Source organism: Rhizophagus irregularis, chromosome 2 (assembly GCF_026210795.1).
Source record: "Rhizophagus irregularis chromosome 2, complete sequence".
In the NCBI taxonomy this organism is placed as follows: Eukaryota; Fungi; Glomeromycota; class Glomeromycetes; order Glomerales; family Glomeraceae; genus Rhizophagus; species Rhizophagus irregularis.
The window spans coordinates 5,242,700-5,373,662 of NC_089430.1; the positions used below are offsets into that span (position 1 = coordinate 5,242,700).

The following is a 130,963-nucleotide window of genomic DNA, read 5'->3' on the forward strand; positions in this document are numbered from 1 at the left end:
TTGATCTTTTTTTTTTTGATATAAAAAAGAAAATTTTCTTCTTGCATCAGAATTGCCAAAAAATTCAATAGACCAGAGTTTTTAACTTAATTTGTTTTTGTTCGATAAAAATGATGATAAAGTACATTTTTTATTTTAAAGTTTCGTAATGCGCTTTTAATCATGATAAAGTAACTACGCTAGAAGTCACTGTTTTACAACCTGGACCGGTACTATATCAATTTTGTATAAAAACAAAAAAATCGGCCAGCTTAATTTCGGCCAAAATTAAGTCGATTTTGGCCAGAATTACGAAAATCAGGGTTTAACGAAAAATCATGCGCCGGCCTGGACGAATTTTGAAAGAAAATTTCCGGCCCAAACCGGATCCGGGCCGGGTTTCCGGGTCCCGGGTCCCGTATGCAGGCTTCTACCAATCGACCAATTGTTAATCAAATCATGAGAACGTGATTAGCAGTAATTGATTTGAAAAATTTCCATGCGGAAAACAAAAAAGAGATTGTAAATATTCCTATATTTTCTATTAAAAAAAAAAATTATTGAATTTCTTCATGTAATAACGATAAAATGATTTATTATTTTTTTTAAAAAAAAGGATAAAAAAAAAATTCGTACAATTTTTTAAGAAATATGTAAAAAAGAATCCAATGAATAATAATAAAATAGTATAAAAAGAAAAACAAATAAGAAAAAATTCCTATATAAAAGTGCAAAGATCACCAAATTAAAGAAAAGGACGATAAAAAAAAATACATACTGTATGTGTATAAATTAATTGCCTATTATTTTGAACCTCCAAACAATGCAATCCTCTCCGCATTATATTTTGTATAAAAAATATAATAGTAAAATATTATTTATGCAAAGTAACTTTTGGAATTTGGATCACTCATTTTTTTTTATTAAATATGAACCGCAATAGAAGTATTAACGAAATAGATTGGTTAAAACGTTTCATTTTAACGGAAATAGACTTTTACATTACTCCCACCATAAATTAACAATAATTTTAATTTAAGGTAAAGTACATTCAGTTAGTACAAATATTTACGAGAAAAAAAAATTAAATTTTTTTTTTCAAAACCATTTTTAATAAAGTTGATAAATTTTGGCAAAAACTAAAAAGTTTTTTTTTTTTGAATTAAACAGCCCAAATATAGTAATAAAAATGTTAAAAATCAAATTCCTGCGAAAAATGATCAATTGATAATAGTCGATAAAGCAAAAAAAAACTATAATTCGCCGAATTTCATATTATGACTTCAATGATAAATGTATTATCGGAAGTATAAGAAAAGTGAAACAATTACCGTACTGTAATTTTTTAAAATATAAATATCAAAAGAACAAGTTTCTCAACAAAAAAAAGTTTACTTTTATATGAAATTTTTGCAGGAACCCAATTATTCGTATTTATCACGTGACAACGATGTTATTTTGACGATCCCAAAAAATTTTCGATTACGTCATAATAACAAATTATAATATTTACTAGTAAACAGTATCGAAAATTGTCCAAAAAAATTAATCCATGGGGATTTTCAATTTATTATATAATATTCGATGGATTAATTACTTTACAAAATTCTAATATCTGAAAATTTTAAATTTTCACATTTACGTATTTTTTTTTAATGGAATAAATTAAATTTTATTCTAACACATGGCTTTGAAACCCTTTATACCAAAGCGAAAAATTAAGTATATGGCGTAACAAATTCACCATTGACTAATAATATTATTAAGCATTTAAAAATAGCCAAAAGGCTTTATTTGGTTTACTTTGGCAAAGTAAGTGATTTAAATGCATTACGTGCTTTTTAGAGAAAAAAGGGCTTTTGTAATTCAGTTTCAGAAAATAAGATGATAAATAATGGTATAATAACTCTACAATAAATAGGTTTATTAAATACACCTTAATACTTGATAGTGAGGGAATGAGACCGTCATAATTAATAAGATCAATACTGCGCCTCATACCTCGGATGACAGTAGTTGTTTATCTATCTAGTAATAAGTCAACTATACGTTTTAAAGTCCACTTTTTTAAAATAAACCATTATGAAACATTTTTAGCCAGTTATTTTTCATACAAAGTATATGACAATCACGTGAGAGATAGTACGTGTAGTAAATAAACTTTATACAATACTATTGGAATAACATTCTTTAATTCTATAATTTTATAAGTACTACTATACAGTAAATTTATTATTTTAATAATTTTAATACAAATTTAGACTTTTATGACATACTTGTATAATTAACTTATTAGAATATTTAATACAGCATGTAATTTATTAAATAAATTTATTGTTTTAAAAATACAATAAAATTGAAATTATCAATGAAATTGTTGTCTCTACATTATAGTTTCACGTTATAATGTTATAAAAATTACGAATTTTTATCATTTTTATATTACATATTTGTAATTTCACAATTTTTATTTATGTAAAATATTAACATTTTCAAATAATTCGTTATTTTGTTTCAATAGCAATAATCACGTAATAATCACTTACGCTTATATAAAATTTCAATAATCAAATAATTATAAGAATTCTGGGTCAGGGTTCTCATATTATAAATCCGGGTCGGACTGGGTTGGCATAAAATATATTTTTTGAGGCCCGAGCCAGGTTTTAAAATATGGGCAAATGAAGACCTCTACTTCACCGGCAATTATCACCTATTTATTCGCATAACATTGTAAGAAAAGGGAAAGCTCCTCTATTCCATTAAGAAGTGATTGTCCTATTTATATAAAATTGTCAAGAAATTATTTTTTTGTTCTTTTATTTTGTACATCATTTTAATTTCTTATATTGTCACTACTCTAATATTTTTATTAAAGACTTAGCTCTAGTGTCAGTAATCATCTTACCTTAAATATTAACACTTGATTTAATTACATCTTATGAAATAAAATTTTATATTCTTACATTGCAGTTGTCATTTTAATATAAAAGTTTTTTGCTATATTTATGAAAATATAAATATGATAATGATTAAAACTTGTTTATATATTAAGAAAAATTAAAAGAATTAAATATAACCGATGTTTATTTTTAAGTTTTTATAATCACCGGTGAAGTTTAACGAATTAATCTGGGATAAAATATGGATCAGTTCTGTTGGAATAAAATATAGGAAAATCCGGGATGAAATATGGATTAATCTATTTCATCCCAGATAATTTTGGGGTTGGGTTTAAATGGAAATATAGATAAATCCGGGTTTGATCTAGGGTTTAAACCCCAGACTTTTGATCAGTATCGCGCGATAATACTACACATTATCAAGGTTAGTATTATACTTGAATCTCAAAAAATTTTAATGGGTGTTATCAGTACTTTAGAAATTATGAAGAATCAGATATTTATGACTAAGGCTGTAAAAATGTAAAAAATAATCAGTGATTTGGTAGATAATATCCATAATATTAAAGTATATAATATACTAAATTTTTTCATCATTCTGTTAATAAGTTAATAAAGAATTGGAATTAATATAAATTTTTTGCTTAAAAGAATCAGATACTAATATACTTGATAATACAAAAAGAAATAAAAAATTTTCTATAACTAAAGGAGGTTGTTTTCATTTATTAAATTTTAATGTTAATAAAAAATTTTTTTAATTTAGATTGTATCTTTCAATACGAAATAACAAAACTCAAAATGAATGAAGCGAAATACTTGATGATCCTACAAGAAATCAATTCTAGCGATACTAGTAACTTAGAAATTACTATGACACAAACAATCTGTTAAATAATGGAATTTTTAAAATAGAATAATTAAAATGATTAATATTGCAGATGCCAAAATTCTATTTTTTTTATTACTGTATTTGCTATTATCAATATTGTACGCAAATAAACTACTGACGTTCAATATTGTGCAATAATAAGTAATTGATGCAGTATACACAGTGAAATTCGATAAACCGGATATTCGATAAACCGGATTTGGGCCTAAACCGGACTTTTTTGCTGGAACCAAATCACGTATATTAAAATAGGCTCGATATACCGGAGTTTACTAGTAAAAGCTCGATATTCGCTATAACGGATCAATTTTCTAACCAGCTATAGTAAAAATGATTCGATAAACCGGATCACGTGACTGGGAACCAATAAAATTTAAGTAACGTGATTCGGTAAATCTTAAATTTGGCCAGAATTATAAAAATCTTAATTCCGGCTGAAGTTAAGTATTACTTATATATTCAATTAAAATATTTTATATTCATTTTCATGACCTCTATAACTTAAAACTAGATGAAAAAATCAAATTATAGTGTATATTAGTTTTATTAGCATGAAAATTTTTTAAAAATTCAATATAATAGATTTTCAATATATCGAAATTTTTTCGCTAAACCGGATATCCCGATAAACCGGATATTTTTAGTGGAACCGATAGATCCGGTTTATCGAATTTCACTGTGTATTACTTTACATAAAAAATAAAAAATATCAATCAAATAAAATAAGCATGTTCCTAGGGCATGCAATAATAGATGTAATAGAATATATTGTTTGTTTTGCAATTTTTAAAGCTTCCTAAAAAATATTACCGATCAATGTCAGAATATTTGTAACAAAATAGTAAAAACTCTATTAAGCTTGAATCTGAAGGAAGATCACATAACGGATTACCTAATGCAAACAATGCAGAACTTATTATATTAACCATAGTAAAGCTAAATCAAGAAGTAATGGTTGTTGATAGTGTTTCAGACAAGTAGTTAAAAATTCTCCAATATCATTGATTTTAATGCGAAAATACTCGCTATAAATTGTATATGTTAAATGGTATTGAAGTTGAGATGAAAAGTATACTTCTAATATTATATATTGATTTTATTTAAAAAAAAAGATCGAACAAAAGAGAAAAAAAACACGCATTAGTTAAATATGATCATTATGACTTAAAATTCTGCTTAACATAATTCATATCCACTTTTCATTATGTAGTAAAAAAAAAATTGCGATTCAAATAATTATAGAAATTATAGAAAGCAAAAAAAAATAAATAAATAAATAAATAAAAATTATTCAAATTTAGATCCATCCACCTAGATTTTAAGAAGTCAATGTTAAGCAGAATTTTAAATTATAACGACAAATTTTTTCTTTGAAAAAAAGAATGATCTATAATTAAATTTGGTATAGCAGCAATAATCTGAATAAAGATATACAATTATACATTTATTCTATTCTAATTTTTTTTCTTTCACTCTCAGATTCGTTATTTTGACTTAAGGAATGATTTTTTCTTTTACTTCCCGATTCGCTATTTTGACCTAAGAAAAAAAAAGATTATATTAATTACGAATAAAAAAAAAACATAAAGTTATTATGCAAATATTGATATTTACTATCTTCATTAACATTCAATTGAGAAATAGTAGAAATTTGTGAAGATTCTATTTAATAAATTAAGGCTTATTGTTAGTATTTATAAACTAATATTTTTAAAGTTATAAGTGTAATATTTACCATTCTCATTAATATTCAAATGAGAAATATTAATTTGACAAGATTCTAGTTAATAAATTGAAATTTTGTTATTAGTATTTTTAAACTAAATATTTTTTGATGTTATAAGTGGAATATTTACCATTCTCATTAATATTCAATTGAGAAATATTGATTTGTAAAGATTCTAGTTAATAAATTGATACTTTTAGTATTTTATAAACTAGGTACCAAGACATTACGTAAGTATGCTATTTACCACTAGTATTAATATTCAATTGAGAAAAGTTAAGTTGTAAAGATTCTATTTAAAAAATTGAAGATTATTATTAGTGTAATATTAACTAATTATATTTAAAAAGTAACAATTAATACCGATTATTAATGTAAGTAAATTACTGTTTGGTTGATTTACATACCTGAAAATTCCTTGCTTATTATATTATCATTTTGTTCATAATAATCAACAGAATTTTTTGATTCAGGAAGATTATTAAAATCGAGTAATCTACTTGTATAAATAGCTTCTGAATGAGTTTTATATGATAGACTAGTTGAAGGTATACTATTTGATAAATTTTTGTTTATTTCATCTGCTTCTTTAATTTGTTTTTGTATTTCAGTTGAATTTCCTAATCTCCATTTCCATAATTCATCCCTAATCTCTTTTGCTTTTGGTCTATTTAATGGTATTGCATCTAAGCATCTTTTAATCAAATGCACAATTAACTGAGGTACTTTAATATTAAACATTGGCCTAAGTCCTTGGCATATTTTTATTGATAAAATTCTATCATGGCTTATATCATGATATGGGGGTAGTCCAGAAATTACTTCATACATAATTATACCAAAACTATAAATATCAGCAGCTTTAGTATATTTTTGTCCTCTTAAAATTTCAGGAGCTATATAAGATAGAACACCATATATATTGTTTGTTGTATTTTCTGATGCATCATAATCTGCAGGCTTACATAATCCCATATCAGTTATATGAATAACTTCATAATTTTTAAGAATATTCCCAATATGTAAATCTCGATGAATTAATTTATTATTATGAATATTCTCAAGTCCAGATGCAATACAACACAAATATTTAATCTTACTATCCCAATTTAATTTATTAAAAGCTGTATCCAAATAATTTCGTAAGCTTCCATCTTTTGCATAATCCATAACCATTATATAGTCTTTTGTTTCTGGATCTTGAGTTATACCATACAGCTTTATAATATAAAAGTTATCTTTCACTTTATTATGCAGCATAACCTACATGTAAAATGCATGTAACAAATATAATATAAGAAATTAAGATTCAAATATATCATTAAACAAAAATTGTATGATTACCTCTCTTATAAATTTTAATGTAACATTTTTTGAATTATTTAAACTTTTTAAAGCCACAAATTTATTATGATCTTCTCTTTTCCAATTTTGAATTTCATTATCCCATTTGCCTATACATCCAACAAACCAATTCGCACTATATACTTTTCCAAACCCACCTTTTGCAATATATTTAATATTATGAAATCTATCATAAGGAATCCATTCTAATGCTTTTTTTACCTTATGATAAGTATGCTCTGATAGCTGAGTATCTTGAATAAATTTATCAATATTATCATTGCCACTAGTCCAATCTATAAATTTCTGTTGAAAGTGAATTGCATTACATATTTTATTACATATTTTGCATTCATTACAATGCAAAACCATCATATAACTTTTGTTTTTAGATCCTGAGTAATTCCACAAGCTTTGTTAATCTACAAATAAAAAAATATTATTAAAAAAAATTAAAATTTGCAATTATATTATCAAATCTAAAATAATTTCACCTTCATAGATTCTGATGTAATATTATTTGAATAATTTAAGTTTTCCAAAATTACAGATATATTTTGATTCTTTCGTTCCCAATTTTGATATTTATTATCCCAATAACTTATATTTCCATCAATCCGCTTTGCTCTATATACTTCACCAAACCCACCTTTTGCAATATACTTAATATCATACAATTTACTATAAGGTATCCATTCCAATGCCTCTTTTACATCACAAGCTGATAGCTGAGTATCTTGAATAAATTTATCAATATTATCATTACCACTAGTCCAATCCATGAATTTATGTTGAAAATGAATTGCATTGCATATTTTATTGCACTTTTTACATTTATTATTCAAAACCATCATATAATTTTTTGTTTCTGGATCCTGAGTTATTCCATAAAATTCATATTCAATTTTAATCTACAAATGTAATAATATGTCAGAAAAATAAAATTTTAAAATTTTGTTGAGTAACTTCTTAGTATATTACCTTATTTGCAAGTTCAAATGTAAGATCATTTGGAGAAGTTAAACTTCTCAATTTCACAAACATATTAGGATTTCTTCTAATCCAATTGTTATTTACACTCCAAGAACAAAACATATAATAATTCTCACCTATGTTTCCATCAATCCAAATTGCTCTATACACTTTACCTAACTCATCTTTTGTGATATATTTAATGTCGTACAATTTATTATAAGGTATCCATTCTAATGCTTCATTTACATTATCATGGACTGACAGCTGCATAACTTGAATAAATTTATCAATATCATTATTTCCACTAGTCCAATTTTTGAAGTTTCGTTGAAAATATATTGAATTACATATTACACTATTACATTTTTCACATATATCGTCCAAAACTATCATATAATTTTTTGTTTCTGGATCCTGAGTTATTCCGTAAAATTCATATTTAATCTAAAAATGTAATAATATGTTAGAAAATAAAATTTTAAAATTTTGTTAAGTAATAAGCTTAGTATACTACCTTATTTGCAAGTTCAAATGTAAGTTCATTTGGAGAATTTAAACTTTTCAAATTCACAAACATATTAAAAACGTTTCTTATCCAATTTTGGTTTACATCATCCCAATGACTATAATTATTATATTCCCAAACATATTTGGTACCTATCTTTCCATCAATCCAATTTGCTCTATACACTTCACTAAAATCATCTTTTGAAATATATTTAATGTTATAAAATCTATCATAAGGTATCCATTCTAATATTCCCCTCACATCATAATGAGCTGATGACTGAGTATCTTGAATAAATTTATCAATATCATCATTACCACTTGTCCAATCTATGAATTTATGTTGAAAATGAATTGCATTACATATTTCATTGCACTTTTTACATTTATTATTCAAAACCATCATATAATTTTTTGTTTCTGGATCCTGAGTAATTCCATGAAATTCATATTCAATTTTAATCTACAAATGTAATAATATGTCAGAAAAATAAAATTTTAAAATTTTGTTGAGCAATAAGTTTATTAGTATAATACCTTAATTGCAAGTTCAAATGTAAGATCATTTGGAGAATTTAAACTTTTCAAATTCACAAACATGTTAAGATTGTTTCTTTCCCAATTTTGATTTTTATCATCCCAACAGTTAGACTTCCAACTATATATACTACCTATATTTCCATCGCTCCATTTTGCTCTATACACTTCACCAAACTCATCTTTTGAAATATATTTAATATTATAAAATCTATTATAAGGTATCCATTCTAATGCCTCTTTTGCAATATCATGAGCTGATAACTGAGTATCTTGAATAAATTTATCAATATTATCATTACCACTAGTCCAATTTTTGAAATTTTGTTGAAAACGTATTGCATAACATATTTTTTTACACATTTTACATTTATTGCAATGTAAAACCATCATATAACTTTTTGTTTCTGGATCCTGAGTAATTCCAAAAGCTTTGTTAATCTACAAATAAAATATATTATTAAAAAAAATTAAAAATTTGCAATTTACATTATCAAATCTAAAATTAATTTTACCTTCTTCATAAATTCTGATGTAATATTATTTGAATAATTTAAGTTTTCCAAAATTACAGATAAATTTTGATTCTTTCATTTCCAATTTTGATATTTATTATCCCAATAACTTATATTTCCATCAATCCGCTTTGCTCTATATACTTCACCAAACCCACCTTTTGCAATATACTTAATATCATACAATTTACTATAAGGTATCCATTCCAATGCCTCTTTTACATCACAAGCTGATAGCTGAGTATCTTGAATAAATTTATCAATATTATCATTACCACTAGTCCAATCCATGAATTTATGTTGAAAATGAATTGCATTGCATATTTTATTGCACTTTTTACATTTATTATTCAAAACCATCATATAATTTTTTGTTTCTGGATCCTGAGTTATTCCATAAAATTCATATTCAATTTTAATCTACAAATGTAATAATATGTCAGAAAAATAAAATTTTAAAATTTTGTTGAGTAATAATACTAACCTTATTTGCAAGTTCAAATGTAAGATCATTTGGAGAATTTAAACTTTTCAAATTCACAAACATATTCAGTTTGTCTCTTATCCAATTTTGATTTTCATAATTCCAGTAACTTATATTTCCATCAATCCAATTTGCACTATATACTTTATTAAACTCATCATTTGCAATATATTTAATATCATACAATCTATTATAAGATATCCATTCTAATACCCAATCTACATCACAAGCTGATAGTTGAATATCTTGAATAAATCTATCAATATCATCATTACCACTAGTCCAATCTATGAATTTATGTTGAAAATGAATTGCATTGCATATTTTATTGCACTTTTTACATTTATTATTCAAAACCATCATATAATTTTTTGTTTCTGGATCCTGAGTTATTCCATAAAATTCATATTCAATTTTAATCTACAAATGTAATAATATGTTAGAAAAATAAAATTTTAAAATTTTGTTAAGTAATAAGCTTATTAATATACTACTACCTTATTTGCAAGTTCAAATGTAAGATCATTTGGAGTATTTAAACATTTCAAATTCACAAACATATTAAGATTGTTTCTTTTCCAATTTTGTTTTACATTATCCCAACAATTATTATATTCATTACTTATGTTTCCATCAATCCAATTTGCTCTATACACTTCACCAAATTTCTCTTTTGAAATATATTTAATATTATACAATCTATTATAAGGTATCCATTCTAATGCTTCTCTTGCATAATCATGAGCTAATAACTGAACATCCTGAATAAATTTATCAATATTATTATTGCCACTAGTCCAATCTATGAATCTATGTTGAAAATGAATTGCATTACATATTCCATTGCACTTTTTACATTTATTATTCAAAACCATCATATAATTTTTTGTTTCTGGATCCTGAGTTATTCCATAGAATTCATATTTAATCTACAAATGTAATATGTTAGAAAAATAAATTTTAAATCTTGTTAAGTAATAAGCTTATTAGTATACTACCTTATTTGCAAGTTCAAATGTAAGATCATTTGGAGAATTTAAACTTTTCAAATTCACAAACATATTAGGATAGTTTCTTTTCCAATTATGTTTTAATACATCACCCCAATAATTATAACTATAATATTTATCAATTATGTTCCCATCAAACCAATTTGCTCTATACACTTTACCTAACTCATCTTTCGTAATATATTTAATGTCATACAATTTATCATAAGGTATCCATTCTAATGCATTATTTACTTCATAGAATGTATGTGCTGATAACTGAGTATCTTGAATAAATTTATCAATTCCTTCATTACCACTAGTCCAATCTTTGAAGTTTTGTTGAAAACGAATTGCGTTACATCTATAATTACATTCTTTACATATCTCGTAACCATCCGGCTGAACTAGCCCAAAAGAATCCATGAACAAGAATTTTACAACCTATAAATAAATTTAGTTTTACGATGACAATTTAATATAAAAAGGCTAAAAAAATTTGTGCAGGTTAAAAAGTGAAAAAAGTATTGCTTCGTTCCAAGATCATATAAATAGAAAGCCAAACATTGTAGAAATCACGTGTAATGTATATCATGTGACTTGAATTAAAGAAGTCACGTACATCATTGTAATGCCGACTGGATTCGTTGGATACAGATTGAATTATGCATACGGCCTTGAAGGAAAGATGTATAGAACTGGTCCTCCACAAATTTCGAGCTCTTCCACAATAAAAAATATCGAAATGATTCTTTAGTTTACGTGTTTCAGCGCAGTAACAGTAAATACTATTACACAGAATTCTTGGCAAACAACGATTCGTTACTCCAATGCATAACTAATAAATAATTAATGAAAGAATAAAAGCGTTGACTCTTTCATACCTTCCACATATAGGCTTTGATTTGTACGTCAAAAAACTAACTGCGGAAATGCTTATTGAAGTAACACGAAATTCCGAAACATTTATATGAGTGGCGAAGTACGTTGTGCAAAATAGAATAGGAATACACAAGTGTAAAGTGTAACCAATCCTTTATCATCAAAATATCAAAACAATCATATGAAAATTAAAAATATTTTTTAAATATTGATCTACGACAAAAAAAGTTTTTTTATTTTAAATGACACTTTTTTATTTTTAAATGACACCTATTGTATAAACTTATTATTTTAATACCTAGGATCTTTTGTTTCAGGATAGATGGATACTATATAGTAATATATTATTATTATTTTTTTTTTTATTAAGATAAAGAGTCATTGTTGTTTTTCCATTTTATCCTTTTTAAATTTTTCGGCAAAAAAAAATTTGTTTAATCGACATAGCCACGTTATTATTGTTCACTTGCATGTTTTTCATTTTCATTTTACTTGAAAAAAAAAAAAAAAAAAATTTCTTTTTTTAATAAAAACCCGAAGAAAAAACCTGGTTCGTATGGTTCGTGCTTATATTTTCCAATTATGTCTAGGTCACTTTTTTATGGGTCCTATGAACCCGCAGTAGAAATATTTATTAATAAAATAGAACAAGGTTATTAAAAAAAAAATGTTTCATTTTTAACGGAAATAGGCTTAGACTTTTTTTTTCTTTTTTATTTACTTCTTATCATAGGTAACACAATGTATAAATAATCAACATTTTATTTTATTTTTTTGAAAAAATTTTAATTTATTAATTTCCCATCTAATTAAAAAAAAAAATCTCTTTTTTTTTTAATGTATCGGTTATATATATATACATATATGTATTCTTTTTTATATATATATATAAATATATATACGAGTTTCTTATTATATATATAAACATGTTCTTGTTTATCCAAAATGTCGAACACTTTTTTTTTTTTCAAATGTTGTACTTTTTCTTTTTCTTTCTATACAATGTAGGACAAAAGAAAAAATAAATAAAATAGTAACAAGCAATAAAAAAGAGAAAATTAATAATTGAAATTATTTTTTTTTTTTTCTCAATGAAAAATAGAGCATTGAAAAAAGAACTTCCCAAAAAAGATTAATTTTATTTTTAAAACATTTTTTATTTTTTTATTTTTTATTTTATTTTATTTATTTTTTTTTTAATTAAAAATTGATGAAACTTTATTAACGAAAAAAAATAAAATTTTTTTTTTTCGCCCTACGCCTCAAAAAAAAAAAAAAGAAAAATAGTAACAATTTGTAATAATAAATAATAAATAATAAAAAAAATATAAAAATAAAATAAAAAATTCCCGCGAAAAAATCAAAAAAGGGAACAAAAGAGAATATCTGATAATGCATGATCTGCGAAAAATTGATGGTTTATTGATGTAGTTGATGTTATCCGCCGAATTGCATATCATCTTCTATGAAACATATTGTATTATCGGAGGTATCGGGAAACATTAAAACAATTACAAGCACTGTAAGTCTGTAAGTCTTTAAGTACTGTTTAAAATAATAATTAAAAAAAATTTATTATTATTATTAAAAAATTTATTATTATTATTAAGTTGTCAAAAGAACAAGTTTATTACAAGAAAAGGGATGTTTGTGGGTAAGTCAAGTGATATTTATTTGTGAGACGTACGTGAGAGATTTTTCTTTTTATTATTTATTTATTTGGTGGGGTTATTGTTTCACAAAGAAAGAATTGAAGAAATTCAAAACTCGCGAAAGGGCGGTTTATTTTGGCAAAAAGATAAACAAATTTTTATTTAAATAGTTAATTTTACAGACAAAGACTTGGCAGAATTATTTAATTGGTGTTCAACTTTTTCATACTACACAAAATTTGGTAACATTTTTCCAATTTTTTTTTATCTCACGAAATACGAAATGTATCCTTTTTGCCTTTGCTTTAAAAAAAAAATAGATACATTTGCCAAGGATATAAAAAAGCAAAAGGATATTCTGGTATTCAATTTTTTTTTTAATTATGATTACATTTTTTTTCTTTTTTGTGTGAAATCTTAATCAGAGATTTTAAAGATTTTTTTTTATATTAAAACATTAAAACAAATAAATCATATTATTCACATCATCACATGAAATATGTGTTTCATACTTTTGGTTTTACGTATGTCCTACCTTTCATTTTTTAAAACAAATAAAGTGTACTTTTTTTCCCCACAAAAAAAAAGAAAAGAAATTTAAGGACATTTTGTTTACATTTGATTGTCTATCCTTTTTTTTATTATTATTATTATTATTATTAACATCACTTATTATTATTATTATTTATTCATTGAAAATAATAATAAAGACAATAATAATTATAATAAAAACGTTTCATAAAAATAAATATCTTGATATATCATTATAGAAAAACTTAATAATCAAACTAAAAAAGAATGAACGTGGGATTTATTGTTTAAAACCTTAAAAAAATCAGGCGGTAATGAATGACTAATTTTTTTTTTTTTAAAAAAAAAATTATAGTTTAGTTGGGGTTAATTTTCGGTGAGAATCGGTTTGTTTTTGATTCATTTTGGATATTTTGAATTATTTTGGTCTTTTTGATATCAGAAATATCTCTCTTTTGCGCCAGAATTACCAAAAATTTCAGTTACCGCAGAATATTTAACCTTATTGGTTTACGATGCTTGATAAAGTACATTTTTTAAAGTTTCGTAAATGTGCTTGATCATGATATAATAACTGTACGCCCTATTGTTAATCAAATCACGAGAACGTGGTTAGCAGTAAATGATAAGCGACAATTTGAAAAAATATTCTCTGTGGAAAAAGACAAAAAAAAAAAAAGATTTGTGAAAAAAAGAAAAAAATGTTTCTTTTTAAAAAAAAAATTTATTTTTAATCAATGAATTTCTTTTTGTGATTAACAACGATTTTTATTTTTTTTTTAAAAAAAAATAAAAGATAAAAAAAAAAATTCGTACAATTTTTTTTTAAGAAAATGTGAATAAAGTTATTCCATGACAAAAAATGAATAATATATAAAAAAAGGAAAAAAGTAGAGAAAAAAAAATTCCTATGTACAAGTGCAAAGATCCTCACATTAAAGAAAGGAATGAGATAAAAAAATATATATGTGAAAATAATTGTCTATTAATTTTGAACCTCCAAATAATGCAATCCTTCTCCTCCCCCACATTATATTTTTGGTTAAAAAAATATAATAATAATAATAATAAAAAAACATTAGAAAAAAAGAATAAACCGAGAAAAAAAAAATAAAAGAAAATAAAATGTCCCGAGAAATATTACGATATAAAAAATATTATTATTAAAAAATAAAATTATATTTTACTCTGAATCGTACCAAGATACTGATGGAAATTACCCTCTTGAAAATTACGATAATATTGTTGAAATTCGGCAATATTTATGGTTCTTGCGCGTTGTGGCGCGGGAAGCGGTTTAACAACACCTTCTTGTTTACCAATATCAGCCATAGTTTGTAACATAGGATCTTTAAGTAATCTTTCAACAAAAGTATCTCTTCGACGACGTCTTGGGAAGGTTTGTGAACGGGTAACTTCAGGTCTCACTTGTGGAGCAACGAAAGTTGACATTTGTGAAAAAGAGAATAAAGATATAGATAAAAAAAAATGTTATGACGGCGTAAACAATTTATTTTTTTTTTTTGATCTTATTTGTAGACCAAAGTGTAAGAAAACCCAGAGGCTTTGACGGATAAAAATAATAAAATTTTTCAAAAAAAATTGTAAAACACAATTTTATTTTATATTTTTTACGAAAAGAAATTTTTTTGAGAAAAAAAAAATGGACGCCTGTTTATATATATATATATATAGATAAATAGAGGTAACAACGAGAATAATAAAAAAAAAATATATATACAGATAAAACTAAATGAGTACACAGAGGACGGTGGTACAATTTTTGTTATTGTTTAGGTGCACCCCACGCTCACTGGATAAAATATTCCCATATAACTAAATTTTATTGGCGTTTTACTCAAAGAGAAATCTCACGCTTTTTTTTTTCTTATCAAAGAATGTCATCTGATGTAGCACAATTAAATTGGTTTTCAAAGATTATATGCAGTGTACTGTGACAATCAAATGGATTAAATATATTGAAATAAAAAATTTTTTTTTATGATCAACTAAGAAAAAAAAAAAAAAGATTTTTAATTTCTCTTTTTCGATCGAACTTTTTTCCTTTTTACTTTTTGTTATCAATGATCCCAATAAAAAATCAGGTGTTAATTTTATAGTTTCATTTCATACGCAGAGATTTCAAACCATACTCGTATGAGAGTAATGAGAACTCAAATGTGTACCAAAGTGAAACTTTAAAAAAAAAAAAAAGAATTATTTGTTTATTAAGTAAAGTAAGTAATTAATTATCATGTTATAATCAGGATTTCGGATCTTTTTTCTTTGAAAAATATAAATTTTTCAATTTTTCCTTGTTTTTCATTTCGTACATTTCTTAATAGTTGATCATCAAATGCCCCACATTTTTTATCTTATCACAAAATGTTTATTATGTAGTACTGCGTAGATCATCTATTTTAACCTGTTCGACTGCGGTGTAAAAAAATTTATATTCCCGATATTTATACCGACTGTATTACTGTATATACTGTAAGTAATACTTGTATATATAAATCAATATAATCAATATGCAGAATCATCAGCCAATAATATGATTTAATTTTGACATGTTTTCATTTGAATATAATATATACGTTAATCAACAAATTTTCCAGCAATTTCTTTTAACCAATTAATTTTAATTGATTTAAATATTAAATACCTTATTAGTGTTTAGAATTAATTTCCTTGGTTTAAAAAAAATTATTTCATTAATATTATGCTAATCTATGGTAGGTTACTTAATATTTAAAATACAGCTCCTGTCGGCCTTTTAATCTACAAAATTAGTTTCAAAAAAAAAAGAAATTCTTTTTTTGGACATTAAAGTTTTTACTATTAGAAAAATGAGTAAAGAAAAGATATTCCACGCATATATTTTGCATGATCTTATCTTTTTCGGTTCCTATGTTACGAAAATATGACAATAGTTTAATATCTAAATTTAGTTTCATGAAAGGTTATTTTTTTCCTTTAACAAAAGAAAAGGTTTAATTAAATAAATTACTTAAGAATATTCATTTATAAAAAAAAAACAAGGAAATTTCCTTTAATAATATTCTTTCATATGCAAAAATCTGGTGACTACGAATGTGTTTCAACCTTCTATGCATAATTTTTCTTCTATATTTTTAAACTTTAAAAAAATTCCCCCTTACTTTCTTTCTTTCTTTTAAATTCGTTCGTTCGCGTTCAATATTACGTACGACAACAACGTCACTTAGACTTTTATAAACTTATAAACTTTACTATAATTGAAAAAAAAATTTTTTTTTTTTCTCTTTTATGATAAAAAAAGAAATAAATTACGGATTTATTACAATATTTTTAATATTTTTGTAACCTGATGAAACGCGAAACTTTTTTTTTCTTTCATGATTTTGACTTTTTTTGAAACTTCTAGATTATTTTATTAGATTATTTAGATAATAGAGATTATAAGAGATTATGGGAAAGGATATCATTATATTCACATGTTTTTTTAATGATTTTTTTATCTTTTGATAGTCTATCATTTCTCTTCTTATTGACGATTATATAAGCATTTTGTATTCTTTCTTTTATATAAATAAGGTTTGATTGTCTTTTTGACTTCCTGTTTTTCCTGCTATTTCTTGTTAATTTAATTTATAAATACGGCTCAAAGAATATATATATATATATTATAAGTTACTTATAATACATGTACTATACTTTTTCAATAAATTCAATAAATTCTGAAAAGTAAAATAAATAAATAAATAAAATAAATATAAAATAAAAATAAAAAATAAAATAAAATAAATAAATAAATAAATTCGGTATTTTTATAATTGGTTTAAATAATCATCGGATCTAAACTCGTTTTAATTAATAAGTTGGTGAATTATGTTGTGTCATGTTAATCCACTTATAAACTGTAATACTTGTAATACTTGTAATACTATGAATAACTTATTATGGAACCATCCAAAGGTGTGGTGTTACCCGATTTCTGTTCTTAATTAACCATAAAAATTTTATCGTCAAACTGAATAAAGTAAATTGATACATGATACCATCAAATCAAACAAATTTGGCTTATCTACTTTTTAATACCTGTTATACCTTGTTCAACAGAAAAAAAAATTGAAATTTTTTTTTTAAAAAAAAAAGGAATCAAAAAATAGAAAGAGAAAGAATAATATTAGAAAAAAAATTACTTTTTCGTAATATTCATATAATTTTTAATAAATCGATATACCAATACGCCCAATATGGTACAATAAGGTTCATATGACCTTTTTTTTTGTATATATCGGACTATCGGTTAAATTTTATCCGTAAAAATATTGGTTTTTTCGGACTTCGGTTCAATTAAAAGTTACTCGAATCCCGTTGAAGGTACTTGAAGGTTCCAGTAAATAATATGTCCAATATGACGGTATGAGTGTATGACGTTTATTAATATGACGTTCAAGTTATTACTCGTAATTTAAAAATATTGAAATTATTTTCTAGATTGTTTATAGCTTACGAATTTTTTTTTTTATTCCGTATTCCGTATTTCCGTATTTCCGTATAATAGGAAAAATTCTCTATAAATATGGGTCTTGAAAACTTTTGGATGAATAAATCATTACATTTTTTTAATATTTTTCTTTTAAAAGATCAATTACAACCAGATTAACAACAAAAAAATATATTCAAATATTTTCAAATATATTTCAATTTCTCAAAAAAAAATGGCAAGCATCAAAGTAACTTTTGGTCAAACTTCTCGTAAATTTACTATCCCTTCAAATACAACTTGGTCACAATTTGAATCTCAATTACATGATCTATTCAATATACCATCTGATACTTCCTTTTCAATTTCTTATATCGATGAAGATGGTGATGTCATAACTTTATCAACTGATACTGAATTACAACAGATCCTTTCAGATCAAGAATCTTTTGGTACAAATGTTAAATTTAATATTTATACTTCTGAAAATTCTGATAATAATGATTGGGTTTTGGAGAACGCTGAAGAAAAAGATGATTCCGTCGTCACTATAAGTGATGATGAAATTACTTCCAAAAAAGATGATGAGATTATAGCTTATAATATTGGTGATCCTAGCGAAACTGAAAATACTGAAAACAATGAAAACAATGAAAATGTTGAAAATGTTGAAAATACCGAAAATACTGAAAATATTGAAAATACCGAAAATACTGAAACGGAAATTAACCAAGTTGTTGACGTTCAAACGGAAGAACAACAGCCGGCTGTTGAAATGAAAAGTTACCCTCGAGTCACAGTAACGGACGAAAAAGATGATCCTTTATTTGAATCAACTCTTCCAAAAGAAAATTCTGAAAAACAATTTGAAGATTTACTAACTCCTGTTGATTCCGTTAACAAAGAACAAAATCAAGAAAATCCTGTGACTCCTGCTGAAACTCCAACTGAGTCTTCGAATAACGCTAACGCATCTCCCAATACCCCCGATGAAAATAACGAGGAATCCGATGATGATCCAAGCGTTATTTTCATTTTTTCATCAAGACCATATATTCAACGTACTTATTATAGACCAAGAGTTAATTTATTCAATAGCCTTTTAAATGGTCCTACACATTTCGATCACTTCAATCATTTCAATCATTTCAATCACTTCAATCACTTTGGACATTTCGCTAGACCAAGTAGACCAAGAACACCTAGTTATGGTTTTAGAAGAAATCCTTATTTCGGATCTAGAGGTTGCGGGTTAACTTCTAGAGGTTTTGGTGGTTTTGGTGGTTTTGGTAGTGGTTTTAGTAATGGAGGTTTATATCATTTTGGGTTATAAACTTTTTAAAGATTTTTCTAGATTAGTATAGACATTTTTTTATAAATATTTATTTATTGTTTACTTATTATTTATTATTTTAAAAATTACTTATTGTTTATTATTTTAATAAATTATGTTTAAAATTTTTTATTGTTTTTAAAAAAAACAAATATATGATTTAATGCCTTTTGGCAATTTTTTTTGTAATTCGTCTTGTATAAATCAAGTTTAAAATAAAATAAAGTCGATAAAAAAAATGAAGTAATTTCTATATTTATAAATTCGTCACGAGTTAACTTACTATGGTTGAATGATTACATCATTTTGTATAAACGTAATAAAAAGGGGAAAAATCATTTGTAATTTTCTCATAAAAATCTTTTTTATATTTTTTTATATTCTCTACAAAAAAAAAATGTCAGACGTGGATTCAAAATTGGATATAAAGTTAACTTTTCGAGAAGAATCCGTTTATGTGGTAATCGAAAGTATGTTTGTGGCGCAGCATTTTTTTTTTATTATAATATCGTACAGAGTTTAACCAAAAATATATATATGTATAATATTATACCTCGTTATAACTAATACTTTTATCATTATTTAATTATTAGAAAATAAATTGAATTATGAAGAAATTCAAAATCAATTCATTAAAAAATTTGAACATTTCGTTCCTGAAAAATGTAAAATACAATGGAAAGATCGTGATTGCGACTGGATCTTGTGGGAAAAAGGTAACTAATATATCAACCCTCGAGATGATTTAATAATTCTGCATGATTTGTGATTTGTGATTTAAATTTTTTTTTTAAAAAAAATTAAAAAATTTGTAATCATTAATACCAGATGATGCTGATGATGTTGATTCTATTAAGATCATAAAAAGCATGGCGAATTATAATCACAACATACTTAATTTTCGAGGAGTTATCATCGATCATGTGGTAAATGAAGTTTTTTTTTAAAAAAAACGGATTATTCGTTGTTTAAAACTAAAAATTTTAAAAATTTTAATTAGCTGGAAAATATTAACGGTGGTGATACTTTGAGTGTAAAAGCATTAGTCAAAAGGTAAATAAATAATTCTTACAATGTATGACCGAGTCAAATGTTATTTAATTATATATATCTCTCCTTACTTATTAGTTACAATCATGCACTTAATGAAAATCGTAATATGGCTGAACGAGGTATTCAACTTGATATTATACGTCATATAATGATTGTCACAAAACCTAGTGATCATAGGTTAATTGATTCTACGCGTGAAGTGGCAATTTGGTTAATTGAATCTTATCATCAAATTCACGTTTATATTGATCATAATTTTAAGAATGATTATGAGAGCGTGATCTCTGAACATGAAAATTACAAGAATCGAATTCATTTTTGGAGTACAAATGAGACACGTGAAAATATTGATTTAATCGTTACCCTTGGAGGAGACGGGACGGTCTTATTTTCATCATGGATGTTTCAGCGTGACGTACCACCATTGTTATCATTTCACCTCGGTTCCTTGGGTTTCTTGACCTTATTTGATTTCGATGATCATCGACGTGTTTTACGTAATGTTATCGAGGAAGGTGGTGTACGCATTAACGTCAGAATGCGCCTTAATTGTTCAATTTATAGAAATAATAAAAAAGAAATAGACAATATCGATTTCAATTCTGAGCCATCTGAAAGTTTTCAAGTGTTGAACGAATTATATATAGACCGTGGTGATGCTGGGAACATGTTAGAAATGATATTGGTATGCATATATAAATATATACTTATGTAGTTATAATACTTATGTAGTTATAATATTTAATAAAAATTGTATTATTCTTAATAAGTGCATGGATGGTTGTCAAATTACGTCAATTTGGGCTGATGGTCTTATAATGGGTAAGTTAAGTTAATATTATTTGTATTTTATTTTATTTTTTTAATTCCAGAATTATTGAAATTTTTTTTTTATTTTTAATTGATAGCAACAAGTACAGGATCTACAGCTTATTCGGTATTTAGTTAAATTTTCTCTTCAAATTAAATTAATTAGATTTTTGAAAAAGCTCTTATATTTACATACACTATATGTCATTTAGCTTTCTGCCGGAGGATCTCTTGTTCATCCTGATCAAAATTCCATCTTGATTACTCCAATCGCACCACACACACTTACAGCAAGACCAATGATTATTCCTGGATTCAAAAAGATAAGCATCAGCGTTCCTTTTACAAGTAGAATCTCTGGTTGGGTAAGCGATAAAACGACTTATCAATAATATTTGTAATTTTATAGGTTTTAATAATAAGATAATTTTTTTTATAGGTTTCGTTTGATGGTAGGAATCGTACTTCACTTGCTCTTGGTGATACCATTGTGGTTACTGCTTCAACATATCCTTTGTTGTCAATATGTCGAAAGGATCCTTATGAAGATTGGTTTCGTGGATTAAGTCAAATTCTTAATTGGAATCATAGAATTCCTCAAAGACCAACCTAACCTTTTAAGGGATCTTTTCGATTTCTGGTCTGGTGGCTGTTATAATATAAGTTGAAAAATATATTATTTCAAAAAAAAAAAAATTCGGTTTGGTTTGATTAAAAAATTTGATTTAGGTAATATTTAAATTAAGGATTTTCTTTAATAAGACGCGTAAGATAATTCACTAGAGAAGAAATAGATAAGGATTTTTTTTTTTGTATTTATATTTACCATATACTGTATGTAATTTATCTATTATAGTAAATTTCGTCATATTTATTTTTTTTACCGCCAAACTTTAAAAAAAAAAGTTTTTAACGCCTAAAAAAAATTTAATTAAATGATATACAAATTCATAATAAAATTTAGTAAGAACATCAATCACGAGTGATCACGGGATCAATTTTAACATTTGTATTTACACTATCTAAATATAGTGTAGATTAAGGCTTTGGATTTGTTGTTCAAATTTTCTGGATCTAAATTTTTTTAGAAAAGGCTTATTACTTTGTTCAACTACATCATACTTTTACTATCTTTAGAAAAATACTCGATTTGTTTTTCATATCTAACCTCATTCATGAATTTAAATTATAGGATAGTATAACGGTTATCACATATAAACACGCCGCGGACAAAGCACCAGTCCTTATTAGTATTAAATTTATATAATAATATTTTATTATTTTAGTTTTTTTTTCTAAAAGCATTTTTTATTAGAAATAATGCAATTGATTTTTTTTTTTTTTTTGGCTTACAAATATTTTAAAGATTAATTTCTTCTGATAATCTATTTATTTAAATTTTATGCGAATTATAATTGAAATCAAGATTACTTTTTTGATATTTTCAAGAATGATTTCATATTAACGAGAATAAATAAAAAAATATAAGTTTCAAATATAACAGATAATTCCGGTTCGAGTAACGAAATGATGAAGTTTACTGTCAATATCAGATTTTGACTATTTTAATGACGATCAATTAATAATGGATGATAATAGAATAGTAGAGTCACATTCCCGTCTAATGCAAAAAGCAACTAAATTAATTCACTAATTTAGCTTGCTATAAATATATCTATAGGAAGTAATCGATTAAATTCAATATGCTGAGTATGCTTCGACTTTCGTTTAGTTTCGGTAGATAGACGTTAAATACACTTGGTCATTATATATTTTCACTCGAAAATTTGGCGAAGTTGGCAATGGTAGAACAAGTTTATGCGAGTAATATGGTCAAAACAGTCCCATCGTCACGACAGTTCAGCATGTGGTCAGATCGGTTAAAAAAGAAAGTTTATTATCATTACTAAATCGTAAACCCTATAAAAAATTGTTTTGGAAAATTGATCATATGTCGGAGTTTTTGAAATAAAAATAACTCTCATTCAGGCAATCAGGCGATCATAGGCGATCATTAACGTCACATCTGCATTTAATCGGAGTGAGAAGACCTGAGGTTACATAAATCATTGGATAACTATTTTTAACATCATATTCTAACGTTTTATCCTCGATCACAAATTATTCTTTTATTCTTTATTCCCTTTGTTCTTCATTGATAATAACAACATTATATACTAGCTGAAATAGTGTAATAAAGTATATTTATCGGTACTAACCAAAAAAAACCAAGTATTTCCGGAAACGGTTCAGGAATTGCGATAATTGCGATGTATTAAAGGGGGGCGTTTGTACGGGAAAACATAATTTATATTTATCCACTTTTTAATTCACAGTAAAAATATACCCCATCATTTCAAAAAAAAATAATAATAATAATAATATTTCATTAACTGTTAACATAAACACTTCACTTAATATTCCAAATTCAAAAGATGTATTGGTTAACATCTTTATTATTCTACAAAACCTTCTTATTATTTAGCTTATTCACTACGTTTGTATTATCATGTTCTCCAGAAATCAATAATGAGGATGTTTTTTCAATAAGTCGATCAGATGAACCCAAGAATCGATTTCAACTATATTATGGTGGAGTGTAAGTTACAGTAATTTGTAAAACTATACTTTATCATTTTCTATAAAATAACAAAAATATTTTTAAATTCAATTTTAAAAAACTGTACAGGAAACCGACTGTTGCTATTTATACAGTAAATGGTGATGATAAACCAGTTTCTCATGAAATTTTTCAATTAACACAACCTGCATCTGATTCTTATGAGTTTCGACCGTTTCAAGACTTTTATCGAACACTTGGTAAATACAATATACTGTATATATATGCATATATATATTTTTTTAATAAATAATATTAAAAAAGATATTATATATACTATATATATTTTTATTAATTTTAATCAATCAAAATAATCGTTAATCAATCATATTTAAAACGTGATCTTTTTAAATTTTTAAATTTAAATAATAGTTATTGAAATGAACAACGTAATTCCTTTTCAACTAAATTATAAGTTAGTATTGTATTTTAATCTTTTTATATAATTTTTATAATTTGTCGTATTTTTATCGATCAATTTGATCAATTCTGATTTAATTTACTCTTTTTTTTAAAAAAATATTAAAAGTGCTGGTTCTGAAAATCAAAGATTTAGTATTGTTTGTGATAAATGTAATAGTCAGACAAATTCTGCTGATTGGGCACCATATCATACTTCATGTTCGATAAAGGTAAAAATTTTTTAACCTTTATATTTAATACCTGTTTTTATTAATGATAAGCAATTTCTAAGTTTGATTCTATTATTTTTTTCTTAAACAGAATAAAGCATCTAATCTTTGTGTAAAGAGTGTAGGTAACAATAATAATTTGATTCAGTCTGATTGTGGAAGTGCGATGAAATGGGATCTTATTGGGTATATTGAATTTTTTTTTTAAAAAAAAAAAAATTTTTAAATCTTCTCTTTTAATTTAAAAAAAATTCGATCAATAATTTATTTAATGGAAATTTAAATAGGAGAGTATCACCTACAGGTTCGAGTCAAACTCCTATAAAAACCGATCCTAATAACGTTCAAATCTCAAAAGGTGGACTTGCAGCAACAGTTCTTGGATCTATCATTGGAACGAGTCTTATTGCTCTCGCGGCTGGTTATTGGTTTATCAAACGTAAAAGAATTTATCCTGGTCATGCATTAAATACATAATTAATAATTTGATTTTATTATATAATTTTATGTACTTTAGTGATATTATTAATAGATTTTTTTTAAATAAATTTTGACTAAGTTCAATTAACACGTTTTTTTTATTTACAATTGAAAATCGTATATTAACACAAGAACAAATTAGCAGCAATATTCTTTACTTTGACCCTGCCTTTATTAAAAAGAATTCTTACTTTTGGTCAAGTGGTTTTTGTTAGAATGAGAAAATTTGCGTTTTGTATTTTTATATATATACCCTATAAGAAATATGTATACGGAAAGGATACGTTTTGTACACATTTTTTGTACGTTTCTATAGATTCCGTATACAAATTCCGTATATTTTTATTTTTATTGAACAGTAATAGTTAGCGAATACAAATTTTATAAACATATCAAAAATGAAAAAGTAAAATAAAAAAATGAACTAAACTATCAGAAGAATCTACTTCGACGGTGGGGCAATTAAATACGAAACTATTAAAGATATAACCAACTACACCTAAAAACCATTTCATTAATTAACCCACTACCTCCCATACACTAGCCGAAACTTGGTAAGTTGAAGCCCGCCCTGCAGAAGAAAGTAAAATTGACCCTATAAAATTATATAAATCAAACTACTAAAATCTACGATGGCGCTACGAAGTAAGATTAGTATAAAATTCTATTATATTTTTACCAAAATAAATATAATTCCTAACACTATCTAAAGAATCATAATGAATAATATTATTATTACTACTATTATTACTAGGTAATGAACGAACGCTTTTGAATTCTAATTTTTTCTTTTTAGTTAACCCTATAGAACGTTCAAATTCCTTCAAATACGAACACCTTGGAATCCAAACTTCTTCGAATATCGTATTAAAAATAAACTGTCTCATTTGAACCAAAACATCGACAACATTTTTCTTTGTAGTCCAGGAATTCAATAATTCTGAAAGCGACATAGGTATAATACCTTTAATCAAGTCAATAAAAGTAAACACGTTAGGATCATAAGATATATCCCATATATCAAGTGCCATAAGAGCATTAAAATCTTGTATATTATCATTATATTCTAATATCCAAGTCAAGAGATGATTAATAGTTTTATCTCTAATGTTGTTAATAATATCATAATGACCACTACATGTCCAGACATGATTAAAGGTTTCGTCTTGTAGACCACATATAGGGCACATCCAACCATCATATAAATCAAGCAATGATTTCTTCATCTGTTCAATTGTAGGAATTTCTTCAATTAACAAGTGAACTTTTTGAGCTTTCATTTTAGAAGAAGAAACAGAAGTTTCATTGTTATTTATGTCACAATTTAAACAACTAAATGTGGATGTCCAGTCAACTTCTAATGTACGATATTTAGAATTTCTATTCAAATTAACAAATTTCTCTAATCCTTTGTAGTTGCAAATATTTTTCAAAAATGAGCGCAGCTTATTTTCAATAATAATCCCATTCCAACAAGGAATAACTTTCATCATACAAGCGTTCTGTCGAAAAACTATATAGCGATCCTGATCAGCATGTGCAAGTTTCGCCAAATTATCTACATAATTATTACCCATATCATCACCATGAGCAACTACCTTAAACATTTCCACATGCAAGTTCAATGTTAATATAATTCTACATAAAATAGACCATAAGAAATTATTATTAGCCTTGAAATATTCTCGTGAGGTTTGAGAAAACCTTGATTTCTTTAATTTTTCAAACTGAGTAATTATGTTAAGCGAATCTGTGTTAATTCTAACTTTACTATTTTTTGGAACAACGCTTAATGCTAAAAGAACAGCTAATAATTCTCCTCTATATGCAGAAGGCCATTTATCAATAGTAGAATAAAATTTGACGTGAGGTATATCAAACAAATCACTAATCTGAGCGAAGGCGCAGCTAATACTACATTGTTCAGTACCTAATTCTATTAATGAACCGTCAGTGTAAAACTCAAAAATATAATAATTATTATTGTTAAAAGGAGCTAATGTTCGTTGGATAGTTAATAAGTCATTTCTTGAAGTTGAAGAATCTAACAATTCCAAAATTATGTTATCTTGTATTTGTGGAGAAATTACGTGATTTTGCGTTAACGCTCGATGTATAATATCATATTTCTTTTTCGCAAAATCAAAAATGTTAAAAATATTAAATTCTATTAAGTTTGTAGGTTGACTAGGTGCAAATTGAGAATCTGTTAACAATGGTACTAAACATTCCCAGTCAGCAGAAAATGTACAAGGTGATCGTGTTGATAATGATGCATTAGCAGCACATCCATATTCCATACATTGATATATATAAGTATGTGTATCAGTACATTTAGACATATCAATATGAAAATGTTTAATAATAGGTCGTTGTGTTTCATCTATTCCTTGAATTTTACCAATAACTACGGAGTTAAATTGTGAATTATAAACTGCTATTAAAGATCTATTTTTTTAGTAATATTATATGATCGAGGCTCTTCCACATTGTCAACACGAGCGCTAAACAATTGTGTTATATTATGATTCAAATGAACACCATCTGAAGTAATTAAATTTCTAATATCAGAATACCATTTAGTTTCTTTCCGTTGTGAAAAAACAGGAATATAAGCCTTAATAAGTATTTCTTTCCATAATAATAAACGAGATTTATCACCCGAAATAATTTGATCTAAAAATAAAATATTTTTTTCACGAAGTCTCTTCCTATGTTTAGAATAATATGCATTATCTACCACATCTTCTAAAGGAATTTGACCACCTTTGATTGTTGGAAAAGTATTAATATCTAAATTTTCTAACGAAATATTATTATCGTAACATAATAGAAGCATATTAAGGATATAATTATTTTTTCGTGTATGCGGAACACGATTATAAGGAAGTTTTTCTATCAATGGACGCGATGTCCATAATTGATCCTGTAAGGACTTTAAGTGAATTTCAGTAACTTTTCCTAATAGACCATTGTCGTTAAGTTGAATACAAAAATCTGTAATTTTGGATTGAAGTTGATTATCGTAAAAATCTCTATATCCATATATATATGGATTATCGAGTATAGCGTTAGGCGCAGAACGAGCGAATTTTAATTTGTTTTTAAACATCCTTCTAAAAGGAATAATTAAAGCTTCTGTTTGAGTTTTCGATAAAGCCATAACTTGCGACCAGTATTCAACTCTAGGAACGATAATTCTATTAAATATATATAAAATATGTTTATCAGTAATCTTCTTTTTGTACATAAGATTAACTAGATGATCTATTTCATTCTTGATCTTGAACATCAAATAATTTCCGTCATGTTTAATATTGAAATATACTTCCAGGATACACATAGGTTTGTGTGGATGTTTGGCTTTAATATTAATTTCTTCACGACCAAACTTGATTAAAATTTTGTCATTATAATTATGAGAATATCTACGCTTCTCAGTTGTAGTCCTCATCATAAGCTCAGACTTTTCTTTGTTGATTTGAATATCGTTAAGGCGATAAAATGTATCAGCAATGTATAACAACTTTTCCAATTTTGATTTTTCATCAGTAATCCATTGAGTATCATCCATGTACGCCATAACGGAAACATGTTGTTGATTGAATACACCTTCTTCTTGAACCACTGATTTTGATATACAAGAAATATTATATCCCAATTGTTGTTGGTCAATTTCTGCCAAAAGAGGATCGTAATAAATATACCAAAGCAACGGTGAAATAACTTCTCCTTGATTGATTCCTGTAAGAACATCATAAGGTGCAGTTTTTCCATACGCAGTGATAACTTGATTTTTTCTATCTTTAAAAAGCTCTAAAATAAGGGACGAAAAATCGTTAGGAATTTTAATTCTATCCATCGCTTTTCTGAGTTGAAAGATGTTCACACGATCATAAGCCTTTCCCATATCCTGAGAGAGTATCCATAATTCATTATTATTATCGATTGAATCTTGAATAACTTCGTTCATAATCCTTATCGGTTCAAACGTTGATTGTTTAGGCAAACCAGCAAATTGATTTGCCTTTAATACATTATTATCTTTCAAAATAATTGCTAAACGACGATTTAGCAAGGAATTCAATGCTTTTCTAGTGGTTTCTAAAAGAGTAATAGGGCGAGAGTTCGACAATTCACAATTAAAGGGTTTAGGTTTAGCAATAGGAAAGACCGTCGCTTCTTTCCATTGTTTTGGTAAATATCCCAATTCTATAATCTTACAAATTAAATAATATAAAATATGATTACAATCATCACTTAAGTGTTTCAACATTTCATTCAACACGCCAGAGGGTCCTGTCGCTTTTCCATTAGACAATTGTCAGATAATATCTAACCATTCATCATAAGATGGAGCGTTCATAATGCCAGAATATATATTTTCGTTAATATGAGGCTGTGGTTTATATTGTTCTTTCCACCTGCCTTGTATTGGTTTCTTTCTATTAACAGAGCCCGCCACTGTTTGAAAATGATGATTTGTTTCTTCCATCACCTGATTCTCATCTGTAATTAAAACTTCATTACCATTATGATCTTTCTTATAAATTTTTTCAATTGAAATAGAAACCATTTCTTTTTCTGTAATAGATTGAATCATTCTCCCTTGATCATCTTTATAATTATCACATCGCTTCTTGATGCTAGAAATAATTTGTTCTTGTTCCATAATGTTAAGTTCAAGTTTAAAAACAATTCTCAATTGCTTTCTAATTTCATTAAGTTCATCAAGATATCTATGGAACTGATCATGATCTAAGAAATTAAAACTATTGTCAGAAGTAACTAACTCATACTTGTCTTTCAATTTAATTATCGCGTTTTGATAATTAATCCATTTGTCGATCGTTTTCTGATTTGGATAGTTTCTTAATCCTGTAATACATGAGCGGATTTCTTGAATACGATTAATAATATATCTTAAGTCAAAGTATACGGACAACTTTTTCTCAGGAGCACATTTGAATTTCTGTTTAATAACCTTTTTATTTCTAATATTTTCGTTAGCAGATTTCATTATAAGTTGTCTAAGAGAATCCCACACATGATCAACATGTTTTCTTTTCGTGATCAATCAATTCTTTAATTTGAGTCTTTCGATTTCTTGATCCAAACCAGTACGGAACTTATCCCATGTGAATTCATCATCTTCCTGATCCATTTCCTCATATAAAAATACAGTACGAGTTATTTTCTTTTTACTTTTGTTAATCTTAGGTAATGTTTTTTCTATAAACAATTGTGTATCAAGCGATAAAGTAACAGTATTATGATCCGTTGTAAAATGATCATTTTCTATTACAGTACTATTCAAACTTTGGCCAAGTATTGGTAATGAAGCCCAAATATAATCTATTCTTGATTTTTCATTAGAATCATTAGGCGGAATATAAGTATGTATATTTTCATCATCTTCATTAAATATTGGAATTGTATCTAAGAGGTGTCTATTTTCTAGCATTTTGAACAATTTGAAATACCATCTATTATTAACAAATGCCATCAAGTATTTTCTATAATTAATATTGAAATCACCCATAATGATTATTTCCATATTCTTGTTTTTCGCATCATCGATAGTATTTTCGATATATTGATACAACTCTTCAATTTGTGTTCTTTCTTTTTTATTAGCGTTAATGTACACCTGAATTAACCTAACATTTTTCTTTTGACTAAAATTTAAGTCTAGATATATAACACGGCCTTTATGACCAACCGCTTTATGAACAAATATATCGTATTTATCGCTAACGATAATTCCTACACCTTGACCTTTACCCCCTTGTTGTGAATAATCAAAATAACCATGGAAATCAAATTGTTGTTGCCATATTTTCGATTGTCTATAAGAAAGATTAGTCTCGGCTAATCCATATATGTCAATATCATTGTTTTTCATCGCGTCTAACGTGAAAATTAATTTGTCTTTACTAAGGGTACGAATATTCGTAGTAGCTATTTTCGTTATTGAAGAATTTTTTAAAGAATTTTTTGTAATTACTGGATTGTTATTTTCTATTTGGGGGAAATTTTTTTGTTGTTGTTGAGAAGAAGAAGGGAGAAAATTATTATAATTGTTCATCATTAAAAATAATTAAACGACAGAATCATCAAAAACTTCATCATTATCCTCCAATAATGATGAAGCTGAAGGGCCGCCAGATAACATGTTGTAAAGAGATGACAGTAAGGATTTAGTTTCCTGGTGATTTTGTTGTATTTGCTTTTGTTGGGCAACAATACTTTGGATATTTTGATCAGATTTTTGGAATTGTTGCGATTGAATAATAGATTTATTCGCAAGTTCATCTTCATCTTCACTTGATTCAGAATCACTTTTACGGCGTCTTTTCGCTTTAACTTCTGCACTATTATCTGATTATTGATTTTTCTTTTTCTTACTAACTAAAACTGGATGCGCTTTATCACATTTAAGCGCTTGTTGAGCCGTGACAACCTCACCAATTTGCTTGCCAGTATCACTAATGAGTGACTCCATATTGAGCAATTTATCTTCAACCTTCCTTATGGAATTAATAATTTGTTCCTTGAATTTTAAAAACATCGGATGGTTATTAAAATCTTCATTATCGTCCTCATCATTATTATGATTGCTGCGAGCTTTTCCTTGATCACGTAATCCAGAGGGGATATTCTTATTAGACTTAGAACTATTTCTGGGCTTTTGTTTAGATTTAGCCGCATCCGCATATGACTTTTTTAAATTTTTCCAATTATCAGCACCATTAACAAACCGTTTAGAATGAGATTTGTTAATATCTTTGTTAGTACAGTCTTTGGCCATATGAGTGGGATTACTGCAAATATTACAAATGCGATCTTCCTCTTTACTCCAATATAACTGCCGAGTACCAGCATTGCCCTTTTTGAATTCAATATTCATTTGTCTGGCTGCTAACAAATCATCTCGCGAAGAAAAATGAATGTAAGCATAACGACATCTTTGATATTTACCATGAATCATAACAGCTGGGATGAAACAAGTTTTCCCTTTACATTGTGTCATAACTTCCTTAAGATCATAACCACTAGTTTGATAATGTAAACCTGATAATCTTAATGAGAATTGCTTCCTTATCTCGCGTTCCTCCTTGCTCAATAACAGGGGTAAGACTCTAACTATGTCTTTATTAATATGATAGCTCCATTGCTCCTTAAAGTAATTAATAGAAGTAGCATCCTTATAAGTAATGAAAGCAACTTGGTAAAGACCAGCACCTCTCGTATAAATTTTCTTAATTTCGCCAAGATCTTCAAAGGACTCACAAATTTTGCGTACCTGTCGAAACACGGGAATATCGATCACTTGAATTGTACGACTATTGGAATTTTGTGATGTATCACTATCCTTTTCATTTGTAACAACCACCTTTTCAGGCCTTAATGGGGTAGGTTGGAGTTTCACATTAAACACTTCACCTGAATCACCTTCTTTTTGCTCCTGAATAACAAGTTCCATTTTATTTTTCTTTATCCAAAAATAATACCTTGGCCCCTTGTTTCCCCAACGGGGTAACTGGAAGTTGTTTGTTATACTGGATATTATAGGTTTGTAGCGCCTTTTTAATTTTAGTAGTTTTTAAACCTTTTCCTCCAATAAGCTCACCGAATGGAACAAGTGCAATGTGCTCTTTTACTTTTTCTATAGTAACGATCGATGGGTCTTTGTTAGAAATACTAGGATCAACATCCATGGGCTGGGACCCTTGATCGGCTTGCAGATTAATCTTTTCCTGATTAGGCAATACAACAGATTGTTGTTGATCCGTATGAGGAGTTGAAGTAATTTCTTTGTTAAGAGTTGGAACCTTATTGGTTCCATTCACGTTGTTAACAATATTCTGCGGAGGTAAGGGAGGGTCACGTGACAAATCTTTCGCGACCGCCTTGGACTTTTCAGTAGCTATTCCTTTGACGTTACCAGAAGGAGATTTGGAGTTTAAGCCATAAGTATCCTGAACAATACTTTTTTCCATGTCCATAGCACGTTCCGCTTCCATGGCTTCTGTCATCTTTTTATCAGAAGTTGGTTGCAGCTTTTTTTGATATGTTTTCCAAATACTCTCATGACGAGAAGCAGTTTCCTTCGGTGCACTGAAGGTGAACTGGTTTTCAGGACTAGTTGGCCTACTTCCACCTGCTTGGGAATTACGGCTTGAGCTACGTGTTTGTCTACCACCTCTACCACCTCGTTTAGCGTTTCCAGACATTTTCTATAGATTGTTAGATATTTACTGCGGATTTTAAGCGATTTTAACAATTTGTAAGAAAGAGTTTTTTTCGGGTTTACAAATTCCGTATATTAAAACAATAAAAAGATATTATTGGGCGTTTTTTATAAAACTAGTAACGATTTTGTTGATCATTTGTTGATCATTTATTTTAAATTTATTATAAATTTTGTCACGAGATTTTCTATGGAAATCATTTCTCAATTTGTTATTAAAACACCTGCTGAATTGCCTCGAAATTGAAAATCATTTCCCTTTTTATAAAAAAATTTCCTTTTTGGTAAAAAACTCAGATTAATCTTATATAACTTTATGTAAATGTCAATGTCAATGTGAAAAATGTAAAAAAAAAAACTTCTTCCCCAAATTATTAAAAACATAACAATTCCGCAGTAAAAATAATATTTTTACTCAGTTTTTTATTAATATGGAAGATAGTAGAAAATATCCTATAGCCGAACATAAATTTCCTTATGGCTCCGGCGACGAATATAATTTTTTATTAAAAACATATCACCATTTTATAAAATTTTGTGAAAGTCTAGCTTCTTCATTTTTTTCAGGTCATGACACAGAAGTTCAGCGTAATATACTGCGCTCTAATTTTGGCCTTTCAGATGAAGATATTAATAGTTGGAAAGAAAGGGCTTCACGCTACAACATGTCAACTGAAAGTTTCACATTTTTTCTACATATAGCAATATCCTCTGCGGTGGATGGTTTCCAAGCACGAAGGAAAGAATTAGAAACTATTGTAGATCACGTGACTAAATATAGAGAGACATCTAGCAAAAAGTCCAAAAAAATCGACAAAAAAAAGAAAAAGTCAAATAAATCCAAACACCGTTCCATAATTAATTCTGACGTAGATTCAGATGAATTAGATGATTTTCTTGATAAGGCAAATGAAGAGTTCGCTCATTTAAATTTTTCTTCCGATGATCGAGATTCTAATATAAATCGGCCGATCGCGACAGCCTCTGGATCAAAAATGGATGTTGATCATCCGATTAATACAAATGAGTCATCAAATACGGTCTTACAATCGGTACCTAATAAGCCTCAGTCGCAGCCTATACAAATACCGGAGAAAAGTATTACCGATTCAACAAAATCTTCAAATAAAAATAAGAAGTTGAATAAACACCTTATCGAAAAAGTTATTACAGGTCATAAGCCAGCTGATGATGATACATCAAGAGTTAGAGATATTCTGGTTTACGACGTCCCAGTATCCTGGACGGCAGAATATATTCTGCAACAGTTAACGCTGTGGGGAAAGCCTATCGATATTCAGATGAAACAACAAAGAAAATATCAGACTGTTCGTTTGAAGATAGAGTTAAGTACCTTTCGTCTTGCCCAATTTGAAGTTAATGAAAATCCTGTGTGGACAACAGATTTAGGGGGGATACCGGTAAGATGGTTTCCAGCAAGGTGGACTCTCAAAGAACGAAAACAACGTGAGAAATTCCAAGCTACGATTAGAAAAATTCCAGATTCTATGACGTATGCAGCCTTATGGGTCGACCGTCTCCCACATACTTTTCTTTCTTCGGTTAGAGGGTTGAAAAGTTTTAAAATTATTCAAACAGCTCGGGGTGAACGTAAACTTATTGGTTATTTCGAAAAGTGGGTTGATATGCGGAATGCATTAGATAATCAATTCGTTTGGGATCATCAGTACCTATCTTGGAACCGATACGAACCTCCGATGCAACAAACAAGGTCGCATGGTAGTAATGCCAACAAGAACCAAGGAACTTCACGAAGTCAATCGACTAACAAACATCAACGAAATTCAAAGAATTCGAAGAAGAAACCAGAAGAGACGAAGTCTGAAAAGCCAAAGAAGCACAAGAAAGACAAGTCCCGTAAATCATCGAGATCGAAGGTCTTAGCGGAATTTATAGATGTTTTGCGTAAACTAATAATTTAGGTTTTAGAATTGAGGGTAAAATAGTGGTTCAAAGGTGCCAATTTTATTTTTTTTCATAAAATTTTTATTCCTCGTTATTTTATCCATTTATTTTCTGTTTGTTCGCCCTTTAGGGTTGATTTATTTTTTGTTTTTGTTTTTTTTCCCCCTTCCCCTTTTTATGGTCATATTCTTTATCCCAATTTTTAAGCCAGTAGGTCTTTAAATATTCGTTATTTTTAGATTAGCTGTTGTAGGTTACTCGCTGTTTACTTTTGTATTTGCATTTTGTTAACTTACATAACCATGTAAATTTTTCTTTTCTATTTAATAAAGTGTGATCGGTTTGCTTAAAAAAAAAAAAAAAAAAAAAAAAAAAAAATGTCAATGTCAATGTCAATGACAATGACAATGAAAAAAACTTTTAATGCCAACTTTTCGCAAAAACTCTTCCTGTGCCACTAAAAGTCCCTGTTAAATTGTTGCATCATTCAATATTTGCATAATTTCATTTTTTTGTTGATCATTAAAATTTCATAAAATATTGCAAAAAAATAAAAAAATTGTAAAAAAAAACGTTTCAGCGTTTTTTCATATAATATTATTAAAAAAAAATGCCAAAAACTTTTTTTTTTGCATTACTATTAAGAAAAAAACGTTTTGGCATTTTTCCATATAAAATTATAAAAAAAATAACACAAAAACATTTTTTCTTCATTTTTTATTTTTTTAACAAAAAATGTCAAGACTGACGTTTTTAATTAAAAAAAACCAATATTTTTTTGATTTTTAATCACAAAAATGTCAAGTCTGACGTTTTTAATTAAAAAAATCATTTTTTTTTGATTTTTTAATTACAAAAATGTCAAGTCTGACGTTTTTAATTTAAAAAAAACCAATATTTTTTTAATTTTTATTTTTTAATCACAAAAATGTCAAGTCTGACGTTTTTTAATTAAAAAAATCATTTTTTTGATTTTTTAATAACAAAAACGTCAAGTCTGATGTTTTTAATCAAAAAAATCATTTTTTTTGATTTTTTAATTACAATAACGTCAAGTCTAACGTTTTTAATCAAAAAATCATTTTTTTTTAATTTTTTAATTACAAAAACATCAAGTCTGACATTTTTAATCAAAAAAATCATTTTTTTTGATTTTTAATCACAAAAACATCAAGTCTGACATTTTTAATTAAAAAAAACCAATATTTTTTTTGATTTTTAATCACAAAAACGTCAAGTCTGACGTTTTTAATAAAAAAATCATTTTTTTTGATTTTTTAATTACAAAAATGTCAAGTCTGACGTTTTTAACTAAAAAAATCAATTTTTTTGATTTTTAATTACAAAATTGTCAAATCTAACTAGAGTAACTTGGTAATTATTAGTGAGTTATAATCATTATACTGTCAGATTGACTCGAAAATTTTGGGTCGGGTCATCAAACGTTTTTATAATTAAATATAAAAAAAATTGATTTTTTTATTAAAAACGTCAGACTTGACGTTTTTATGATTAAAAAATCATTTTTTACGTTAGATTTGATTAAAAATCAAAAAAATTGATTTTGTTGGTTAAAAATGTAAGACTTGGCGTTTTTGTAATTAAAAAATCAAAAAAAAAAATGATTTTATTAATTAAAAATGTCAGACTCGACGTTTTTGTAATCAAAAAATCAAAAAAATGTTTTTTTTAGTTAAAAACGTCAGACATGACATTTTTGTGATTAAAAATAAAAAAAAATGTCAGACTTGACGTTTTTGTAATTAAAAAATCAAAAAAATGACTTTTTTAGTTAAAAAACGTCAGGCTTGACGTTTTTGTAATTAAAAAATCAAAAAAATGACTTTTTTAGTTAAAAAATGTCAGGCTTGACGTTTTTGTAATTAAAAAATCAAAAAAATGACTTTTTTAGTTGAAAAACGTCAGGCTTGACGTTTTTGTAATTAAAAAATCAAAAAAATGACTTTTTTAGTTGAAAAACGTCAGGCTTGACGTTTTTGTAATTAAAAAATCAAAAAAATGACTTTTTTAGTTGAAAAACGTCAGGCTTGACGTTTTTGTAATTAAAAAATCAAAAAAATGACTTTTTTAGTTGAAAAACGTCAGGCTTGACGTTTTTGTAATTAAAAAATAAAAATCAAAAAAATATTGGTTTTTTTTAATTAAAAACGTCAGACTTGACGTTTTTGTTATTAAAAAATCAAAAAAAAATGATTTTTTTAATTTAAAACGTCAGACTTTGACATTTTTGTGATTAAAAATCAAAAAAATATTAGTTTTTTTAATTAAAAACGTCAGTCTTGACATTTTTTGTTAAAAAAATAAAAAATGAAGAAAAAACGTTTTTGTGTTATTTTTTTTATAATTTTATATGGAAAAATGCCAAAACGTTTTTTTCTTAATAGTAATGCAAAAAAAAAGTTTTTGGCATTTTTTTTAATAATATTATATGAAAAAATGCTGAAACGTTTTTTTTACAATTTTTTTATTTTTTTGCAATATTTTATGAAATTTTAATGATCAACAAAAAAATGAAATTATGCAAATATTGAATGATGCAACAATTTAACAGGGACTTTTAGTGGCACAGGAAGAGTTTTTGCGAAAAGTTGGCATTAGAAGTTTTTTTCATTGTCATTGACATTGACATTGACATTGACATTGACATTGACATTGACATTGTCACTGACATTGACATTGTCATTGACATTTACAATAAAGTTATATAAGATTAATCTGAGAGTTTTTTACCAAAAAGGAAATTTTTTATAAAAAGGGAAATGATTTTCAATTTCGAGGCAATTCAGCAGGTGTTTTAATAACAAATTGAGAAATGATTTCCATAGAAAATCTCGTGACAAAATTTATAATAAATTTAAAATAAATGATCAACAAATGATCAACAAAATCGTTACTAGTTTTATAAAAAACGCCCAATAATATCTTTTTATTGTTTTAACGTAAAAAATAATTTTTTGAATCATAAAAATATCAAATCTGACGTTTTTAATTAAAAAATCATTTTTTTTTGATTTTTTAATTAAAAAACGTCAAGTCTGACGTTTTTTAACTAAAAAAGTCATTTTTTTTGATTTTTTAATAACAAAAACGTCAGGTCTGACGTTTTTTAACTAAAAAAGTCATTTTTTTTTGATTTTTTAATTACAAAAACGTCAAGTCTGACGTTTTTTAACCAAAAAAAGTCATTTTTTGATTTTTTAATTACAAAAATGTCAAGTCTGACATTTTTTAACTAAAAAAGTCATTTTTTTGATTTTTTAATTACAAAAACATCAAATCTGACGTTTTTAATTAAAAAAATCATTTTTTTTATTTTTAATCACAAAAATGTCATGTCTGACGTTTTTTAACTAAAAAAGTCATTTTTTTTTGACTTTTTAATTACAAAAACGTCAAGTCTGATGTTTTTTAACTGAAAAAGTCATTTTTTTTTTGATTTTTTAATTACAAAAACGTCAAGCCTGACATTTTTTAACTAAAAAAGTCATTTTTTTGATTTTTTAATTACAAAAACGTCAAGCCTGACATTTTTTAACTAAAAAAGTCATTTTTTTGTTTTTTTTAATTACAAAAACGTCAAGTCTGACATTTTTAATAAAAAAATCAATTTTTTTTATATTTAATTATAAAAACGTTTGATGACCCGACCCAAAATTTTCGAGTCAATCTGACAGTATAATGATTATAACTCACTAATAATTACCAAGTTACTCTAGTTTAATAAACAATTCATTTTTGAACATTTTTTAAAAAAACTAATGTATAAGAAATGTATACGGAAAAAATTAATCATGCGGAATGTATACGGAATTTTTAAACTTAATATTTTTAGAAGATAATTTTACAAAAATCCCGTATCATAACACGAGATCACATGATTGTTTATTGTTTTGTTATGATACGTTTTTTGTTTTTTATATAAACCCTTTGATCTTTCGATCTACCTTTCTGTCTTTCCTTTCCTTTCTCTTTCTCTTGTCTTATTTTTGTTATTTTTTCTAAATTTTTTTTCTTTCTTCGTCACCCCCTTTTAAAAATAATTTTTTTTTTCGTACCTCACTTTAAAAAAAATTTTTTTTCGTCACTCTCCTTTGAAAAAAAATTTTTTTTCGTCACTCCCTTAAAAAAAAATTTTTTCTTTTATTCCTACTCTTCTTTTTTTTAAAAAAAATTTCTTCTTTCTATTTCTATTTCCTCTTTATAAAAAATTTTTTATTTTTCTAACTTTGACGTCCTCCCTTTAAAAAAAAATTTTTTTTTAACTTTCCTAACTTCATTACCCCTCTTTTTAAAAAAGTATTTTTTTTTGGTTTATTCTTTATTCCCCTTTCTTTTTTATTTATATTTAATTTCATAGGCCAGCAGGTTTTTTTTTTGTGAGAATATTCAGTTTCTTTTTTCTTTTTTTAGATCAGTTTGGGAGTCCTTTTCTTTTTGTAGGATGATTCAGGATTTTTTCTTTTTTTAGGTCAGTTCAAATTTTCTTGTTTTTTTGTAAGCTGGGTTCAGATTCTTTTCTTTTTGTAAGTTGTTTCAGTTTTGTTGCTTCAGAGTCTTCTTTTTTTTGTAGGTCAGTTTTGGATTTATTTTGTTGTTTTGGTTTCTTTTTCATTAGACGCCTCATTATTCTTTTCTTTTATGTAGATCAGACATTCTGGAGTTCTCTTTCTTTTTTGTAGGAATGCTGACCTTTGGTGACTTGGACGATTGCAGATACTATATAAGGGGGGGTTTTGTTTCCAATCTTTTTTTTTGTTCTTTTAGGTTGTTTGACTTCAAATGAACCTAAACCTATAGATAATTTTGGTTGCAATAGGTGGTTTTAATAAGGAGGGAATTTTCATAATGTATTTGTACTTTGTTTATTTTTTATTTTTTATTTAATTTAATAAAGTAAAATTAGATTTATGTAAATACAATTATAGTAAACTGTAATACAAATAGTAAATTCAGTGACCAAATCGTATAAATTTCGTGATAAAATCAGTGATCAAATCATATAAATTCCATATAAATCCCGTGCAAATTCTGTATCCAAACCATATTTTTAGTGATACAGAATTGTGCATTTTTCCGTATCCTATTATGATAAGGAAAAAAATCGTATAAAAACTTTATAAAAAATGTATCCAATTTTTTTATAGGGATATTGTATGATAATAAAGATAGATAAAATAAATTCATATCTTGCGTTTATTCATATGCATATATAAAATCTTCTATAAAAGATTTCAAATTTTACTAAATAAATACATTAATTAAAATATTGTTAAAATCCTTACACGTTCTGTACACAGGTCGAAAAGTGAAAAATCAGGCATCAATCAGTCACCAATCGGTCACCAATCAGGTACCTGATTGGTGACCGATTGGTGACTGATTGGCATTTTTGCCAAATACCGTCACCAATCAGGCAGTTTGCTAACTTTTGATCCAGTGATCAGAAAAGAATGAAATATAGCTCATTGGAATCGTCTCAACAAGACGAATCTAATGGTAGTAAAATCGCATCTCTAGGATTAATAGTTAATAAAATATTAAATAAAATATAAATGATACATTTTATTTTTATATTTTACTTAATTTCTCATCAAGTATTAATCCTAGAAATGCGATTTTACTACCATTAGATTCGTCTTGTTGAGATGATTCCAATGAGCTATATTTCATCCTTTTCTGATCACTGGATCAAAAGTTAGCAAACTGCCTGATTGGTGACGGTATTTGGCGAAAATGCCAATCAGGCACCAATCAGTCACCAATCAGTCACCAATCAGCTACCTGATTGGTGACTGATTGGTGCCTGATTTTTCACTTTTCGACCTGTGGTATTTGTTTAAAATATTTAATAATTTATTTAATCAATAAAAATAAAATGAATACATATAATTTAAATAACTGATCATTAAATTTTAAAACCCTGTTTAACGTAATTCTCAATAATTTATAAAAAAAAAATTTACCCTTCTATTAGTGAAGAAAAGCAAAAAAAAAAAATACTCTATTTCAATATATCTCAACGTTAATATTTTTAAAACTGACGTTAAACAGAGTTTTAAATTGTAATGATTTAAATAAAAAAAAAAATAGGTTTATCTATATATACTACACATACAATAGTATTTGTAATATTTGTGACTAGCAACTAAACTAGTTTATGATCTTTGTCCAAAACTTTTTTCTATTCGATATTTTGAACCTAAAAAAAAAATAAAATAATATATTGAATACGAATAATATAAAACTTACATCTTAATATTCAGTTGAGAAATATTAATTTGTAAAGATTCTATTTAATAAAAAGTTTTATTAGTATCTTTAACTGATTTGCATTTTTAAAATAACAAAATTATTATTAATAATAATACCTGAAGATTCCTTGCTTATTATATTATCATATTGTTCATCAGAATTTTTTATTTTAGGCCTACAAAAAAAAAATAGTATATTAAATATAAATAATATTATTAATCATTAATCAGATAATTAAAAAACTTACATTTTATTATTATTCAATTGAGAAATATCAAGTTGTAAAGATTCTATTTAATAAAAAGTTTTATTAGTATCTTTAAAAACTGATTTGCATTTTAAATAACAAAATTATTAAATGATACCTGAAAATTTCTCGCTAATTATATTATCATTTTGTTCATAATAATCGTCGGAATTTTTTGGTTCAGGAAGATTATTAAAATCGAGTAATCTACTTGTATAAATAGCTTCTGAATGTGTATTATATGATATCCCTAAACTAGTTGAAGTTATACTGCTATTTGATGAATTATTACTTATCTCATCTGCTTCCTTAATTTGTGCTCGTAATTCTATCGTTTGTTCATTATTAGATTCATATTGCCATCTAAATAAAATATTAATTATTTCTTTTGCTATTGGTCTGCTTAATGGGTTTGCATCTAAGCATCTTTTAATTAAATGTACAATTAATTGTGGTACTTTAATGTTAAACCTTGGTCTAAGTCCTTTGCAAATTTTTATTGCTAAATTATTATCATGTTTTAAATCATGATATGGGGGCAATCCAGAAATTACTTCATACATTATTATACCAAAACTATATATATCGGCAGCTTTGGTATAATTTTGTCCTCTTAAAATTTCAGGAGCTATATAAGGTAAAACACCATATATCTTGTTTTTTGTACCTTCTAATTCATTAAATTCATTATAATTTGCAGGTTTACATAATCCCATATCAGTTATAGCAGTTTTATATTTAAACTTTAAAATATTTCCAATATGCAAATCTCGATGAATAAATTCCTTTTCATGAATACATTTAAGTCCAACAATAATATACTGTAAATATTCAAACATTTTATTCCAGTTAAGCATATTATGTTCTTTGTCTAAATAATTTCGTAGATTTCCATCTTCTGCATATTCTAGGACCATTATATAATTTTTCGTTTTTGGATCCTGAGTTATTCCATAGAATCTAACAATTATATCATTATCCATTTTCACTTTATTATGCAGCATGATCTATGATGTAAATGTAAATATACAGTATATATTAGTAAAGCTAACAAAATCAAAAGTAATATTAGATTTATAAGATTAATCAAATTATACCTCATTTATAAATTCTAATGTAACATTTTTTGAATTATCTAAACTTTTCAGAGCTACAAGCATATTTTCATTATACCTTTTCCGATTTTGATGTTCATTATTCCAATTAGTCATATACCCATCAATCCAATTTGCTCTATACACTTTGCCAAATCCACCTTTAGCAATATATTCAATATTATAAAATCTATCATAAGGTATCCATTCTAATACTTCTTTTACATCTTTATGGGATGATAGCTGAGTATCTTGAATAAATTTATCAATATCATCATTACCACTAGTCCAATCTATGAATTTATATTGAAAATTTATTGTGTTACATATACTATTACATTTTTTACATTTATTTTTCAAAACCAATAAATAACTTTTTGTTTCCAGATCTTGAGTTATCCCATAAAATTCATATTTTATTTTAATCTATAAATGTAATAATATTTAGTAAAATTAAAGTATTCAAAATTTACTAAATAATTTTATCATACCTTATTTGTAAATTTTAATGTAAGAGTAGTATTTAAGCTCTTCAAATTCACAATCATATTGTGACCTTCTCTTTTCCAATTTTGTTTTTTATAATCCCATTCACTTATGTATCCATCAATCCAATTTGCTCTATACACTTTTCCAAATTTATCTTTTGCTATATATTTAATATCATACAATCTATTGTTAGGTATCCATTCTAATGCTTTTCCTGTATTATCATGAGCTGATAGCTGAGTATCTTGAATAAATTTATCAATATAATTATTACCACTAGTCCAATCTATGAATTTATGTTGAAAGTTTATTGTGTTACATATACTATTACACTTTTTACATTTATTATTCAAAATCATTAAATAATAATTCTTTGTTTCTGGATATTGAGTTATTCCATAAAATTTATATTCTATTTTAATCTATAAATGTAATAATACTTAGTAGAAATTAAAATATTCAAAATTTTGCTAAATAAATTTATCATACCTTATTTGTAAATTCTATTGTAACATTTTTTGAATTATTTAAATTCTTCAAGTTTACAAACATATTATAATTTTCTCTTTTCCAATTTTGATTTTTGCTATCCCAATTAGTTATATAACCATCAATCCAATTTGCTCTATACACTTTGCCAAATTCATCTTCTGCAATATATTTAATATTATATAATCTATCATAAGGTATCCATTCTAATGCATCTTTTAAATCATTATGAGATGATGACTGAGTATCTTGAATAAATTTATCAATATCATTATAACCACTGGTCCAATCTATGAATTTATGTTGAAAGTGTATTGTATTACATATACTATCACACTTTTTGCAATCATAATTCAAAACTATCATATAATTATCTGTTTCTGGATCTTGAGTTATTCCAAAAGGTATATTGATCTACAAATACAAATATATTAGTAGAAATTAGAAACTTCAAAATTTTGTTAAATAAAAATTTATTACAGTACCTCATTTTCAAATTCTATTGTAATATTTTTTAAATTATTTACTCTCTTCAAATTTACAAGCCTATTATGATCTCTTTTCCAATTTTGATTATTATCATCCCAATAACTTATATTTCCATCAATCCAATTTGCTTTATACACATTACCAAACTTATTTTTTGCAATATCATCTAATCTATCATAAGGTATCCATTCTAATGCATTTGATATTTTACTATATCTATGAGCTAATAGCTGAGTATTTTGAATAAATTTATCAATATCATTATTACCACTAGTCCAATCTATAAATTTATGTTGAAAGTTTATTGTGTTACATATACTGTCACATTTTTTACATTTTTTATTCAAAACCATCATATAATTATTTGTTTCTGGATCCTGAGTTATTCCATAAAATTCATATTTTATTTTAATCTATAAAATGTATTAATATTTAGTAGAAATTAAAATATTCAAAATTTTGCTAAATAAATTTATTATACCTTATTTGTAAATTCTATTGTAACATTTTTTGAATTATTTAAATTCTTCAAATTCACAAACATATTATAATCTTCTCTTTTCCAATTTTGATTTTTGCTATCCCAATTATTTATACTACCATCAATCCAATTTGCTCTATACACTTTGCCAAATTCATCTTCTGCAATATATTTAATATTATATAATCTATCATAAGGTATCCATTCTAATGCTTTCTTTATATTATTATGGGCTGACAGCTGAGTATCTTGAATCAATTTATCAATATCATTATTACCACTAGTCCAATCTATAAATTTATATTGAAAGTGTATTGTATCACACATTCTACTGTAACACTTTTTACATTTATTATTTAAAACCATCATATAATTTTTTGTTTCTGGATCTTGAGTTATTCCAAAAGGTATATTAATCTACAAATACAAATATCTTAGTAGAATTAAAAACTTCAAAATTTATTGTATTAAATTTATTATACCTCATTTTCAAATTCTATTTTAATATTTTTTAAAGAATTTACTCTCTTCAAATTCACAAGCCTATTATGACCTTCTCTTTTCCAATTTTGATTTTTATCATCCCAATGTTTTATATTTCCATTAATCCAATTTGCTTTATACACGTTGCCAAACTTATTTTTTACAATATCATCCAGTCTATCATAAGGTATCCATTCTAATGCTTCATTTATATCTGCATTATCATGAGCTGATAGCTGAGTCTCTTGAATCAATATATCAATATCATTATTACCACTAGTCCAATCTATAAATTTATGTTGAAAGTTTATTGTGTTACACACATTTCTATTACACTTTTTACATTTATTATTCAAAACCATCATATAATTTTTTGTTTCTGGATCTTGAGTTATTCCAAAAGGTATATTGATCTACAAATACAAATATATTAGTAGAAATTAGAAACTTCAAAATTTTGTTAAATAAAAATTCATTATAGTACCTCATTTTCAAATTCTATTTTAATATTTTTTAAAGAATTTACTCTCTTCAAATTCACAAGCCTATTATGACCTTCTCTTTTCCAATTTTGATTTTTATCATCCCAATGTTTTATATTTCCATTAATCCAATTTGCTTTATACACGTTGCCAAACTTATTTTTTACAATATCATCCATTCTATCATAAGGTATCCATTCTAATGCATTTGATATTTCACTGTTTTTATGAGCCATTAGCTGAGTATGTTGAATAAATTCATCAATATTATTATTACCACTAGTCCAATTTTCAAAATTTTGTTGAAAATGAATTGCATTACATGTATAATTACATTTATTACATTTTTTAACATGTGATGATTTAATTAATTTATTAATAACTTTGATAAAAGGGTTCATTGACATTTTTAAACTATAAATGAATTCAAGTTAATAGGATATCAAGGATAAATGAAAAAATTTTAAACCTTATTATAACGAATTAATTGAATTATGCAATGATGCGTTGTGTAACAATTTTTTTTTACACCGTGGAATGCGGATGTTGATCAAAATCAATACGGAATTTTTCGGATGTCATTGTTTAACAAATTATGCAATGATGCATTGTGTAACAAATTTTTTTTCACGTATAATAAGAAGTTCTAAGTGTATGGTCTCCTATGTGACAGTTACACAGGTGATAAATAACATGACGGTCAAACACGTGATTTAGAGTGGCCAAAATGCTATTAATCACCTGTGTATTGTTCACACCCCTTATTTTACACACTGTTACACACTGCTAAATATCACCATACACCACACAGGTGGTCGACCCTACACCACTGGTCCACCTGGTATTCGTCTTACCGGTATAATAAATGGTAAAAAGTTATATCGTGAATTTAATTTTCGTAAATAATAAAGAATAAATTTTGTAAGTTCAAATTTTGGAATCGGTTAATACTTAATACTATCAAATGGTTAAAGATTCAAAAAAAAATTGTTTTTTTTAGAGAAAAGAAAACTTATGAAATAAAAATAATTTACCAAAAAAATAAAATATTTGTGAAATACACGTAGAAACTTTTAGGAAAAAAAAAAGATTTAGGGAAGATGGTTATATACAGATAATTTAAATCACGTCTTAATAACAAATAAGAAAACGCCTATTTTTCTTATTACTAATTTTTAATTTTTGCATCATTTCGCAGTATGAGTTATTCGCCAGTTAGCTAAAATACCATATACTGTAATAGCACATGATATTCATGCTAAATACTAATAAAAATTTAGTACGATTGCTAAACTTAACTATTAAGAATTTTTGTTTTAAAAAAATATTCTGATTTAACTTCTTAATAGTTTCTTTATGTAACATAATATAAAAAGTATTTATTATCCATATTGATTGATTTATTAATTTTAGATATTAACTTTATCAAATTGGGTTTTAAAACATTATGGCCATTCTAAATTGTGAGAAGCTTGGAGAGCAAAGTTTAGAATAACGTAAAAATTCTGCATTTGTATTTACGAAATCAGATAAATTTTTATCATACTGAGCTTTATGACATTAGATGTTTAACAAGAAATTATCATGCATATATTATAGTTAAAACACTAATTGATATAATGATACTTTTAACTTTGTTTTTTGCAAATTATTTATTAGATATTTCTTAATGGAAGCTTACCATTTTCAAAAAATTCAACCAGTATTAATATTTGTTACATGATAGTCTGATTACGTAGTACTGCTGTTTATATAGTGTAAAGTTTGGAATCGATTAAGGTTAATCGATTAATTAATCGACTAAGACGGTTAATCGATTAAGGTATCTCAAAAATCGGTTAATCGATTAAAATTATCAACCCATAATTCCGGTCAAATTATCTAATGCGGCCCAGAGCTGTGAATTTTTGGTCACGTGTTCTCCGAACTTGGAAGAATTTGTATTAATTTTTTAATGATCATAATAATAAATAAGACTTTCCTATAACTAAATGTATGATCAAAAACAATTTGGTGCAATCTGCGGTCAAAAAAAAAAAAAAAAAAAAATTTTTAATATTTTAATATTAATTGATTATTAATCGATTAGGGCCCTTGGTTAATCGATTATTAATCGATTAAGGTTTTTTGGTCGGTTCTAACATCTAATATAGTGTATATATATATATAGTTTTTTAGTAATAAGAATTAATTTTTGGATTTAAATAAACTATCCAACGTGTCAAACTTGCGAAATAAGTATTAAATAATTTTGCTTCAAACCCAATCCGTAAGATGCGTACTTTTTTTTGGATATGGCTTTACAGGAATTATAGATTGAAGTTAAACATTCACCTAATATATCATGAAAAAGTAGTATGTATATAATATGATACGTTACATACTAAATTGAAGAGCCATACAAATTTAACGATATTTTTCGATTCGTTTAGTTTGAAGTATGCAGATTATTATTTAAACATTTTAATGAATCCGTATAGAATATCTATATTAACTGAACGTATTTTATCACTATACATTAAAATTCTTACATACTCTTCATGATGGCTAGTAATAATTTCGGTTATGTGAAAATAAATTGTAAGTTAAACTGTCTGTAATAACGTTGCTATATCAATTATTACAAACTACCAGACATGTTTATCTTGTTTTTCTTGTATACAACTCTTTATTACTGGAAAGAGAATTTAGAAGTTACGTAGGATAGGTATAAGCTAATAGTTAGAAGAATTTCTTCAATTACCTTAGTGTTGTGCAATAGAATAAAATCAGTATCAATTTATGATTATTATCATAAAATTACAACAAACGAAAAATAATACATTCCGGCAATGATTTTACCTTCAGTTCTGTGAGACATTTGTATTCTGAACTGAATTTCATGAGCATACTTTTATGTTTGCTCTTTCGAAAAATCGGTAAGGATTTCCATATCTTAAATAAAATCTGCGAATAAGAATAATATATCATATTTAAGTCCTGAGGGAATGAAAATGTAAATTTTATAAAAAGGTGATTTAGTATTTATGAGAAATCTGTCGCACAGACCTGTTGTAAACTTGTCATGTGATTATGAAGATGGATCAAGATTTGATGCATAGTATAGGTCAAAAATTAACAAAGCTACATGAATAATTTTACTGTATAATGTTCTATAACTATAAGTCTTATAAATGAAAAATTGGATTTCTATGTTATTAACATGTAAATTATCTTGAACCTCATACTTCAAAATGTTTATATAAATCTCAAACCAAATTTATTACGCAGTGCTACTGTACAATACATTATTACAATCTCAAAAATATTTTATGATGATAAAAAATGTGTTAATAAATTTTCTAAACTATAGATGATACAGATTAGCAGAATAAGAGTTATTCAAAAAATATAATTTCACTCCGATATCAAATATCATGTATTTATTTTGGCAATGATTAAAATTTTCACAACTAAATTTGCTTAATATCTACTGTATATTCCAATTTAAAAAATAAATTTATCCTTTTATAAGTTAAAATCTTACTGCCTCTCTAAAAATTTAACGGAGAAAAAGACTAAATCTTTTAATACTTACAGAGAAAAAAATAAAAACAAAAAATAGATGAGAAATATATACAATTTTTTGTTTAGTAAATCAGACAATGTTACGTACGTACTGACTACGTACTGTAAATCTGGTTTCAAAAAAATTATCAGCGAAGGTAGTAAAAAAAATCACGGATCTGTCTAGTGGATAAGAAAACTTTCATTTAGGCGATATTTATCACATGTAGCATTTTTTAGGCATTAAACTGATTTTCTTACTTAATTTTCGTGCTAGGTTACTAACTATGGATGGGCTCTTGTTATTATAACTTAAAATATTTAAATGAAATTGTTAAAAAAGACACTTCCATTTCGGAAAATTTTAATTTTTGCAATTCATGTAATTTATATTTTCACTAACTTACTATGGTTGTATTATTACGTCATTTACTTTATGACGCAGCATTTATTTTTTTATATAAAGCCGACGATTCTGAATTAACGAGAGGGTGGCATGATACTATTTCTTGATTGAGTTTAACCAAAATATCTTATTTGTTTAATAAATCAATTATCAATTCGCTAAAAAATTTAATTCTTCATTTTTGAAAATGCAAAATACAATGAAAAGATAAAGATAGTGACTAAATCTTAATCAGTCTACAAAATAGTAATGTGATTTTATGGTTTAAAATATTTTTTTTAAAAATTCATACCTACTAAAAGCAGACGATGCTGATGATGTTGAGATCATAAGAAGCATGACGATTAATAATCGAAACATACTTAACTTCCAACTTCCAAGGAGTAAACGAAAAAAAAATTGATTAATTGTTGTGTTTCTTTAAATACGAATTGCTAACGCCTCAAATAAAATTAAAAAGTATTTTTAAAAACTTTTTGGAGAACATTAATGATGGAGATAGTCAAAAGGTAAATAAATATTTTATATTGTATGGTTGCGACAAAAGTTATTTGAATACAGAATATATTTAATTATTTACAATCGTGCTTAATGAAATTATCGTAATATGGTGAATATAATGATTATTATAAAACCTCATGTATTTTTTGCGCTTAATTATTCTTAATAAATTATGATCAATATAAATAAGATCGAATTAATTTGAGTACAAATAATAATAAATATGAAAGAATTAATATTGATATAATTGTTATTTTGGAGGAGATGAGGCCATCATGGATGTTTCAACTTGGCGTTACCACCATTGTTATCATTTCACTTTGGTTCTTTGGGTTTCTTGACCTTGTTTGATTTGAATAATCATTGATATGATGTTTTATGCAACATTATTGAAGGAGTGTACAGTACATGTTAAGAATGAGCCTTAATTGTTCAATTTTAGGAGTAATATAAAAAAGAATGAATCTAACGACAATTAATTTCTGAAATGTTTAAACTGTTGAACGATTTATGCATAAACCATTATGCTGGAAATATTTTATAAATGATATTGGTTAGTACTTATTATTTATTGTAATTATAATAGTATTTATTAAAATTATTATTTAATTATATTCTTAAAAAGTGTATGGATGTTTGCCAATTTAGGTTAATCTAGGTAAATTAAGTTTATCTTAAAAAATTCCATTGTAGCATTAAAAAAAATTACATCCTCTAGAAAAAAAATATCTTACTAATTAATATGAAAAAAAATTTCCAGAAAAATTAATTATAACGATCTATTGTCATGAAAAAAAGAAAAATTCCCCAGAAAAATTAATTATAACGATCTATTGTTACAAAAATTAAATATTATGTAAGTCTATTATTGAGCTTGATACAAAAAAAAATATTATTATTATTAATAATAAGAATCGGGAAAAAAGGTAATTGCCGTGGCGCCCGCACCATTGATCTGATCACCGATCCAAACCTAAATGGTGAAAGAATGTATTCGGAAAAATAAATTCGGTTTGAAAGAAAAAAAAGCCAACCGAAAAAGGAAAAGAGGAAAAAAAGACAACTGAAAAAAAAATAGAAAAAATAGAAAAAAAAAATTTGTGGGGAGGGACAAAGAGAAGAATCGGGTTGAAAAAAGAAACCGAAAGGAATAAAAAAGAAAAAATAAAAAAATTCAAAAAAAAATTAATATGGATATGGTCTAAAAAAAAAGACCAAAAAAATAATATAAGTCTTAAAAGATTATTTAATAAAAAAAAATAATAATTTTTAAAAAAAACCAAAAAAAAAGAGGAAAAAAAAATTCGAAAAAAAAGAAAGAACCATCGGTTCAAGAAAAAAAAATGAAAATTAAAAAAGGGGGAACCGAAAAAATTTAGATCGGTTGGAAAAAATTTGAAAAAAAAAATAAATATTTGAAAAAACGATTAATATTTCATTAACCGGAATTGGATGGGTCTTAACTATAAAGAATACGGATCAGCAATTCAAAATTAATTTATACAGGCGTTTGTCACACAAACACCATTTTTTGAAATGCGTTTATTCATATATAAAATCTTCTATAAAATAATTTTAAAAGATTTCGAATTTTATCAAATAAATACAATAATAATAAAATGAATACAAATATAATTTAAATAACTGATCATTAAAATTTAAAACCCTGTTTAACGTAATTCTCAAAAAAAAATTTGCCTATTAGTGAAAAAAAAACAAAAAAAAAAAATACACTAACTCAACGTTAATATTTAAAAAAACTGATGTTAAACAGAGCTTTAAATTGTAATGATTTAAATAAAAAAAAAGTTTTCAAAAAAAAAAAAAAAAAATAGTAAACTAGTTTATAACCTTGTTTAAACCTTTATCTGTGGTTATTAAATTCGATATTTTGAACCTAAAAAAAAAAATAATATAATATATTGAATATGAATAATACTCATTATTAACCACATGAATTAAAAACTCACATCTTAATTAATACCTCCATTGAGGAAATTAATTTGTAAAGATTCTATTTAATAAAAAGTCTTATTAGTAACTTTAAAAAACTGATTTGCATTTTAATAACAAAATTATTAGATGATACCTGAAAATTCCTTGCTAATTATATTATCATTTTGTTCATAATAATCGTCAGAATTTTTTGGTTCAGAAAGATTATTAAAATTGAGTAATCTACTTGTATAAATAGCTTCTGAATGTGTATTATATGATATCCCTGAATTAGTTGAAATTATACTGCTATTTGATGAATTATTGTTTTTCTCATCTGTTTCTTTAATTTGTGCTCGCAATTTTACTGTTTGTTCTTTATTTGGTTCATATTGCCATATGTATAAAATGTCGTTAATTTTTTCCGCTTTCGGTCGATTTGATGGAACAGCATCTAAACATTCCTTAATTAAAGATACAATTAATTGTGGCACTTTAATGTTAAACCAAGGTCTTAACCCTTGGCAAATTTTTAATGCCAAATTATTATCATGTTCTAAATTGTGATATGGGGGCAATCCAGATATTACTTCATATATTATTATGCCAAAACTATAAATATCAGAAGCTTTGGTATAATTTTGTCCTCTTAAAACTTCAGGAGCTATATAAGGTAAAACACCATATATGTTGTTTTTTGCATTTTCTAATTCATTATAATTTGCAGGTTTACATAATCCCATGTCAGCTATAGCAGTTTTATATTTAAACTTTAATATATTTCCAATATGCAAATCTCGATGAATTAATTCCTTTTCATGAATACATTTAAGTCCAAGTATAATATCTCGTAAATAATCAATTTTTTTACTCCAATTAAGCTTACTATATTCTTTATCTAAGTAATTTCGTAAACTTCCATTTTCCGCATAATTTAAAACCATCATATAATTTTTTGTTTCTGGATCTTGAGTTACTCCATAAAATTCAGCAATATAATTAGTATTTATTCCTCCTTTGTTATGTGACGCAATCTATGTGAAAGTAATAATATAAAATATATTGGCAAAATTAAAATTTTAGGTATTATGAATATAACAATAAATTTATTTAATCAATTACCTCATTCATAAATTCTAATGTAACATTTTTTGAATTATCCAAACTTTTCAGAGCTATAATCATATTTTGATTATATCTTTTCCAATTTTGATCTTTAATATTCCAATTAGACATATATCCATCAATCCAATTTGCTTTATATATTTTGCCAAATCCACCTTTTGCAATATATTCAATATTATAAAATCTATCGTAGGGAATCCATTCTAATACGTTCTTTATATCGTCATCGTCGTGAGCTAATAGTTGAGTATCTTGTATAAATTTATCAACATTATTATTACCGCTAGTCCAATCTAAAAATTTCTGTTGAAAGTGAATTGTATTACATATATCATTACATTTTTCACATATATTATTTAAAACCATCATGTAACTTGTTGTTTCTGGATCTCGTGTTATACCATAAATTCTATATTCCATTTTAATCTATAAATGTAATAATGTTTTAGTAAAATCTAAATATTTAAAATTCATTAAATATATATATAATAAGTTTATCATACCTTATTTGTAAATTCTAATGTAAGATTACCCGAATTATTTAAACTTTTCAAATTCACAAACATATTATGACCTTTTCTTTCCCAATTTTGATTTTTATCATCCCAATTATTTATATTTCCATCAATCCAAATTACTCTATACGCTTTGCCAAATTCATCTTTTGTAATATGCAATCTTTCATAAGGTATCCATTCTAACGCTTCATTTACATCTCTAACAGATAATAGCTGAGCATCTTGAATAAATTTATCAATATCATCATTACCACTGGTCCAATTTTTAAAATTTTGTTGAAAATGTATTGCATAACACGCGCAATTACATTTTTTACATTTATTACTATCCAAAACCATCATATAATGTTTTGTTTCTGGATCTCGAGTTATTCCATAGGGTTGATTGATCTACACATACAAAATATATTAGTAAAAATTAAGAACTTCAAAATTTTGTTAAATAAAAATTTATTATAGTACCTCATTTTCAAATTCTTCTGCAATATTTTTTAAATCATTTACTCTCTTCAAATTCACAAGCCTATTATGACCTTCTCTTTTCCAATTTTGATTTTTATCATCCCAATAACTTATATTTCCATCAATCCAATTTACTTTATGCACTTTACCAAATTCATCTTTTGTAATATGCAATCTATCATAAGGTATCCATTCTAACGCTTTATTTACATCATTAGCAGAAAATAGCTGAGCATCTTGAATAAATTTATCACTATCATCATCACCGCTGGTCCAATTTTTAAAATTTTGTTGAAAATGTATTGCATAACATGCATAATTACATTTTTTACATTTATTACTATCCAAAACCATCATATAATGTTTTGTTTCTGGATCTTGAGTTATTCCATAGGGTTTACGGATCTAACACACACAAAATATATTTAGTAAAAATTAAGAACTTCAATTTTGTAATAAGAAATTATTATACCTCATCATTAAATTCTGTAATATTTTTTGGATCATTTAAATTCTTCAAATACACTAACATATTACAACCTTCTCTTTTCCAACATTGATTTTTATCATCCCAATAACTTATATTTCCATCGATCCAATTTACTCTATCTTTTGTAATATGCAATCTATCATAAGGTATCCATTCTAACACTTCATTTACATCTTTAGCAGAAAATAGCTGAGTATCCTGAATAAATTTATCAATATCATCATTACCACTGGTCCAATTTTCAAAATTTTGTTGAAAATGTATTGCATAACATGCACAATTACATTTTTCACATTTATTACTATCCAAAACCATCATATAATGTTTTGTTTCTGAATCTCGAGTTATTCCATTGGGTTTATTGATCTACACATACAAAATGTATTAGTAAAAATTAAGAACTTCAAAATTTTTGTTAAATTAAAGACTTATTATACCTCATTTGTTAATTCTATTGTAATATTTTTTAGATTATTTAAATTCTTCAAATATATTAACATATTATGACCTTCTCTTGTCCAATTTTGATTTTTATCATCCCAACAACTTATTTTTCCATCAATCCAATTTGCTTTATATACTTTGCCAAGCTTATTTTTTGTAATATCATCCAGTCTATTATAAGGTATCCATTCTAATGCATTTGATATTTCATTGTCTTTATGAGCCATTAGCTGAGTATGTTGAATAAATTCATTAATATCATTATTACCACTAGTCCAATTTTCAAAATTTTGTTGAAAATGTTTTGCATTACATGTATAGTTACATTTTTCACATTTCTCAACATGTGATGACTTAATTGGTTCCTTATCTTTGATAACAGTACTCATTGACTTTTTTAAATTATAAATGAATTCGAGTTAATAGGATATTTGAAGAATAATGAAATAAAAAAAAAATTTACACCTCATTAAAAAGAACTATTATAATTATGCGGGTGTACATTGCTTAACGAATTATGCAATTGTTACGAAATTGTAGTAATACAGAATTGGTTTTTTGTATCATATTATTTGTATTATTTATGTTACGTTGTTTATTTATTGGTGTCATCGGAATTATCGGAATTCCACATTTCTGCAATACAACATATGTCGTAAAAATGATGATTATCACGTGACTTGTACAATACAAAATGATCAATAAGAAATTTCCTTTTTTGGAATCTCGCGTAACCTCGTGTAACCATTTCTTCGATTTTATTGAGGGACAAAATTTCCATTTTTTTGAAATTAGTGTAACGTCACGTGATTTAACGCGAAAAAAAAAAATTTTTTTGACCCGGCATTACGAACTTGGCTCAGTCATTTACGGCATATATTTACGACATTACAGGTTACGGCGTCAAATTAAATTACGGCGTTACAGTATTTACATTTAATTACGGCGTTACGACACGTCGACACGTGCCGTAACCGTAAAAAATAATTCTGACAGCATCTATATTAATAGTTTTACTAGTTAGAATATTTATTATTTTAGTTAGATTTTTATACATGAATTAATGATTAGCCGGTTGATGACCTTGATTATATAAGTAGGACAACTTGTCCATGGGACAAAGTGACTGGTGTACAAGCTGACCCATGGTCAAGTTTGACGCATAGTCAAAGTTAGCCCGCTGAGATTTTTCGTTATATATATCCCTCAAGATTGAGAAGGGAGTGAGCAGTTTAAGTTTTTCAGTTAGTTTTGCACAGGTTTTTAGAACGGATTTTCAAATCTTTTGGTAGAAACAACTTTTACTTTTAAGAAAAGATTGTTTAGCAGATTTTATTATTGAGAAAAATTTGCCAGAAAATTTATCTTTGTGCTTGATAATGTTATTACTAGGTTTATTACCGAGCTCCGTAGTGAGCAGTAATAAAATTTTTGCGACTATCAACGAGCATCCAAATAAAATTGATTATCATTTCCACTTTTGTCTGAAACCCAGTCTGTAAAGGTTATATTAATTTCGCTCCTACTTCCATTGATTCTGGCTGGTGAACCGGGTCCGATTGATCAACATTTGAAATTTGTAATCATTTGTAATCATCCGCCCATGTCTTCTGCCGTCATTATATATGGAATCCGAGCTAATCCCACGTTGGATTTAATGAAAATTAGTATAACTCATTATAAACGTTTGTAAACGCATAAGCCATCACCATTTTGATCATCATTATTTTTTGTAACGTAAATTTGTGGCAACACAAGTACACAATGATGCATTGTGTAACAAATTTTTTTTACACAGAATTTTTTCGGATGTCGATCAAAATCAATGGTGAAAAGTTAGAGTAGGATTTTGATTTTTATATATACAGTAATACTAAATAATAAATTTTGTGAGTTCAAATTTGGGTATCGGTTAATACTAACAAATGGTCAAATTTAGATATCTTAAATCATGACTTAATAATAGATTGAGAGTTGCCTATTTTTTTCTCATTTGCATCATTTCGCAACACAAGTTATTTTACCAGTCAGCTAATATACCATATAAACTGGTGAAATAACACATGAATTTCATAATCATGTTACATACCAACAAAAATTTAGTATTATTGCTAAACTTAACTATAAACGTTTCTATATCAGTTATTGCAAAACTATTGGATTGTGTGTTTATCTCTTCGTAATCCATTTATGTATAAAGAAAAACGAGAAAAATGGAAAGAGAATTTTAGAAGTGATATAGGATAACTGAAGGTATAAGCTAATAATTAGAAGAATCTCTTCAATAATCGATTTGTGATCTTACTCGTATAGTGGATAACCTCAATGCTGTACAGTGTCACAGAATTTGGAATGAAAACAATAAGAGGAATCTAGAGTTATGGACGTGTGAATTTTAATAGGAATTTACTATAAGTTATGTAAAAGTATCATATAAAAGATTATTATTAGAGATTTTTTTTTGACGATTATAAGTTTTGGTTTAATTAGTTGATGGTACACCGTACACCCAACGTTTTATTAATACTAGTAATTCACAAATTGAAATTAACGAAGTTGTTTTATATTTTTTTGTTAAATTATATGACACAAATTGATCCTTCACCAAAAGAATTCTTACTTCTGGTCAGTGGACAGTGATTACTGACTGCTAAGATAAGAAAATATGCGTTTTTTATATTTTCATATAATATTGTACTTTGTCAATAGTAAATATAAATAAATAATATAAAATCTGAAACTTTTATTTTCCTTTATTTGTATATAAAATTTGCGATTAAAAATTGATTTAAATTAGATCAAATAAATACATTAATTAAAATATTTCAAGTCATAAATAAATATTGAGTTAATTCTTGACCTTATTTTGCGTCTTATATATCGTTAAAATTTATAATTTATTTAACCAATTAATAACTATATAGTTCAATATATGATTATGATTTAAAATTTAAAATCCTGTTTAGCGTAATTCTCAATATAATGTAAAAAAAAAATGTCATATTAATCGTTAGAAAAGCAAAAAAAAACTATTTTGAATGTACTAAAGCAAAGGTTAAGAAAAACCAACGTTAAACAGAATTTTCGAAAAATATAAAATTCTTAAAATAATAATATCATAATATATAAACATTGATTAATTATAACTTTTAGGCTATGACCTTTGCTCAAAACATTTTTACCTACAAACAATAAAATAATATATTGAATACGAATCATTAACCATATAGATTAAAAAATTTACATCTTAATCAATATTCAATTAAGATATATCAATTCAATTTGTAAAGATTCTATTTAACAAATTAAAAGTTTTATTAGTATCTTTAAAAACTGATTTTCATTTTTAAAATAATAAAATTATTTAAATAGAAAATTTCTTAATTTACACGTGCACTTTCACGTGACTGTAAAAAATTTGTTAATAAATACAATTTAAAAAGAAACATATGGTATGTGCAATTCGATTTTGTTTAAAGCAGCAAAGTTGATTTTGAACGTCAATTTTGACTTATTTAACAAATTCGATTCGTTATTTTTTTGCCCAGCATCAAATCATTCAAATGATCAGTATAGAAAATTTAAAACCAGTATTTGAAACACCCCATATACAAATAAATTACAAATTCCTCGCTAATTATATAATCGTTGGAATTTTTGGTTCAGGAAGATTATTAAAATTGAGTAATCTATTTGTATAAATAGCTTCTGAATGTGTATTATACTATGATATGCCTAAAATAGTTAAAGTTATATTGTTATTTAACAAATTATTGTTTATTTCATCCGTTTCCTTAATTTGTGATCATAATTCAATTGTTTTTGAGTTGTATCACATCTTCGTAAAACATTGTTAATTCCTAAACAGGTCTAAATCCTTTATTGCTATATCCTTATTATGGCTTAAATCATAATATAGTAGGGTGATCCAGAAATTATATCAACAGCTTTGGTGTCAGGAGCTGTATAAGGTATGTAAAACAATATATGTATTATTTTTCGTACTTTCTGATATATAACAATCCGCAGGTTATAATTTAAGTTTTAATATTTTTTTAATTTGTACTCGATGAATTATTCCTTTTCATGAATAAATCCAAGTTCAAGTATAGCATTTTATAACAATCTTTCGTCTAAATAATTTCGTAAACTTCCATCATATAATTTTTGTTTCGTTATTAAATTAATGAAAAAATTGTCTATTTTTGTATATTAACAATTTTAGTAAACCTAATAAATTACCAATTATGTAAATCACTCCATTCATAAATAATATCATGAAAATCTATTACAAGGTATTCATTATTTATTTATATAATTGTAATGAGCTGATAGTTGAGTGTCTTGAATAAATTTATCAATATTATCATTGCCACTAGTCCAATTTTTGAAAACGTATTACGTAACATATGCGATTACATTTCTCACAACTTTCAACATGTTGATGACTTTATATTATACTAGTCTGATCTTTTAAAACTTCTTACTATAAAAGTATGTATTAAGAAACTAATTAAAGATCAGTAATAGAAAGATGAAATAGCAAGAAATTTATTTAAAAGATTTAAAGTCAATGGAATATAATTAATTACAACTTGTTAATAGGCAAATATATAACGATATAATAGTAGATTGGGAATTTAGAAGATGAATAAAAGAAGTTTCTTTTTTTCATTGACAAAAAAGCTATTATTATGGATCTAGATAGTTTGCAAAATATTTTATATATCAAGAAATTGATTAAAATTTTATAAACAACGAAAATAGACTTAGTAAAATTGATTCAGTAAAAAGGTGCTATAAATAGTAGAAAGAACTGAAGTGTAGATTATAACGGCCTATGGGCTATTATTTGGAAAAGAAGTATATGGAATAATGAAAAGTATGTGTCTAAAATTCAAGAAGGAAGGAGATTGAAAACATATATGGAAAGTTACGGAAGAAGAAATAATTTTGGATACTCTGATGGAGATGAAAGTAACAAAAGTTGGTGAAAGAGGAAGAAACAAGTCTTAGAAATTTAAATGTTAATATTATTCTAAAATATTGAAAGATATAGAGAAATTTCAATTATTATTATTGAAGTTATTTGAATAACATCAAGGGTAGAATTTGGAACAAGCGAAATGTATATGGAATAGATCAGCGCAGATCCAGGTCACACACTGATTGGAATCGATAATCGAATCAAAATCGAATAAGAGAAAATTGAAATTAAACAAAAAAAATTAATTGCATCCAAGAATTAAATGCATGGTTTAAAATATTTTCAAAAAAGAAAAATTGATCGATAATGGCCTTCAAAAACTCAAAAATGACGAAATGATCGGCAAATGATCAGCAACGATGTTATAGTTGAGTATTAGTAACGATACATAATTTCTTAATAATAGATTTTACAATTTTAATTCAGAATTTATATATTTACTAATCACGAAATTAATTATTAAAGCTTAAAATGGATTATCTTTTAAGGAACAAACAATCGAATCTACAAAGATTCGATAATCGATTCCAATCTCTAGGTCACACGCCACTATAAACATTGTGCGTGGGATTTCTGATCACGATGGTATCACAGCACATAAATGAATAAATAAAACGATGATTGTACTGTGTAGTTTCGTAAAAAAAAAAAAAATTCTCTTTTTTTTTGATTAAATTATTTATTAGTAAATTATTAGTAATGGAAGATGATGGATCAAAAAATAATAAAAAAGATGATTTCGCTGAAAATTTAAAAGACAGTTCTTTAATGGTTGTTCCATTTGCAAGATTTCTTCCTTTAATTAATGAAATTGAAAATTTTTTTAACGAAATCATCGAATTAGTGGAAGCTGCTGAACATAATCAACGAACTTGTGAAATATTAAAAAATCGAGTTCGTGTTGCAGAATTAGCCGTACGAGATCTTAGAGATAAAAAAAAAGACAGAGAAGATTTTTTTAATAAAATAAATTATATACGTTTACAAGAATTATCTACTATTATAAAACAAATTAAAAAATTTATATCAGAAATCTCTCTAATGAAAACTTTGATAAAATACCTTAAAGAGAAAAGTGTTGAGAAAATTTTTAAAAAATTATGTATGGAATTCGACAGTTGTATTAACTTATTGTCTTTTTCTTTTAACGTTGAAATTGCTGATGAACTTGAACAATTAAAATCCGATCAAGATGATTTATTTAAAGTAAGATTAAAAAAATTGAGTTTTATTATTGAAACATAAAATTAATTTATATTATTTTAATAAATTATAGTATCTACAAGGAATGGTGGCTGGTATTGATGATAACGACTGCTTCGCAGACTCAAGTAAAAAGTTTTTTTCAACAATTGTAAAAGTTAATGCAATGAATAATACAATGATAGGAAAATTTAAAAGTCAAACAAAAATTAGTGATGTCTTTCAGGTACATCCACTAGAATTTTCTGATTATGAAATTGATGATAATGGGAAAACAGATGAATATAGACGTGTAAATAAATGGTATAAAAAAACAAATAAAGGTGCTGAATTCGCTTTTAAAACTATCTCTGGAGAGGACGAAGTGATTGTACAAAAACAAGTTGCAATTCTTAAAGAACTTCATGATTGGCAAAACATCATAAAATTTCACGGAATGATTTCTGATGGAAATCAATGGTATTTGGTGACTGAATGGGCCGAACGTGGAAATTTGCGTGAATTTTATCAAAATAAAAATTATATCGACCTTAAATCAAAATTACGTATATCTCTTGATATTGCTCGTGGATTAAATTTTTTAAGAACTGTAGAGGTAATTATATAACCAGCTTTTATTTAATTAACGAAAAATTTTTTTTTTAATTTTTTTTTTTAGATTTTTCATCGAGATATTAGGGCTGAAAATATATTAATTACACTTAATGAGACAGCAAAACTTGCAAATTTCAAATTAATTCGTTCCCAACCCGGCGGACAGGCTATATGTTTTCCAAACCTAAACTTAGACCAAACTCGTTATTGTGCACCTGAATTGTTGGAGGGGGTGCTAAATTACAAACATGAACAAAGATGTGGTGAGGTTTATAGTTTTGGAATCTTACTTTGGGAAATTGCTGAAGAAAGAATTCCACATCAGGGTATTAATGGTATTAGGGATATAATTGATAAGGTATGTAATAAAAAGTATAGAGAACCATTTTCTGAAAATAGTCAAATGCCAGAAAAATTCAAACAATTAGAAATTGAAGGTATGTAAAAGAAAATATTTTAAATTACAATTTTATTTGTTGTACTTAATTGGTTTCTTTTTTTTTACATATTTTTTTAGCCGTTCATCATGATCCAGATTTTAGGCCAAAAATCACGAAAATATTTGAAGTTCTTAATAATTGTTTCAAGGAATATTCACAAGTTACATCAAGTTCTAGTGGCCCAAACCTAAGAGGAAACAGTAGAAACAACTCTATGCAAAAGTCTCGTCCAAAACGAGCAGACAACATTGATGCATACGCCCTTCCAGATCTTGAATCATTTAAATATATGACACTTGCTGATGCAGAAAAACAACATAAGTTGTATAATAATCATGATAAACTAGTTGGAGATGTAATAACTGCATATAAATGTTTTGAAGCTTATGCAAACCTTGGTAATACAGGAGGTACAGCAAACCGTAATCAAATCAAAGCAAAATATTATAAAGCATATTACATTTCAAAAGAATTGATTGAGGACCCTACAAATAAAGATGAAATTGTTGCTGAATTATTTAAAGAAGTTGCTAATGATGAAGCAAATGGATTCCCTGAAGCAAAATTAAGATATGGAGATTGTTTGTATCATGGCAAAGGTGTTGATCAAAATTTTTCAGAAGCTCTTAAATATTTAGAAAAAGCTGCTGAAGATGGTTTTAAAGTAGCAATGTATAACACTGGAGGTATGTATTACAATGGTATTGGTTGTACGAAAGATATAGAAAAAGCTAAATATTATATGAAATTAGCTGCTTATGGTGATTATGAACTTGCTATTAAATTTTGTAAGGAACATGACATATAAAAATTTTTTTCTTATTTGTTAAATGATTGTTATTTTATTTTAAAAAACAAAAATTATTTTTTTATCTGATTTTTTTTTTATCAATAAATATAAGTTTTTACTAGGATGATTTTAACGCTTACTATCGAATTATACTATTACTTTTTGTGTAAAATGTGATTTTAAATAATTATTCCAGTTAAAAAATTTAAGAAATACAAGAAATAACATTTTTTTTTTATCTTTGTAGCGCTCTTGTCTTTGACTTGTTTTGTTAAATTTAATAAATAAATAAACGTCAATTACTTCTTTGCTATAAAAAAAAATGTATTTTTCTTGATTTTGATTGGTATTTCTTTAAAATACTTATAAAATAAAGTCTTTGTTGTTAAAGATTGTAAAATAAATTTTGCTTTTGATCGTTCATTAAGTTTTTTTTTTTCTAATCAAAAACATAAATAAATATCCCGTGTAGTGTTAATTAGCCAATCAACGTTTAGAGGTGAGGAATAACTTTACCCTTTTTTTAATAACATGAAAATTAAAAATTTTTAAATGAAAATAAAAAAATTATTTATGGACCAAATAGTAGCCCCCTACTATAGATAAGACAGCGATATTTACAGAGAGAATTTTTACACTTGAACAAACTTCTTTTCATTTTATAAGTTATTTTCTTGTAAGTTACCTAAGAATTCAAAATCAACACGAACGTAACTTTTGTCTTTGGATAGTTATTTGATATAAAATTATTGAATATATTTGTAAATCATAGCTTCACTGTTATTTGTTACAATAGGTTTCACGTCTTTATCCTACTTAATGTGATTGATACAAAGATTAATTTCGACAACCGCGTATGACTACAAATGAAAAATCCATGGTTGTATGTTTATGAGTGTATTCGCAAATTCAGCACATAATCCAATTCGTATTCACTACTATTTCACATTTAATATAAAATCTATAATTCAATCCATTTATTTGTGGTAAATGGTGGTTGATATGATGGTGGATGGTGGTAAACGCACGGTAAATAGTGTGCATACCCTACCTGGATTGGAAAATTTAATAGTAAAATACAATCCAAATGGATCCAAATCAATTTGTAAACTGTGAACGTGGATTGGATTTGTGAGTGCACCTATGTGATTTAACTTGCGGAATACTTGCTACTACTAATAATCTCATATTTCTTAACACCTCGCTTAAAATTACATGTAACGAGAATAATCACCTTGGTTTGCTAAAAGGGCTTAAGACTTTATATGATTCTTGTAACGAATCATATTAGGAAAGTAAGGCCAATAAATTTCCATTTTATAGAAAGTATCATCGAAATGATTCTCTTTGAGCTTTAAGATTCAGTTACTCTTCCAAAAATTTGATAATAATTTTTATATATGTTTTTGACTAAATAAATCTTTCGATATGTAAGTTCTGAGAGGATGAAAATGAAATTTTACAAAAAAAAAAAGAAAGAAAGAAACCAAGAAAAAGTTCTGTCGCACAAACCTGTCGTTAAAAGTTCAGTCACGTGATTTTAAAGATTTGTCGTTGGTAGTACGAAAAAAATTCAATGATTCAGAAACTATGATTCTTTCAAATTATTTTTAATTTTCAGGATCATGAATTTATTCTACTATATCCTGCTTTGAATATGATAAAAAATACGTTAAGAATTTTTTATACTATAAGTGAAACGAGTTGGAAGAATAAGAAAAATGAAGTGAATTTGGTACATTCAAGAAAACATTATTTTGAATGTTATAATTTAAGCTTGAGGCAAAGGAATAAATAAAATTACATGTTTTTTTCTACTATCAAGTTTCATATCTATATATTTAAAATTTTATTATAAATAATTAAAAAATTTGATTTGTTTACTTTGTATTAATTCAACAGAAAAGTCCTATGGAAAAAGAGTATATTCATTAACTTGAAAAATTAATTAAATCAGAACAATCAATACTGTTGCGGTATCACAGTAAGCGTTTTAACTTTTATTGCTAATATTTTTTTTTTTAAAAAAAATTCTTTTTACTTCTAGAATCTTCATAATTTTTTATTAATTTTTACTCATAATTTTTTTGGAAAATCGAGAATCACTTAACCGAAAAAATTTACTAAAGAAAAAATTGAGAAAAATGTTTAAAATAAATAAAGAGTCAAAAATAGAGACATATTGTGTATTGTACATGCATGAAAAGAGTTTAGTGATGTATATTTTTTAATGAAACTAACTGTTTATAAAAATAAATATTTTTAAAATATTGGTATGAACTTTTGAAAATTAAATAGATTAAACGTGGGAACAGATGAACCTTTTACAGATTGAGGGAGAGATTTTTTATATTTTTCTTTATATTTTTTTTTTATTATTTAGATTGGTATTAATTCACTATTTAATTTTGACATTATTAATTTTTTTAGGAATGAAACGAGTGAAGAGAATATTAAAAATATGACTTTTTTTTTAATTACTAAATGCAGAATGAAATATAGTAAGTAATAAATTTATTTACATTTTGTTCTGTAGAAAAATTTCTAAGAAAAATTGGAATAAAAAATATTTTAATGCATGATCAGAACCTTTAGGTATAAGGCTGATTAAATGTTAAATCAGATATAATTAACTCGATGATTTGTTTCATTTAAAATTATTAAATCTGGATAACCAAAGGAAATCCTAAAATTTTGTCTACTTTTTGGTATTAATGGTATCATGATATTGTTTTTTTCTTATAAATTTTTAGCTAAGACTTGTCAGGTATTAATACGAATTTATCTTAAATCACAATATATGTCATATAATTATTAAGTCAATTTCCTTTAAATATACATATATATATTAGTAAATAGATAGATAGGTAGAGTATTAAACTGTATTTATTGCTAATTAGAATAATTTATTTATTATTACTAGCTGATCTCAAAAAATATTTATTTAAATCTAATTATATCTAATAATTAAAATAATTTTTAAAATAAATAAAGTTCGATTTATTTTTCTTTTGTTAAATCTTATTTTTTTTTTGTATGAAAGTATCTCTATATTTATATGAATATTAATTCTATTAGGAGAACAGTAGAAAAATCGTGGAATATATCTATATCTTAAAATACGATCTATTATAATAATAAAAGTTTATATTTTTTTAAAAAAATTTAAATTTTGAATTAAAGTAAAAAGTCGTATGATGTTTAGTCCATGTATTTATACTTTTTTTTCAAAAAAAGGTTCGAAAGAAAATATGCATATTATGAATATTTTTATAAAAATTAAATTTCTTAAAAAAATTAATGATTCGTATATTATTAATCAAATTTTCGTTTTGAAATATCATATTTGATATTTTGTAATGACCATATCATTCGATTCCTTATTGACAAGGTAATAAATAATAAATTAAGGTTGAAATTTATTAATGTGACCTGATCAATGATTATCATAACGCCGTTGAAAATAAAATAAATTTGAAAGTTTTAAAGACCGATACTACAAATGGTCAAAAGACCGGTCTGGTCCGATTCCATCCCTACCTTTTCATCAAAGATTCAAAAATAACAAAAATTTTTCCATCTGATATCATTTTCCTTTAATTTGGCAAGATATTTATGGAGTATTGATACATCGTTACTTATGCATATTGATTAATATTATTCTTGATAAATTAATATATCAATCTATTTGAAATGATCTTTTGATTTTTTTGAATTGTTTATTTTATTTGTTTGCAGTTCAGTTAATGGTTTTCTATACTTTGCCGACATTTTGATAAATATTTCGATATTCTTACGTTCGGAATGATTTAAGTGTGTTTTCCCCGAGTACTACAAAATTCCATAAAGCAAGTTATTCAATATAACGTTGTTGTTGCTCATCAGGACATGTAGAACTTGTCATCTTTCAATGATCTTGCAATACGCATGTTTTTTATATTTAACGACTTTATTTGAGTGCTTTTATTGAAGTAATAATATTAAATTTTTTAAAATTAATACAGTAATCATATAAATTTCAACTTATTATCTAAACGAATGAAAAGAAATCGAAAAAATTTAATTAGAAATACAAAAAAAAAAGAATGGTTAATTAATAGAATGATGCCAATTTATAGAATACTGATGAAGCGGAATGCTATTTCTAAAAAAAAAAAATGAAATTATTTACCATAAGAGAAGTGAAAAGCCGTACCCGAATTACAGGAGAAGTAGAGAGTCGTACTGAAAAAACTAAAAAAAAAAAGGATGTGAAATCAGCAACAAAATAAATGACAAGAAAAAGCATTGTCCTCATATCATCATATTTCTATATTAACGTGTCATTTGCATCAAATACCTAGTTTATAATTAAAAGGTTCACAACTAAAATTACTTAATATCTATCGACTACGTATTGTAAATCTAATAATGATGATCTCAAAAAACCTGCAAGGTATTAAAAAAATTATGAATCTGTCTAGTGGTTTCCATTTTAGACGATATTTATCACGTATTTTTGAGAGTAATAATATTTAAATAAAATGTTACACAATCGTGCTTTCAGAAAATTTTTGTAATTCATGTACTAACTTAACTTAACAGTTAATATGGTTGAAATATTACGTCTATATAACTAAAAAAATTTAGTGATGTTTATAAATAATTTGAAATTTTGAATCGTGTAACATAAAACGCGTGATGTGTCAGAAGAGGTAAAATAATTATAAATTTTTGAAAACTAAAAAGTTTTTGTACGGATATATGATGTGATGTATATATCTTCGGCTATTCCTATCCTTTTGAGATGATGCAATCAGCCGCAGCAGATCGCATTGCTGTGTTTGCCTTTTTTTTATTTGTTTTTTTTCAAATGCCTTTTTTTACCGGTTTTTAATGATTATTTAAATATTTTTCAAACCGAAAAAAAATATTTTTATTTTTTATTTCCAATTTTTTATTTAAATATTGCAGTATTCGAATAATGTGATTTAGCATTATAATAAAAAAAACAAGAAAATTTTAAGAAAATTTGGGATTACTTAAATTTTATTGCATTTTCAGATTGAGAAGATGCGATTATAAACTAAAAATTTTTGATTTTTAAACAAGCTTATAAGTAACTTTTAAACAGCAATGTTATACAAAAATTTAAAGTTGCTTGGAAGTGAACTTACTTAAAAATTGTGATTTGCAGATTAGAATTAAAAATCGCATCTTATCAATCTGAAAATACAATAAAATTCAAGTAATCCCAAATTTCTCAAAAAAAATTTTAGTTAGATCTTTTTTAATTCTTTTTTATTTTCAGTTTTTTATTTCAACATCAAAAAATAAATTTTTTTAATTTTAAGTCATTTTTTTATTTTGGTTTTAGTTCGATACATTTATTTTTTATTATTTTCTTGGTTCAAATCAACGAATAAATCTTTTTTAGTTGGTTAATTTTATGATTTTTTTTTTATTTTTCGGGTTTTTCATTAGTGTTACTAAATATCACCGGTAGTGAATTTATTATGTAATGCCGGCCAGTAATTTATTAGATTTTTAATTCTGCCCAAAAGTAAATCATAATGCTGGTATGGTGACCATCATTACCGGTGAGCTTTAGTGATACCCTTTTTATTATCATTCGTTCTTGATTTTGTGATTTTTTCTTATTGTTAAATGACTTTTTTTTACTATTATTATACATTTGTTGAATTTTTATTTATTAATTCGTGATCCGTCTCCGAACCAGTGAAAACTACTAATAAATTTCAGGGAACTGGTTTTACAAATTAATTATAACTTAAATGGCTTTTGAGCTGATTCGCCCAGAATTTTTATTTTTTTAAGTGTTATATAATAATGTTCTGGGTATATTGAATGATAAATTTGCATCATCAAATATTAATATCACAAGTTTGATCAATATATACTTGCCATTTAAGGCTACGTTGTTATACAAATTTATGGAAAGCCATCCTTGACAAAAGGTTGATGTCCAGACATCATGTTGGATAATGTCTAGACATCATGTTTGATATATGTAGAATAATGTTTGTACACCATTCAACATGATGCTCAAGCATCAACCGACATGATGTCTTAGACATGTTACCAAATATAGTAAATTTTATTTTGTGTAACTCATAAATATACTATATTTGGTAATTTGATCAGCATGATGTCTAGACATCATGTCGTGATGTCGGTTGATGTCTTTCACATCATGTTAAATAATGTACAAACATCATCCTACATATATCAAACATGATGTCTAGACATACCATCATGATGTCTAAATATTATATTTCATGATGTTTGGACATCAACCTTTTGTCAAGGACGGCTTTCCATACAAATTGGCGATATTGCCTAAAAAGTAACCAGCCAAATTTGTATTACAACCCGGCTGAAAAATAGTGTAACCAATTGCTTAAAACCGAGGGAATCAGGATCCATTAAAAATTTTTACATTGAACGATTAGTTAAAAAACTTTTTCTTTAGCGACGCTGGATTCCGGCCTTTAAAAATGCCATAATTATTCAATACAAGAGGTGTGACAATCACAAAATTGATATTTTTTTATTAAAATGTTATTTATTTGCTGGTAAATAATTTATTTAAAGGTTATAAATAAGAAAAAACAAAAAAAAAAGTATTAAAATTATTTATTTCTATTAAACACAGGTCATACTATATTTTGCTTATATTGAGTGGTGTATCTAGTAATTTTGCAGTTCTTCTAAACTACTTTTCTCTAATAATTTGTAAGTTCATTTCACATTTCCTGCGTGCTATATCTATTGCTCTTATCTGAATTTCCCACTAAATTAATTTGCAAAATAATTCCCCAAAATGTATTAGTAGATTTCACTGGTTTGGAGACGGATCACGAATTAATTATTATCGATGATAATGCCAATAAAAAAGACTTTTTTTCTTTTTTTTTTTTTGTTGTTATTTTTTTTTATTTGTTCATTCTTTATTGTAATTTTTTTTGGTTGTCTCCATCATCTAACATAAGTTATAGTAGTAAAATTCTTTTAATGAATAAAATAGAATATTTGAAAATATTGATTATAAATCATAAATTAGAATGAAATTAATGTGGCCACCATACTTCTTTCGTATATTAATATATTACGCATCAATATTTCTATAAATATAATAAGTTTTTTGTCAATGCTATAGTCCAAATGACCTCTTTTCAGGAAATATTTGAAGTTAAGGTGCCTGGACAAACATAAAAAAGTTTATGTAAAGTAAAACAAGCCTTAAAAGGAAAAGGCTATAGATATTAATTTTTTAATCCTGTTGCAATACAACAGGCTACAGCTAGTTATTTTTAAATAAGGTAGAATCAAAATTGGACATTGACTTTTCGAAATTGAATGTTTATGACGTGCATTTGTTTTTTATAAGGTTATAATATAGTTTAAAATATACTTACTATTACTTAATTCAGTTGGTTTTAACAAAAAATATCAACTTTAAAAAAAAATTATGATATTAAATAACGAAATAATATTAATTTATATTTTTTTTATTTCATCAATACTTTTTTTGGATACATTTTCGTCAAGAGCGTAGATCTAGAAATTTTTTCTTAATGTTTTAATTATATTTTATTTTTATTTTATTTTTTTCTCTTTTAAATTACAAGATATTAATGATTTAGATTTTTAGCGTAGTCGATGCCTTTCGCGTTTTAGAAAATTTTAGAAATTACAAAAAGATGGGATAATATTGAAAAATAAAAAAACTTTAAAACATTTTAGATTAGTAATGCTTTTACACACAGGATAGATTTCGAAAATAAATTTTATTTTTAGATTTATCATAGTTTTAGTATAGATCGGTTAGTTATACTAGAGGGTAATATATTTTTATATTATTTTCTAGGTGTTTGTATAATTATTATGTAATTATTCATATATACATGACTAATAAACGCGTTACTAATTTTTTTTTAAAAAAAAAAAAATATCCGATATAGTGAAAAATTTAATTTCATCGTTCCTAAAAATGTAAAATACGATGGAAAAGATCAAGATGGTGACTGGATCTCATGGAAAAGAGGTAATTATATATCAACCTCGATATAGTTTTTGATTAAAAGAATTCAATATAATTATTTAAATTCGCAATCATTAATTCCAGATGATGCTGATGATGTTGATTTTAATAAGATCTTAAAAAGCATGATGAAAATAATCAAACATACTTAACTTCCGAGGAGTTATCACCGACCATGTGGTAACGAAATTTATTTTTTTTAAAAAAATGGATTACTCATCTTTAACAAATTTAAAAAAAAAAATTCTCTATAATTAGCTGGAAATATTAACGGTAGATATTTATTTAGTTGCAATCATGCACCTAAAATTTGTATACACTTTTCTTTATATTGCCTGATAGTAAATCTTATAAAATTTGAAAATTTTATCCTACCATTATTTATGCATAAATTTGCTATAAAATAATTTCAAATTGCACCAAATAGATACATTAAATAAAATAAGATATTTCAATTTTTAGGATCCTTTCACGTTCTGTATTTTCTTAATTTCAATACCAATTTTATTTAACCAATAATAAAAATAAATAAATATATAATTTAAAACCCTATTTAACGTAATTCTTAATAATTTATAAAAAAAAAAATTGCCCCTCTATTAGTGAAGAAAAGCAAAAAAAAAAAAAATACTCTATTTCAACGTTAATATTTTTAAAAAAAACCGGACGTTAAACAGAGTTTTAAATAAATTGTAATAATTTAAATAAAAAAAAGGTTTCAAAAAAAAAACAAAATAGTTTTATCTATATACACTACAACACATAGTATTTATAATATTTGTGATTAGCAACTAAACTAGTTTAGGATCTTTGTTCTAACTTTTTCTGTTCGATATTTTGAACCTTAAAAAAATAAAATAATATATTGAATACGAATAATATAAAATTTACATCTCAATATTCAATTGAGATATATCAATTTGTAAAGATTCTATTTAATAAAAGTTTTATTAGTAACTTTAAAACTGATTTACATTTTTAAAATAACAAAATATTAATAATAATACCTGAAGATTCATTGCTTATTATATTAATATTATCATATTGTTCATCAGAATTTTTTATTTTGGGCCTACAAAAAAAAAATAGTATATTAAATATAAATGATATTATTAATCAATAATCATATAAGTTAAAAAACTTACATTTTATTATTATTCAATTGAGAAATATCAATCTGTAAAGATTCTATTTAATAACAAGATTTATTAGTATCTTTAAAACTGATTTGCATTTTTAAAATAACAAAATTTTTATTATTAATAATACCTGAAGATTCCTTGTTTATTATATTATCATATTGTTCATCAGAATTTTTTATTTTGGACCTACAAAAAAAAAATAGTATATTAAATATAAATAATATTATTATTAATCATTAATCAAATAAATTAAAAAACTTACATTTTATTATTATTTAATTGAGATAGTATATTAATTTGTAAAGTTTCTATTTAATAAAAGGATTTATTAGTATCTTTAAAAAACTAGTAATTTACATTTTAAATAACAAAATTATTAAATGATACCTGAAAATTTCTTGCTAATTATATTATCATTTTGTTCATAATAATCGTCAGAATTTTTTTGTTCTGGAAGATTATTAAAATCAAGTAATCTACTTGCATAAGTGGCTTCTGAATGTGTATTATATGATATTCCTAAGTTATTTGAAGTTATATCGCTATTTGACGAATTATTGTTTATTTCATCTGCTTCCTTAATTTGTGCTTGTAATTCTATTGTTTGTTTATCATTTGGTTCATATTGCCATTTAAGTAAAATTTTGTATATGTCTTCTGCTGTTGGTCGATTTAGCGGATTGGAATCCAAGCACTTTTTAATTAAGTGCACAATTAATTGTGGTACTTTAATGTTAAACATTGGTCTAAGTCCTTTGCAAACTTTTATTGCTAAATTATTATCATGATTTAAATCATGATATGGGGGTAATCCAGAAATTACTTCATACATTATTATACCAAAACTATAAATATCGGCAGCTGTTGTATAATTTTGTCCTCTTAAAATTTCAGGAGCTATATAAGGTAAAACGCCATATGTCTTATTTTTCGTATTTTCTGATGTATAACAATCTGCAGGTTTACATAATCCCATATCAGTTATAGTAGTTTTATTTTTAAACTTTAAAATATTTCCAATATGTAAATCTCGATGGATTAATTCCTTTTCATGAATACATTTAAGTCCAATAATAGTATAATGTAAATATTTAAACATTTCAATCCAATTAAGCTTATTATATTCTTTATCTAAATAATTTCGTAAACTTCCATCTTCTGCATATTCTAAGACCATTATATAATTTTTCGTTTTTGGATCCTGAGTTATTCCATAGAATCTGACAATTGCATTATTATCCATTTTCACTTTATTATGCAGCATGATCTATGATGTAAATGTAAAAATAAAAATATATTAGTAAAACCGACAATCTAGGTATTATGATCAAAATTATCAAACTAAATTAATCAAATTATACCTCATTCATAAATGCTAATGTAACATTTTTTGAATTGTCTAAACTTTTCAGAGCTACAAACATAGTATCTTTATTATATCTTTTCCAATTTTGGTTACTATCATCCCAATCAATTAGATAACCATCAATCCAATTTGCTCTATACACTTTACCAAACCCACCTTTTGCAATATATATAATATCATAAAATCTATCATAAGGTATCCATTCTAAAGCATTTGTAAATAGTTCAATGTTATTATGTACTGATAACTGACTGTCTTGAATAAATATATCAATATTATTATTATCACTGGTCCAATTTTCAAAATTTTGTTGAAAATGCATTGCATGACATGCATAATTACATTTTTTACATATAGTATTATTCAAAACCATCATATAACTTTTTGTTTCTGGATCTTGAGTTATTCCAAAAGGTATATTGATCTACAAATACAAATATATTAGTAGAAATTAAAAATTTCAAAATTTTATTAGTATTTTTTATTATACCTCATCAATAAGTTTTATTCTAATATTCTTTAAATTATTTAAACTTTTTAGAATTACTACTCTACTTCCATATCTTATCCACTTTTCATTTTTATTATCCCAACTCTCTATTTCTCCACCAATCCAATTTGCTCTATACATTTTACTAAATTCATCAGCATCTGCAATATATTTAATATTATATAATCTACTATAAGGTATCCATTCTAACACTTCTTTCAAATCATTATGAGCTGATAACTGAGTATCTTGAATAAATTTATCAATATCATTATTACCACTAGTCCAATCCATAAATTTATGTTGGAAGTGCATTGTATTACATATACTATTACACTTTTTACAATTATAATTCCAAACCATAATATAATTTCTTGTTTCTGGATCTTGAGTTATTTCAAAAGGTACATTGATCTACAAATACAAATATATTAGTGGAAATTAAGAACTTCAAAATTTTATTGACATTTAATTTATTATACCTCATTTGTGAATTTTATTGTAATATTTTTTGAATTGCATAAACTTTTCAGAATTATATCCTCACTTCTATATCTTATCCAATTATGATTTGTATTATTCAATTTGTATATTTCTCCATCAATCCAATTTGCTTTATACACTTTGACAAACTTATTTTTTGAAATATCACTATCATAAGGTATCTGTTCTAATGTATATTTTTTTACTAAGCAATAAGTATGTTCTGACAGCTCGGTATCTTGAATAAATTTATCATTATCACTAGTACAATTTTCAAAATTTTGTTGAAAATCCATTGGATTGCATATTGCATTACACTTTTTACATTTATTATTCAAAACTATCATATAATTTTTTGTTTCTGAATCTTGAGTTATTCCATAAAATTCATAATCTATTTTAATCTACAAATGTAATAATACTTAGTAAAAATTAAAATATTCAAATTATGCTAAATAATTTTACCATACCTTATTTGTAAATTTTATTGGAATATTTTTTGAATTATTTAAACTTTTCAAATTCACAAACATATTACAACCTTCTCTTTTCCAATTTTGATATTTATTATCCCAATCACTTATATTTCCATCAATCCAATTTGCTCTATACACTTTGCCAAATTCATCTTCTGCAATATATTTAATATTATAAAAACTATCATAAGGTATCCATTCTAATACTTCTTTTAAATCTTTATGAGATGATAACTGAGTATCTTGAATAAGTTTATCAATATCATTATTACCACTAGTCCAATCTATGAATTTATGTTGAAAGTGAATTGCATTACACATCTTATTACATTCTTTACATTTATTATTCAAAATCATTAAATAGTTTTTTGTTTCTGGATCTTGAGTTATTCCATAAAATTCATATTCTATTTCAGTCTATAAATGTAATAACACTTAGTAGAAATTAAAATATTCAAAATTTTGCTAAATAGATTTATCATACCTTGTTTGTAAATTCTATTGTAATATTTTTTGAATTATTTAAACTCTTCAAATTCACAAACATATTACAACATTCTTTTTTCCAATTTTGACTTTTGCTATCCCAATTAGTTATATATCCATCAATCCAATTTGCTCTATACACTTTGCCAAATTCATCTTCTGCAATATATTTAATATTATATAATCTATCATAAGGTATCCATTCTAATACTTCTTTTAAATCTTTATGAGATGATAACTGAGTATCTTGAATAAATTTATCAATATCATTATTACCACTAGTCCAATCTATGAATTTATATTGAAAGTGTATTGTATTACATATACTACTGCACTTTTTACATTTATAATTCAAAACTATCATATAATTATCTGTTTTTGGATCTTGAGTTATTCCAAAAGGTATATTGACCTACAAATATAATTATATTAGTAGAAATTAAAAACTTTAAAACTTTATTGATATTAAATTTATATACCTCATTTGTAAATTCTATTGCAATGTTTTTTAAATTATTTAAACTCTTCAGAATTACATTCCCACTTCTATTTCTTTTCCAATTTTGATTTACACTATTCCAATATTCTATTTTTCCATCAATCCAATTTGCTTTATATACTTTACCAAACTTATTTTTCGAAAAATCATCCAGTCTATCATAAGGTATCCATTCTAATGCTTTTGTTGCATCATGAGCTGATAACTGAGTATCTTGAATAAATTTATCAATATCATTATTACCACTAGTCCAATCTATGAATTTATGTTGAAAGTGAATTGCATTACATATCTTATTACATTCTTTACATTTATTATTCAAAATCATTAAATAATTTTTTGTTTCTGGATCTTGAGTTATTCCATAAAATTCATATTCTATTTTAATCTGTAAATGTAATAATACTTAGTAAAAATCAAAATATTCAAATTTTGATAAATAATTTTACCATACCTTATTTGTAAATTTTGTTGTAACATTTTTTGAATTATTTAAACTTTTCAAATTCACAAACATATTACAATCTTCTCTTTTCCAATTTTGATATTTATTTTTCCAACCACTTATATTTCCATCAATCCAATTTGCTCTATATATTCCAGATTCTTCAATATATTTAATATCATATAATCTATTATAAGGAATCCATTCTAATGCTTTTTTTGTACTATCATCATGAGCTGATAGCTGAGAATCCTGAATAAATTTATCAATATCATTATTACCACTGGTCCAATCTAAGAATTTATGTTGAAAGTGAATTGCATTACACATCTTATTACATTCTTTACATTTGTTATTCAAAATTATTAAATAGTTTTTTGTTTCTGGATCTTGAGTTATTCCATAAAATTCATAATCTATTTTAATCTATAAATGTAATAATACTTAGTAAAAATTAAAATATTTAAATTTTGCTAAATAAGTTTACTATACCTTATTTTTAAATTTTATTGTAACATTTTTTGAATTATTTAAATTCTTCAAATTTACAAACATATTATAACCTTCTCTTTCCCAATTTTGATTATGGCTAACCCAATTAGTTATATATCCATCAATCCAATTTGCTCTATACACTTTGCCAAATTCATCTTCTGCAATATATTTAATATTATATAATCTATCATAAGGTATCCATTCTAATACTTCTTTTAAATCTTTATCATGAGATGATAACTGAGTAACTCGAATAAGTTTATCAATACCATTATTACCACTAGTCCAATCTATGAATTTATGTTGAAAGTGAATTGCATTACACATCTTATTACATTCTTTACATTTGTTATTCAAAACTATTAAATAGTTTTTTGTTTCTGGATCTTGAGTTATTCCATATAATTTATAATCTATTTTAATCTATAAATGTAATAATACTTAGTGAAAATTAAAATATTTAAATTTTGCTAAATAAGTTTACTGTACCTTATTTGTAAATTTTATTGTAATATTTTTTGAATTAAAACTCTTCAAATTTACAAACATATTATAACCTTCTCTTTCCCAATTTTGATTATGGCTAACCCAATTAGTTATATATCCATCAATCCAATTTGCTCTATACACTTTGCCAAATTTATCTTCTGCAATATATTTAATATTATATAATCTATCATAAGGTATCCATTCTAATACTTCTTTTAAATCTTTATAATGAAATGATAACTGAGTATCTCGAATAAGTTTATCAATACCATTATTACCACTAGTCCAATCTATGAATTTATGTCGAAAGTGAATTGCATTACACATCTTATTACATTCTTTACATTTATTATTCAAAACTATTAAATAGTTTTTTGTTTCTGGATCTTGAGTTATTCCATATAATTTATAATCTATTTTAATCTATAAATGTAATAATACTTAGTAAAAATTAAAATATTTAAATTTTGCTAAATAAGTTTACTGTACCTTATTTGTAAATTTTATTGTAATATTTTTTGAATTATTTAAACTCTTCAAATTTACAAACATATTATAACCTTCTCTTTTCCAATTTTGAATTTTGCTATCAAAATTAGTTATATATCCATCAATCCAATTTGCTCTATACACTTTGCCAAATTCATCTTCTGCAATATATTTAATATTATATAATCTATCATAAGGTATCCATTCTAACATTTCTTTTAAATCTTTATGAGATGATAACTGAGTATCTTGAATAAATTTATCAATATCATTATTACCACTAGTCCAATCTATGAATTTATATTGAAAGTATAATGCATTACATTTACTGTTACACTTTTTACATTCATTATTCAAAACCATCATGTAATTGTTTGTTTCCGGATCTTGAGTTATTCCAAAAGGTATATCGATCTATAAATACAAATAAATTAGTAGAAATTAAAAAAATCAAATTTTACTGGTATTAAATTTATTATACCTCATTTGTAAATTCTATTGTAATGTTTTTTAAATTACTTAAATTTTTCAGTATTACATCCTCACTTCTATATCTTTTCCAATTTTGATTTTCATTATCCCAATATTCTATTCTTCCATCAATCCAATTTGCTTTATACACTTTACCAAACTTATTTTTTGAAAAATCATCCAGTCTATCATAAGGTATCCATTCTAATGCATTTCCTGCCCAATAATTATGTACTGATAACTGAGTATCTTGAATAAATTTATCAATATCATTATTACCACTAGTCCAATCTATGAATTTATATTGAAAGTGTAATGTATTACATTTACTGTTACACTTTTTACATTTATTATTCAAAACCATCATGTAATTGTTTGTTTCCGGATCTTGAGTTATTCCAAAAGGTATGTCGATCTATAAATACAAATAAATTAGTAAAAATTAAAAAAATCAAATTTTACTGGTATTAAATTTATTATACCTCATTTGTAAATTCTATTGCAATATTTTTTAAATTACTTAAATTTTTCAGTATTACATCCTCACTTCTATATCTTTTCCAATTTTGATTTTCATTATCCCAATATTCTATTCTTCCATCAATCCAATTTGCTTTATACACTTTACCAAACTTATTTTTTGAAAAATCATCCAGTCTATCATAAGGTATCCATTCTAATGCATTTCCTACCCAATAATTATGTACTGATAACTGAGTATTTTGAATAAATTTATCAATATCACTATTACCACTAGTCCAATCTATGAATTTATGCTGAAAGTATATTGCGTCACATTTACTGTTACATGTTTTACATTCATTACTATTTAAAACCATAATGTAATTGTTTGTTTCCGGATCTTGAGTTATTCCAAAAGGCATATTGATCTACAAATACAAATATATTAGTAGAAATTAAAAAACTTCAAAATTTATTGGTCGGTATTAAGTTTATTATACCTCATTTGTAAATTCCATTGCAATGTTTTTTAAATTACTTAAACTTTTCAGAAAAACATCCTCATTTTTATATCTTGCCCAATTTTTATTTTCATTATTCCAATGTATTATTTTTCCATCAATCCAATTTGCTTTGTACACTTTGCCAAACATATATTTTGCAATATCGTCCAGTCTATCATAAGGTATCCATTCCAATGCATTTGATATTTCACTATCTTTATGAGATGATAATTGAGTATCCTGAATAAATTTATCAATATCGTTATTACCACTAGTCCAATCTATGAATTTATATTGAAAGTGTATTGCATTACATATACTGTTACACTTTTTACATATATTACTATTTTTTAAAACCATAATATAATTATCTGTTTCCGGATCTTGAGTTATTCCAAAAGGTATATTGACCTACAAATACAAGCATATTAGTAGAAATTAAAAACTTCAAAATTTTACTGGTATTAAATTTATTATACCTCCTCATTTTTAAATTTTATTGTAATATTTTTTGAATTATTTAAACTTTTCAGAATTACATCCTTACTTCCATATCTTATCCAATTTTTATTTTTATTATCCCAATATTTTATTTTTCCATCGATCCAATTTGCTTTATACACTTTGCCAAATTTATTTTTTGCAAAATTATCTAGTCTATCATAAGGTATCCATTCCAATGCATTTGATATTTCACTATCTTTATGAGCTGATAACTGAGTATCTTGAATAAATTTATCAATATTGTCATTACCACTAGTCCAATTTTTGAAATTTCGCTGAAAATGCATTGCGTGACATGCATAATTACATTTTTCACAACTCTTGACACGTGATAACTTAGTTATCTTCTTAATACTTTTGATAAAGGGATCCATTGACTTTTAAGTTATTTCTAATGAATTCAGGTTTATAGGATATCTAAAGGATGTATGAATAAAATTTTTTTAAGCTTAATAAATATACGGAATTTTTCGGATGTACACTAATTAACGAATTACGCAATGATGCATTGTGCAACAAAGTCTATTTTGTTTACGGATGTCTATCCCAAACACTTATTAGTTTAGGAATATTCTATGTAGATCACGTCAAACTACTATGTAGTTCGTCTAACCCATTGTCCCAGCCTATGATCAGTCAATAGTAAATAAGCACATGATTTTTACCTTTCATACGACTGTTATTTATTAAAGTCACCTTAATTGATCAATCAATGAATTTGATTTTGGATAATAAGAACTAATTTTGTGGATTCTAGTTTGTAAAATAGTTAACACTAGTAAATGGTCAAATCGTGGCATCTTAAAATTTTGTCTTAATAACAAGTTATTACTAACTAATTAGGGTTCTTTAAGACAATGTGAGTTTTATAATTATAAACAATTTTTTACTGTATATTGTGAACATTTATTATTCCAAAATGTTTTAGATTTACAGTTTTACACACAAAACTTATAAACTAGATAAGTAAGACATTAAAAAGATCGAGTCTGATATTTTAATAAAAAAAAGTCATATATTTTTTATTTCTCAATTAAAAATGTCAAGTTTATAACCTTTTGATTTTTATTTTTTTGATTAATCTATATGACAACGTCACATCTAGACGTACCCTCTGTAAAAAATAATTTTGAATTGTCTAACGTATTACGTTTGCGCCTGGTCTATAGATTTTTGTTCTCTATTATTATGGTTAAAGTGGTTTGATTGGTAAATTCATAACATAAATGCCAATTATCTCTTTATTTCACCAAAATTTAATGATTTTAATCATGATTGAAGGTCCCAGAAAGATCAATTCATGTGACTTTTTGGGCGGACCAAAATAATCAGGTTGGGTCAGTTAATTATTAATGACCAAAAGTTATTTTTTTTTTAATTATACACATGTGTATACGCTTATTCATTGTTTTAACTGTTTTTAAATTTTTTACCTATTTTTTTAGTAAGATATTTTTTTGTGGGTATTGCTAAATCTCACCAGCAGTGATTATCACCACCGGTGATTGTCACACTTAATTTCAGCTAAAAATTAAAATTTGGCCAGAGTTATAAAATGCCGGTTTATAATTTTGGCCGGAGTTAAAAAATACTGATCTCTAAATTTTATTCTAAAATAACTAGTTGTAACCTGTTGCGTTGCAACAGAATCAAATGAGTTTAAATCAATATAACCAGCGTGAAAAAAAAGTTTGCAAAAATTGTGGAATTTTACCGGCAAAGCATAACAATTCCGGAAATTTATTTTTTCAACCGGAATATGACCAGAATTAAAAATATCTTCGATAAACTTAATTTATTTTTAAAATATACCGGAAATCTGGCCGGGATCATAAAATTTTACCGGATTTATCAAAAATTTACCGGAAAAACCGGCTAAATTACAATAGATTTTTCACGCTGAATATAACAATAAAATATTTAAATAAGATAAAAATTCATAAAAAAAATATGTATAAAAATAAATGAAAAATTTCAAAAAAACCGGAATGAAAAATATTAAAAATTATTAAAATTTCGGTTAAAAGATCCGGTCTATCGAAAAAAGAATAATATTAAAAAAAAGATCCGATCTTCAAAAGTGACCGAAAAAAGGTGGATGATGCGATCAACCGCAGCAGCGATTGAATGTTCGGAACGTACACGTGACCCTACAGCCAATCAAATTATTTAAATCATAATAATCGTCAACCTATGTCAAACGAGGTGTGTCAGGTGCGTCGAATGATTAGCTTTCCAAAAATCAGCCCATACGCGCAGACGAATCACAATTCAGTAATATTTATGCAGATTAATCTAAACGTTACCGGATACACATGAATTTTTTTAATTATATAGATGAATACGTTAAAAAATATTGATTTGATGTTAACCATGACAAAATTTTGAAATTTTTCTCAAAAAAAAAAAAAACTTTTAGTAAAGTAAAAAAATTAAAAAAATCAAAATTTTACATTTTAGCGTTAGATATATTGTTTCTTGTAAATTTACATAAAAATAACTGTTTAATATGTGTAGTTGATTATTTAATTTAATATTAATCATATAAAATCCAAAAAACAGGACTGGTAAAAACCACCAGTGGTGACAATCATCACTGATGACATTTTGACATTCTCAAGATTTTTTTTATAGCAATAGAGATTTATAAAGAATTTTGAGAATTTTTTTTTTTTTATAATAGATTGGTATAAAAAAATTATCTGGGATTTTTTTTTTAATAACAATAAAATAAATTTATCAATATTATCATTACCACTGGTCCAATTTTTGAAGTTTTTTTGAAAACATATTTCGTAATATATGCGATTATATTTTTCACATTTCTTAACATGTGACGACTTAATTAGTTTCTTAATACTTTTGATAAAAGAATAATCCATCAACTTTTTTTAAAAAAAATTACAAATTAATTCTGTATTTAAAGATAAAAAATTGACTAAAAAAGATTTTTTTTTTAAACAAGGAAAGACTAATAAATGTTTTAATAAATATACAGAATATTTCGGGCATACGAATTAATCGAATTATGCAACGGATGCATTGTGTTTTCGGATTTTGATCAAAATCAATTGTTAACGTGAATTTGATTTTTGTTTGTGAATCCAAATTTGGGTTTTCTTATTAATTATTTTTGCATCACTTCGCTGCGCAAGTTATTTAGTTAGTTAGCTAATGCGAATATTAACATAATTATGCATATAAGTGATATAACGATATCTATATAAACCCATACGAAAGTTTTAAAAGAGAAATATTAGTTGTTAATGATATTAGCAAATTATTATTAAGTATAATTGCATCAATAGTATTAATTCCTAAAAATAGTCACATTAGTAGATTAATAGGAGATAAAGAAATTAAAATATTAATCAAGAAATTTATAAAAGAAAATAGCGTGAGAGGAGAAATGGATTATAGTAATCATTTCTGTCTCAATTATTTAGCAGCCTGAACTAAGAAAAACAATATCAACTTAATCTTAGAGGATTAGGAATATAAGAAGAATAACAATATAAATTAGATAAAGAAATGATTATGATGCAGATAACACATCAATAACAATTTAATGTGATTGTTAAACTTGACTACAGTTGTGATTTAGAAAAAATTTTCCTTGATAGTTTCTTTGAATAAAAAAAGTATTTGTTGTCAATATTAACTTGGCCAATTGAGCTAGATGTAATATTTGGTCTAATTTTGCGAAATGAACACGATATAATACTTCAAGTTCGATAATGGCGAAATTTTTTAAACTTTAACGTTAAATCATACTTACTTACTTATTTTTGCAAATTATCCATCAAGATATTTCTTCAAATAGCTTTCTCATAATGCAGTAATGTAAAATGTAAATGTCTTTAAGAAGCTTACCATTTTCAATAAATTCAACCAGTATAAATATTAGTTGCATAGCCTGATTATTTACTGCTGTTTATAATAAGAATTAACTTTTGGATTTAAATAATACTGTCACTTGCGGAATAAATATTTTTTTTTTTTTTTTTTTTTTTTTTTTTTTTAACGAAGTCAACTTTATTTAGAAATAAGAAAAATTACAAAAAAGGAAAAGATCTACATTATATAACATTTAGTAAAGAACACGATCGAACTAGTACTATAATATTATTAGGGACTTAAGATTTTATGTTCAAAAGAACTATCTACCATCCTGCTCACCCAAATAGGTTCACTAAACTATCCGCATAACTACTACTATTCGTATGGACTTCGGTAATGTTATATAAAAACTCACCACAACTCCTTTAATTACTACTACAACATCAAAAGATAATAAAAATAATACTACAAAACACTACCGTAATCAACAATATTATAGTAATCTATTGTATTACCCCCAAAATAAATATGACTTTGAAGACTTTGTAGATTAAAGTATTTCTTATTTTTTGATTTACGCGTTTTGTCAATAAACTGCTCTTTACCAAAATGTTGTTTTTTAACATTTTTATCAATTCCCAAACCTCTATCAATTTCATTAAGTTTATTACACCTCACTTTCCAAAAAATCATAGATTTATCCAAAATTTCATTCCTAAAATTATATGACAAAATTTCAACTTTTGATTTCGTAGATAATAATTGTTTAAAAAAATTAATTAACGAACAAGGAAAGAAACCTTTAATTAAATCTATGAAAGTTATGTGATCCTCTGATACTTCAAGTTTCCAAATATCATTGAGATTTTTAATATGTTCAAGAGTAATATGATTAATAGGATCTAAAATTTTATTAATTTCTAAAAGAAGCCAATTTTGTACTCCTGAAATTAAATCATCCATATCCTCTCGTCTTTCTTCACAAAACCAGATATGATTGAAATCTTCTTCATCCTCTTTACACATAGGACAAAACCTTTCTTTATATAATGAAAATAAAGTTCTTTTAATTTGTTCAATGCAAGGAAGTTCTTCAATCATCAACTGAATTTTGCGTCTTCTAATTTTTGATTCTTTGAAATCAGTGTATAATTTTTGTTTTTCTCCCAAAAAATTATTAAAAAAAATTGACCAATCTATTTCACATTTTCTATACTTATCATTTCTATTTAAATTTAAAAACCTTTCCAAATTTTTCGTATTGGTTGTTAATGTAATTAACTTTCTTAAAGATTTTTCTATAACTATGCCATTCCATTTGGGAATCCAAGGAAGATCATAAAAATTATTATAATTTAAATTAATTCCTAAATTTTGATCATTATGTGCCAAAGAAACAATATTGTCGACATAATTATTTAAAGAATCATCTGTATGAGCATTAACTTTAAATATATTAACAGATAAATTATTTTCTTTAATAATATCCATAATTATTTTCCAAAGAATGTTGTTATTACTAATTTTAAAAATTTGTCTAGTAACTAAAGTAAAATTATAAAATTTAAATTTTTCAAAATTACTAATAACGCTAGCACTAGAGCTCCGAATGGGTCAGGTCAGGTCAGGTTAATTGATAAACCTGACCTGAAATTTTTTTTCAGGTCAGGTCAGGTCAGGTTATATCAGGTTGTCTGTTTGACCTGACCTGACCTGAAACCTGAAAATTTTCAGGACTATTTTTATTAAAGTATTGAAAAAAAACAGTACAAAACTTTTTTTTTTAATATAATATTATGAAAAAAAAACGTTTTTGCAACGTTTTTTATTAAAATATTGAAAAAAAATATTGCAAAACATTTTTTTTAATATAACATTATGAAAAAAATGTTTTCACAACGTTATTATTGAAATATCAAAAAAAAAAACGTTACGAAACATTTTTTTAATATAATATTATGAAAAAACGTTTTCGCAATATTTTTTCTCAAAATATTGCGATTCAACATTTTTATATTAAAATCATATAAAAAAGTGAATCCCAATACTGCAATTCACTTTTTTATATTGATTTTGTATAAAAAAAGTGAGTTGCGGTGTTGCGATTCACTTTTTTATATAGATTCTATATAAAAAAAAGTGAGTTGCGGTATTGCGATTCACTTTTATTATATAAAATCAATATAAAAAAGTGAATCGCAATACCGCAACTCACTTTTATTATATAAAATCAATATAAAAAAGTGAATCGCAATGCCGCAACTCACTTTTTTTATATAGAATCTATATAAAAAAGTGAATCGCAATACTGCAACTCACTTTTATTATATAAAATCAATATAAAAAAGTTAATCGCAATACTGCAACTCACTTTTATTATATAAAATCAATATAAAAAAGTTAATCGCAATACTGCAACTCACTTTTATTATATAGTAGAATCAATAGTTTCAGGTCAACAGGTCAATCAGGTCAGGTCAATCTTCATACCTGACCTGAATTTCAGGTCAGGTCAGGTCAGGTTACCTGAATTTGGCTGACCTGTTCGGAGCTCTAGCTAGCACTATCTGTATAAACTGTTAAATTACTATTAGAAGGTGCTATTAGCAAAGTAATTAATAAAGCAAAAATTTCTGCACGTGTTGATGAAATCCAATTATTATAAGATGATATTAATTCCAAAATTTTTTGCAAGGACAAATTATAAAAAGTTGTTCCAAAAGTAGCTGATACATATTCTTTGGTAATATCTTTAATTGAACCATCTGTATAGCAAACAAAATCTTTAACATTTGAATCATATAAAATTTTTCTTGAATCAAATAATTTCTGTTTATCTAATGATAAATCTATATATTTTTCAATAATATCTAAACTATTTTCATCAAAACGTAATTGATAATTATCATATGAAGAGTAATATAAAGGGTTTCGTTTAAAAAATTGATCATATCTTATAATATTTTCCATATAATTATGTTGTGCTTCCTTTAGAAGATATGCCTTATATCCCTTCCATTTAATAAGTCTTTTATATCTCACTTCATATATTTCAGTTTTCATTGATTCTATTATACATTTACCTTCTATTTGACCAATATTATATTCACAACCATTACACACTTTAATAAACAAATTAATTTCACTTGTGTTCGATATTCTTTTAAAATGTTCAAAAATATATGTAAAGGGCTTTTCTTCAATTATTTTTCCATAAATATTTTCAAAATGAAACATATTAAAAGATGTTATAATATTATTAATATGAATATTAATTGGTAAAAATTCATAACCACCCAAATTTGTCACTACATTATTATCTATATATTCCTCTTTAACATTATAATTTTTTCCATTAGTTGTAACTAAAGACTGAATTTTTTTATATATATTTGGCGTATTAACTACATTACTATTTCTATTATTACTAAGAGCAAATATCTTATTTTTTATATTCCACCATTTCAGAAGAGTTTTGTTATCAGGAGATAAAAATTGGTCCAAAAAGTATAAATTATTCATACGTAAAATTTTTATATTTTTCAAAAAACTTTCAGTTCCAACAATTTCCATAATATGACGACCCCTTCCTAATACAGTACTATTTTTCCCAATATTGTGTTTATTAAATTCTATACTAAAATTATAACTTTTCATTAATAATAAATTATTAATAATAAAATTATTTCGCAAATGTTGACCCATAAAGATTAAATCTTTATTAGAAAAAGGAAAATTAATTAAAGGATTGAAAGGTAAAAGTAGTTTATTTTGAATATCTACTAAACGAATCTCCATTATTTTTCCTAGAATTCCTTGATCATTAATTTGAATTATAAAATTATTAACCTTAGCTTGCAATTGATTATCAAAAATTGAACGAATATTATATAATAAATTCAATTCCATAATTATATTTGGTGCAGTTGAAGCTAACTTTAATTTATTTTTAAAATTTTTTCTATAAGGAACCATGATTTTTTCACAATCTTTTTCTGATAGTATTATCGTTTGTGTCCTATATTCGATACGTGGTAATATTACAGCATTAAAAATATAGGAACTAATTTTATCTGTTATGCATTTGTTCTTCAGCAGGTTATTACTTAAATTTTTGACTTCATCAAAGGCTTGTTGTTTGATAAAATTGTTATCATTATATATATTGAACCAAACACCCAAGATTCTAAGACTTTCTGTTTTTCCTTTAGGTTTGATTTTGATTTTCTGATTGCCAAATTCTAACTCTATTTTTTCATTAAAATTAAAATTCTTTTTCTTAAGTAACAATTCAGATTTTTCTTTATTTATTTATATCGTTAAGAGTATAGAAGTCATCAGCTGTTTTTAATATTTTTTCTAATTCTTCTTTATTGCCAGCTAACATATTAGTATCATCCATATATGCCATGCTGGTAATGTTTTGTTTTACTTCTACCTCTATATTTTCATATAAATTGATTTTCTTTTTTGCCTTTACACGATATCCAAAGTGTTCTTGCTGTATGGCAGTAAGAAGTGGATCATAATATATACACCACAAAAGTGGTGAGATTATTTCCCCTTGATCGATTCCAACCATTACATCATATGGATTACTTAATCCTCCTGCTGTAAATACACTATTTTTCCGTCCTAAAAACAACTCTTTTGTTAAATTAATAAAAGAACTTGGTATTTTAAGACGTTGCATTGCTTTTTCTAACATAAAAATATTAACACGATCATACGCTTTTGACATGTCTAATGATAAAATCCACAGTTCCTTATCATTCTCATTAGCATCTTGAATTATTTCATTAATAATTCTTAATGGTTCAAAAGTTGAACTGAAAGGCAATCCAGCAAATTGTAAACCTTTAAGAATTTTGTTTTTCTGAAGAATTGTTGATAATCTTGCATTCATTATTGATACCATTAATTTCCTAGCCGTTTCCAATAAAGTTATTGGGCGTGTATTAACTAGTTGACAACCCCATGGCTTTGGTTTTGGTATAGGATAAACATTAGCATATTTCCATTCTAATGGTATCTCTTGATTATTAAAAATTAAAATAATTAATTTTCTAATAATTTCTTTAAATTCTGGAGATGTGTGTTTCAACATTTCATTACTAATACCCGTAGGTCCAGAAGCTTTATTATTAGATAATTTATTTAAAGCTTCATTCAATTCATCATTTGTAGGCTCTACCATCAAATCTTTATAAATTTTATCATTAATTTCATCTTGTGGAAAATAAAATTTTGCCCAATATTCTGATAAAATCTTAGGTTGGTTTGTTGATCCTGCAATATTTTGAAAATGATCATTTACAATATCTTTTATTTTTTCTTTATCAGTGATTAATTTATCTTCATTATTTTCTTTAATTAGAACTCTGTCTAATACAATGGATTTAATTTCACGTTCCATTACACTATTAATCATACGTTTTTGATTTTCTAATAAATCTTCACAGCGTTGGTCAATTGCTAGTTTAATTTTTTCTTCTTTGAATTGTAAAAGATCGTGATTATATAGGATTAAATAAATTTGATATAAATTTTTTATTTCTTCAAAAATTTCCTTGACACTTTTATCATCCTTAGGAATTTTATTCCAACAATAATCACTTTTTTCTCTTCCAATTTCCAATAATTTTTTTCTATATGTAATCCAATTTCTGATCACATGATTTCTTTTTCTTGAATCTTTAATTGAACGTCTGAAATTTATTAAAAATTTCATTACTTTATATGCATTAGATATTTTCATTGGGTTGACTCGACTTTTAGTTAATTTGATTTTTTCTATTGGAATACAATTTTTACTAGCTTGAACAAGACCTTTTTTGATCTTATCCCATATATGATTAATATTATTTTTATCGTTAAAATTAAATTTTAAAATTTCTGAATTTGAAATGTATTTATTAAGATCATTCTGAAATAATTCCCACTGCTCTCCATCCATTTTATCATACTTATAAACTTCTTTAAATCCTTCCTTCCATTTGATATTAGCAATATTCCCAATCAAATCTTCTGACCATATTGAATACACTAACATTCTATGATCAGTATTAATTGTTGTTGTATTAACAATTTTGCATTCTTGTATTTCTGAAAATAAATTTTCTGTTACCCAAATGTAATCTATTCTAGAAGAATTTTGATTTGTATTAAAAGGATAGAAAGTATTTAAGGAATGTTGTGATAAATTATCGAACATGATATAGAAAGGATCATAAAAATTTTGTTCATCTTCAATCCATTCAAAAAGTTTATGTTCTTTTTTCATTTTACGATTATTATTTTTATCATCCAGATATTTTTCATAATGAAGATTAAAATCACCAAGAAGAATAATTTCTGCATTTTGTGCTTTACTTTCTCTAACCAATTCTTTGATTTTATCAAAATAAATTTTAACTTCTTGATTAAAATTATCTAAAGTAACTCGTCCAGATTTTCCATAATAATTAATGATTCTCATTTTTTTATTTCCACTAAAAATAAAATTAACATATATAATTCTTCCTTTGAAGCTATTATAATTGACTATATGCCGTGCATAATTTTTCTTAATAATAAGACCTACGCCATTTCCCCTATAATTAGTTTCCTCATTTGCAAAATAAGTAACATAATTATTTCTATAAAAATTAAAAGAATGTTTTGCCATTTTGTTCGATATATTAGTTTCTGATAGACCCAAAATAGTTATATTATATTCACCTAATATATCAATTAAGAATTGTTTTTTAACATCAGTTATACCTTTAAGCTATTTTAATTATATCTGATAAATTGAGTCGTTGACGTGTTTTCGGATGATAAATTTGTTGATTATTTAAATTTGAACGTGATTTTTGATTAACAGGGGAAGGATTATTATAATGTTTTTCTTAAAAGAATGTGTTTTTTTATTGTTCATCATTAAAGATAATATTTAAAGGGTATTTAATCCTCATGGGATTCATTATTGTCAATAATTTTATCCCCTTGAAAATTATTAACGTCATTATTATTGTCAGAAGTAAAATATTCCATAATTTTTGAGATATTTTTACTCATAGTTGATAAAGCATCACCGAATCTATTGATTTCGTTATTTTGTTTATTTAAACTATTTTCTATATCTGAAGATCCTGAGGCTTCAAGTTGTTCATTATCAACTCTTGATCGTTTGTTATTCTCATTTTGTAAGGCGATTGTACTTCTATCTTGATTGACTTTAATATTTTTTCCTGAACTTGTTGTAGACTTGTTTTCTTTATATTTATAAAATTCAGATTTAATACGATAGTTTTCTTGTTGGATTTTTTTGAAATCATTAGCTAATTTATTCAAATTCTCATTAAGTTGTTTAATTTGCGTGAAAATTCCTTGATCAAGTGACTTTTCATTAACGTTATTATTTCTATCACGTGAAATATTTTTATTCCAATATCTATTAATATTTCCATTATTATATTTAGAATAATTATTTGAATTATTACTTTGCTGACGTTTTTCAAATGAATTTTGTTTTGTTACATTTGCATAACTGCCTTTTTTAAACTTCTTGTTATTTTCTTGACGAAACTCCTTAAGCTTTTGCTTTCTATTCATTACACGTGGTTTAGCAGATGGTTCAATATCACACTTACTAATTAAATGATCAAAGGAACCACATCTATGGCATGATTTTTCACCTGGAGTTCCCCAATGAAGCGTTCTATTACAAAAAATAATATTTCTTTCTGCTGCAATACCTATATCTTCATCATTTTCATAATAAACTATTGCATAATTCAATGGTTTATTATTATTTGGATTACGTGGTATAAAAATATACTTAGGATTGTTAACTTCTAAAGCTTCATGTATATCATAAGCAGTTGAATTCCATGGTAATCCAGTTAATTTAACTGTATCTTGCGGAATAAATATTTCGTGATAGTATACTTTTAATGTGATAGTTATTGATGATCACTTTCCAAATAAATGTACTTTTTCGCTTAATTTGGTATTTGTTGTGTGATCTTCAAGTATTTTTTCAGAAATTTGGAAGTGTGCAATGCGAACTTTAGAGTTCAAATTTATATATATATAAATATGAATATTGCATATTGCATATGCATATGCATATTCGCAATTTCAATAGTAATACATTATTTAATGCTAATATTTCAAAAAATATTGCTATATGCAAATATTGCTTCTTTTGACATCATTAGAATAAAATCATAAATTGGGCACTTCTGTGATACTCTAATTGCTTGTTAAGTTTAATTATCAAATAATAAACTTTTGTAAAAAAAAAATTTTGTTGATCATCTTTTTTCTTTGATCATCGTCAAAGAGATAAATAAAAAAAAAATTTAAAAAAAATTAAAAAATGAAAAAACAATTAAATTTAATTAACATTTAATTAAATAATGAAGTTTTTACTAAAATTTATTAAATAAAAATAATATATTGTTTTAATTATTTTATCCATTACAATATAATTTTTATATTAAAAAATTAAACCAATAATACTAGTGCGTTGATCATTTCAATGATCACATATGGGCCGATTTGTCTCTTATCACTAATTAATTTTTAGTGATAAATATGAATTATGATCAACATGCCGATCAAAATAACCTGAAAAAAGTGATAATAACAGATTATGCACAATGACATACATGACGATTTCATATTTAAACCAATCGTTGGTATCTCGAAACTAGTTTCTCGCAACTTTGAAACCTGTCGGGAATTGGTCTGTAATTGGTTTTATTTGGAAAGAACTATTTTTTTTGGAAAACGGTAAGTAGTATATTAAAAATTTGTTATACTCACTTAACGAACCTTTTTGCTTTAAAACAATAAAAATGGCTGGAACAACCGTACGCGTTCCCATTGCTGAAAGTAATTTTTTTTTCAATAATTTTTTTTAATGTAGGAACGTTCAATAACACCCTTTTATCAATAGCTACGTTTTCTAATCGTGTTTTCATACATGATTATCCAAGAAGTTCTAAAATTGAAGCACATTTTCAATCAAATGAACGATTATATATTTCATATTACAATATTATTTCTCTGGGAACCTATCCTTCCACACCGAAATTGACACAAAAATCTAAAAACAACGCGTCTCAATATCCAATACCTGACGATTATATAGTTGAAACAGAGTTTTCTGAAAGAAATCTTATATGCAAAACTAAATATATTTCAGTTTCAAAGGTATGCTATACAATTAATTGGAAGATCGGTCATGCAGAGTGGAGTGTTAGTAGTACCCAATCCTCAACAGCTGTTGTTAATACATTTTTACAGGTATTTAACTCATATTTATATTAGATAAATTTTAATAACATATAATTAATTTTAATATTATATTTAATAGAAAATTAACTTAAAATCATCAACTAAATCATCTGGGCTTCGGTTATTTGGATTTGATATTGAGCCACTATATCATGCTCGTTTACAAATTGGGTTTCGACCTGTTACTGCTGTTACAACAGAAGTTAATAACCGAAAATGACCACTTGAAGATATCACTTCCCGTTCACAGCAAAATAAAAGATTTAACAGTTTCGGAAGGGATGTGCAAAAAGCAGTTGATGAATTGATTGTTAAACATAAGCTGACAAATTTATCTGGAGAGCCAATTTTATATTTACAGCATATTGGATTCGATTGCAAAGAGAATCAAGTTTGCATCAACTTCAAAGATTCGAATTCTATGACAATTCAAACAAAACTTGATGCTATTGTACGTGTATGTGATAAAGCACTTTTAAGTCATGATGGATACCGGCATTTAGCAGCAGTTGTGCCATCACTTTTTCGTGAGTATTTAGTTGCTGATCGCCAAAATAAGATAAATAAATTAATAAATACTCAGATACATGTGGAAATTTTTAATATAGAAGATATTGATCAATTTAATGGTGATAATAATTCTGATGAACGTGCAAGTGATACTTTAGTAAATAATAATGAAGTAGGAAATGGGGCTTATTGTTCACTTTCAACTTTACTTAAAATATTAATACCTGTTTGGAAAGGAAGAGAAAATCCTGTAATAATTCCAGGAGATATTCTTCATATAAAACTTGGTGGAGATGGTCGTAATGTTGGGAGAAAACAAAATCATGTAATGGTTACTTTTTGTTTATTAAATGAAAAGGATGACGTACTTAAACCAAACCATCAATATAGGTATATTTTTTGTGTTGTTAAATTAATTTAATTGTAATTTTAATAAAAAATAAAATAAAATTCATTACTGTTTTAGTATATGTCTTTACATAGGTAAAGAAAAATATGAGACATTGGATAAAGTTGGCAAAATATTTGCCTTACAGTTGGCTGATTTAAAGGAGAATGGAATAATTGATGATGATGGCGTTCACTGGCCTGTTGAATTTTATTTTTCTGGTGATTGGAAGTTTACCTATATTATTTTAGGTCTAAATGCACCTAATTCTGAATATTTTTGTCTATTCTGTGAATGTGATGCTAAATCCCGGCATAATATGGATCTTTTTTGGATGCCTACTGGAAATACTAAAGGTTAAAATTTTTTTCTAAATTGTTAATTGGTAAAAAATAATAATATGTAAGTAATCATTATAATTACATTAATTAGGGAAAAAAAGGGCATCTTTGTTTCCTGTGATTGATTTACTTAATTATATTCCTGACGAGCTTCATATCTTATTACGGATATCTGATATATTGATGGAATGTCTATTTAGAGATCTATTTAAGAAAAATGATTTTGAACGAAATTTTAAAGAAAAAATTGAAAAAAAAATGAATGACATTAATATTCATTTTGAGTTTTATCGTAGTTCTGCTCGAGGTACTTGGAATTGGACATCTCTTATGGGACCAGAAAAAAAAAAATGCTACAATATTTTCCTGTAAGTGAATTTATACCTGGAGTATGTGGAGTGGATATTGAAAATTTGTGGCGTAAATTTTATCAGTTGTATGAGGTTTTAAGAAAACCATCTCACACTGAAGCAGAAATTTTAAAATTTGAGGAAGATGCAAAAAATTGGGTAAGGACTTTCTGTCGACCTACTATAGGCCAAATGAATTCTGCAACAGCAATTCCGGGACTTTATAGGAAGGATGATGTCACACCTTACATGCATATGCTTACAATGCATGTCCCTTATTTTATGCGTCGATTAAAAGAAAAAGGACTTTCGCTTAGATTATTTTCAACAAGTAGTGTTGAAAAAAAAAATCATGATCAGGTATGATATAAAATTTTGCATAAATATTTTCATTAACTTATTATTCATTTATTACTTATTAGGTTAGATTGTTTTTTGGAGGAACAACTATGGGAGGTGGTAAAAAAAAACTTCCTGTTGTTTATGATATACTAGTATTTGAAAATCGTCAAATCTTTTATTTGATTAATAATATTCCTAATGAAATAACATGTAGAAACATTAATATTTATAATGGTGAAAATACAATCTAAATTATGTTTTACACACAAAACTACTAATTTATAAATTATTTATTTCTGGAATTCTGTTGAAATCCAAAAAAAATTCTATTAAAATATCTATAAATTATTTATTGATATCTTTTGATTTAATTCTTGAAGGGGGGAGCATGGTAAAATAAGTCTATATTGCGATTGATTATTTGTTTTAGTAATAGTAGGTATTGCAGAGTGAGCAGAAGTATGATTTTCATTTGTTACTTCATTTCTAATAAAGAAAAAAATCAAACTATTAATTCTTCAAAATTATAAAAGATTTGTATGTGAAATTCCGAACCTTACCCATTAATAAACTCTCCTGAATCCGTTATAAATGTGCAGATAACTGTCCCACACTGAAAGATTCGGTTGTTTTCAACCAATTCATTCTGTGCCCAACTAAAAGAAACTTCATAAATTTCCTCACTATTCACAAATAGTACATATCCCGTTGTTTTTGTTTTGGGATCTTGTCGGCAATTCCAGTATTCATAGTTTAAAATTTGCTTTAATCTACCTTCTCCCGCCTCACCTTTAAATGTACAACGATATTTTCGCAGTGCTGAATTATACCTAAAAGAAGGTTCATTTTGAAATAAATAAACAAATACATTCTCAGAAAAAGACACTTATTGAGAGTCGTTTGGATCCTACAGAATGTCTATTGAAACCAAGACATTTTTTAATTAAGACTATAAACGCATCTTGGTAAGACACAAGCTGCTCAAAAGTGGGCTGGTGGAGTGAATGGAGATGAGGTATAGTTTTATTGTTTTTATGCTTAGTTCTTCATGAGTTAAAAGTTGTTTTCGTGAAGAAAAGGTTTTTTGGCAAAGGTAACATTTAAAGGACATGTTGGATACAGTAAACGCGTGATTGTGCCACAGCGTGAATTTTATTTAGTTGTGATTGGTAAACAATAATAATGACAAATGTGATATGTATAATAGTTAAACTGGTAATGATCGACCATTGATCATTTTCGCAGGTGATATAACTGAAGTGAGCCAAATCGGCCCATATGAAAACATTGAATAATAAAAAAGCTCCGAACGGTTCCAATTTTCAATTCTTTTTTAATTGGTCAGAATCGTTTTCACGTAATAACTTACCATCCAGTAATCGTAGAAAGACAATTAAGAGCTCATTAGAATCCTCTTATCGAGAGCTTTCAAATGATGCTAAAATCATAATTTTAGCATCGATAGATGGCGAGTTATTTTGACGCATTATCAAAAAAAATAAAAATTGGAATCATTTGGTCAGGAGCTTTAAACAATACGCAAAATAATATTATGTACTGATTATTGACATTTACTGAACATTATTCACTCAAGAATTGTTCATTGTATTGTTCAATGCTATATTATTTTTTGTAGAATTATTTTACTTTTTATTCAATACTTATCAATTTTTAAACTTCACAAAAAATTAAATACATATTTAATCAAAGGTCATCTGATTTAACTTTAAGAAACTTTCAGTTAGTAAAGTTAATCCAAAATTAAATTTTTCATAAAATTTTATCCATTTAACTTTTATAAACCTAAATTAAATATGTGTTATATGTTCAGATAATCCAAATTTATCAGAAAATAAAAAAATTTTTTTTATTATATTCAAAAACAAAGATAATAACCAATTCTTTTTTCAATCACTTTTCAATCACTTTTTTGTTAAAAAAAATTAATAAATATATAAAGTGGTTATTTTAAACAGTAAGTAAAAAAAAAATTATTTTTTATTTGTATTAACTTCAGTTCCCTACTTTTTTTTATATAAAATATTAAAAATATAAGCTATGATATAAGATTTTTGATTTTTTTTAAGTTAATAAGATTCTAAAATTTTTTTTTTAATAAGAAATGATAACTTTATGTCAGTTTATGCAATTAACAAGTTCATTAATATCTTGACATTAATCAAATAATTTTAAACTCATTTAAAAGGTAAGAATGTACTTTATTTTAGCATTACTAGGCATGGTGATATCAACAATCAAAGATAAAAATTTAAAAAAAATATATTGAATGCATTTGCTCAGCAACCAGTGAATCAATTCATTTGTTTTTGGATTCATTAGATAGGTCTTAATTTTCTCTTTTGGATGAATATAAATTCATCCATTTATCTTACATAGACATTAAGTTATTTGCAATTTTGTTCCAAGAATTTTATTTTGATTATTTAAATTTTAATAATGGTGTATTAAAAAAAATATGATTAACAATTTTATTCATAGATTATTATTTTGTGCAACCAGTAATTTGGTAAAGTTTGTTTTTTAGAATCAAAAAGTGCTAATTCCAAAATTGGCATATATGAACAAATGATATGCTTGGGGGACGAAGTCCCCCAAATTCTAGTTGTATTTAATTTTTTGATTGTTATTACTAAGAAATAAATAAAGTTAAAAAAATTAAAAACGTATAGATGACCATGCAGATCTTGTGATAATCAATTAAAAAAGTGTTAGATGAAATTTTTTTTCAAAAATTTAAAATTTTTTCTTTTTATAAAAACATCATAAAATTTTTTTTACATTTTTTTCTATTTGTAAAATTAAATATTTGGATATTACATAATTACAAATTAAAATTATAAGTGTATTTCTTTTAAAAAATACTGTGATATTTCATAAAAAATATTTTTTTTTACTATTTTTATTTTTAAACTATTTGAATTTATAATTAATGAAAGAATTAATTTAAAATTCATGTTATTTCAAATTTTTGTCAACTCAGTTCTTAATTTTTATATTACATTTTTTTTTATATAAAATTTTTTTAAATTAAACTTCTTTTTCAAAACACACTATAATCTCCACTTTGGACAAATGAAATCAACTTTATTTATTAATTGAATGTTGTTCAGGCGGGTTAAAAGCACTTGAATATTAATTTTCATGAATGTAGATGTAGTGCTTAGAGAAGATTGCATTTTTCTTGATGATATTAACTCTCTTTTCTGTTTTTTTAATTTAAAGCGTAATATCTCCACTTTGGACAAATGAAATCAACTTCATTTATTAATTGAATGTTGTTCAGGCGGGTTGATTCTACTTGAATATTAATTTTCATGAACATAGATGTAGTGCTTAGAGAAGATTGCATTTTTCTTGATGATATTAACTCTCTTTTCTGTTTTTTTTTTTAATTTAGAGCGTAATATCTCCACTTTGGACAAATGAAATCAACTTTATTCATTAATTGAAAGTTGTTCAGGTGGGTTGATTCTGCTTGAATATTAATTTTCATGAATATAGGTGTAGTACTTAGAGAAGATTGCATTTTTTTTGATGATATTAACTCTCTTTTCTGTTTTTTTTTTAATTTAGAGCGTAATATCTCCATTTTGGACAAATGAAATCAACTTTATTTATTAATTGAAAGTTGTTCAGTGGGTTGATTCTACTTGAATATTAATTTTCACGAACATAGGTGTAGTGCTTAGAGAAGATTGCATTTTTCTTGATGATATTAACTCTCTTTTCTGTTTTTTTTTAATTTTGAGTATAATATCTCCACTTTGGACAAATAAAATCGACTTCATTTATTAATTGAATGTTGTTCAGGTGGGTTGATTCTACTTGAATATTAATTTTCATGAATATAGGTGTAGTGCTTAGAAAAGATTGCATTTTTCTTGATGATATTAACTCTTTTTTCTGTTTTTTTAATTTAGAGCGTAATATATCCACTTTGGACAAATGAGATCAACTTTATTTATTAATTGAAAGTTGTTCAAGTGGGTTGAAACCACTTGAAATTTAATTTTCATGAATGTAGGTGTAGTACTTAAAGAAAATTGCATTTTTCTTAATGATATTAACTCTCTTTTCTGTTTTTTTTAATTTAGAGCGTAATATATCTACTTTGGACAAATGAAATCAACTTTATTTATTAATTGAAAGTTGTTCAGGTGGGTTGATTCTACTTGAATATTAATTTTCACGAACATAGGTGTAGTGCTTAGAGAAGATTGCATTTTTCTTGATGATATTAACTCTCTTTTCTGTTTTTTTTTAATTTTGAGTATAATATCTCCACTTTGGACAAATAAAATCGACTTCATTTATTAATTGAATGTTGTTCAGGTGGGTTGATTCTACTTGAATATTAATTTTCATGAATATAGGTGTAGTGCTTAGAAAAGATTGCATTTTTCTTGATGATATTAACTCTTTTTTCTGTTTTTTTAATTTAGAGCGTAATATATCCACTTTGGACAAATGAGATCAACTTTATTTATTAATTGAAAGTTGTTCAAGTGGGTTGATTCTACTTGAATATTAATTTTCATGAATGTAGGTGTAGTACTTAGAGAAAATTTCATTTTCTTGATGATATTAACTCTCTTTTCTGTTTTTTTTTAATTTAGAGCGTAATATCTCTACTTTGGACAAATGAAATCAACTTCATTTATTAATTAAAAATTGTTCGGGTGGGTTGAAACCACTTGAAATTTAATTTTCATGAATGTAGGTGTAGTGCTTAAAGAAAATTGCATTTTTCTTAATGATATTAACTCTCTTTTCTGTTTTTTTTAATTTAGAGCGTAATATATCTACTTTGGACAAATGAAATCAACTTCATTTATTGATTGAAAGTTTGTTCAGGTGGGTTGATTCTACTTGAATATTAATTTTTATAAGATTTCATTTTTTTGTAGCTGTATTAACTTTAAAACACTTATTACAACTTACATCATTATTTTAAATCATAAGAATTAATTTATGTCATTGGCTAATTATAATCACATTGATACTAAGGATTTTTTTTATTTTTATATTTGATTTAATAATTTAATAAAATATTATTAAAATCAAATTCATATAAATGCAACTAATATTAATAATTGTAATTTAAGAAGTAAATTCATTAACCAAATCATGTAAATTCTATGCTTAAATTATGTAATTTCTGTGATCAAATCAATATAAATTCAGCATAAATTATGGTTGATACATTTTGTAATATGGAATTGTGGCATTTTCCGTATACCTATATAGATTAGAAATATTATTTTTAAGAAAAAATCATATAAAACCTTATTAAAAACATGATTTTTTATAGGGTCTAATTATAATAAAATTTTATTATTCAGTATTATTTTAGTGATTTTACATACAATTCAATTTATTTATATCAAAGAATTTTTTAATTATAATGTTATATTTGGGGGATGAAGTCCCCCGGCAAATCGCATATTCTAGTTTTCAAAACCAACCTGTAATAAGCATACTTTACATTTTTTTTTTAATATCCTTCACAGAAGTTAAAGATTGAATTTAAATATTACCTAATGTATCGTGAAAAAAGTAGTATTTATGTAAAGTATACATGATATTTTATTATATTAAAAAGCCACAAAAATTTTAAAATGATAATTAATCTTATTTTTTTCAGATGATTCATTATACGATAAATTAGCTGAACAAATTTGGTCGCTATGGTGTAAAGACATTAAAATTCTTATATACACTTCATGATGACTAATGACTTCGGACTATGCGGAAATAAATTTAAAATTGTCCCGTTTGTGATGACGTTTTTATATCAATTATTGCAAGATGAGAATAGTAAATTATAAAAAGATTCATATGTGAAATTCTGTCGCACAGAGCTACCAGCCCTGCCATGTGATCTTTTTAGCTGTCATGTGATTTTGAAGACCGAAATTCAAATCTGATTCGAAAAATTCCTATTACATAGCATAAATAAATCTACATACTTCAAAATGGTCATATAAATCCCAAAATCAAATTTATTATGCAATGCAATCTACTGTACATACATAATATTTCGTGTAGTGTACAATATTTGCATCATTCGCATCAAGGTTTCAATACTAAAGTTACTTAATATCTACACTTCAATTCAAGTCAATAAAATTATTTTAATTGACAAAAGTACAATTAGATATCAAGAAAAAAAATCTGCAAAAAAATTATGAATCTGTCTATGGTGATGATATTTATTACATGTATTTTTAAGAGTAATAATATCAATATTTAAATAAAATGGGTACATAATTGTGTAACTTAACTTAATATGGCTGATAATAACTAAAAAAATTTAGTGATGTTTAGATTACCTCACCTGTATAAATAATTTGAATCGTATAACATAAAACGCGTGATGTGTCAGAAGAGGTGAATATTATGCTAATGAAAAAAGTTTAATGTTTCTTTCTAATCATATTTCATTTTCGGCCATTCTTATCTTCTTGAGATGATGCAATCAACCGCAGCAGATCGCATTGCTGAAGCTATCCTATTTGCCTTTTTTTTTTATTTTTTCTTTAAATCCCTTTTCTTACTGGTTCTTATAGGCTAAATTTTTTTTTAAATATTTTTTTATTCTTTCAGTTTTTTTTTCAACCCGAAAAAAATTTTTTTATTTCTTACTTTCAATTTTTTTGTTTAATACCAAAAAGAATTTTTTTTAATTCTTTTTTATTTATTTTATTTTCAGTTTTTATTTCAATACTAAAAATAAACTTTTTTCAATTATTTTTTATTTTTTATTTTTTTTGGTTCAAACCAAAAATTATATTTTTTTTTAATCAATTTTTTCATTTTCGGTTTTTTAGTTCAAATACCAAAAATAGAGATTTAATCATTTTTTTTTGTTTTTGGTTTTTTTTTTAGTTTAATAAATCAAATACCAAAAAAAAAAAATAATAATTTTGTTTAATTAATTATCTATTTTGGTTTAGTTCAGTTTTTTGCTATTATTTTTTTTTTATTGTTCATTCTTTATTGTGATTTTTTTTGGTTGTCTCCATCATTTATAGTAAAATTCTTTTAATTATAAATCACAAATCGGATATGTATCCATTGTAGGGACTTACCCGCACCTTTACGTACATGATATGTTTAAATCATTGTCACCGGTATGTGTGCAGAAAAAATTTTATTATTAGTAAATAAAATACATATTTCCCAAGTTCAAAAAACGAAAGTAAAATGAAAAATTCAAGAAAGAAAGAATTTCTTAGTTATGAAAAATAAAAATATATACTAAAACTAATAAATAAAATAAAGAATCAATAAAATTAAAAATCTCCTTTTCCAAACTGAATTTACTGATCTAATAACCTCAAAAACGCATAGTAACAAAATTTCTAATATAAATTTGTTCTACTAAATTCTATAATACAGTTTCGCGTTGATGGAATGATGGTAGGGCGTAATCACATTGGTTACACATTTCCAACTAAGTTAAATACCCCTGTAAATTATAACCCCTGATGGTTCACCAATGGATTAAGGTTACTTCGGACCTCAAAAGGTCGTTAAAGTGGTAGCTTAAGGTCAATTCCGGACTAGAATTTGGAATCGATTAAGGTTAATCGATTAAAATTATCAACCCATAATTCTGGTCAAATTATCTAATGCGGCCCAAGAGCTGTGAATTTTTGGCCACGTGTTCTCCGAACTTGGACGAATTTGTATTAATTTTTTAATGATAATAATAAATAAGACTTTCCTATAACTAAATGTATGATCAAAAACAATTTGGTGCAATCTGCGGTCAAAAAAAAAAAAAAATTTAATATTTTCCGGATCGCAGCAAATTAAAAACAAAAAATTTTGTACGGCCAAATTAAATATAATACTGCGCCTCAAAATTAATAATATCATTGGATAAAGTCAGCCTCTACACCATGATCTACCATACTTTTTCAGTATATTACGTATTAATTTTTCTTAAAAATATAATGATAAGCTTTTGTTAACAGGAAATATTTGAAGTAAAGGTGCCAGAACAAACATAAAAAAGTTTATGTAAAAGAAAGAAAAAGGAAAAGGCCATGGGTATAAATTTTACAATCCTGTTGCAACACAACAGGTTTTACAACTTGGCATTTTACTAAGTATAATAAAAAGGACATTATTTTTTTTCAAGTAATACAGAATCAAAATTGGACATTAATCGAATGTAGCATTTATTTTTTCTAAGGTTATATTATAGTTTAAAATACATTTATTACATAATTAGCTTTAACCTAAAATATCAACTTTTTAAAAAAAAATATTATAATATTTAATATAAACGAAATAATATTAATTTATATTTTTTATTTCAATAATAGAAAATAAATTAAGTAATGAAAAAATTCAAAATCAATTTGTTAAAAAATCTAATTTCTTCATTCCTGAGAATGCAAAATACGATGGAAAAGATCAAGATGGTGGTAACTATATATCAACCTCGATATAATTTTTGATCTGAAGAATTCAACATGATTTATGATTTTAAATACGCAATCGTTAATACCAGATGATGCTGATAATGTTGATTTCAATAAGATCTTAAAAAGCGAATCAAATATACTTAATTTCCGAGGAGTTATCACCGACCATGTGGTAACAAAAATTTTTTTTTTTAAGAAAAAAATAGGGAGGCTTTAATAACGGCCATTTAAAATTAAAAAAAGCAATTCTCTATAATTGGCTGGAAATATTAACGGTGGATATATTTTGGGAGTAAAAGCATTTGTCAAACTGAAAGGTAAATAAACAATTCTTACAATGTGTGACCAAGTCAAATGAACTATATAAAATTTATCTTTATTTATTAGTGCGTATACATTTTTTTTTTATATTGCCCGGCTAGGCTAATAAATCTGAAAATTTTATTCTGCCATTATGATTTCAAATTGCACAAAATAAATATATTGAATAAGATATTTCAATTTTTAAAATCCTTTCAAATTCTGTATTTTTCTAAATTTCAATATCAATTTATTTAACCAAATAATATAAAATAAACAAATATATAATTTAAACATCTGATCAATAAAATTTAAAACCCTATTTCGTAATTCTCATTATCATAACTAAAAAAAAATTTTCCCTTCTATTTAGTGAAGTGAAACAAAAAGAAAATACTCTATTTTAAAACATTTTGACGTTAATGTTTAAGAAAAACCAACGTTAAACAGAGTTTTAAATTGTAATGATTTAATTAAAAAAAAAGTTTTCAAAAACCCATATAAATACTAATGACATAAATAGTATTTGTAATATTTATAACTAACAATTAAAATTAGTTTATAATATTTGTTCGAAACTTTTTCTGGGCTTATTAAATTCGATACTTTGAACCTAAAAAAAACAATATATTGAAAATGAATAATAAGCAAAATCAATCATTAACCATATTAATATCTAATTGAGAAATATCAATTTGTAAAGATTCTATTTAATAAGTAAAAATTTATTAGTTAATATCTTTTAAAACTAATTTACATTTTAAAAACGAAATTATTAAACGATACCTGAAAATTTCTCACTAATTATATTATCATTTTGTTCATAATAATCGTCAGAATTTTTTGGTTCGGGAAGATTATTAAAATCAAGTAATCTACTTGTATAAATAGCTTCTGAATGTGTATTATATGATATTCCTAAATTATTTGAAGTTATACCGCTATTTGACGAATTATTGTTTATTTCATCTGCTTCCTTAATTTGTGCTTGTAATTCTATTGTTTGTTTATCATTTGGTTCATATTGCCATCTAAGTAAAATATTGTATATGTCTTCTGCTGTTGGTCGATTTAACGGATTAGAGTCTAAGCATTTTTTAATTAAGTGCACAATTAATTGCGGCACTTTAATGTTAAACCTTGGTCTAATTCCTTTGCAAACTTTTATTGCTAAATTATTATCATGGTTTAAATCATGATATGGGGGTAATCCAGAAATTACTTCATACATTACTATACCAAAACTATAAATATCGGCAGCTGTTGTATAATTTTGTCCTCTTAAAATTTCAGGAGCTATATAAGGTAAAACACCATATTTCTTATTTTTCGTATTTTCTGATGTATAACAATCTGCAGGCTTACATAATCCCATATCAGTTATAGTAGTTTTATTTTTAAACTTTAATATATTTCCAATATGTAAATCTCGATGAATTAATTCCTTTTCATGAATACATTTAAGTCCAATAATAGTATAATGTAAATATTTAAACATTTCAATCCAATTAAGCTTATTATATTCTTTATCTAAATAATTTCGTAAACTTCCATCTTCTGCATATTCTAAGACCATTATATAATTTTTCGTTTTTGGATCCTGAGTTATTCCATATAATCTGACAATTGCATTATTATCCATTTTCACTTTATTATGAAGCATGATCTATGATGTAAATGTAAAAATACAAAATATATTAGTAAAACCAACAATCTAGGTATTATGATCAAAAATATTATACTAAATTAATCAAATTATACCTCATTCATAAATCCTAATGTAACATTTTTTGAATTGTCTAAACTTTTCAGAGCTACAAACATATCTTTATTATATCTTTTCCAATTTTGGTTACTATTATCCCAACCAGCTAAATAACCATCAATCCAATTTGCTCTATATACTTTACCAAACCCACCTTTTGCAGTATATATAATATCATAAAATCTATCATGAGGTATCCATTCTAAAGCATTTGTAAATAGTTCAATATTATTATGTATTAATAGCTGACTGTCTTGAATAAATATATCAATATCATCATTACCACTGGTCCAATTTTCAAAATTTTGTTGAAAATGCATTGCATAACATGTATAATTACATTTTTTACATATAGTATTATTCATCAAAACCATCATGTAACTTTTTGTTTCTGGATCTTGAGTTATTCCAAAAGGTATATTAATCTACAAATACAAATATATTAGTAGAAATTAAAAATTTCAAAATTTAATTCATTATCATACCTCATCCATAAGTTTTATTCTAATATTTTTTAAATTATTTAAACTTTTCAGAATTACATTTTTACTTCCATATCTTTTCCAATTTTTATTTTTATTATTCCAACAACTTATATTTCCATCAATCCAATTTGCTTTATACACTTCACCAAATTCATCTTCTGCAATATATTTAATATAATACAATCTATTATAGGGTATCCATTCTAATGCTTCTTTTAAATCATTATGAGATGATAGCTGAGTATCTTGAATAAATTTGTCAATATCATTATTACCACTAGTCCAATTTTTGAAATTTTGTTGAAAACGTATTACGTAACATATGCGATTACATTCTTCACATTTCTTGACATGTGATAAATTAGTTGTTTCCTTAATACCTAAATCCATTGACTTTTTAAGTTATTAATAATAAAGTCAGGTTTATAGGTCATCTAAAAAATATAAAAAAAGTGAATGAATTAAATTTTTTTTAAGCTTAAAAAATTTTAAGGAATTTTTTGGATGCACAATTGCACATTATGTGCAACAAAATCCTTTTTGTTTACGGGTGTCGATCAAATATTAGTATTCATTGTCTCACTATGTAGATCACGTAAAGATTCAAAAATCTTTTCTAAAAACCTATGCAAAACTATAAACTGAAAAACTTGGAAAACTAATCACTCCCTCCTCAACCTTGAAGGATACATATAATGAAAAATCCCAGTGAACAATTAACTATGCATTAATTTGGCCATGGGTCAACTGTATACCGGTCAATTTGTCCAATGGACAAGTTGACCTGCTTACATAATTAAGATCATCCACCGATTGCAAAAAAAGAATTCTAAAACAATATAATAAAAATACACTAACAATACAATATATTATAACGATATTAAAAAAAACTATCTAATAAATCGATATAATATTAATAGTAAAGATAATAAAAATAAAACTAACTAATTTTGAAATTATAGAGTGATTAGTAATTATTACCTAAGACAAATGATCAACCGATTTCGTAATACGATGATGCGATTGCACGGAATTTTTCGGATGTCGATCTAAAAGTTAATCGAGAACTTCTAAATAATGAACAAATTTTGAGTTCAAATTTGGGTAAAATAGGTTAAAACTATTAAATGGTTAAATTTGGATATCTTAAAATTACGTCTTTATTAAAAATTTTTTGCATCGTTTGACACACATATAAACTAGTGAAATAACAGATGACTTTCATAATCACTTACAGTACAACTTTCTTAATATTTAACAAAGTTGAAAAACAAAGTTATATTTAAAAGGAATTTAAATAATAAAATAATAAAAAAAGCCTTTTCATATTTAATCTGGCACGAACATCAAGATTAAGATCAATTTGATGGGTCGAAGACTATTTGATAAATAGATTCACGTTTCTATTATATATTTAAAAATTAGTACATTTAAAAAATACCGCATGTGGCAAAATTGAAATTTTTCAAAAGATTTACAGTACGTAGAAGTCGTAGCATTAAGGTTTGTAATTTATTTTACATGATGATATATACTTAAATTTACATACGTTAGATTATTTTAAGTTTATCAGAATATTTAGTAATCACATAAAGATGATTATAATGCTTTTCTTGCTTTTATTTTTTCCACCCTCTGTAAAGTTTAAAAAAGATAGTCTGATAGTCAATTTTTAGGAACAGGTAGAAATTATTTTTATATTTAAAATATGGATAATAAGAAACTTTGGTGATAAAACTTATTCATCATTGTCAATATATAATTTTATCAGGTTGAAATTGTGTTTTTTTCGAAGGGTTTTTTTAATACTTCACTTCGTTATTTTATTCTATTAGTCTGAATAGTAATTTATAATTTAGAAATTTCTTAGCACATTTTTTTATCATCATACAACATTAAAAAAGAGTCTTTTTTCATTAGATGGCAAATTAATAAATTAAAAATTTAAACAAATAAAATAAAATATTAATTATTTATATATGTATTGCCTGTGATAAGAGTATTTCCGCTATTTAATTACTATTTCTACTACGAGTGCAACGTAAATTAGCGACTCAAAAAAGTGACTAACATAAATGGAAAACATAAGTACGAACCATATGATCCAGTTTTTTTATTAAGAATATAAAAGAATTTTTTTAAATAAAAAAAAATGAAAAAGAAAAACGTAACCAAAAATTTAAAGGATAGAATGAAACAATGATTTTTTCTTAATACAAATCATTTATACATAAGTGTAATATATATTGATAGTATATTATACACATTTGTTGTATAAGAATAATACTAGTATTTATATTAATGTTCCTAGGGTAAATTATTGTTGCTTTGTACTAAAAATCTTCTTTTTGTTCCTTTAGGAGCTGGATATTGTAAAAAAAAAAATGGGGTAACTCGATTGTCATAGAATTTTTTTTTTTTTCAGTTAGAAATTCTGATTTTCTGAAATTTAATTTTTTTTTATATTTATAAACCTATATAATTTATTTATACAATACTAATTTACCAATTGTTTAATTTTCATTTTACTATCTATCATGCATGAAAACGAATTAGTAATAAAAAATTAGGTTAATAAGATAATAGTTAAAAAGTCATGATTATAATTATAATAAATCACTATTTATCGTTATAACTGGTAAGTTAACTTTGAAGTTCATTCATATAAAATTATTCCAACTATGGTTTAATATAACTGAACATTAATATATTTGTTCAGCTATTTACAGTACTGCGTAATAAGTAAAAAAAATAAAAAAAAAATTGGGTTTAAACATTATATTTAAAGTACGTTAATATCAAGATTAATTTCTTTGGTGACTCATCTTTATAAACCGAAATTAGATAAAAATTTTATAATGCTGACTTATATTTGTAAACATATATTTGCTTATCATTATTACGAGATTTATTGGAACTCATACTAATATCTAATTCAATTTCTTTTGTATAGTAATCTATAAATCATAAAAGAATCAATTAAAATTATGAAATGAATATGTTATTGTTATATGTAATTTTATTTACCACTATTTCATTTTCTTCTTTTGATACTTTGATCTAAATAATGTGAATTTTAAAATAGTAGAAAGTATAATAAAAAAAATAATAATTTATTAAATTGATTATCGTACCATTGTCATTACTGTTTTCAACTGAATCATATTCAAAATTTCTTTTATGTTTAAAATATGATTAATAATAAGTAATAACATAAACATAACATGATTAAACAAAAACTGAATAATTATCAGTAGATATTAAATTATTTTCTGATAATAATAAAATGGATCTAAGGATTGTTTAAAAATAAATAATTTTCTTGCAACAAATAATACAATAAAAACTGTTACAGATAGATTGATTCCTTGAACTTTTTAAAGACTGCAGATTGAATCAGCGACTTAATGGTCTATTCTTAAAAATGGCACCTAGACTATTTATTGTTGTAGGTCCAATATCTGATGATTCTACAATTTTATTTTGATTTAAACTCATATACTTGATAAAATTTATGATTATAATTAGCTATTGATCTTTTGCCGGATCGGAATGCCAACATCTCTTCATTAATTCAAAATATCCTTCAGATGCATTTGTAGCAATTGGTAGTCGTAAACCATCACATATTTTTATTATAAGTTATTACTTAAATAATGTATCAAATAACCCTAACTATTATAATCTTCATATCTTTAGTAATAGGATCGTGAGTAATTAGTAATTCCAAAATATTCACTAACGTCATTATTATTTATATTATTATTTGATAAAATTTGATAATATACCTTAAGCAATAAAAAAAATATTAATTTGTCATCGTCACGTTGAATATTGCATGTACCGTACCTCGTTAAGTTAGTTCCTTGGATGTAATGTTTTTAGAATTGTTAAGTTTTTTGAGAGCAGTATAATTATTCTCACGAACAATACTATTAGTATTTCTAAAGTGGTTCTTATCAATTGGACCATCAACTCATATAGCTTTATAAATTTTATTAAATCCTCCTTTGGCAATAAATTCTATATTTTTAAATTGATCATAGGGAACAAACCCAACATCTCACGTCTTATACTTGTAACAAAATCAACTTGTGTACATCTAATCATGTTATCAATGACTTTATTTCCACTTGAATTATCTCTGAATATCTCGACAAGTCTTATGATTTTCATTTATAGTTTTTCTTTCCTTACATTTTTTACATATTATTTTTTCTTTATTAAGAATAGTTAGTGCTAGCCGACTTAAGGGTATATTGTTTGATACCGAAATCAATATTTGTAGGTTATTAATTGTTCTATTCAAAAAATTTATAATTTATTTGTAGAAGAAAACCTTCTAGTACATATATTTAGATAAAGAATTCCCCCTTCGAATTCTTCCTTATTGAAATTTCTAAATAATTATAGTACACAATTGATCTAGAAGTTCATCATGAAAAGATTTTGAATGAACTTTGATAAGAATTCCATGAAAGAATAAGAGAATTCTATAGATGACAGTGATCAAAGCATGTCACGGCTGTCACGTGGGATAGTTTACAATAATATTGTGCGTATATTCCGTTTTTTCCATTAAAACCAAATTATTGATGTTTGTGCAACAACCCTCGTAATAAGTTAAGTTTGACTATATTTTTCACTTAAGTATAAGTTCTTATATTAAACTTCAATAAAGATTTAAAAAGAGTAAATAAATTTCATAAAAAACAACCACATAATATTAATGAACAAATTTTATTATAATATATTAAAATATTTCTTTTATTTGATTTTTTTTTCCCCACTTCTACAGCCGCAATTATAAAAATTAAATTATTAATAAGTTAATTAAGTTCAATGAAAGTTGTTTAAAAATCAACTATTTGACTTAAATTTTTTTTTTTTATTAACGTTAATAATTTTAAATTTATCTTATTTTAATTTGCGTAACAAGCTTAAAACACATTGGATTAGATAAAAAAAAAATTAACGAATGGCCAAGAATGAAACACGAATAAAAAGTCAAATTTAAACTTTTTTTCGTTAGTAATCTAAAGTAAGAGACTGAAAAATCCTTTGCGAAGAATATAGACTTCAAACTTTAAATTCTACTCTTAAAAATTCAATAAAGATTTCTATATCTGAGTTTTCAACTAAAAGTCATGTTTGTATGTTGATGTAGATGATTATATCAATTTATACAGTTCGAAGGAATAAATAATGAAATTAATAAAAAAGGTGATTAAAAGCTTATATGAGAAATTTCAATCGCACAGACATGCCATGTTGCAATATTGCATAATTATATAAGGACCCCGAGTTATACATAAAAAGGTAGGGTAAGGGTTTGCGTAGAATTGACAAAAATAATCATGTAGATCTTTCCTTTTATAGATAATTCCGGCCGGATTTTATTTCTTTTTTAGACACTGACTGGCATTATTATAATTCCGGCCCTGAAAAAATGTGTAGGGCTAATAGTAATTTTTTTTTGGCTGCACCTTACCTCTATATATATAGCTCGGGGTCCTTATTATATAGTGATTTACAAATTTACGTTACTTTTTCTTTAAACTTAATATAATTTAATTCGATGGTAAAGAATATTAATTTTGATTTCGTGAAACGAAAATGAAATAGAAAATAGAAAATGTTCGATCATCAACTAATATATTAACGTAATTTGATAAAATTCAATGTCCAATAAGATATATTAATTATATAATCGAAATCAGATGAAAGAGTTTGAAATTCAGGATAAAACATTATCTAAATTCCCACTTACTTTAACAAGAGATAATAAAATTAAATTTGGTTATTACATTTAATAGAAAATATTTCATAATTGTAGTAAAAATAATTGAGAAATTGTATTTTTTAATTTTCAATGAATCACTCATTTAGTGCAAAAAGTACTTTATTAGATTAATGTTTCGACTTTTTTCACTATGTAAGTCTGAGATGTATAGTGTTTCGATCCGGATAGAAACCGTTATCCGGATAAATTAAAAAAATTATCCGGTTTTTATCCGGATAATCCGGTTCGGATAAAAATCCGGATATATCCGGATAGAAACCGAAATCCGGATAAAAATTATACAATTTTTTTTTTGTAAATCAAGAAATTTATAGCATATATTAGATTTAATTCATAGCATAGATTTAATTAAATTCGTGGCATTTTGATTAATTTTGTGGCTTAAATGTGTGGCTTTGTTAATTAGTTTCGTGGCACCTATTTAAATAATTTCGTAGAATTTATTTAATTAATTTTGTGGCTTAAATTTATGGCTTTATTTAATTATTTTCGTGGCATTTGCTTAATTAATTTCGTAGTGTTTATTAGTTTAATATCATAGTATTTTCTTAATTAATTTTGTAATTAACTTCATTTATGTCTTTGTTTAATTATTTTCGTGGAATTTGTTTAATTAATTTCGTATTATTAATTTCATGGAATTTATTAAATTTGTAGCAATAAAATTTTGTAAAATTTTACAATATTAATCAGGTAAATTTATTATTTAGACCTATTGATTTATGACAATTATTATTTGTTTATTAAAACTTTTACAAATAAAATCACAGTTAATTCAGTTCTAACTTCTAAGCCATAATAAAGATTAATAAATACTGTACATTCCCTTGTTGAATTTTTCATAATTTCAATTAAAGTTTATTTTATTGAAAGCTAAAATAATTCACAAAATTATGGAAAATAACAATGATCAAGATTACATTATTACCTTAAGTGAAAATGAAGGTTCTAGTGATGAAATTGTTGAAATTACTCCAACACCACTAGCAAAGCAAAAAAGAGGACGTCCTGCAAAATTATCTAAAGCCCTTGGAAAACAAAAAATGACAAATACTACACTAGAATCAACAGATCGAGCACCAAATGATTCAAATCCCTTTAAACAAACTGCTGCAATAATTAAACCACAAACAAAAGTAAGTTGGGTATGGGATTATTTTATTAAAAAACAAAATGATAAAGGAGAAATACGTGCATATTGTCAGTTTTTATTAGATGATGGAGAAAAATGCTCAAAAAATTACAAATATGATGGGTCTACAGGAAATCTCAGTTACCATCTTGTTAAACATGGAATTATACCACCTCTAGAAAGCGGCATTATATCACCAATGCATACTCAATCTGCATCCAATAAAAATGGACAAAAAGAAAAAGAATTATCAACACTACGGTGGATTTTACTTACAACTCAACCATTATCAACCATAACTCAAAAGGCATATATTGAGCATATGTATATTATAGATCCACAATTTACAGTTCCTGGAGAAAAAAAATTAAGAATGATGATTGCTCGCAGTTATGGGTATAATAAAGAAAAATTGAAACTGCTTTTAAAAACTGCTCAATCAATATCTTTAACTACTGATTTGTGGTCTTCTCGTTCAAAACATGGATATTTAGGCTTAACAGCAACTTGGATCAATAAAAATTTTGAAATAATGGATGTTTTGCTTGAAATATCCTATTTTCCAACACCACATACTGCAAAAGCAATTACTGAAGGTATTAAAAATGCTATGCAAAAGTGGGAAATTGAAAATCTTGTTGTATCAATAACAACAGACAATGGAGCAAATGTAGTAGCTGCTATTCGAGATTTAACACCAATTAAAAGACTCTCATGTGCTGCTCATACTTTGCAGCTGGCAATTAGTAAAGGATTAAAAGTTGTAGAAAATTTGGTATCACGTACAAAACAACTAATAAATTTTTTTTCTACTCAAAAACAAATTGAACGATTGATTAAAGTGCAAAAAGAGATTGGTTATGAAGAACCATTACATTTAATACAAGATATATCTACTAGGTAAATATTTTAATTCAATTTAATTATTTAATAAATTTTATCCTAATTTATATAATTATTGTTGTTTAATTACTTAAGGTGGAACTCTTCATATTTGGCATGGGATCGGCTGATTTTTCTTCAATATGCTGTGCTTCAACTTAGTGTAAACTTGTCTTGTTCTCTTATATCTGAAGAAAAAACTGATGGAATTAGATTAAAAAAAATTATGATAAAAGATAATGAATGGGAGTTATTAGATGAATTATGTAACATTTTGGCACCATTTGAGAAAGCTACACGAGATTTTTCTGGAAATACTTATGTTACATTAAGTCAAATGTTTCCTATTATTACAGATCTCACAAATTCTTTAAAACCATCTGATAATTCATATGAAGTATTAGAAGATTCTGATGATAATACTATTAATTCTGATATAGTAGAAGAAGAAAGTTCACAAATTGAAGTAGATTATAGTAATATTTCAGAAGTATTAAAAAATGTAAAAAATAAAATTTATTTAGGTTTGAAACATTATTGGGCAATGCCAGATGAGTTTGGCATTATGGCAGCACTTTTGGATCCAAGGTATAAAGATCTTAATTTTATAACTGATGAAGAAACAAAAGTAAAAATTCATTCAAGTTTACAAATACAATATGATCAATTAAAGAGAGAAATGCAGCAACAAACTAGTACTCCACCATCACCCACAATTTCAACAATTTCAACTACCTCAACAAGTTCAACTCCTAGCATGAGATCTTTACATGAGCATCAAGAAAGACGTCAACAAAAAGTAAAAAAAGTGTTTCAAACAAAAGAAAGTTCTACTTCATCATCAGCAATAGCTGATGAAATTACTACTTATTTTCTTTTACCAGTTGCTAGGGAAAATAAAAACCCATTAGATTGGTGGAAATCAAAACAGGAAATTTTTCCAGTTCTTTCTATTATTGCACGAAAATATTTAGGAATTCCTGCTACTTCTGTAGCTTCTGAACGACTTTTCTCAGATGCAGGAAACCACATTACAGCAAAAAGAAGCTTATTGGATCCTGCTTTATTAGGTAAAATGGTATTTTTAAAACGTAACATGAAAACTATGGATCATATTAATATATTTCCACCAGATTTGGATGTGGAAAATAATGATTATGTGGAAGATGAACACGAATTGGAAGAATTATTAGATGAATGATATTACATTTTTCATTATTATTTTTATTAAATGTATTGAATTTTATTCTATTAAATATTTTTTATTAAATGTATTGAATTTTATTTTATTAAATAAAGAATTTTATTATAAGAATATTTACATGTTTTTAATTATTAAATTATTCTATCATATACTTTGAAATAAAAATGAAAATTAAAAGAACTATTATTTAAGATATTTAATATTAAAAAATTTTTTTTTTTATATTTTTTATCCGGATACCGGATCTGACCCGGATATTTTTATCCGGATAATTATCCGGATAAAAACCGCGTTTATCCGGATATCCGAAAAAAATAAATTATCCGGGTCCAACCGGTTGGACCCGGTCACGGATCGAAACACTAGAGATGTATTTAAGCTTTTAAACTAGACTAAATAACGTTATTTAAAGAGACATTAAATTGTAGTTTTTATTATCAAATAGGTCAAATAGTATAAAATACATAAATATTTATTTTCTTATCCCAAAAATAAAAGTATGAATCCTTTTCAAATATTTTAGTTTGATATATACTAGTTGTTATCAGTACATAAAGCAACAGCTGATAAAATACAACGCAAATTATATTTTTCTTGAATGTAAATTGTTCATCAAATTCATGGCTAAGCGCTTCTTATGACTTTTTAAAATCAATCAATCATAAATTTATTTTATTCCATAAAATTAATTTTCTAACAATTTGTTTTTATATCATAAAGAAGTTAAGTTTTCATGATGACTTATTTTTATTTGCTAATTTGATTTGTTTCCTTTAGGATAGGTATAATCATTTTTTAAAAATTGCTTCTTCAGCTTTCTTGATAATGTCCTTGGTCTTTTTCATTTCTTCCTTTAGAAACAGTATTAACTTGCCCAACCATTCTTATTTATTTATTTTGGAATAGTTTCTTTATAACATTTGGCAATCTCGTAGTAAGTTAGTCATTTTGCTAAAGCATGAAATGGAACAGACTTTATATCATCTCAGCTCTTTTATTTATTTTCTTCTTTTTGAAGCAGTTACTAGCTATATGATATTCCTTCATTTTTACTGATATAATTATTTTTTAGTTTAGTTTTTAATTTTAGAAATGGTTTCTCAGTTTCTCTAATTTTTGTTTGAATGGAATGATCATTATTTGAAAATTATCATTGTCATCAATAAAATCTAGCAGATTTACTGTGGTACAGACCATGTTTTTGGAATACAATGACATAATTATGACTTATGAGTAATCCACATCAATTAATATTACTATTCACCCAATTCACAATTTATCAAAATTTATCAACATATTCAAAATAAAATTTAATAAAAGAGTATGTATACACACTCTGTACTCTTTATTCAAAATTATTCTAGTATCTTCAAAATGTCTGTCTACTGAAAATATTGTAAGGAAAATTAAAGAAATTGTTACTATTTTTTCTCTTCCTAAAATAAATTTCTATCACAGAAGCCTGTTTATTCTGAAGAAGGGATAAACTATATATATATCTTTCTTATGATTTAAAAAAGACTAGAAAGTTGTCTCTTACTAACTATCAACACTTATTTATTTTCAAAAAATTGTATACAACAAAATGTAATACTGATTTAATAAGCTTATACTTTATGATAATTTAGAAAACATTTCTAAAAAAAATAACTATTTTTTAAACCATATTGTATTCAATTATATATTTTTCTAAAAGAAAATAATATGTTGCAGATTGTTAAAATTGTTAATGTATCTTTTGTTACTCCAACATGACACTGGTTATCAGACATGGAATTGCAAGCTTATGGTAAGTGCAAGAAGTACAATGGCTATTCGATTTTTGGATTAAATTCATAGTAGCATACCAAATTTGGAGCAAGAAATGAAATTTTATATTCACAGGAATAAATCTTAACTTCCAGTAAAAATACCTAAAATAAAACACAAAGTAAGAAATAGTACAAGGAATAAAGTGAATTGTTATGTTAAGATTATTTATTTGAAAATTCAAATAATATAGATTTAAAATTAGGTTTAATGGTAACCTTGAATTGCATTGAATGATTGTTATGATAGACTAATTAGAGAAACTGAAGATGATTTTTCTGTAAAAGAATATGAATTATTATGAAAGACATGGTATCATTGAAATTATTAGTAGTTAGAAGTCTGTAATCAGACTTAACCAAAGATGAAGATATGGCTACCAAGAAATGTAAAATGATATTTTACTTAATTTTTTTATTGAATATTATTACTTTAATGATTCAATTGATTCATCAATTACAAAATAATCTAAGCATACACTCATTAAAATTTAATGCTTACTAATTTCTTTTAAAAAAAAAAATACTATTTCAAAATATATTAATATTAAGGTTAATGTTAAACAGAATTTTAAATTGGAATGGCTTATATATAAAAAGTTCTTGGAAATGATAATATCAACATATGATAATATTATTATTAACAGCAATAATAACTATTTAGTTACATTATAACTATTCTGTACTTATTAAATTTTGACATTTTGGACCTACAAAAAAAATAGTATATTAAATAAATAATATTATTGATTATTAATTATATAAATTAAAAAACTTACATTTTAATTATTATTCAATTGAGATATATCAATTTGTAAAGATTCTATTTAATAAAAGGATTTATTAGTATATTTAAAACTGATTTGCATTTTTAAAATAACAAAATTATTAATAATACCCGAAGATTCCTGACTTATTATATTATCACATTGTTCATCAGAATTTTTTATTTTGGGCCTACAAAAATAAAATAGTACATTAAATATAAATAATATTATTAATAATTGATCATATAAATTAAAAAACTTACATTTTATTATTACTTAACTGATATATATCAATTTGTAGGGATTCTATTCGATAAAAGCAATTTTATTAGTATATTTAAGCATTTTTAAAATAACAAAATCATTAATTAATACCTGAAGATTCCTTGCTTATTATATTATCATATTGTTCATCAGAATTTTTTATTTTGGGCCTACAAAAAAAAACAGTATACTGAATATAAATAATATTATTAATCATTAATCATATAAATTAAAAAACTTACATTTTATTATTATTCAATTGAGATATATCAATTTGTAAAGATTCTATTTAATAAAAGGATTTATTAGTTTATTTAAAACTGACTTACATTTTAAAATAACAAAATTATTAATTAATACCTGAAAATTCATTGCTTATTATATTATCATTTTGTTCATAATAATCATCAGAATTTTTTGGTTCAGGAAGATTATTGAAACTGAGCAATCTACTTGTATAAATAGCTTCTGAATGTGTTTGATATATTCCTAAACTAGTTGAAGATATATTTTTATTTGATGAATTGTTTATTTCATCCGCTTCTATAATTTGTGCTTGTAATTCTATTGATTCATCATATTGCCATTTATGTAAATCATGTAAAATATCTTGTGCTTTTGGCCTATTTAATTGATTTGCATCTAAGCAATTTTTAATTAACTGGATAATTAATTTTGGCACTTTAATATTAAACTTTGGTCTAAGTCCTTGACAAATTTTTATTGCCAAATTTTCGTCATGATTAATATCACAATATGGAGGTAATCCAGAAATTAATTCGTACATAATTATACCAAAACTGTAAATATCCGCAGCTTTTGTATAATTCTGTCCTCGTAAAATTTCAGGAGCTATATAGGGCAAAATACCATATATATTATTTTTTTGTATATCACAATTTGCAGGTTTACACAATCCCATATCAGTTATAGCAATTTTATATTTAAATTTTAATATATTGCTAATATGTAAATCTCGATGAATTAATTCCTTTTCATGAATAAATTTAAGTCCAGATATAATATCAAATAAATAATTGATTATAATACTCCAATTAAATTTATCATAATTTGTGTTCAAAAATTTTCGTAAACTTCCATCATTTGCATATTCCAAAACCATTACATAATTTTTTGTTTCTGGATTTTGAGTTATTCCATAAAGTTTTATAATCCTAAAATCACCATTTAATTTATGATGTAATATCACCTGCATAATAAAAGATAAAAAATTTAATATATTAAAAGGATAAATTGAAATTTTATTGAATAAAAATTTATTTATACCTCATTCATAAATTCCAATGTAATTTTTTTTGAATCATTTAAACTTTTTAAAGCTACAAACATATTTTTATTATATCTTTTCCAAATTTTATTTTTATCATCCCACTTACTATCTAACCGTCCATCTATCCAATTTGCTTTATATACTTTGCCAAATCCACCACTTGCTATGAATTTGATATTACAAAATTTACTATAAGGTATCCATTCTATCACATCTGTTATATTATTATGAGTTAATAACTGAGTATCTTGAATAAACTTATCAATATTATTATTACCACTGGTCCAGTTATTAAAATTTTGTTGAAAGTATATTGTATTACATATCTCATTGCATTTTTTACATATATTATTCAAAACCATCATGTAATTTTTTGTTTCTGGATCCTGAGTTATTCCAAAAACTTTTTTAATCTGCAAATATAAATATGTTAACAAAAATTAAAAATTACAAAATATATTAAATGATAGATTATACCTCATTCCTGAATTCCTCTGCAATATTTTTTGAATCATTTAAACTTTTTAGAATTACAAACATATTATTTGCTCTTTTCCAATTTTGATTTGTATTATTCCAATAACTTATATATCCATCAATCCAGATAGCTTCATATTCTTTGCTAAACCCTGCAATATATTCAATATTACAAAGCCTATCATAAGGTATCCATTCTATTACTTCTGTTGTATTATTATGAGCTGATAACTGAGAATCTTGGATAAATTTATTAATGTCATTATCACTGGTCCAATTTTCAAAATTACGTTGAAAATATATTGAATTACACATATTATTGCATTTTTCACATATATCATCCAAAACTATCATATAACTTTTTGTTTCTTGATTTTGAGTTATTCCATAAAATACATGATTCATTTTAACCTACAATATAATAATATATTAAAAAATTAAAATATTTGTAATTTTAATAATAACAAACTTACTATACCTTATTTATAAATTCTAATGTAAGATTATTTGGAGTATTTAAGTCCTTCAAATTCACAAACATATTAAAACCTTCTCTTATCCAATTTTGCTCATTATCATTCCAATAACTTATTTTTCCATCAATCCAATTTGCTCTATACACTTTGCCAAACTCATCATCTGCAATATATTTAATATTATATAATCTATTATAAGGTATCCAATCTAACACTTCCTTTATATCTTTATGAGCTGATAGTTGAGTATCTTGAATAATTTTATTTATATCTTTATTACCACTAGTCCAATCCATGAATTTCCGTTGAAAGTAAATGGTATTACATATTTTGTTGCATTTTTCACATTTATCATCCAGAACTATCATATAATTCTTTGTTTCCAGATCCTGAGTTATTCCATATAATTCATGATTTATTTTAATCTAAAGTTAAATTATGTATTAGAAAAACAAAATTTTATAATTTTGGTGAGTAACAAATTTATTATACCTTATTTATAAATTCTAATATAAGATTATTTGGAGTAGTATTCAAGCTCTTCAAATTCACGAACATATTACAACCTTCTCTTTTCCAATTTTGCTCATCATCATCCCAATAATTCATTTTTCCATCAATCCAATTTGCTATATATATTTCTTTATCAATATATTTAATATTGTACAATCTATATAAGGTATCCATTCTAGTGTTTCTTTTATATCATAATGAGCTGATATTTGAGTATTTTGAATCAACTTATCAATATCTTCATTACCACTAGTCCAGTCCATTAATTTTCGTTGAAAGTAAATGGCATTACATAACTTATTGCATTTTTTGCATATATTATTCAAAACCATCATGTAATTTTTTGTTTCTGGATCTTGAGTTATTCCAGAAGCTTTTTTGATCTACAAATATAAACATGTTAACAAGAATTAAAAATCTCATAAATATATAAATAATTAGATACCTCATTGTTGAACTCCAATGCAACAATTTCTGAATTATCTAAACTTTTTAGAATTACAAGTGTATTATGACCTACTCTTTGCCAATTTTTTTTATAGTTATTCCAATACTGTATACATCCATCAATCCAATTAGCTTTATATTCTTTGCCAAACCTTCCATTTATAATATACTCAATATTATGAAGTCTATCATAAGGTATCCATTCTATTACTTCCGTTGTATTGTTATGAGCTAATAATTGGGTATCTTGGATAAATTTATCAATATATTTATTACCACTAGTCCAATCTATGAATTTCTGTTGAAAGTGAGTAGCATTACATATCTTACTGCATTTTTCACATATATCATCCAAAACTATCATATAATTCTTTGTTTCTGAATCCTGAGTTATTCCATATAATTCATGATTCATTTTAAACTACAATGAAATGATAATATATTACTAGTAAAATAAAAATATTTATCTGTTATAATTTTAATAAGTTATAAACTTACTATACCTTATTTATAAATTCTAATGTAAGATTGTTTGAATTGTTTGAAATATTTAAGTTCTTCAAATTTACAAACATGTTACAACCTTCTCTTTTCCAATTTTGTTCATCATTATCCCAATAGCTAATTTTTCCATCAATCCAATTTGCTATATATATTTCTTTATCAATATATTTAATATTATGCAATCTATCATAAGATATCCATTCTAGTGCTTCTTTTGCATTATAATGAGCTGATATTTGAGTATCTTGAATAAATTTATCAATATCTTCATTACCACTAGTCCAATCTATGAATTTCCGTTGAAAGTGAATAGCATTGCATATTTTACTGCATTTTCCACATATATTATCCAAAACTATCATATAATTTTTTGTTTTTGGATCCTGAATTATTCCATAAAATTCATAATTTATTTTAATCTATAATGCAATTATATGTTAGAATAATAAAATATTTATAATTATAATAAATAAACAACAAACTTACCTTATTTATAAATTCTAATATAAGATTATTTGGAATATTTAAGCTAATCAAATTTACGAACATGTCACAACCTTCTCTTTTCCAATTTTGTTTTTCATCATCCCAATAACTCATTTTTCCATCCATCCAATTTGCTCTACATACTTTACCAAACTTATTTTCCTCAATATACTTAATATTGTACAATCTATTATAAGGTATCCATTCTAATGCTTTATCTGCATTATTATGAGCTAATAGTTGAGTATTTTGAATAATTTTATCAATATCTTCATTACCACTAGTCCAATCCATAAATTTCCGTTGAAAGTAAATGGTACTACATATTTTATTGCATTTTTCACATATATCATCCAGAACTATTATATAATTCTTTGTTTCTTGATCTTGAGTTATTCCATATAATTCATGATTAATTTTAATCTACAGTAAAATAACATATTAGTAAAAATTAAAATATTTACAATTTTGATAAGTAATAAACTTGCTAATACCTTATTTATAAATTCTAATGTAAGATTATTTGGAGTGATTAAGCCATTCAAATTCACAAACATATTACAATCTTTTCTTTTCCAATTTTGTTTTTTATCTTCCCAATAACTCATTTTTCCATCAACCCAATTTGCTCTATACACTTTACCAAACTTATTTTCTTCAATATATTTAACATTGTACAATCTATCATAAGGTATCCATTCTAGTGCTTCTTCTACATTATAATGAGTTGATATTTGAGTATCTTGAATAAATTTATCAATCTCTTCATTACCACTAGTCCAATCTATAAATTTTCGTTGAAAGTAAATGGCATTACATATTTCATTGCATTTTTCACATATATTATTCAAAACTATCATGTAAATTTTTGCTTCTGGATCCTGAGTTATTCCATAAAATTCATGATTCATTTTAATCTACAATGATATAATAATATATTACTAGTAAAAATAAAATATTTAACTGTTATAATTTTAATAAGTAATAAACCTACTATACCTTATTTATAAATTCTAATGTAAGATTATTTGGAGCATCTAAGCCCTTTAAATTCACAAACATATTAAGATTGTTTCTTTTCAAATTTTTATTTTTATTGTCCCAATAAATTATATTTCCATCAATCCAATTTGCTCTATACACTTTACCAAACTTATTTTCTTCAATACATTTAATATCGTATAATCTATCATAAGATATCCATTCTAGTGCTTCTTTTGCGTTATAATGAGCTGATAGTTGGGTATCTTGAATCAATTTATCAATATGTTCATTACCACTAGTCCAATCTATGAATTTCAGCTGAAAGTAAATGGCACAGCATCTTTTATTGCAATTTTTACATATATTATTCAAAACCATCATGTAATTTTTTGTTTTTGGATCCTGAGTTATTCCAAAAGTTTTTTTGATCTACAAGTGTAATAGCACATATTACTAATTAATACTAAATGTTACAATTACATTGAATAATAAAATAATTATACCTTATTTGCAAATTTTAATTTAACAGAGTTTGGATCATTCAATATTTCTAGAATAACGAACCTATTATGACCCACTCTTTTCCAATTTTGTTTATACTCACTCCAATTCTGTATGCATCCATCAATCCAATTTGCTCTATACAGTTTACCAAATGACCTTCTACTCACAATATGCTCAATATTATAAAGTCTATTGTAAGGTATCCATTCTATTACTCCTGCTGTATTATTATGAGCTGATAGTTGAGTATCTTGAATTAATTTATCAATATAATTATTACCACTGGTCCAATTTTTGAAATCTCGTTGAAAATGTTTTGCGTTACATATATAAAAGCATTGTTTACACATATCTTTTTTATTATCCATTGTTATTTATATACAATTTAACAAAAGATTAATGGAATAATTTTGTAAAATCAAAAAAAAAACAAAAAACAAAAAATAATTTTGCGTGGAAAGAAAGAAATTTGAGGCTGTTTATAACAACAATACTTTGTGCGTTAATCACTTTATCAAAATTTGTTTAGTTTCACGGTTTGTATAATTTAATATATAGCACAACCGAAAAAATAATACTTCTAATACTGATAAAAACGTAAAATATAAATAAGAATAAACCAAAAATGTCAAGGGGACGTAAAACCTTGGTATTTATTCATTCATTAACATACTTAAATTATATGTGATAAAATTTTACTCGGAACAACTTTTTTTAAAAATGGTGTAGTATAAGTAGTACGGCATTTATTTATTTATTTTATGTAAATCAGGAGAATACATTTTAGCGAAGTAGTACGGCGGTGATGGCGTACTGCGAAAATGTATGACATGTCAAATCACGTGATCAAATTTATTGATCATCTCAATTAATTTTGTTTTACGATAGAAATTTTTATTTTAAACAAGTAAACATTTAACATAACGAAGAGCTTATGACTAATAATTAATAGTCAAAAATACAAATCACCAATTAAAATATATTATTTTTATTAAATAAATTGTTTATTTCTTTCTTTGCAAAAATCTGTCTATGCGGTCAAGTAATCACCATTAAATCATTATCCAATACGTGTATCATAAATGCTACAGCAGTCACAGTTTAAATTTAAAAAAGGCAATGCTTGATCTCAAATCTACTTTTTTTTTAAAAAAAAAAAATTTTTAAAAAAAATGAGTGCGTCAAGAAATTTCTATAGATGATATACTATACGTTACAATCGTTACATGCATTTTTAAATTACATATTATAACAAATAAATACTAATTGGATTAAATCAATTAATTTTATTTTAATAGTAAAATTTGTAATTAACTTTAGTTCATCACGGATATATTTTAGAGCAGTTTTATTGGGTATTACTAAATAGTACATAGTTGATCGTTAAGAGCATATTTACTTTGAAGATGTTATTTATTCTTTTAGTAAACTGATAAAAGTCTTTATCATCAATATTAATTACGCTGAGTAAAATAATAAAGTAAAATTAGTAATTTATGAAAATGTAACTTATTGCATAAAAATAAACTATTTATCCAAATAACTTCGTTCAAAGATTTTATCATATGATTTATAGATTTACTACTAAGTCTAATGAGATAAATATTAGTTATCCATAGGATAGGAGTGTTTTTATAAATTTCATGTCATAAGCTTATATATATTATTTACAATAGGGTTTTCACCTTGTTGTTTTTGCTATTTTTATTTTCTTAGAAGAAAAGCATATAAAGATAGTAGGGGAATTGAATATAGAAAGAAACTTTTAATGAAATTAAGTATACAACACCGTACAAAACTTTAGAAAATACATTATTCAATTAGAAATAACGTATTAGGAGATGCAGAAGTATTTAATCAAAAAACTGACGTAATAGATAAATATGTTAGCATGTCTGAAATGTGTGCCAGGTTGATGGCGCAGTGTGGCGCAGCGATTTTTCCAAAAAAAATAAATTGCAATTTTTTTTATTTAAAATAAAACCTTTAAATTCCTGCATTAGGTGTATTTTTGTCCGCTCTGCAAATTTACTTAGAGCATATACGGGTGGTTTAGAAGGCCATTTTCGAGTTATTTAACAAAAACTGTTCTTTCGACAAATCCAATTTTGGAAATGATCGGCAAAGACGATAAAATCGGTTGTTATATACTAAAGTCAAAATCTACTTCCAAAACCTCCTTCCATTTATAAGTGAATTTTGTAAAACAGATGAAAATACATCTAATGTGTAAATTTGAAAGCTTTAAATTAAAAAGAAAATCTTTAACTTAAATCTTTTTGAAATTACTGCGCCACACTGCGCCGTCAACCTGGCACACATTTTAGACGTGCAATATGTTAGAGAAATTAGAGACGTGAAGAAATAAAAGAAATAATGTATTCCTATAAAAACTTTTTATCCGGATAATTCCATTATTTCTCCGTGACTTTTGTAAAAATTCCGTGGAAATGATATATCCGTGTTAGAGAGATGAAAATTTCCATGATTTAAGGTTATAAATACCATGAAAATGATACATAATACATTCACGGAAAAAACATGGAAATATCAACAATAGAGAAAAATAATTTTATAGTTGAATTTGAATACATTAAGACAACGAAGAAAACTAAGCAACTACGTGCAGTATATATAATGAGTATTAAAGAAACAGCAATAAATATACCACTCTATAAAAAATTTTATCCGTTATTTCTGTAAAAACTCCGTAAAAATAAACCTTTCACGGATCCATTCACGGAAAATGTAAATAATTCGATAAATTCTGCGATATAAGATTATTAATTCCGGAAATATGAGCCTTTATTTTACGGAAAAAAGATGGAATATAAAAAATGGATTGACTTTTTTACAGGGCCAGAAAAAGAAATAATATTTGAAGTAAATAATATTAATGATACATACAACAAGAGAATAAATACACGTAGTTTTATTAATTTTATTAATAATGCGAGATAAATGTACATACTATATACTATTAAAATGATTTATATAATCAGATAGTCATTTTTTGATGCAAGGAATAAATTAAATGTATGGATTTATCATTTATAGAAAAATGGATTGAGTATAACGAGGCTATGGTTAATTGAAAATTTAGTATAAAGATAAAGAAGTAATCTAAAATAATATTTTGATTCTGGAGATAACAAATGTAATTAAATTTCTTTAACAAATATTGAATGCTTAAATGAAATAAACATATGATATGTGGAAATTATAGAAACTAGATGAAAATTTTATGCAAATAACAAAAGCGATATTTATGTAGTAGATATTTTGAAGTAATTTTCTATAGAAACACGTTACAAGAAATCAATTGGACGAAAACTTTTAATTTTATCGCTAACGTGTTAATTGAACTTAATTTTGAGTAATATCAACATTTTTTCTATGCATTTTTTCACGTATATAAAATATCATAAATATATAAATATACAGTTATGAGAAACGTGATATTATCGGGCTGAAACTATATTCTTTGGTAACCTCTACAGACCCATCAGGAAGCCACATCAATGGCACAGTTGTTACTATTTTTATCATTGTATAACATTTATCATGCACATGAAAAAATGAAAAAAACGCGCTTTGACAGTATAAACAAAAAAAAAATATTTTAAAGTATTTTTAACGAATATTCTTTTCTATTGAATAATGTACCAATCTTTGCTTCGTTAATATTTTATTCTACCAATCTATTTCATTTACAAATTATATCTGAGAAAAATTCTTAATTATTTTTTATCATCAAATTAAATACAAAATTTATATAGAAAATTTAATGCTTCATTTTTAATTATTTAGATCAGATTGTAATACATTAGAAAATTATATATCTCATATGGTGATTTAATTAGATTTAGTTTAATAAATTTTAATCTGCATTTCCTTTTCTGACTTAGGTATTTCATAAAAAGTAAAAGACCAACTTCTGTATTACAGTAAAAGAAAGTAAAGTTTTATATTTATAAATTGTATAGACCAAATGGATAAATTTTAAAAAATGATGCGATCGAACGGCTTTATTTTTACATAATTAAAAAATTTAAATGTGATTTAATATAAAAACTTTTGTTTATCGAAAAATTAATGCAGGAAGGTTACGAGAATCTAAAGATTTATTTAAATATACTGTCACGTTAGAGTAGAGATGGTCAGTCAGTCCTGCGGTCTTTGATCGGTCCTGATCGGTCTTTAGGAAATTTTTGGAAAAGTAATAAGGCTGTGCTTCCAATTTTTTGTAGCACAACAGAACTGATTAAAGACCAAAAAGTGGTAAATTTTGATCTCGATCTAATCACCCAATTTAGAGCTAGGCAGGTTTTTATTTTGCCAAAACCAGTATTTTTTGCTTTTTTCGGTCTTTTTCCAATTTCGCCTCTGCTGGTCTTAAAAAAAGAAGTATAAAGGCCAAATTTTGACATTTATTGGTCTTTAGCCATACTTGCTGCGCCTTAAAAATTCAAGGGTGCATTCCTTATAACTTTCCCAAAGACCGGGCAGGACCGTCCAGGACCGAAAGACTGACTGACCATCCTTACCGTTAGAGTCACGTGATGGCGATCTAGCCTTATAGTGATTATGATTCGCTGAATGTATTGAAAATATTATTTGTAATTTTTTCCGAATAATTTAGTGTAATATTTTTTATTATAAATTGAAACTACGATATTGAGTACTATTGGTGATGGAATCCAGCTTATCGGTGCTGTTGTCGAAATTCGTAAAACTATAACTTTCTTATAAACTTACAAGAACTGGCGTAACAAATAACAATACTAATACAAAATTCATAAAGTTATTAGAGTGCAGGATATGCAAAAAAGGTTAATATTTGGAATGTATTTATATGATACAATTTAATAGTATTTTAAATGCATAGTTAAGATGATAATATTATGGATCGTTCAAAGTTAAAAATAAACTAAGTTAAAATGATTAAAAACTAAATGAACTAATTAAAAAGCTAAATAAACTAAGTTAAATTGAATTAACAAATTTAAATGAAATGAATAATGATGTTTGTACTTTATATTGTAAAATCATATGGTGCAAGTACATGTATAGCTTTCTCTCCTCGCCTTTGACAGCAACTTTGCTAGAAAAGAATCAATATTTCTGGTTAATTGTTATTATTATAACGAGAAATATATGGTTTTGCACTATTAATATGTCACCTAATAATTAAACTAATTATTATAAATTTGGAATTTTTTTTATGTATGAAATCTAAATCTGGGATATAATATTTCATAAATATTGTATTATATATAAATCAAGAATAATTTTTAAACATATGGCTATTAAGTTTAAAAGCCTAACTAATGAGCGTAATTCTCAACTGATTTAATTATAAAAAATACCATTTACTTTAACCGAAAAATTTGCTACATTATATCACTGGATTCGCAAATATTGCAAATCAAAAAATATTAACGCTTGGTCTAGCCAGACTATTAACAATATAAAAAATAAAATACATAGTACAACTAGGTATCATTGTAATAATGAAAAATAAATAAATAAATAAATAAAAATAAAATACTCTATTTAAGATGTAACGAAAATAAACCCTTGAATAATAATGGTTATATTAAAAAGAAACTAAAATTTTTTCGATTATAAATTTAATTCAAAGCTTTCTCTTTACTTTCTTTACTTCTAAATTTACGATTTTTAATCTTATCTCTTAAGTCAAAAACACCTTAATTAGTATTTAATTGTGGGAGATCAAATCGTAAAGATTCTATTTAGTAAATTAAAAAATTTGTTATTATCCTTTAAATTTTAATTTGCATTTTTAAAACAAATAATATATTATTAATTAATACCTGAAAATTCTATGCTTGTTATATTATCATTTTGTTTGAAATAATCATCAGAATTTTTTGGTTCAGGAAGATTATTAAGATTAAGCAATCTACTTGTATAAACAGCTTTGGAATGTGTTTCATATGATAAACTAATAGCTGGTAAAGTATTATTGATTTCTTCTGCTTCTTTAATTTGCTTTCCTATTTCTGATTGATCACTAGAACACCAATCTTGTAAAATTTTAAAAATTTCATGTGCTTCTGGTCGATATAAAGGATTTGCATCTAAACACTTTTTAATTAATTGCACAATTAATTGGGGTACTTCAATACCACTAAAACATGGTCTAAGTCCTTGACAAATTTTTATTGCTAAATCATTATCATGGCTTAAATCATAATATGGAGGTAAACCAGAAACTATTTCATACATAATAATACCAAAACTAAAAATATCAGTTGCTTTGGTATAATTTCGTCCCCTTAAAAGTTCAGGAGCCATATATGGTAAAACGCCATATATTTCGTTCTCTGCATTTTCTGATACAATATAATTTGCAGGTTTACATAATCCTATGTCAGTTATAGTAGTATCATCATATTTAAGTTTTAGTATGTTGCCAATATGTAAATCTCGATGGATTAATCCCTTTTCATGAATATTTTTGAGTCTACTTATAATATTATATATATAAACTACCTTTTTGTTCCAATTTAATTTACTATATTCTTTATCTAAATAATTTCGTAAGCTTCCATTTTCTGCATAATCTAAAACCATCATATAATTTTTTGTTTTAGGATCCTGAGTCATTCCATAAAGTTCAATGTTGAAGTTATTGTCTATTTTCTTTTTATTATGCAAAACAAACTATATGAAAATAAAAATACACATATATTAGTTAAATTAACAATATAAAGTATCTTAATTATAAATCAGTGTGATTAAAATATACCTCATTTACAAATTCTGATGTAATGATTTCTGAATTGTTAAAGCTTTTCAAAATTACAAACATATTTTCATTATATCTTTGCCAACTTTTACTTTCATCATTCCATTTATGTATTCGTCCATCAATCCAATTTGCTCTATACACTTTACTAAATCCACCTTTTGCAATATATTTTATATCATAAAATTTATTATAAGGTATCCATTCCAACACTTTTTTATATACTCCTTCATAGTTATTACAACGCATCGATGATATTTGTGTATTTTGA

General features: G+C 25.2%; 16 protein-coding genes across 16 annotated transcripts; 7 read left to right on the forward strand and 9 right to left on the reverse strand.

Moving 5' to 3' along the window:
- Window positions 1-5,218: 5,218 nt before the first annotated feature.
- Window positions 5,219-6,241, reverse strand: OCT59_012469 (uncharacterized protein; the record flags this gene model as incomplete). The annotated part of the gene is made up of 6 exons (XM_066134494.1): window positions 5,219-5,313; window positions 5,389-5,436; window positions 5,510-5,554; window positions 5,631-5,675; window positions 5,748-5,792; window positions 5,908-6,241. The coding sequence occupies 6 exons, from the start codon at window positions 6,239-6,241 to the stop codon at window positions 5,219-5,221; spliced, it is 612 nt and encodes a 203-aa protein (XP_065989755.1).
- An 8,235-nt stretch (window positions 6,242-14,476) lies between these two features.
- Window positions 14,477-15,368, reverse strand: OCT59_012470 (uncharacterized protein; the record flags this gene model as incomplete). Its single annotated transcript, XM_066134495.1, has 2 exons — window positions 14,477-14,499; window positions 15,116-15,368. The coding sequence occupies 2 exons, from the start codon at window positions 15,366-15,368 to the stop codon at window positions 14,477-14,479; spliced, it is 276 nt and encodes a 91-aa protein (XP_065989756.1).
- Window positions 15,369-18,510: 3,142 nt separating this feature from the next.
- Window positions 18,511-19,941, forward strand: OCT59_012471 (uncharacterized protein). The gene has a single exon (XM_025320724.2). The coding sequence runs from the start codon at window positions 18,623-18,625 to the stop codon at window positions 19,718-19,720; it is 1,098 nt and encodes a 365-aa protein (XP_025170734.2). The 5' UTR covers window positions 18,511-18,622; the 3' UTR covers window positions 19,721-19,941.
- A 176-nt stretch (window positions 19,942-20,117) lies between these two features.
- On the forward strand, window positions 20,118-22,453 carry OCT59_012472 (uncharacterized protein; the record flags this gene model as incomplete). Its single annotated transcript, XM_025320725.2, has 9 exons — window positions 20,118-20,190; window positions 20,314-20,436; window positions 20,549-20,646; window positions 20,721-20,773; window positions 20,849-21,458; window positions 21,544-21,595; window positions 21,682-21,710; window positions 21,796-21,948; window positions 22,023-22,453. The coding sequence occupies 9 exons, from the start codon at window positions 20,118-20,120 to the stop codon at window positions 22,194-22,196; spliced, it is 1,365 nt and encodes a 454-aa protein (XP_025170735.2). The 3' UTR covers window positions 22,197-22,453.
- A 1,565-nt stretch (window positions 22,454-24,018) lies between these two features.
- Window positions 24,019-25,312, forward strand: OCT59_012473 (uncharacterized protein; the record flags this gene model as incomplete). Its single annotated transcript, XM_025320726.2, has 6 exons — window positions 24,019-24,182; window positions 24,273-24,403; window positions 24,576-24,618; window positions 24,733-24,835; window positions 24,927-25,021; window positions 25,123-25,312. The coding sequence occupies 6 exons, from the start codon at window positions 24,019-24,021 to the stop codon at window positions 25,310-25,312; spliced, it is 726 nt and encodes a 241-aa protein (XP_025170736.1).
- Window positions 25,313-32,802: 7,490 nt separating this feature from the next.
- On the reverse strand, window positions 32,803-33,552 carry OCT59_012474 (uncharacterized protein; the record flags this gene model as incomplete). Its single annotated transcript, XM_025327545.2, has 1 exon — window positions 32,803-33,552. The coding sequence occupies one exon, from the start codon at window positions 33,550-33,552 to the stop codon at window positions 32,803-32,805; it is 750 nt and encodes a 249-aa protein (XP_025170737.2).
- A 448-nt stretch (window positions 33,553-34,000) lies between these two features.
- Window positions 34,001-35,512, forward strand: OCT59_012475 (uncharacterized protein; the record flags this gene model as incomplete). Its single annotated transcript, XM_066134496.1, has 2 exons — window positions 34,001-34,804; window positions 35,207-35,512. 2 exons carry the CDS (start codon window positions 34,001-34,003, stop codon window positions 35,510-35,512), a joined length of 1,110 nt encoding a protein of 369 aa, XP_065989757.1.
- Window positions 35,513-41,671: 6,159 nt separating this feature from the next.
- On the reverse strand, window positions 41,672-42,731 carry OCT59_012476 (uncharacterized protein; the record flags this gene model as incomplete). Its single annotated transcript, XM_066134497.1, has 5 exons — window positions 41,672-41,715; window positions 41,885-41,943; window positions 42,016-42,058; window positions 42,134-42,433; window positions 42,683-42,731. 5 exons carry the CDS (start codon window positions 42,729-42,731, stop codon window positions 41,672-41,674), a joined length of 495 nt encoding a protein of 164 aa, XP_065989758.1.
- An 18,352-nt stretch (window positions 42,732-61,083) lies between these two features.
- On the forward strand, window positions 61,084-63,481 carry OCT59_012477 (uncharacterized protein; the record flags this gene model as incomplete). Its single annotated transcript, XM_066134498.1, has 5 exons — window positions 61,084-61,642; window positions 61,713-62,234; window positions 62,298-62,670; window positions 62,751-63,359; window positions 63,426-63,481. Exons 1-5 carry the CDS (start codon window positions 61,136-61,138, stop codon window positions 63,479-63,481), a joined length of 2,067 nt encoding a protein of 688 aa, XP_065989759.1. The 5' UTR covers window positions 61,084-61,135.
- An 8,913-nt stretch (window positions 63,482-72,394) lies between these two features.
- On the reverse strand, window positions 72,395-73,391 carry OCT59_012478 (uncharacterized protein; the record flags this gene model as incomplete). Its single annotated transcript, XM_066134499.1, has 6 exons — window positions 72,395-72,438; window positions 72,515-72,579; window positions 72,653-72,695; window positions 72,777-72,835; window positions 72,912-72,957; window positions 73,037-73,391. 6 exons carry the CDS (start codon window positions 73,389-73,391, stop codon window positions 72,395-72,397), a joined length of 612 nt encoding a protein of 203 aa, XP_065989760.1.
- Window positions 73,392-91,092: 17,701 nt separating this feature from the next.
- Window positions 91,093-92,817, reverse strand: OCT59_012479 (uncharacterized protein; the record flags this gene model as incomplete). Its single annotated transcript, XM_066134500.1, has 2 exons — window positions 91,093-92,048; window positions 92,805-92,817. The coding sequence occupies 2 exons, from the start codon at window positions 92,815-92,817 to the stop codon at window positions 91,093-91,095; spliced, it is 969 nt and encodes a 322-aa protein (XP_065989761.1).
- A 176-nt stretch (window positions 92,818-92,993) lies between these two features.
- OCT59_012480 (uncharacterized protein) lies at window positions 92,994-93,655 on the forward strand (the record flags this gene model as incomplete). Its single annotated transcript, XM_025328176.2, has 3 exons — window positions 92,994-93,030; window positions 93,095-93,444; window positions 93,515-93,655. The coding sequence occupies 3 exons, from the start codon at window positions 92,994-92,996 to the stop codon at window positions 93,653-93,655; spliced, it is 528 nt and encodes a 175-aa protein (XP_025167756.2).
- An 11,123-nt stretch (window positions 93,656-104,778) lies between these two features.
- OCT59_012481 (uncharacterized protein) lies at window positions 104,779-105,895 on the reverse strand (the record flags this gene model as incomplete). The annotated part of the gene is made up of 4 exons (XM_066134502.1): window positions 104,779-104,831; window positions 104,912-105,211; window positions 105,674-105,791; window positions 105,887-105,895. 4 exons carry the CDS (start codon window positions 105,893-105,895, stop codon window positions 104,779-104,781), a joined length of 480 nt encoding a protein of 159 aa, XP_065989762.1.
- Window positions 105,896-113,071: 7,176 nt separating this feature from the next.
- On the forward strand, window positions 113,072-114,323 carry OCT59_012482 (uncharacterized protein; the record flags this gene model as incomplete). Its single annotated transcript, XM_066134503.1, has 3 exons — window positions 113,072-113,314; window positions 114,198-114,210; window positions 114,289-114,323. 3 exons carry the CDS (start codon window positions 113,072-113,074, stop codon window positions 114,321-114,323), a joined length of 291 nt encoding a protein of 96 aa, XP_065989763.1.
- A 3,663-nt stretch (window positions 114,324-117,986) lies between these two features.
- On the reverse strand, window positions 117,987-119,022 carry OCT59_012483 (uncharacterized protein; the record flags this gene model as incomplete). The annotated part of the gene is made up of 6 exons (XM_066134504.1): window positions 117,987-118,027; window positions 118,103-118,161; window positions 118,235-118,277; window positions 118,347-118,405; window positions 118,478-118,520; window positions 118,596-119,022. The coding sequence occupies 6 exons, from the start codon at window positions 119,020-119,022 to the stop codon at window positions 117,987-117,989; spliced, it is 672 nt and encodes a 223-aa protein (XP_065989764.1).
- Window positions 119,023-129,628: 10,606 nt separating this feature from the next.
- Window positions 129,629-130,169, reverse strand: OCT59_012484 (uncharacterized protein; the record flags this gene model as incomplete). The annotated part of the gene is made up of 2 exons (XM_066134505.1): window positions 129,629-129,669; window positions 129,755-130,169. 2 exons carry the CDS (start codon window positions 130,167-130,169, stop codon window positions 129,629-129,631), a joined length of 456 nt encoding a protein of 151 aa, XP_065989765.1.
- Window positions 130,170-130,963: the final 794 nt, after the last annotated feature.

Bases quoted from the DNA above. Each gene is read 5' to 3' on its own strand.
- OCT59_012471 (XM_025320724.2), top strand. From the start codon at position 18,623: ATGGCAAGCATCAAAGTAACTTTTGGTCAAACTTCTCGTAAATTTACT.